Genomic DNA, 144179 nt, shown 5'->3' with positions numbered 1-144179 from the left:
GCATTTCAGCGACTACGTGCAACTGTTTTTTTTCCCCCTCCTGCCGAGGAAGAAATCAGTCATAGCACACGGGCTGGAAATGTTTTTTTTTTTGGTTTTTTGTTTTTTGTCGGAGGGGGACACCGCTCACTGTGCCAGCGTTATGTGCCGCTCCATGACATTCTTCAGGGGCTAAAGCTTGTCCTCTGAAATATTTTGTTCCCCCGGTCAGTGGACGGATTGACCCCCCCTCCGCCACCACCCACCCAGCCCGGCCACAATAGTATTAGCCTTAATTGCTCATGCACACAGCTCAGTTTGAGAGGTTTACTGGCTAAGAAACTGTTGCTCCTGCAGCTCGACAAGATGACTCTTTCAAAAAGTTCAGATCATTTCTCCGGCGGTGGTGTTGCTGCAGGCAGGGCCTCCCCCGGCTCAGCATTCGAGTCTCTGAGTGTACAGTGTGTGTGTGTGTGTGTGTGTGTGTGTGTGTGTGTGTGCGTCTAGGGGAGAGTGAAGGAAAGAGATCAGCAGAGAAATGAATAGAGAGACAAAGGGAAACATTTTTGTGGGAGCCGCTGGCCTGTGTGTTTTGACAGTTGTGCAGGCTAATCCCCATTGTTGTGCTGAGAGGCGGGGAGGTGTGCGCACTGAAGAGGTGGGGGGTTTACCGAGGCAGCCGTAGATAAAGCTTCTGTACAGGCTCCCCCACAACTGATGCACATTCTTGTTGTGGTTGCATAACTGCAGAAAGTGTCTTATGTGCAAATTCCAGCTGTCTGAATTTTTTTCCTTTTTTTTTTTTTAAACACCGAAGTGCAAGAATATAAAGTTACAAAGTGGCATTTTTATGAAAATATTTCACTTTCAGCTTCCCTGATTCGTGCCAAATTTTAAATCCAGATTATTAAACTGCTGAGGACAGAAAATATGTCATTATTAGTCTAAAACATCTCGGCACAAAGGAAACTCTGTCTTCGCCATCTGAGGTCGGAGGGAGAGGGAGAGAAAAAAGATGTGCAACATGCGAATGCGTCTGTCGTCTCCCAACTTCTTGTGTGGTTTGGAATTAAAAACCCTGCTTGGAGGGCATATCTGGGAGGTTGGCCACTGCACTCGCCTCAGCCTTTCCTCTTTAGAATCTCCTTACACACACACACACACCGCCGTCACCAAACACGCATACACCCACCTCGTACAATTGCTGAGACACTCTTTTCAAACCATGCAAAACCTTTAGGCCCAACAATACAGGCTGGACCTAATCTTATAGCCCTCATCCAATCAGATGCCAGGAAACTCAAGAGTGGAATTGATTGGCCGCCGGCCACAGGGGCCAGTTAGGGGAAGGAGAACAAGAGGAGACAACCATTGTTGATTGATTACCATGAAAGACACTTTTGTTGGGACTTGAAGGCAGTACACTGTGCCCGCTTCAGGAGGAAACGCTAGCAGTCCTGAAATAGGTCAGCGCCGCGCTAATGTGTGTGTTTACAAGATAGCGAGGTGTGCAGTCTCACCAGCCCGTCGCGAATGAGTAAAGTCCGCAGATTATTAGCTGTAAGTAATACTGATTAGCTGCGGTGCAAAGGTGAGAAGAGCCTGTTTCCCTCCACATGCGCTGAAAGAGGCTTCAGAGGATGGAAGCGGCGCGAGTGATGCAGAGAGCGAGGAAAACCGGTCAATTTGGAGTTGCATTTCGTTTTCAGTGGGATTTAAGAAAAGCGCGTCATTGCTGGATGACGTTTTGTTTCAGCGTGTTAGTTAGCGCAAGCTTTTCCAAGTGTGAAATAGGACGGAAGTGGAAAACGTCCAATTCCCAGAGTTGTTGTGAGAAGCACCTCGCAGGGAATTGTGACGATGAGGCCGACACGGCTCCATTCTCAAGCAGGAAACAATGAGATATCTTAATAAATATCACATACATGTTGGAAAACAGCAGCTGTTTGCACTATGTGGGTTTCGGAGGCTGGCCAGATGTGCCGGATCACCTTTGCATTGAACCTTCTTCCCTTCTCCTCTTTCATTTTCACTCTTTTGAATGACAGTTTGCGGCGCGGCAGCTGCTGTCGCTGGAATTTTATCTCCCGCGCCACAGGGCGCACGGGAACGCTGTTTTGCGCCGCGATTGTTTGCTAAAGCAAACACGCCGGAGCGCACCTTTTTGCTGCCGCGTCCGCCCGACGATAGCCATCCAAAAAGAAGGAGAGGGGGGTGGGGGGAAAGAAATATTTGCCCCCCGGTTTCCCGTCGTTTGTGTGAGCCAGCATTTCCAGCTCCATTCACACGACGGGCACCGTTAATGCGTGACGCAGATCAAATGCGAGATGCGAGGCGGCGCTCTGTGTGAGCCGCCCGATCCCACATCCTGCTCACAATGAACCTTTGAATCCGAATGGCCGAGGCTTTTGGGCGAGCCCGCTGCCAAGTCGCAGGCCCTCAGTGTGTTCGCCGACGTGCTTCTATTGACAACCAGTACGCAAGAAGAAAAAAAAAGAATAGATAAATCTGACGGCAAGCGACTCTGGCCAACTGAGAGCAACTTTTCCCCTCCAAAGTCACTTTTTCCCCGCCCTTGGATCTCTGCAATCTGTGCATGTGTCGTTTTCTCAGTGTTGATGCCGGCTGAAGACTGTTAAATCACACTGAACTACAGGCAAATAAAAATCAGAGTTTGTAAAAGCAAAGATAGGATGGAGAGGGATCTTAACTTGTTGTCTCGTTGAGATCCGACCAAATAATCCTGAGTTGGTGAGATGAGCTGAACATAATCGAGAGGGACGGGCCAGAGTTGCTTCTCTTTTTCTACCCCCCCCCCGGTAATCGTTGTAAAGGAGGGCCTTTCTGTTGAGGACAGGGGCAGTGGGGGGGAGGAGGGTCCCAGAGGCTGGTGGGGGCCTCCCCCCGGGGGACGTGATTGGCCGAGGCCATCGTGAGTGAGCGGGCGGGAGGCCAGTGAGCAGCCGAGTGGCCGGGGAGCCCCGCTGAGGGGCCAGGCAGCGGCGCAGAGCAGCGGCGCAGCACTCTTAAAAAGCAAAGGTAGAGCTCATTACAGCCGCAGACCAGACTGATAGAGAGCGGGGGAGGCTTGCCGGGGGAGAGAGAGAGAGAGAGAGAGCGAGAGAGAGAGAGCGAGAGAGAGGGAGGCAGAGTGAGAGAGTGTGACCACGGGGGGAAGTTCGAGAACAAGCAGCAGCCCGACTTGTGCGCTCACCTTTCCTCTGACAGCTGCTCTCCCGCTCCACTACCTGGAGCCCACACACACACACACGCACACATGCACACACTCGGAGGGACACACACACACACACACAGCAACAGTCCGAGCTCCTCCAGGCAGGCTCAGACAGCTTTCTCTCCAGGAAAAGAAGGGAATTAAGGACTTTTCTTTCAAATCTGCTGCTTCCAAACTCAGGACATAAAAAAAGGGATTACAGCTTCTTCTTCTTCTTTTTTTTTTTTTTTCAACGACTGCCCCCCCTCCGCCACCCTCACTTGTTCCTCTCCCGCTCAGCACGTTCCCGTGCTCACCGGGTCACTTCTTAGGAGACTTCTGGATACCATCGCTCCCGCGATTGTTCGCTCCCAGCCTCAGAGAGACATGGCACGGGGACAAAAGAGCCCGAGCTGGGCTCCGACCCAGGGCTCCTTGGGCCTGGCGGCCAGCCCGTCGCTCCTCTCCCTCCTCCTCCTCCACCTCCTCCTCCTGCCGCTCACCGCCTCGGCCGCCGACGAGTACGACTACTACAGCTGGCAGTCGGACAACTTCCACAACGGCCGCTTCTACACCAAGCAGCCGCAGTGCGTGGACATACCGGCCGACCTGCGCCTCTGCCACAACGTGGGCTACAAGAAGATGCGGCTGCCCAACCTGCTGGACCACGAGACCATGCCGGAGGTGAAGCAGCAGGCCGGCAGCTGGGTGCCCCTGCTGGCCAAGCGCTGCCACGCCGACACGCAGGTGTTCCTGTGCTCGCTCTTCGCACCCGTGTGCCTGGACAGGCCCATCTACCCGTGCCGCTCGCTGTGCGAGGCCGTGAGGGACAGCTGCGCTCCGGTGATGGAGACCTACGGCTTCCCCTGGCCGGAGATGCTGACCTGCGACAAGTTCCCCATCGACAACGACCTCTGCATCCCCATGCAGTTCACCGGGAACCACGCCACCCAGCCGCCAGGTAGGGGGCCACACGCACGCACGCACGCCACCTCTGCATCATTTAATGCAAACGCAGCCGTGTGAGTGGCTTTAATTTTACTTGCGGTTTGCGGCTCCCAGAGTCGGATGTAATTAGACACGTCAATAGGACGATTTAAAGCAGCCCAGTTTTCACGAGCCGTGTTACCACATTACAGTTGATTCCGATCCGTTTAATGAGAAAAACCTTCAGCCGCGGAATTTTTTGGTGTGCGTTTTTTTTCCCCGACGAGGAAATAACACGTGCACTTGAGGAATTTGCACAAATGTTCCGTTTATTAAACCTCGCTGGAGAAAAACCATCAACGGCGGCCGGTCTGATGTGGGCAAAGATGCAAAAACCAAAATAATTTAAGGCAACTAAAGAGGCGGAAAAAAAAATACAGATCAAACTTTCCATCTGTGCGGCAAATATCCCTTCCGTGACTGAAACGCGTCACCGAGTGTGAGGGAAAAGGTGAAGCTGGTGACAGCCAGCGGCTGCGCAGCCCGCGCCAGCTTCCCCAAAGCGGCAGTAATGACAGATGAAAGTTTAATTGAGAGACCAACCAGACGGGGTCAGCGGGAGAGACAAAAGGCTCGGAGGAGGGCCGAGAGGGAAAGTCCTGGAGTGAGCGGACAGTTCGGGACAGCTCCCTGGCATCCGCACAAGCCTGCAGGAGGGACGCACACACACAGAGTCACACACACACACACACATAGACAGGGAGACTGGGAGGCTCCAGCGGCCAGATCACTCACTGACCTGAAGATTTATGGGCTGCTGTGCTAAACACGTCTCAAAAGGTAAAAGTGACACACGCACACGCAGAGACACACAAACTTTAGTCATTCAGCAAGCGTCCATCAACAGCTCGATCAATCAAACTAACATGTGAATCCCTGCCAGCCGGGGCCGTCATGCATGGGCTGTCTCTCGATGAGCGGAATATGAGAAATGAAAAAAAAAAAAAAGAGGGAAGTTGTTGGTCTTTGTAAAAGCGGAAAATGTTATTAAGTATAAGTATTTTTTTTTTGAGGTGCAAAGGGAAATAAAGAAAGAGGAGGAAGAGGAGCAGCAGTGGAGAGGATGAGTGGGAACTAATAGAGAGAAACTGTGTGTGTGTGTGTGTGTGTGTGTGTGTGTGTGTGTGTGTGAGTGAGTGTGCATGTGTGTTTGTGAGCAGTGCCACAACTCGGTCAGTTCTTTTCACAAAAGCAGGGGGAGAGAGAGACGGAGAGAGAGAGAGAAAGGGAGACGATGAGGGCCCTCAGACGTCGCGAGGAGGGGGACGCTGCTCGCTACGTCCCGGGGCCTTTTGTCAGCTCTGGCAGCCAGCGGGCCAATTAGCCAGGCGGCCCATTAGCGAGCTCCCGGCTAATTAGCGGACATGACGGGACAAGAGAGGCGGCCGGAGAAAGGAGCGGCTAAAAGTCCGATTGTGTTTCCGAGGAGGTCCGACTCGTGAGAGGAGTGACAGGAAAAGGAAGTGGGAGAGTGTGCGGTCTTGTGTGTGTGAAGGGCTCTGCTTTGAGTCAAGACTTGGGGAAAATGGTTAATTATTGTCGCCGTTCCACCTCTAGCCCTCGACTCTTTATTGCCTGCTCTTATCTACTTAAGGCAAATCGCTCCTACTTGTTAGCAATTCACTTATTTTCCTTTAAAAGTAAATGTGAACACAGGTCATTCTTTGATGCTTAAGCAAGTTTAATGAAAAAAAAAATCCTGTGATAACACTTTGCGAGACATGCTTGCTTATCTTAATAATGTTCACAGCATGCCGATGGTGGAGGTGGGGGGGGGGGGGGGGGCATAGAAGAAGGATCCTCTGGTGAATTGATGCGGACTTATTTTGCGGAGGGGAGAGAGCAGGGGCTCTGTTTTTTTAGGACTGGTATCAACTATTTGACATTTTGGCTCCGCAGAGCCATAACTCATTCTTTCACATGCTCCACTAGTAGGAGAGGGCAGCTTCAAACTCCTGTCTGTCACCTCCTGCAAACAGGCGAGCGTTTGTTGATCCTATCTGTTTGAAGCAACGAGCCGAGGCGGCTGGATTACACACCGTCGCAATCAAGGACGGTGATCGGTGTGAAAAAGAGACGATTCTTTGTTTTTCAATAATTTGATGCGGTGGGGTGGTGGTGGTGGCGGGGGGGGGTGAGCAGAAAGAAGAAGACACGTCTGTGTTGGAAAGAGGAGTGTGTGTGTGTGTGTGTGTGTGTGTGTGTGTGCGTGTATCTGAGAGTGAACTCGTATCACTTGACGTTGCCTGGAGGCCCACTCCGGTGACATTTTGCTTGGAACCAGAGATTCTCAGATGTGCCGACGGGGCCACGCTGAGGACAAGGTTTTGGCTCCAGAATACACGCAAGGACAAAGCCAGTAACAATAAATAAAAAAATAAATAAAAGATGGGGTGGTGGCGGTGGTGAATTTCACCAAAGAACGGCGAGAACACAGACAATCCTGTGTGTCAGAGTCCTTCCGACACGGACGATCTTTATTGTCGGGATGACACGAGGATGTTTCACGAATCAGTGCCTCAGCATCGGTTCTGACTTGGAGGCCCGAGTCGTTGCCGAGCTGTTGTGCAAGTCCAACACAGTTTTAAATACTGCAGAAACTAACAATGGTGTTGGATTGTTTTTTTTAATAACCAAATGTTTGGAAACTTTATCCACCACATGAGCTCAGCTTGTATTCCAAAATGGAGATTAATCCCTCTGTTAATGGTGATACTAATTCACTTCTTTTTTGCCTTTTTGATCTTAAAAGTTCCAGAAGGAAGTGACTATGGGCCTAGCTAAAGCTAAACAGGCTAGGGAGCTTTATTAATAGCAGTTTTATCAGAACATCAGATGGCATTTTTGAAGTAAAACAAGAAGAGTGCTCTGAAATGCCAAAGAGGCCGTTACTCATATCGCAGTGGGAGGGTCTTATGAGGTCTTTCCAGGAGTTCTACCATTCGGTTTCTTGTCAGTAACCAGGTATGAAATATGATGGCCCGAATGAACTTTGGTTTTGCCACTTCAAGAGAAACAAATTTCTCTGTTCACGTGAACTATGCTCCAGACTTGAGGGTACCGCCTTGCGCCAATAGGAAGCAAAAAACAAAAAACAAAACCTGTTGCTATCTGATTAAACTGTATGTCTTTCATGAATTTAATGGAATAGAATGATTGAATGGATAACCAATCAGCCTCCAACTTCTGCATCCACTTATAAAAGGCTTTCTATGGAATCTGGACTAGATTGATACATGGAATACATCCCAATTATCTAAGAAATGTTCCATTTGGTGTAATTGCTTTAAATGCAAGGCTGCAAATATCAGTGTGCATGGTTCTGACAGAAGGAGTCAGTTGGTCGGGACAAGGCTGCTGCTCAACTACTAACTACTTAACAACATGGACCAATCAACAGTTGCGCTGGCTGGAACTAGGACTCCTCACGACCCATTTGAGGTAAACCTCATTGCTCAAATTGCATGTTGCCACTTTAAATCTCCCTCAAAGATACAATAAATGCTGACCAGCGGATTTTGCCCTGATTGCACGATGCCGGAGATGGTGTCTGTCTTCGCCCCCGCTGATGAGCCCAGCATAAGTTGCCGCCGTGCCGCGCTGAAGGAGATGAGCAGCAAAGTCATGTCCCCAGCGGCACAAAGGACGTCACCTATGCGGCCCCTGCCTGAAATATACAAAAGTGCAATCAAAGTGCTCTCCCCACTCACGGATGACTTCGCCGGACTTTCGCGGAGCGACTGGTCGAGCTCCCCAGAGGTTTTTCCGCCGAGTGCAAGTAGCGCGCTGTGCAACTTTTAGGGGACTTGGCATCTGCCCTCTGGCTAAATTTTGTCCCTCCTCTGTTTGTCCGCATGCCGCATTGAAACAGATGTTAAGCCTCGGGACGTAAATCACATGGTGCATTTCATCCAGGACACGGTACCATTTTATGTCATAAGTTATGTTCCTCGTAACTTAAAGGGCGCAAATGAGGCATGAGAGAGTGACCCGTGCATACTTTACATGGAACATTCTCCCTCTTCGAGCCGCTGCCACGCAAAAAAAAAGCAAAAAAAAGACTTTGAAGATCTATGTGCGGCGCATGTGAACGTTTGCCTGCCAACAGCTAATCTGATTACGGGCAAATTGTGAAATTCTGAACACATGAAGTTTAACATTCTGTTCAAGGGGTTTAAAGAGAAGTCCTGAATGACAAGTACAATATTCCAGCAATAAACTGTGATTAGGCAAGGCGCTTCGCACAGATGGCTGTAATTTATCACGATCAAACTCTCAGAGTGAATAAATGCACGTGGCAGTTTCGCTCCGCAACAATTAATTAGGACTGACGAGGATTTCACCACTTCGATGTCATGTTTTAAGGACGTCTCAGAGGACAGATTTTTCAGAGGCAACGTGTAAAAAAAGAGCCCAATGACACTCAGCACTGCTCACAATGTTAAAATGGGTTTTTAGCAAGTCTTCAGCAAGTTATCGTAGTTTTCTTTCTTTGCTATCAAGGGACCTCAAGAAGGCAGGTCATATCGAAGACACAAGAAATTGGTTGAGGGACGACGACGACTGAAGCAAAGCTGTGCAGTAAAGTCACTGGACTCTTGCCCTGCGCCGCTTCCACTCAGGGGTTCCGTTTGAAGATTAACAACAGGCCTTTCCAAAAGACCACCTTCTCACTCGCCTTGCCTCCAACGTCCCATTACTCCTGACAATTCTGAGAGACAATATCATGGCTTTCATCGCCGTAATTGGGAACATTTAGGTTTTGCTCAAGCGTGCGAATGACGGGAAGCAGCGCACGAGAGGCCAGACTCTCAAGTCCAAAGTCAACCAGAGGAGGAACATAATTCTCAAAATGTAATCATGTGGCATGCTCACAAATTCTTCTAGTGCTTTGAGATGAAGGCAAAATACATTAATGACCTCATGTCAAAATATTTGCGAAGTAGAAGAGTGTCCAGGAGGGGGAAAGGGCCTTGGAGGCGTAATTCCATTCGGCAATTCCTTCAGCGGACCTAGAGGAGCACTTACTGATGTCACAGCAGCATCCAAGTGGTTCGGGTCCAAGTTCAGCAAAGTCTCATGGAGGGACCCACTTTCTCCCTGACACGTTCTGGCATCCACACAAGTGGGCCTCCTGCCAACATGCAACCCTGCACAATACAGCGTCTGATGAGCTTCGAGCGAATTTGACAAAGTAGATAAAACACTCTCGGGCCTATTCTCATTAGTCACCGCACGCGTTGACGTGTTTCTGGGATCCTCATCCCCATTTTCATGTCAGCGCTGCACAGTTAAAGTGCGACTCTCTTCTGCAGACCTTGCAGAAAAACCTCATGCATGTGAAGGCCTGGGAACCTCCGAAGAATGGAGAGATCCCGCAAGAATATGGGCTTGCATCCCTGTGACACAGACATGCACGTTCTCTGCAATGGTGGCAAGGGGGTTCAACCTCCCCACGACCCGAGCAGCATAGCGTGCTAAACTTTGACCCTTGTCATTATCTGCCCAGACGCTGAGGGTTGGGCTGGGGCGATAACCTCTGAACCCTGACTTCTAACCCAGAGGCCTGGGCTGGGCCATGCCAGGATAATCTCATGAGCATTTGCGCGAGTGCGATGGAGGAGAAGAGACAGCAGTGAGGCTTCAGGGGCAAGAAGCACACTAAAAAAAAATTGGTCTTACATTTTCGGCTTACGTCACAGAAAGCCGGTACTGCCTTGTTTATGTTTACATTTAGTTTGGTTTGATTTTTCATCCAAATCGTTCTCTCGAGGACGTGTTCTAATGATATTCCTTGTTCCCCTGCATCAGTACAATGACAAACCTTTATTATCATATATTTATCATAGTACACGGATCACTTCTGTGGGCGATTGAACCGGAAAGAGCAACACAACAGGGATCCTTTTAGGATAAAAGCCTTTAATACACGGGATGTGTTTATTAGGGGCGAAATGAGTGGATCAAAGCTCTTCGCACCATTACCGACACAGGAACATGAAAAGGTTTTGAGATCAACCAACCAAGAGTTCTGGGTACATCCCGTCCTACATATTATTTGAGAAAGAGTTGGAAGAGCTGGAACAATTCAACAGTCCAAGATGTATTTTAGGATGTCAGCGGGCCTGTTCAAGGTTCTTTGACAGATCCGGCAGGCTTATCTTAGAAAAAAGGTGCAACTCCTAATTAGAATCATATTCAGGACCTGATTTTTACTAGTTTTACTAGTTAGTTAAGGTCACTGGCTGGACATTAATGCATGGTAATGAATGTTTGTTTTTTTGGGGGGAGTACTGACACAGTATTGATGATGGCGTGCAAAGTCCACACAGAAAGGCCTGGAACCCAAAACCTTCTTATAATTTGCATCTTATTTGTCAAAAGTCTCTGGTAGAAAATTTTTTTTTTTAAAAGAAACATAGAAATTTACTTTTTTACAGCACGATATTCACATTCACAATGATGTTTTGGACCCAATAGGAGGGGCAGGAGAATAAATCATGTATGGAGTCTTGGAAATTATCCCAAATTATTCCATAACTTCATGTATTCTGCACATGTAAATGGTCAAGAGCGGAACAAAGACACATTTGGCTGCACACAAATAAACATGGAGCTGGTGCCAGGCCTTGCACTGCATCTTGACAATGTCCCTTCAAGCAGTATCAACAATCATCTGTCATAAATCAAGTCAGTGAGCTTAAACACGCTTTTCAACGAAGCAGGCATGACCGAAAACTCTGACTTGAAAATAAACTGAACATGTAGCTTTGGCTTTGTCTCCCTGTCTCACAATTTGTGCCTGTGGCTGCGTGCACTAAATCACTTTTGCACGCCGTTAAGCCAAGCCTTCTGTACCGTTTACCCTTCTGCGCAGCCAAGACCACGCCTGCGCCACCAAAATATACAAGAGCCAATACAAAAACATTTTGTCCGCTGTAATTGCAGCACAAACACCGGCCGGTCTGCTGGACTGTATATTCGCGCCGTGGCAAATCGCCCCTGACGTGAGGAGTGGGGCAGCAAATAGGTGCTTCAAAAGTGCTTAAGGCTTAGAAATGTCATAACCGCACAGGCCGGGGTTCTGCTCAGCACCTCGCGCAAACAATGAGCTCTAAGCCAGTAGATGTTTGCAAATATGACTTAAGCAGAGCTTAAAAGGTGTGCACTGTGAAGGCAAATTATTCGTGACTATAATTGATTCGTCCTGTCTCCTCAGTGTCGAAGGTTTGCCCTCCATGTGACAACGAGCTGAAAGCAGACAACATCATGGAGCACTACTGCGCCAGTGACTTCGGTAAGTAGCAGGAAGTTGTTTTTATTTTACCTCCAAACAGCATGAACATAACCCTGCGCTTTAGCCCGCTCGCTCCGGCTTTAGCTCTGAAATCCGTCTCCCCAATCGACCTCCAGCAGACAAAGTTTTCAGTCCATCTGAAAATTCCACAAGCAAACCGCTCATTTTTTGCACAAAGAGGGGAAAGGTGTGTTGGAGCAACAAGAGACCGATCCGAGCTGCTCTGACAAACCACAGAAGACAAGGAAAAATAAGCTACTGTAACTTGTAAAGAATTGCGTCTGCCAAGCAGATCAGTGTGTATACAGCAGAGAGCAGCAGCTGGATGGTATTTCCACATTAAAAGAATACCATGAAATAACAAAATTGGAGGATTTTCTCTGTGGACAACAGTCTTTTGATTCACCGTGCTGCAACAGCGGCTAGCCACAGGCTACCGGAGCGCAGCTAATGCTCCAATTGAATGGAATAAATCACCTTCCAAGTTTTTCCCTCCTTCCTGAAAACTCTACATGAGGATTACCTTAAGGTGGATCTAAATCTGAAGGATTTAGCAAATGTTTCTTTGGTGCACCAGGTTTGTATTCTGGTTACTGCGCATCATCATAAATTCACAATCAACATTAAAGTAGTCTGCAGTTGTGTCATCAATGAAAAAGTGACTTAGAGACATGATGGATATAAAAAAAAAAAAAAAACCTGAATAAATCTTCTATACAAGAACATAGTCTTTCGTCTCAGTTGAAAGGCATTTTTGTTGCTTCAGCAAAGATATAAATATATTTCTAACCTAATATATGTTAATTTGATCAGGTTTTATGACATGATACATGATTTGTGCCTATTTAAAGTCAGCGGTCAGATTGAGCACAGGCCTGAACCAGCGGGATACTTTAATGTTGAGCTACTCTCACCACTAGAATAACCTTTCCCTGTCTGACAAATTAGGTTGAACAGCTTTTAGTCTCTGACGTGTGTTCTGCACTATCTGAAGTTTTCTCCTTCCCAGTCTCACCGCAGCAATGACCTTCAAACCAAAGTCAAAATATAATTATTCCATTATTTCTGCACTCAGAGACTTTAGGACCATCGTCCATCACACGGCAGCTGAATCTCTGCGATCATGGACCGCTGCCCAAGTCTTTAGCCGTAATTATATAGTGCGCTCCTCGTTCCGTGATCATAAGATTCAGAGCACAAAGATCCTATAACCTTGGGAGACTCGTAAAGAATATGGCTTATGTTTCCGAGCAGATGTGAGAATGTTGTAATTGAAAATGAAATGCAGCCAAGCCATTCAAAAAAAAAAAAAAAGAAAATACACATTTTTGACCTGGAGAGGGAATAGTTGCAGTTTTAGAGGGCTTTTGTAATCTATCTTCTGGCAACTGCCCACACCTAAAAGAAAAGAAAAAAGAAGGCGGAATATAACCTTATTAGAAAGTTCAACAAGAAATAACAAAATTGGACATCAGTCACACTGGAGCTGCTGCCAAAAAACTGCTCATCTCTATTATTAATTAGGACCTTGCGAAGTCACAGATATTTGTTTCATTACAGGATTACACACAGTCGTCCAACAGCAGGGTGTCTCTGGGACCTCAGGGCAGCAACCGCATTCTTTCTCTTGATTACTGTGAAACATTATTAAATGTGAGAGTCAGATGCGCGCCCACACCTGTGCATGCACACACACACACACACACACACACACACACACACACACACACACACACACACAGACACTCGATGTGTGCGGCTGGAGGAGACAGGGGAATGTGTTGTGACGATAACCGTAACATATGTATCTGGAGATCAAGGCACAAAAAAAAAAAAGAGACTTTTGAGTGTTATTCCACACGGCCCAAAAAAAACTGATTGCACTTGATCTCACACCCTGCCTGTCACCTCTTCATCTTCCTTCATCTTCACTCTGCGCCCCTCGAATTTTTTATTAAAAACCTTCTTTTGATGTTCTGAACTCCGCATTCCCGGCCGCGGCACTGACAAGCAGTAATTACACGTGCGCGGAGGAAACGGGGAGGCGGAGCGAGTCCGGGGAGGGTTGCGGATCAGCAGCGGACGGCGTGGGCAGAAGGAGGCCGGTCCCCTGAGGAAGAAAACCTGTTGCTTCTCAGAAATGATAAGCCGCTTCTCTTCTTTTTTCTTTTTTTTTCATCCCGCCCTGTTTGCTTCCACGTCTGCACTCTCCACTCAGATCATTTTGAATCCAAGTGAGTTTTCAGTGAGCAAAAAAAAAAAAAAATGGTCAGACAGCAATTTACAGGTTGACTTTTTGCATTGAAAAAACAAGAATTGGCAGAAAAGCAAAATACTGTTATTTGACTGTGTTGAAAGAACAATGACAGGCATGCGGATGCATTTACTCTTTCTATTAAAAAAAAGCTCAGCAAAGGAGCAGCAAGTGAGTTCAATCCTCAACACATACCACACGCAGACACACACACACTCACCTTTTTGGACATGGTATCACTTTGCATGCGGTGTGTATGTGCCGAGTGCACAGAGGGATGTTTATGCTGCCGCAGACGCGCAGGGCGAGCAGTGAGATGGCCACCCTCCAACAGGGGGGGCCGAGCACATAGCCGCGCTTCTCCCCCGGCTTCTCCGCCGACCCGCCATTAATTTCACCTGTCAAAGTGACTGCCCAGAGAGTTCCTCTTTCACATGTCTGGCAGGTTAATGAAATGAAACAGCTTGACCAGAGGTACAAGTCGGCGCCTTATTGGGCCGATAAGCTGGAGGGTGCCGGGCGACCCCCCCAAAAAAAAACGCCGGGACAAGAGGTTACCTGTCGTAACCCCTCCGTCTCGACCCCCACACATGGAAAGAAACCCTGTAGAAGTAGAAAACAATAATAAATACACACTTTCATTTTCCTACTTTCTGAGGGTCGTGGAAACGGTCCAGCACTAGTCGAGCTGAAGTGGAATCGAAGGGGCTTCGACGGCCTTGTTGTAATTTGGGATCAGCCTCGATTAATTGCCTCAATTTCCCTAAAAATTACAGGTTCCGAGTCCAACAACCTGTCCTCCCATGTAATTTATGGGTTGTCCCAGGCGCGAGGCACCGCAAACACACACAGAGGACGCAGTTTTTATACACTGCGGGGGAGGTTAAATGATGATCCTCAGGAGAGGTGTAAATAGCGACCCGCGCGGTGGAGAGGGAGCGCAGAGGCACAAACGGCTCGGTGTGCTCAAGCAATCGAGTCAGAGAGTGAGCGAGAGAGAGTCTAAAACTTGTCTGCCCTCTTCTGTCCTCAGCGCTCAAGATGAAAATCAAGGAGGTGAAGAAGGAGAAAGGCGACCGCAAGCTGGTGGCGGCGCAGAAGAAGAAGAAGGTGCTGAAGCAGGGCGTGCTGCGCAAGAAGGACCTGAAGAAGCTCACCCTCTACATCAAGAACGGCGCCAACTGCCCGTGCTCGCAGCTCGACAGCCTGGGCTCCAACTTCCTCATCATGGGCCGCAAGGTGGAGCAGCAGCTGCTGCTCATGTCCATACACAAGTGGGACAAGAAGAGCAAGGAGCTCAAGTACGCCATCAAGTACATGAAGTCGCACCAGTGTCCCACCTACCACACCGTCTTCCAGTGACCAACCACAGCCCCCCCCCCCCCCCCCCCGACGGCGGGGATTTCCGCTCCGACGGCGTGACCCGCAGAGGTGACGGGGCGATCTCAGCTTTAAACCTGAGACATGCAGCAGCTTCTTTCAAAATCAATCCATTTTTTTTTTTTTTTTAGAGAAAGTGACCCAAAGAAACAACAATTAGGCGATACTTCATCCCCCCCCCCAAAGACATTTCCGAGACACTTTGATCCAAACGTTCCGTCTGCTCTTTGTTTGTTTGTTTACTCCGGATATATATTCAAAGAAATCAAGTGTATGGTATCTTACAGCAACTTTATTCAATTGCAATGTAGCATTGAGAGGGCGGCGGCCGTCGGAGGTGAACGACGAAAGCAGAATGTAGAGGACGGCGAGGTTTAAACTCGCGACGTGGGCCGGCTGCATGAGAACAACATCAAAGAATAGCAATGCAGAAACGCTCCTCTTAACTATGTGTTTCAATAATGTAAAAAAAACAAAAAGCATGTAATTCCGATGATGCTAGGTGATTAGACAAGCGGGAATTATTATTTTTTTGCTCCTTTCTTTTTTCTTTGCTGGGAAAAGAAGATGGAAACAGAAGACAGGATGATGCCTTCATGGACTTTTGTACAGCTTTTCTTGGGGCCTAAAGAAGAGAAGGCTTAATTTCTTTGCATTTTTGTTTGTTTTTCTTTTTTTCTTTTTTATCCATACAAGACAGAGCGGGGCGAAAGAGACGACGGGGAGAGCAAAAGGGAGAAAAGACTCTGGGACAGAACCAGCAGCGGCGGATCGACGCATCTTAAGCACCTGCTATGTTTCACTATAATGGCAATTTCTTTTGCGCTTGTGTTTTTTTTTTTTTTTTTTCAGACAAATACTTCAGTTTAACCTTTAAGTGTACGAAAGCATAAGTCACACAAATAGCACCGAAATTAGTAACGCAAGATCAAATTCTAACTCTGACAATATTTCCCTAATCAGTTTAACCTGTGCGTAGCTCCTTACTGAAATACATCTCTCTTTTACAAAAAAGGAAAATGAATAAAATATATTTGAAACATAAAACCATGAAGAATGTGTCTTTGAAAGACACGGTGTCTTTTTTACCTCCCGCTGGGCTAAAAACCCCAAATTCGCACTCCCTTTCTCACAATAAAGTTTCTCCATAAAACACCAGTGCGTGTTTCTCAAACTCTCCGGAGATTAATCACTCCCGGACACCCACATCACTAATTCACCGCAGTCGAAACGGTTTTGGCTTTGCGTCTTCTGTGGTCGTCATCTTTTTGAAATGCCGCGACTATTGGAAGCGTTTGAGGCGCGGACTCCAGCGGAGGGATGACCTCCCTTCCCTCTCCGGCAGACCGCAAACAGGACGGAGGGGGAAGAAAGTCGACGGGTGAAAGACTTTGAAACCACAAAAGCATCGGTGGGTTAACCGCGAGCTTCGAGCTGCGCAGTGGGTTTTGACGGGCGAGGACTTTGCTGCAGAGCGCAGCAGTCGACCCCGCCTTTTCTGCCGAGCGCCATCAGATCTTCTTCGGCTGATTAGCGGCGGTGATGAGCAGCTTTCATAAAACACAGGGCGGTAAATCAGCCGACGAGGGAGTAAAGGTGAAAAAGGGGGACGGGAACTTGGCTCGCTCGCCGAGACGCCCGTCAGCACCTCCTCAAAGGTCACCGGGCGAGCGCAGTTAATAAGGGCCCGATGAGGGACCAGAGACACACACATTCATGCTCGCACACACACACACACACACACACACACACACACACACACACACACACACACACACACACACACAACCTAGAAAAGGATACAGCGCTGAGACATGATTGTCTCACTTTCGTGGAAACTGTACCAACCTGTGCCAGGAAGTACAGAAGAGTCTCAACCAAAGGTTCTTAAATGGGAAATAAGGCTCAGCCTCCTTTTTAGTGACAACATTGTGCAATTACAAATAACATCTTTTTCCATAACGCCATCAATGGCTTGGCGGTAGGCTGGGTTCGCGGCGCTTGACCCCAAAGTTCTGCTCAAACTTTTTTTTTTTTTTTTCTTTTTTACGGCTTGGCCGTTTCCGTGCACATGCAGCAACCCCACCACGCCACACAGCCCATATACAGCGACCTGTTTTGACAGTCGTTTACGAGCTGCAGCGAATGGCACACGTGTAACGGCGATAAACAGGCCGTCGCCACGGTAACAAACTCTGCTGCTCCTCGATTTAAAGCCGTCCGTCTGGGTTCAGTTTCGGACATTGGAAGATACCGGTTGGGCTTGGTTACTGCTCTCGCCCAGCCTGACACACACACACACACACACACACACACACACACACACACACACACACACACACACACACACACACACACACACAAACCGCAGGAGAATGGCGGCATTGTCTGTTTTTATTGCGGCGTGCTGATAAGCAGCCGCTCCGTCGCAGTTGAGTAGCGCCCATCACTCGCTCAACGCTTCCCGCCGCTAATTCATGTGTGAGAAAAATTAATTTGTGCATAAGCCGCAGAGCGTCTTCTGCAAATCAGATCACAGGGGTGAACTTTCCCCAACGCAGTCTGCATCGTAGGCTGTAATTGTCTGCCGCCCGCGAGACAGTTTCACAGAGCTGACGGTGTAATTTGCCATTAACAGGGCAGTTTGACAGGAGCTACGCGAGTGTAGAGTGTAGAGTGTAATTTGACAAAACTCAAGCGTTGTAACTTGCTGGTATGAATCTTATAAAACACAGATCAGTTTGGACTTGGATGTTGTAGTAAACGGCAGAGTCAGAATCGGGTGCAGTTGTCAGTGCAGCAGGCCAAAAGAAGGCAACCTGGAGTAACTTGGTGATTTAGAGCCTCCTGATATTTATCGTGGTGCAACCTGGATGATGTGCAACAAAAATCCATTTCAATCATTTAACTGGCAACGATTTTGACTTTTAACCAACACTAACTTGTCGTTGTCCTCACTCAAATGATTTTCAATGAAAGAAACTATGTTGAAATTTAATTTCTTTATCTACGCTGTATCTTATACAAATGTAATCAAGGAAACTGCAGTTTATACAGAATCCTACTTGGTCACTCAGACCACTGCATTGTGTCGTATATATATGCTTCTATTAGGACCATTATTATCATTATCGTGTCATCAGAATGTTGACTGCAATACAGAACTGTCCCTTCACTGCGCGCCGAAGCAAGTAAAGAATGTCTATTGTGAGCAAAGGCAGTTCAGTGAACTCCTCAAATGTGAATAAGAGGAGTTGTTCTCTGACCCGGCTCCTATGGATTTTTGTGACCTTACGCAACAATGCGAGGGAGAGGGAGCCAGAAAGACCTCCATTAGCTGCTGCATTAGTGGTTAAGCCAGATATTGTTCTGCTCTCAAGCAGGAAGGGGGGGGGACGAGACTGGTGAGGAAACATCAGCAGGAGCAGGAGGGCAGCGCCGCCTCGGAGCTCTGGCCCGTCTCCCTCGGCTAAACGCGTTAAAGATGTTTGGAAGTTTGGAAGTGTGCGTTTGCGTGAGCGGCGCAAACAGATGTGCCGCTCAAAAACAAACCCGGAGTGAAAACCATGGGATCATTTTCCGCTCGTAACGAAGTCGGCAACGAAACGACGGAGGATGTGATCACCCACCAACCGAGCTACTGACTGGAAACATCTGCGCTGGTGTCTTTGGGTCACCACGTCAGCTGCTTCGCTGGAGTAAATAAATGCACCACAAGACAGCTCTTTGTGTGCACTACCTGGTATATTTCTAGCACACGCGCACACACGCAGTCAAACCGACTCGGTTGTAAGGGCGCAATGAAAGAGCAGAATTTCTGCGGTGATGTAACTCCTCAACCACCGCTCCCCTCGCCTGCAGTCGCGGCCATTTGGCAACGCAGTGCAATCCATGAGTTGACGCGAGTCCCTTTCATTCGGCCAAGTCTCCCGACTTCCTCTCGGCCCCACAGTGCGTCGCGTAATTGCAGGCTTGCGAGTAAACATTAATAATCTTAAATCAAACCCCTTATTTTCTTTTCATCAATCGCCCAGTGAGTCAGTCACTGAGTCTGCAAACATGATTGCATTAGGCGCGACTAATAACACAGAGCAATTAGCTTTATTGCCCTTTTAATTACATATTTTTAACATTTTACTAGCAATGTGCTTACCCAAAGACACACCATGTGAGGTAATCAGTATTAAAGCAGCAATAACGCTTCTATTTATTTCGTTTCTATGACTCGGTGGTGCAGCGGTTTGCACAGACACCTCACACGAGGTTGCGGGTTCCACCGGAATTTGCATGTTCTTCCCGTGTCAGCATTGGTTTGCTTTTCTTGAGAGAAGCAACCGCGACCAGCCTGGGAGATAAACAGGAGCCAATAAAAAGCAATGTGTAAATCCACCCAAATGGATTTTGAATTTCTCAAACGGAAAAAAAAACATTGTTTTTTTTATTGTGATGAGGTGTATTGAATTAATTTGCCAACCTGTCACAGGTGATGCTGCTGACAGTGTTTCTGTCAAAAATGACAATGCTGTCTGTCCCCACACAGGCACAAACAGAAAATGGAAATGAATGACACATTACCAAGCAACGTCTCCATTCTGTTATTGTAGAGAGATTGTCTTGTCTTTGCTGTCTTTCACTTTGACTTTTAACTTCACTGATCCTCCTGAGAAACCTGCTTTGCAGGCAGATCAAAGCGCAACATTCTCACACAAACCCAGCCTCAAAAAAAAAAAAAAAAAATACAAGGACCAACAATACATCATAGGGCGTCTTCCTGGATGGGAGCTTCTGCAGTCGTCAGCGTCCAGAGGAGACAAAACCGTTGAGAGAAAACAGGCCTACTGGAATTGAGATCAGCTCAGTAGAATACTGACAAGGTTGTCGTCACTTTGATTTCTTGCTGTCACATCGATTCGAAGGCCTCCGTCAATTTCCATCCCTTGGGCCAAGCGCTGCCATCAGGCGTCTCCGTAGATCAACCCGCACATCGTCCCTCTGGAACGTCGGGGGCAACTCACACACGTCGTGACACACAGCGGAGGCTAATTAGCAATCAGAGTTGACGGACCTACTGAAACCCCTTTCCCTGCCAGTCCTCATCTGCCTCTCACGCCGATTTAACGGTAACGCGCCGCGAAAGCTGCCAGCTGGCCCGCTGCGCCACCGGGGGCGGGCTAGGGCGGACCCGGCAGAGCACACGCTCCGAGGCCGGCAGGAGGCTGCGGAGGCGACGGGGGGAAAGAGCGAACGGGGAGGCGGGAGAAGAAAAACAGCCGAGATGCTCTCGAGGGGCTTCGGCTCTTGGAAACAATCACATTGACCTCAGTGTCTCTGCTGCAGTGGAAAATGAATGAATTAATAGGCGGAGTGGAAGGCCTCCCATGGGCAGGGTCCTGAAGCCATCTGTGAAGGCCATCAGTGTGTCCCAAACCTGCTGTTTCCCCACTGAACCAACATGTCAGTCCGGAGATTTACAGCCGCATGGAAAGCGCCAACGACACACACACACACACACACTCTCTCAGACACACACACACACACACACCGAGGCATGCCCATGGAAAGACACCCTGGCACACGGAGATATAAGGAAATAAACACATACACTTGGTGCCGGCAAACATGGCCGTGTCGGTGTACAGGATGCTGGCACGGGCAAAACAAACACTGGTGCCGTCGGCGGAGCAACAGATTGAAAAAAAAAAAAACAAGAAGAAGAGAAAAAAAAGTTTGCACCCTTCACACACCCACGCGCAACACTCGGCTGGTGCGGTGATTTACGCCCGTTCGGAAAGACAAGCATCAGCTAATAAATAAATCCCCCGCCGAAGACCTGCTGACCCCGCCCACCCTCTCTCTGTCGCACACACACAACAGGAGGGGTCAAGGTCAGGCAGGAATGAGGTAGCAGGGAGGTGAGAAAGTGCGTGTGTGTGTGTGTGTGTGTGTGTGCGCGGTTGGGATGAGATTGGAGGCGTCCAGGCGCATTAAACTGCGCAGGCTTCACCCGACGAGGCGCTGCTCGGGGTTAGCGGCGCCCGTGTTTTGGTAGCGAGGTCGCGACCTACGACCCCTGCGGACCCGCTGTTAGGGAAGGTGGCCATGATTGACAGCGTCTCCGTTTTAGGTTCTTTTCTGCACCAACCAGACGTGTTTCAAGCGGGTTCGGTGCAGTTAGCTGCAAACTCAGGTTGTTCCCGCACAAAAACAACAACAGACAACTGCACACCTGAACCTCTCAACCGAAAGATACACATCAGCTGTTGCTATTACATTTATTAAAGCACAAATCTAAAGGCCAGTTATCAAACTCTGGAATGGGTTTGTTCAAATTAGCTGCGTTTCCATTGCAGTTTTTCGCAAAATAAAAGCGATATTTCTAAAATTACGACAAAGTACAGTTGTAATTTACAGGTGCTTCCATTGAAGGGTGTTAAGCCGAAATTCTCGTAAAATCTTGCTGTCAAGAATGGTTTTTATATTTTTCTCTTTGATTACTTGTAAAAATATTCCGTCTCCTCTTCCATCAAAACGTAACGTGTTATTTTCACTTGAAGTGAACTGATCACATGACCATATGTCACGTCCGGTGACGTGTAAATGCGGAAAAAAAAAGTGTTTCCATGACAATTTTGCGATATGCCACTTTATCGATACGTCTGAAAACCCACCTCATGAGAGCGTAAAAACTTTTGAGCAAATATTTGAGAGTTTCCATTACCATATTTTTATTACAGTATATAGGTTTCGTGCAATTCTAGGGGTAATGGAAACAAAGCTACTGACTAACTGAACTGGACATTGGGGTCAAGATCTGGGTCACTGCCACTAGGAAAAACAATACAATATAGCAGCAGATCCCCGCCCCCATTGCTACTTTTTCAAGTGGATGTTTTCTTTGGGATTACAGGGCGTGTTTTAGATGTTAATGAGTTTGTCTTAAAGCCTGCTTCATTGTCCAGATCGCTTGTTGAGAATGTGGGGGATGAAAAGTTGTGTTCACAGTTTATACTTCGGTAGGACAAACAACTTCATTATTAGAACTAATGTGAACTGTCTGCCGTGTCTTTACGAGCCCGGCCAAGCCGAGTGTTTGAAACTCTTAACGGTCAAGACAAAAGTAAATCAAGATATTATTTACCAAGAAATTGTATCTGGGGGGGAAAAAAATGCAAGATAAGTGAGGAGCGGCTGGATGTTACCATTTATGGATGGAAATTATCTTGGAAATTACAGAACGACAAAACATCAACACTTACATCTGCTAAAAACCAGAGCTATAAATCTTCCGCGCTGGTATTCGAGTGCTCTGCAATACATATTGCACATACTTCATCATTTCAGCCCTTTTCCACAGGCACACTGCTCGCCCACAGGCGCTCTTTTACTCCGCTGCCTAAAACAATAACCCCACCAAAGGCAGCAACGGCTCCTCGGCGTTTCAAGTTTACGGACGCGAGCGAGCGGTCCAACATTTCGAAAGAGCAGCACATGTTTGGCATAGCGGAGCAGCCGGGCAAGAGGAGAGGGCGTGTTTCACTGGAGCGTTTCTCATCCATAGACCTTTTGTTGTTTCAAAAGGATTGTGCGGTGTCGATTTGTTGAGTAAAGCGAGTAACCCGGGGTGAGTCCAAACACCAACCCGCTCCACCACGGAGACGAAGACGCGCAATTAAAAACAGGCGCTCGAAGACGAACTAGGACTCGGCCAAATCATCCGATGACAGCCGAGTGCCAGCGCGGAGGAATATTTAGTGGTGCCTTTGGAGGGTTGCGCTCCAGCGTGTCGACGTTTTAGCGCAACTATTTGAATTTCCTGCCAATGTTATGAATAAACGTTGCAGTCGCCCTCAACCAGACACCATCTTTCAGGAACAAAGGGGAGGGTTCTGGGTTTTTAATGTCATAAAACAAACTGTCTGGTTAGAATCGGACTACATCAAACTCTTGCACTGTAAATAAAAGTCCGGTCAAACGGAAAATGTTGGTGTAGCAACTGCCAAACCACTCCCAAAGCAGATCTTAGTTACCGTCCATCTGTTCACTTCATAGGTGGCGGGTGTGCGAGCATAATTTTGCAAAGCTTTCGCAGAAGTAAAAGACACGTGAGAGCAAATGGGAAATCTGTGAACTACTGGACTGCTTGCAATAAACAATGCCTTTAAAATGCAAAATATGTAGAACATGTAAAATTCACTGTGTCAATTCTTCCATTTCACACTATATAATAATATTGCGCATTATTACAATTGTATTACCATATTTATTTGTGTCATTTGCATGTTGACGAACTTCCACAAATTACACATTTTGTTGCTCCGCTTTCCAACACAAAGTTTGGTAAATCAGCCCTATGTGATGTCACGACAAGCACAGATTTAACACTGCTGGGCCAGGCGCTTGTTCTGCCGCAAGACCACTTTAGCGCCCGTCAACACAGGCGAGTCAAGCAAAGGGTCCGTTTTAGCAGGAGAGCTAAACTGAGGGCTAAAAATGCTCTTTTCCATCCATACAGGCTTATTGGATGATTAAAAAACCACTGCAATCCGCAATCTGAAAAGTGAATTTATTATTACGGGACATTGTGTGTTTCGTCATGTCCAGTATAAACTCCTGTGTCATTTTCTCTCTTTATTTTGGGTTGAGAGCAGCGACGGCCGAGGGCGGGAGGAGACAATCGTGTGCGTATTCAACAGGCCGCTTGCCACGAGAACCCAGCGTGATAATTGAGAGTGCTGATTGATTATAGAGCCTGCGTGTTTTTACTGTCACACGCTGGTCTTCTCAGATTTGCTCCAACAGACTTTCAGCGGCTCCTCAGGAAAACCCGAAACAGGAATCTGCCTCCTTTCTGTGCGAGTTTAATCCTTTGTTATTTCAGCGTTACGGGCACAAGATCTCACTGGTTTGGCTGCGTCACACTGGATTAATCTCATCCGTCAGAGGCCCAGTGGCTATACGCTCCAGCCCTCAATAGCTGGTGTGTTAAAGTCTCGCTGGACTGCAGCGCCAGTGTCTATACATCAGATTCACAGACGCCGTCTGAGGTCACTTTCGATCCTTCAGCTACAACTGAGCTGTCAAGTGACATATTCCGCAGAGCCGCAATGAATGCTGTTGATGAATCCGACACTCGAAAGCCAAACGTTTGATTTGCACATCAAGACAGAAACAGACAAAACAAACATTGTTTGATCGCAGACGGTCGTAGATGATCTTTCGGAGAGGCTGATTAATGGTTCTTCAGAACTTTTTTCCGCTCGATAACACGAAAGGCACAAACAAAACCGCCATTTAAGCAATTGATTCACAAAGTCACAACAGGAACCCGTTTGGGAAACCAAAATCCATAAATCATTCGAACTTCTGTTGCCGAGGGAAAATGGTCTTGTTGTTTCTCTCCGTAGCACCGCTTTGAATATTTTAAATATCTTAAATGTCATCTCCTCACGCAGTGGGACACTGTGGCCGAGTGTTTAGCCTGTTTTGTTTAGTTTTTCCCTTCCCCGCACTCGCATAATTCAAATTAATCTATAGCTTAATCAAAACTGACGGCCCTCTTATTCAGGCATGAATATTTGTGGACGCACTCAGACGGAGAAGCAGCACAAACAGACACAAGCGGGGGGGCGGGGGGGATGAGGTGGAGGGCGGCAACTGCATGCGGTCGCGCTCGCTCCACATGTGAGTGATTTACGCCCGGTCACCCCCCCCACCCTCCTCGCTCGGCTTACACCACTCCGGCGAGTCTGCGGTCCGGCGGAACACGAACAAATGGATTTAGACTCTGCTCCCTATGTGTCAAAGACAGATTCCCGCATGTTCTGCATACTTCCCTCCGGCCAACACAAGCACGGAGGGGGGGAGGAGGGGGGAGACGGTTCAGCGGAGCCGTTCACCATTTCCTGTCGTCCTCATTTACTTCTGGCCTTATCTGAATTCTTATCTGTTTATCGGAACATCGCTGCCGTCTGTGTGTTTGTCAGAGGTCAGAGTTGACTTCAAGTCGAGCTCCTACCAGAAGGCGGAAGACAGGGAGGACGGGGAGGACTCCACTGCGTCTGCGCCACGCATCCATCGGCCGTCAAAGTCAGTCTGGGGAACTTTCGCAGAAGTTTCACAAACGTCCTCCGACCAGCCTTGGACGTATATGGTCCAGAACGGCCGTCCGGGACATAAAAGGCCATAGATTTCCGAAGCGGTGTCCAGGAGGAAACACCCTGACCCTCTCTCTGCACCGTGATGCATTCTGACAGGCGTGTTTGACTGGTGACGCACGTTCGCACCGGCAGGCGACATGTTGCATCAGAGCTCCGTCCGCCTGTTTATTTCTAGTTCACTGAGCAGCCATATGAATCTGATTTTTATTTGGGTTTGCAATTTGGAAGGGGGGAAAAAAAGAGACTCTAACTGGATAAAACACACCAGATGAAACTAATGAGGCAGAGCTCGGAGTTTCTGAGTGGAGATATGAATGTAAAAAAAAAAAAAAAAAAAAAAAAAAAAATGCTTTCACGTGAAACAAAGGGAGGCGCCGCCGAGCACGTTGGGCAAAATTGAGTCATTGCGAGATTGTTTGAGACGCGGGTCACAGTGAGGGAGACGTTTGATTACCTCAACCTTTTACAAAAGAGATTTAAATTCCCAAAAGTAAAAAGCGTGTCCAGGATTTATGCTATCGTGCGGTGACGTCGTCCCCTAATGGGTCAGAGGGACGTCAAGCGGCCGCTGAGGAGGATTTAGTGCGCCGAGTGAATCAGATGGGACTGTTGACTGCGCTGCATCTTTATTTCTCACTATGACGTATTCTTTACTCTTTTTTTTTTTGGCACAAAACCTTCCTTCCATTAAGTCCGGCAATCATATTCTAAATTTGGGCAGTTTTCAACAGCTTGCTTTGCAATAGGACTGCGTTATGCTGCAAGAGGCCGCACACAATCTGCAAATATGAAGAGACTTTTCCCCCCGTTGCTGTTTTGCATTATGCATTTTTTTTTTTTTTTTTTTTAATTTCGCTTTAAGTTCAAGTTTTTGTCCTTTACCTCAAACCTCCGGCAAGGGATGAAGAACTTGTTTGCACAAACAGAGTGAGATCACAGAGCAGAGGAAACTAATATATCCAATGGCACGACGCTGTCTATTAATTGCACGATGAGGGAAAAAAACGAAAGATGTTTTTGATTTTTATATCCGAGCAGAGCAGCGGAGAGGCAAACAAACAGCAACGAGGAGACGACGCAGGTGCTTCGGCAGGTGAAAAAGCCTTTTCTTCTGTTTCAGATGTGTTATGATCACCATGTGTTTGTGGCCCTGGAGGAGCTTAAAGGGTGTTATGAGCTACGGGGATCATGGGTTCTTGATTTAAAACCCACGCAGCAGCATATAATCCGTCCACTTACACAATGCATGCCGTGCAGTGCATGTGAAGCATCCACTCGCTCTTATGCAACCCTTTTCATGTATGTGCAACGCTTCAGACTAATCCCTCCGCCGACCAGAGGGGCCAAGAAAGCGGCGGAGTGCGGAAGCTGCTCATTAAAGCATAAAAACAACACATAAAAAAAAAAAAAATCACCAATGATCACCAAATGACCTGCTTCACGTCCGGACGGGTGCAGTCGTCTGCAGTGCAGGCGCTGCGAGTGATGACACCCTCAGCGGCCTTGACCTTCAGCTATCTGGGCGAGCTTCATCACTCTCAACACAACCTCCGTCTCGGCCTGTCAGCACCCGGGTATAAAGACGGAGGCGTCGGCGCCTTTAGTGGCACATGCGCACGTTTAATCGGCAGCAGCCAGTGTTGGGGAGTAAACGACTTCCATGTAACGTTGTCACGTAATTTAATTACAAAATAAAGATAATCAGTTATGTTACTGGAAAAATGTGTTGTTAAATTACAGATATTTGTGGAATTGTTCCTGATTACAATTTTAATTACATATGAGCATAATACTCACAGAAAACAAATATGCAGAATATTAACTGTGCTCGAAAAGAAGTAGGAAGAAGTGCAAAACCTTTCAGAAAAGGGCGCAAATATAAATTCCCAATGCAAAGGTTTGCCAGCTGTCAAGATGTTGTCGACTTCCAAAATGTCCATGTCGAACCTCATGACACTGCTGGAAGCTTGACACAGTCCGGTCTCAACAGTTGAGAGCATTTATTCAAAATTCAGAAAAGAAATCAAAATGTCATCAAATGTAATTAGTTACGTTACTTTGATAAAATCATTGAAATAGTTACATTACTGTTACATTTTAACAACAGCTTGTAATAGGAACCAATCGCCTTTGCAAAGTAACCTTCCCAACATTGCCAGCAACTTACAGAGCGAGAAATGCGCTGAAATGTCTGTGCCTTGAACGCAGCGCTCGCCAGCTGAAAGGCTTTGAAAGAGGAGATTTTTGAGGCATGACTGTGCGGCGCTAATGAAAGGCTAGCAGCCCCCTTTTCTATTTTTCTTCCACCCTGTCTCTTCTGTTCTTGTCCACCATTGTCCCTCTGACCTGTTTTTACGAGAAGCAGATTTTTCTTCAATGGCCAAAAAATCAAATAGGCCTCCATCTATCTTAGTGTGTTTAGTCACCAGCGGGCTTCCTGGATGGGGGTGAATGTGTCAGCGGCTCAAGCAGTGTGGCTCTGCCAGGAAAGGCATGGCGTCAGGGGTTTGATCCGCGCCGACACTCACTGCCCAATTATTCGGAGGCCGTGACCGACTCGCAAAACTTTACTGCCCGAAAAACTTCTTTCATGCTCTTTTTGTTTTTTTTGGTTCTCCGCGCACAGCAGATTTTTATTTTTGAATTTTACAGTTTGGTGAGATAAATGTTTCCTCACAACCTTTCAACTCGTGAGCCGAATCTGAACTTGATTATAATCCGTCTGCGCCCCTCTTCAACATCGCAGCACGCAGAAAACACTGAAAAGCTCCGCCGCAGAGGGGAAAACATGGATGGAATAGAGTTACATACATAGAGCAAATATTTATTATTTCATCCTGAGAATACGCCGTGTCAGCCTTCTCTTCTTCTGCAGATCTGCTGCTGACAAAGCTGTTGCTGTGGAGGGTCAAGTCAACCCATCAACAGCTTCCGATGCCAAACGCATCAAACAACGCTCAGGCTGTGCTGCACTGCCTCACGCACACATGGACAGATATAGACGGGGACTTTGCACACACACACACACACACACACACACACACACACACACACACACACACACACACACACACACACACACACTTACTCTTGTACTTGGTGCCAATTAACCCCACGGTCACACTTGAAACATGCACATTTTTTACGGCCATTTCTATTTATCAGTGTTTGCCGAGCGCTTACGAGTCTCTCACTTCACAAGCAGCCTTTTGGGTTTGCTGCTTGTGAACTTTTCCTTTTTTTTTTCTACTTTTTTTTTTTGCTTGCCTAAAGTAGACTCCTACAGCTTTTCCTGCGTGCTAAAACAAACATGTCTGAACGTAAACAACGGGGGCTTGAGGGGCAAATCCGATTAGCAGGAGCCGGTGCCCCACAGGAGAACATAACTGCTTGAATGTGTTTGCAGCTGTGTGCAGGGAGACTCTGAACTGAAGTGAAATATCTCTCTCGCTGGGGAGTGTCTGGATTAACTCTACAGGTACTAAAGGCCCGTTCTGATTGGTTCCCTGGTCAAATGCGTCTGCCTACATCTGCTTTAAAAAGTGACCTGTGGGTTGAAGCCTGATTAAACTTTGAAAGGAATGAAGATTAATTTACACACATATGAAAGGTTATCATCAACATCTAATTTGCATTCTTTTTCGAAGTATGTTATCAAAATGTGCCATCCAAACATGATCACACGTTTGGGTGCAGTGTGTATTTCCACAAACAAAGCAGGCCTGGATTCAATCAGACACTTTAATAATTTTGTGCAGACGCCTATGATTTTATTGCTTACAGATCCGATCGCCCGCCAATTATCACAATTCTTTTATTGCGATCTGCTCCAATCATGTCCTCCAATCAAACGTGCGCATGAACATTAATCTCTCCCTCTCCGTGTGAAGGTGGAACCCGCGTCTGCTGTGCGAATGGCTGCACTGCTTTGGTCCTTCCTGTACTCGCTGGCGTTTGCAGCTGTTGGTGGTGCTGTTGTCCATTACACCCCCCCCCTCCCACCCCGGAGGACAATGAGGTTGTTTTGATTTAATTTGCCACTGGATGTGGTTGAAAAACAGGAAATGGCTCTATTGAGCCATGCGGCGTACCCCCAGACTAAGTGTCAGAGCTCAATACTTTGCTTTCTCTCTCTCAATATTTAACACTACAAAAAAAAGTGTTGTGTGTGATGCAGCCGCGCCACGAACACGGATGACAGTTGCGATAAAAGCCTGTCGGGGCTTCAAGAAGTAGGAAGGGGGGGAAAAAAGTGGGTCATGTCTTTGTCAGTAACGACGGACTGGACAGATGTTTGCATTCAGGGAGACGGAGACAGAATGGCTGCAATAATTCATCCTGTCCCTGTAGAAAACGATGGCTTTATTGGCCACCTGTCAACAAGCAGCGCTTTTGAGGAAGATATCGTATCACTAGGACCCGTTGGCGCACGTGTGTGTGTGTGTGTGTGTCTATGTGTGTGTGTCTGAGTGTGTGTTACAGCTTCTCAATAACAATCAATTATGTTTCTGGTAAAAGGTTCCACATCCTTGACAAGGTCGAAGACAGGAGACACAATATGAGGAGGTACTGTGTTACACAGAAGCTTGAATTATCACAAAATGTATTTTCGTGGCTGAACTTTTATCCTGGACTTCGATATATAGTAGGCCTCACCCTTGAAGAATGGCCTGCTTTGTGTCACCTGTGTGTGTGTGTGTGTGAGAGAGAGCAGGGGGCCTCTAATGACAGCCGATGATAGGCCGAGACGAATGGCCCTATGACTCTGATGAAAGCTGCTGCGACGCTGAGAAACACAGAGGGAGGCGGGGTTAGATTGCGGCTGGGTGGACCAAAGCACAGCCAAGATAAAGCCAATGACACAGCTCGTTCAACGTTTAACACTTGCCTGGCCAGCACAACGCTGGAACGCTGGAACGCTGGAACACTACGCATGAAAAACGCCAACGTGGACAATTATATAACCAAGAACTACGTCTTGGTGACTGAGTAAAGTAGGAAAAAAAAAAAACTCAAGTAAAACCAAGGAGCATTTTTTAAGTAAATTACAAGACAGTTGCAGTCGTGAATATTGAAAAGGGGGGGGGGGGGGATGAGGGTCATTGTGGTCATTGCGCCAGTAACAGGACCCACTGTGGAGCATCTTGTCTTACAGATCGCAGTGCCGCACTGCCGTCAGATCACTGGGAGGTGCGATTGATTGAATGCGGATGTGGAAGTTACCGTCCGGCTGCGCCAACCTCAGCGTGGGTTGCCAGACCAGGCAGAGGCTGAAGTCGCCACCGCAGTTCGACACAAGGGGTCCTGAAATGGGAAACAATGCGTTTTCACCGCAATGCAACCTCGAGTCCCCCCCCCCAAACCGTGGCGTGAACTATGGACGGCGTCAACATAAGTGCATGGTTTGGTCCACATGGGGGCGGCGACAGTTGAGTGAATGAGAACGTATTCACTCCCTCTTGAAGCGCCTTGATGGTCGACAGAAACACTGGCGGCCAACCAAAAGCCACCTGGACTGACAGGACATCAGCGCTCTTCACCTTCACTGACTCATTATTCATCGTTAAAGTTAAGAAAAACCCAAACACATCAACAACAGGTCATCAATATCCATCGAGCCATCAGTCATCAGCGTGTTTTCAGTTCCCTGCTGACAGCCAGAGGCCCATTAGATCTGGCATCGCACATTTCGACTCACCCGATTTTGGGGTTACGTTCAATCAAAATGCGTGATGTTAAACTTTATTTGAATTTTTGTTTTGTTGGTGTGGTCATTTTGAGGACAGCCTGGCTTCTCTCCTCCCCACAGCCTGAAGACACTGGCCACACTAAATTCTGGAAATTCTAGTGAGATCCTAGAAAGTGGCTGAGTGGCCAAATCCACTGGGAATCTGGTCGCCGCTGAAGCATTTTGATGAGGGCTGAAACGCCGTTGACCCCGCGCCACAAGCGTTTTAAACTCCTCTCAGCACTTATTAAAAGGGGCATTTAAGAGCTGGCTCCCGACACCGTGCTTTCCACCAACGAGCAGCAAAAGGTAAAAAAAGAAAGAAGAAGAGAACGAATAAAGTCATCTGTCATGGAAGAAAGCCGTCACAGGCTTCCAACAAAGTTTCGGCGAAAGTTCAAACTGTTCTGATGGCCAGTTCCAGAACGGTCATAAAAGCTCAATATTTGCTTTCCTTTGTATTTTGGCTACTTGCACTGGTTTTACTGGTTGCAGCTTGTGAAAATATTTATTTCAGGAGCCAAACTAGCTGGACTCCCCACCTCCCACCTGCCCGCGGCTACACTCGCCAGAAAACACTCTAAACACTCCTCAAAGCGCGATTAGCGGGGAGCCGCAACAAGACCGTTAGCGACCACCGCTGACACTATCGACTGGATCCCGGCCCCAGAAAGCGGCTCCGTCTCCTCTACGTAGCCCGAGGCCGAGCTGCTCGTCAGTCCGGAGACAGCGGCGAGGTGGTGCTGCACCTCCGGCAGATAGCATCACATGTCAAACAAACAACTGGAAACTCTAACCGGCTCCGGGGGCTGCGGGGAGAAGACTATCTGCTCCCATGGCCACACAGGGAAACTGTACGCGTGGAATGTTTAAGTACACTAACAAGCGTGCGTTTTTAATTATTTTTTTTTTGTAAAAATCAGCGCAGGTTCGCTTATTAGATCCACAGCTGCTGCTGCTGCTGCTACCTGCGCTCACAATGAAGACACTGTGCCTGCATGCAGGGTTTCAACTCTCTTTCAACTTAGAGGAGTGTGGCGAGTAAAATGTAGTGGGTGAAAGTTCAGGGTTGCAGTGGTGAAGAAGATAATATGCGAATCACTAAATACGCCCTTTAAACGCATAATTAATTGTTGGCTAGCGCAGGATTGTCGATGCTGCACCGGTGAAAGAGGACGAGAGTCTCTGGCCATCCTATGGCATCACACCTGACCTGCCGGTCTGCATATTTCAGGGATTAAAAGGTATTTAAAAAATGAAACTTTGCCTGTTTTAGCGTATGAGCGAGGTGGGATCCCACGTGCAAATGATCCCACGAAGAAAGAAAAACTCAGCCCTGCTATTACCGTCCGTACAGTGCACCGCTGTGTGGAGTCGGGGGTGGCGGCACACAGATATGCCGTTGATGCAGCGCACAACCAGACAGCAGACACATCCTGTGTGTATTACAGAGGACACGGCACCAGGAAGCCCACACACACACACACACACACACACACACACAACAAACAACAAGAGTCTTCAGCCCGCAGGCGGCAGCGGCGGCAGGCGGAGCAGGAGAAGCCCTCCGTCTGCAGCTCGACTCGTAACCGGAGCCGAGCGCACAAACACAAACACTTTGGTCACATCCTGCGCCGACTTCCAAACAAACGAGGACGGGCGCCAAGGACCCATAATAGCAGCATGTCGTCGACGTAAGAGAGAAGTCCACCATTGGCCTGGATTTGCAGATACAGGACACAGACGACTTTATTAATCCCAGCAGGGGCAATTGGTTTGAGCATCTTGCATATATCCAATATACAGAGCCACGAGTACGGTAAATGAATAGGGAATAGGGAATAGGGTAAAAATAGGGAATACAGTGGCGTCAAGGATCAATAAACAAATAATGAATAAATAAGGGGGTTACCAATATTCACTGATAGGGTAAAGAGAATAAAAGTCTTGTAAGGAATTTAAGAGGTGGTGAGACGGGTGAGATGAGAGTCAATCTGGAGAGAAAAAGGCTTCGTTAAAGGAGCAACACGCCACGTTGCAAGAAACTGGGCAAAAAAAAAAAGTGTGGACGAGCGAGGGCGAAGGAGGGAGTTAAAGAGGCCGAGAAGGGAGAAGGGCATCGTCTGAGCGTAGGAGACCCAGGAATGTTAATCCTCTTTGTGTGTCTCCCACCAATGATTAAACTTTTCTAATATCAGGCATGACGAGAAGGAGGGGAGGGGCAGCTGGGGGGGGTCGTGTGGAAAAGGGTCGCAAACAGGTCAGCGGTGGGAAAGGTGGGTAGAGGCGCAGAGCCAGTCGCTGGAAAAACGCTACGTCCCGTGCCGAGCGCTAACAGGGAGCATGTTCCCGACTTTCCCGGTTCAAATAAAGGAGCGGAGTGGCGCACATCCGAACGCTGCCCGATAATTTGTTAACCACGGCAGCCGGAGACGCGACATGTGCAACGCATCACGGGAGCTGCTGGCGCGAGAAAAAAAAAAAAACATCTAGCGGGCTGAGTACAGAAGTCGCAGAGAACCACTTAGCGGCTACGCTAGGCTAATCATAGGTGAGAGGTCACTGCCAACCGTGTGTGCTTAACCTCAACGCTTCCTGGAAATTCGCCTCTCTGGAGGAGGATGAAGAGACAAGGAGTGCACATTTTCCACACTTTGGGAATCCCCTCGAGGGCCCGGCAGGAGAATCCCTCTTTTTCCTCTTTTTTTTTTTCCCCCTCACTACCGTTTCCCCCTTGGCTCTCACCACTTTCAGTGAGCTGCATCATTACCAGCAGATTTAAAGACGGGGGCGGACGCGGAGGGAAAAGTGAAGGCTGAGGGTGGATTAAGGGGGCTGGGAGGGTCGGAGGCACATGTTTGTGTCCATTACAGGCCGGCCTCAGCGGGGAGACAGAGTGGAGGAGTGTTTCCTCGCCGGTCGGAGGAAAAGGGCCGTCTCACAGGAGGGCTCAGACATCGTAAATCCTCCGCCACTCTTTCCATGCGCCTCTTTCTCACATTCTCCCGGTTCGGTCTAGCTTTCTAATTTCATCTGTCGCTAAGCCCCAAACAATCCGATTGAGATTCTGCGTCCGAGATTCTCGTCGTGTCCGACCCTCACGTGTTTAAAGAAAGAAAAAAAAAAAAAAAAAAAACAGGCGTCGACTTCTACACCATTCCTATTCGCTGGCGTCAGGGCCGCTCCACTCGACCCTACGCGCCTGTCCAGCGAGACTGGACTTTATCCGCTGATACTTCATTAGCTTCAAACGAGCCACTTATCTCTGCGGTTCTGCCATGTACGACTATGTTAAGTACTCCGTTCAAGTACTGTTTTATGGGCCCTTTATTGTGAAACGGCAGAGACGCCCACACGCCCACTCGGGCCATTTCACACGCTGTCACTGCTCCCGCTCTCTTTCTCTCTCTGGACGTGTATATTTATAATTCCTCCATGCGCTGATCATTAACATTCTCACACCGAGGGGCAGTTTTTTTGTTTTTTTTTATCACGCCGCGTTTGAAGTTGAGCTGCAGGCGGCACCGGCGCGCTAAAAACATCGCAGGACGTCCTGGTTCTCCCGGTCCAGTGAGAAATCTGCTAGCAGTGAGTCTGCAGTGGCTTATCTGCCTGCACCTGCCAACCATCAGACCTCCTCTGGGTTTGTTCATCCTCTGGGTTTGTTCATTCTGAAGGCTGCCTTCACGCTCCTTAGATTCACAACTTGATGAGTAACACAAAACATTATTTTTTTATATCTAACTTTATTTCTTTCGGCATTAAAAAAAAAAAAAATGCCAAGGTTTGTTTCAGTGCCAATACCAGAGTCCAGGGCCTGATATGTTTATTTATATTGCACATGACTGCCCTCTTCTGGTCAGGATTAATTCAAGTGAAATGCAGCGCGTACGATGTGATGCATTGAGGTCTGATAGAAGAATAATGCGGATAATGTTTACCTGCATAGCAGCCTCTCGCACAGGCGACTCTGCACTTGATGATCACATCATCAAATTAAAGCAAGACAAAAAAGGAGGAGCTTCAAAACAATTTTATCAATGTTTTAGGTTTTTTTTCTTACATTTTAGTGCCACTATGGAAATCTGTCCTTTGTGACATCACAAATGGTAATGACCACCTTATGTCAGTCTGTGCTATGGCCTCTTTGTTTCCAACCTTTGTCAAACCTACAGAGATTACAAGATTAAGTTGGACTTAAATTTCAATGTCATCATTTATTGCATTAGAAGTAAAATCACAGAATCTGAGGCGGAACACAAACTTTATAAACCACCATCCACAATAATCTCACGGCTCACAAATAATACAAGAAGTAGATTCGTCTTGACTTGTGCTGAAAAAAAAACGCAAAGTACTGCTTCCATCAATGGTACCAAAAAAAAAAAAACCCTCTCTGATTGGACGGCGCTCGGGTAAAACCGGGAGATGCGCGGTGATGTCGGCGAGGCGTTCAGGTGTCCGCCGCTGCGGCCTCAGACACGCTGTCAAAAAACATCTGGCCCTGTGTTTGTGGAATCACTCCTCCGCACTCAGGTGGCCGCAGAAGCGGCCGAGGGTCCCACGTGTGGGTTCATCTGTCCCCTGACACACGTTCCCTGAACAAGCACACTCCAAAACACTGCCGGTTGCCATGGCAGTGCTGCTAAGGCTGAGTAAATAAGGGACTGGGGGGTTGGGGGGGGGGGCTATTTTGTGCGTGTTGCGTGCACGTCCTGTTGCCCGTGTCTGGCAGAATCATTACGGCCTGTGCAAACACACGCCGACGCCTCCGTCCAAGTCGCCGCTGTCACACACGCACATGCGATTCTCAGCATATGTGGGCAAACATCTTACCAACGTATGCTACTTTTCTTTTTCTTTTTTTTCACCATCCGGTGCCGTCCAGCAGATGCCCAACACCCGCCCGGCAGCTGACAAGCACATGTGCTCATTACTGTAATTGCGCATCTCCCCGTGTTTGTTTACAGGACTGCCACCTGCAGGTCCGCAATAAACAACATCCAGGCGTCTGCGTACGTGCGCCGCTCGTTGTTTAGTCTGCTCCGCTATTTTTACTTTAAATTTACCTCTCGATGCTTCGTCGCTTCGCCGGAGACGAGCGCGTTCACTGAGACGAGGACGCGGCGTGAGTCAGCGTCAGGAAATAAGGTAATTGCGGTGCATCTAAACAAAGATACCAGCTATTTAGCCGCAGCAGCAGCAGCAGCATATTGCCAGTCTGCTGCAGCGGCTGCTGGAGTCCCACGTAATTCTGAGCACATTTGAAATGAGCACAGGCAACAAGACAGCCACTACAGCAGGGTGATCTGCAAAGTCAAGTCAAGTAAAGGTGTCAACCCCTGCCTGCACCTGTGCACAGTCTGGAATAAGAAAATGAGTAGAAAGGTAAAGAAGGAACACACACACACACACACACACACACACACACACACACACACACACACACACACACACACACACACACACACACACACAAACACGCACAGAACACCATCGGAGCCACTGAGGCCAATTAGGCAGCGATGAGAGGCGAGGACAAAGGGAAGCAGGGCCAAGTGAAAATGAAGTCCTCACTTTCTCAGAGTCCACTGTTGGCTCCACTCTTTTTTTCCAGTCCAAGTGTGTGAGAAAGTGCGAACCACCCTCCACTCCTCCTCCCCCCCCCCAGGAGCCCCTCACTCCCACCGGGTCCATATCACCTCCTCCTGCAGTAAATCTTACCGAGGATTCTTGATGTATCCCTGTTTGAGTTGGCACTGCTCTATGCGCACGTACGTGTGATACATGTGCGCTTATTCTTGAATGTGTACATATGAGAGCGGGATAGGTGGCGTAAGCAAAGCCGAACACTGTAATTATTATTACCGCATTCATAAGCAGGGGATTACTGAGCTTCAGAAATGTAGATTTTGATATACAAATACACTTCCCTCATATCAACAGTTTAAATTTTTGCCGTGAAAAACAAAAGATGCTGGAAAAACAGAGTTTGAGTCCACTTGGTTTCTTGCGCCAGTCGTCGTACGCTCACGTAGAACTCAACAATCAGCTTTCTGGAAACAACGTCGGACACCTTGGGGAGATTTGCTGGCTCTTGTGAAGTGCAGAGATAGTTTTCTTTCCACGCTGGACATGCAAAAAGGCAAAACTTGGAATGGAACTAAGCAGTTCCTCGGTTCCCCCTGGCATACACAGTGTCAGAATAATCCATAAAACACACTTCAGTGCTCTTTACAGACATGTAAAGCATGACCGGGACACCCGTTTGGACCGGGTTCACTGGCGCTGCGGTGGAACAACCCATTGCATCATCAAAAAGCAACGGCTCACCAGTCTTCAGAAATCGTATGACCTCGCCCACCAATCCCGTCTGGTCTGGTGGAGGGGGTCCCCCAGTGCGTATTGGCACAGGGTTGGTTTTGCCAGAGGTGAAGTGAGACCTGCAGCTAGAGTTCAACACGCCATGGTGGGTGGCAGGCAAAACAGGAGTCGCATTATTCAAACACACGTAGATGTCGGGAGTTCTTTGCCGGTAATTAGGAGTGGCAAGACTGCCTTTTCTAAGCTTTTAAAAGAAGGCAAATTTCCCAGTGTGTGGTCTCGAGGCAAGAGTGCGAAAAGCGTATTTACATACTTGAGATACGTCTCGGCGTGTATACATTGGCCCGCGCGTTGCGTGCGTATGCAGGGAGGCACTGGGCTATAAGTGACTGTGAATATTCTTCATCCCCTTCTGAGACCGCGCGGTGCGTGTGTGCGTGCGTGCGTTAGCAACCGGAGAACATCTCGCGTCGGCCTCAGCACCTAATTAATCAGCGTCCTCGGCTGACGACATCCATCGCGGCTTGGCCAAACACTGTCGAGGCCGCAGGACGCTTCATCCCGCGAAAGGGCCGCGTCGCCGCGGAACTCGCTTTCATCAAGCGGGACACACACGGAGACGCTCGACTTTGCTTTCACGGTAAGTGAAAGTAAGAACGTACTTGTGTTACATCCCTGTCAAGGACGCAGAAACACACGCAGCATCGTGCGCTGCTTGGGAGATACAAGAGGAAACGAGCACAATATGCAAACACGTCGTTAAGACGAAATCTAACGAGCACTTTAGACAGCTTGGAATGAGCCGAGCGTAAATGTTGAAGTAGTAATGGGAGACTCTGCCGCATGATGGATCTCCAGCTCGTGGATTTACAGGAAGTTGGCCCTTCTCCCCCTCGACACCTTGGACCAACACTCACCAGGGCGACGCCGGCGATCTCGCCCACGCTTTCAGATCCCCGCATCATCTGACATTTTCCCCTCAGGATGCCTCACGTGCACCTGAGAGACATAAATCACCGGGCGGCAACAGCTTGAGCGAAGGCCGAGCGCACGTCAGAGGGAAACGGCCCTGGCGCGGCTGTCAATCAACAGCTTGGCGCCGGCACCGGCGGTGGAGGAGCGGAGGGGAGGAACGAATGGGAGGAAATGATGCGGGCTGAATAAACGGAACAACGGTGAGGTTATACAGCAGCGAGCCTCGCAGGTAATTGCCGCCGATGGCTTGAGCAAGACACCGTTTCCATTTGTCTTTGACCGTCCGTCTGTCTGGACAAATTTTTTTTCTGTTTAGTCAGCTCACATGGGCCGTTTGGCAGAGCGGCAGGACGGAGGGCAGAAGTATGCGCTGAGGATCCCAGAGTGGCCCAGCAGGGTGGAGTGCAAATGATCGAGTCTCTTCACAGTTTGACAGTTTGGCGAGAGAAAAAAAAAGTCTATGTGTTTGCAATCATAATAAATCAGAGACATTGCATTCGTGGAACATATTTGGGTTTTTGTTTCTTTGTGGTCTTTGACTGAGACTTTGTTCCAGTTGAGATTTTTGTTGCTTTTTTTTTTTTTTTTGTCTCAGACACATTTCCACGTATTGAATTCTAAATCCAAGTTTCACCAGAACACTTCTTTTGCTCACAGACACACTGACAGCTGCACAAAAGTCCCTTGTTGCAATCTTATCTTCACATCTGCGGCCAAATCATGCAAATGATTAGCCAGCAAAATCTGTTGTGACCGATCAATACTGGAGCTACGAGACTACGTAAGATGACCTCAGCCCAAATAAAAGTTGTCACACCATCTCAGTCAGAATGGACAAGAGCCACAAAAGCAACTGGAAATCTGAAAAAATAAAACAATCCACTGTTGAGCAAAGTGTTCCACAAATCGCCAACATTAAGGTTTGACTCTCAGTCTTCGATTTGTGCATTTTCATGCGATTCCTCCTTCACATGTATAAGTTGTTGCCAAAACCAGTTGGACAGTGTAGGTTCAATAATTAGGAAGAGCACATCTTCAGGAGGCAGCGAGGAACAGGATCATCCTGGCAGAGCGACTTAAGTGCATCTGACGCACATTAAAGGCAACGGGTGAATACATACACACACACACACACACACACGTAGTTTCATTTCACCAGTATGCAAAGATGGATGTCAAGACGATGCCAATGTTTAAACACCAAGGAGACACGTGTAATGACGAGGACCAACTCATTTAAACCTAATTACGGGCTACCGAGTGGGAAAGACTCGCTAAATCATCCTAAAGTGATTTCAGCGCTGAAAAGTCAATCTCAGAGTGTAAACTCAATTTGCCATAAATGTAATTAATGCGGGCTCAAATGGAGGCTCTCGGCCGATTGTGAGTCATAAACCACCTTCCTATTGCCCACAACAGGGGAGGCAGGCAGCACCCCTCTACTGCCATCTTGTGGCTCCGGTCGGAATAATATTTTCGGTGTACTGCAAGCCCTTTCTTTCTTTCCTCCAGAGAACATTTGTATATGCTTCCTTATTTCTTTTCACTATTAAAATCATTTCAATGTGCTTTTTTGGTAGCGGGGGTACTCACCTAGCTGAAGTCAGTCTCATCCTGGCCGCTGTAGGCGTGCTCTGGAATTTGACTTCTTCACAGCAGCCTATAGGAGGAATGAATACATACATCACATATTTTAAATAGGATTAATTTCTATATTCACTGGAGTGGCATTACGTCATGGACAGTCACGTGTTCCTGAAGTGGCATCAGTGGAAACACCTGCATGCACTGTGACCAGCATGGCTGCTGTGAAGAAGCCTTTGATAAATTGCCACTTAAGCTTCGTACCTCAGGCTTCAGCGGAAAGCCTTTTCAATGAATGAAGTGCACACACTCTTCATCAAAGGCAGAAATGAAAGAAATCAGAAATCCTCGGTATATGCAAAGTGTCTTCTTTTTTATATATATATATAATTTCTTTGCCACAAGAGCATCACCTGATAATGACGCACCTGCGTGTTTCAGCAACAATGAAATGCATGATGTGAACCCAACGTCCAATAGCATTAACAATATAAATACATTTAATTCGTTTTTTTTCTTAAAGGAATGTTCACATGCCTGCGTGGCAAACAATCCATTTGCTGTCTTTTGACGCAAATACATGACGCAAAACAGGAAATTATTTATTTTTGACTTATTTAAAATTGACTTGTAGTGTTCGTTGTGTACTCCAACGACAAAATGTAGAAATGCTGCACTGTGTTATTTGCCCTCTAGATGGCAACAGCTACCAACTGCAGACAAGGGGCAAACGTTCCTGCGTTTGCTGCGCAGCAGGATATTTTAAAAAGGCTTGGAGGTCGTTAAAGGACATAGCTAACCCAGAGCAAAATCCCATTGACGTTATGATAATGGAGGAAAAGCAATAAACTGACTGTTTTATTAGACCAAATATAAGTACGGGGGTAAAAAATCTAGGACGTGTCATAAAATGCAATACTCTACAATATAAAAGAGCAATAGTAACAGTAAAAAGATCAGTGCTCAACTGGACAATTACTTCCTGATTAACAAAACGAAAAGTCTCTCTCAGCCTTCTGATTTATTAATCCATTGATTTCACTCGCGCGATAGCAGGAGCTCCTCATGCTTCTTCCATGTCCCTGGATGTTGTTAGGGTAAAAAAATATAGGCGCTAGACATCGAGTGTCTATCAGGTGTCGTGTTTAGACCGCAGAGAAGACATATCCGACTGCTGCCACCATAAATCACGTTCACAGTTCAGCAGCTCGCCCTCTCGCCTGTATTCACCTCTGTCCTGGTTCCACAATCAAGCTTTATTTAAAATGAAATTGTACGAATGAACAAAAGAAGTTTAGAGATGTGACAGTAGAAATGATCCTGCTTTGTGCCGCAGCCTTAGCAGAAAAACCGGCGCAGTCGACAACACACGCAAACACACAACCGCCGTCTTTGCAACACAAACACACAGCTAGTAATTTGCGGCTTGGGGGGGGAAGGAAGGAGACAGTAAATTACAAGGCCAGATGATCATACGGGACGACCCTGTGGGTATCTGGCCTGGCCCTTTGGCGTCGGCCTGGTGTTCGTGGTGGTGACAGCATCACGTTAAGCCTAATCCAGCGGCCTCTCGGTGTCAGCTGGCCTCTATATATGGCCGTGTGTAAGCGATCCGCGCCGCGAGATGTGAGAGTTGCTGATGCTCCTGAAACTGGACCTCTATCTCCGCCGCCCATCACCTGTTAGCAACAAAGTGTTTATCGAGGAGGCGCACACGGGCGTCTCTGTTCCTGCGGTTTGACGTTTGATACTCCACCGTTCACAGGCTGCGCGTCCCTGGTATTCGTTGGATTTAAAAAAAGTTGCGGTGGGGATTTGTACACACTTTTGGGACCACCGTACTTGGAGCGGGGGGATTTCTTTTTTTTTTTTTCTCCCCTTCTTTTCCTGCTTCTACCATAATGGGCTGCCCACCCTACTCGGGCTCGCCACCAACTGGCAGAGCCGACGGGCTGCCCTCGGACCTTGGAGCAAAACCAAGCGGACTGGGCCAGTATCTGTGAGCGGCCAAAACCCAACAGATGCACCACACTCAAGCCGGCATCACAATATCAGGGACTAACGTCTGAAATGTTCTCCCTCTGACTCGTAAACGCACACACGTATCAGCGGCTAAATATAAACGCTCCCTCGGCGGGAGTTGGCAGATGAGGAGAAATTAAATCTGGTGTATCAATCGAGTCTAATCTTTCTCCCTGCCCTCGGAGTGGCTGCTACAACAAGACGGAACAAAAGTTTAATTCATAATGAGGGAACGGAGGGCCGGGACACCAGGGAGGTGTTGAGAACGCTGTTAGTTTGCTCACTATTATCTCGACTAATGAAATCAGAGAGGCTGCCGCGAATAAGGGGCCACGCCGAACGATCCACAGGCTGCAAAGTTCACCATACCGCTCGTTTCTAGCAATGATACGCACCAATGTTCCGTAACTGAACCACTGAGAAATGAGAAGGACCAGTCCTCTTCTCATAATGCTTCCTACGCTTCTCCAAATCTGTTTGTGATGTCACAAAGGGCACGGTACCTTTCCTGGGTTTTTTTTTTTTTTAGAACGCTTGTGTTTTTCTTCTGTTTTCTTTCATCCTCCGAGGCAGCTGCCTTGTTTCTGTCTCCTTCAAAACAGGTGGAAGGTCCATAAAACACCTGTTTAAGCAGAGAGCTGTAAAGCAGAATTTTTGCTGTAGGCAGCAAACAGATGGCTAAATGACGATGCTGTTTTCTGGACATCGGAGAACCAATCAAACGAGGCTCCTCCCACCAGAGGGATCAAGTAAAACAGATATGAACACGGAATGGGGGTGTTTTACGTTTTCTTGAGGCTGTTGTTTTACCCATCGTGCCTCATGATGGGTAAACTGTGACTGTGACTCAACATTGCTGCATGTGGTTGCTGTAAGAGTATGAACTTCTCAATCATACGTTCCCCTGCCGCCTGCCAGCCTATTCTTTTCGGGGGCCCTGCACTGTCACACTGTTGAACAGCCTGACACATTAAGGAAGATTATGAACAGACGCCCCCGCCAATACACACACACTCACTCACACACACACACACACACACTGGTGCCACTCTTTGTCTGGTCTGACCAGCGCCTCTTTCCAAGCGCGGCTCCGTGCCCTCTCTCTGTGTTGCTCTTCCACGCCGCTCCCTATTAGTTGGCTTAGCGCAGCCTTGTAAACGCAGCAAAGCTGCCCGAATGAACACTGATCCAACGGTTTAATGAGAAATAACACGAGGCGGGCCGACTGCAGCAGCGCCATCAGTTTGTGTTACCCTCCTCACCCGCCTCCCCTCCCCCGTCGCAGTTGGTCCTTCAGACCAAACTAACGACTCACGGACGCACAGTTTGTCTTCTTTGCAAGCGCAGCACCTGCTGGAAAAACCACAGCGGCTGTAACTTTCTCAGCCAGACGAGAGAAACCCGAGCTGTAAGGTGATGCATCCCATGCAGAGGGGGAGAAGGGAAAAAAAAAAACAAAAGAAAGAAAAAAAAAAAACAAAAAAACCAAGGGCATGAGCACAAGTTTGGCCGGGAGGCTCCGCCGTCTCGCCAAAGGAAAAGGGAAAGTCAAAGTTAAACACACACAGCCGCACAAACCGCGTGTACACGCGCGCACACACAGGAACATCCCGGCCTCTATTCTCCAGACCGGCGCTGGCACCGCGCGTCCTCAGGCCTGCCTCGGCTGCTGGTTTGATAAATTGGCCCTTTCATCTCGTCGATGTGCATTGTATCTGTGCGCCGGCGGTGTGCGTCGCCGCACACGTCAGCCTGCGCGGCGCGCGTGCATGCGTGCGTGCGTGTGTGTGTGCGAGTCTTCCTGGGTACATTGTCTGAGCTGTGAAGTGTTTGGCTTCCTCACTGAAGGCTGCTGTCACAGCCTCTGAAAGCGTGTAATGGGCGCCCATTCTGCCGCACTGAATGCACGTCGGTACGCCGTCGAGAGAGAATGCGGCGTTTCAAAGAGGACTTGGGATAATCAAACTGCATTTTTTTTTTCTTCTTCTTCTTTTTTTTTTTTTTTGAACATAATAACAATGTCATTCTCTTGCGCCGGGCTCTAAATTCAGTGTGTGCGATGATCGCTGTGGTTTAGCGCACTTGCAGACCGCACTGAATAAAAAGGACACTTTTGGGAAGATCAAGGGCTGGTTATTGTCGCCACTGAAAAAGCATCCTGGCATCCGACGTCGGGGGTTCCTTTGAGCCGGACTGCTGTGAATCACGGCTCTGCAACGCTGTCTCTCTTCGACTGGAATTGTTTGTTTATTCGCGTTTCTTGGCAATACTTTCCTTTCGAACACAGCGGCGGCTTGTGTTGAAGCAATCGGGCAGATTCAACCGCAAGCATATCTCGTCCCCCAGCGCCGTCCACTTTGGAATCACACCTGCAGTCACTCTCCTGTTGTACTTTGTCGGCTGAGTGCGTGTCAGGTAACACTCGGCTCCAATCATGAGGACTTCCGACAAAAACAGGACTTATTTCCTTTTATTTAAGACACAGAAAGACTGCAAATGCTCACGTTAACGTATTTTTTTGATGCTTCCATCCTTTGTTGTAAACACGCCGAACTGGCTGTCCCGGTGTGTTGTTTTTTTTTTCCCCGAGCACTTTGCGTTTGCCATTTATTCACCCATTAGCACACAAGATGCTGGCCCGAAGCCATTAGCGGCAACTTGGGGAAACGCAGCAACCCTGCAATTACTGGATGATCTGCTCTGCATCCTGAGTCAGGGGCTGCCTTAACACACCACCCGGGCTATGAGGATAAAAAATACTCTCGCTCCAAATGTTACAGAAAATGCTCCAGAATAATTATATATTTAACCCTGTCTGGCTTCAAGGTCCCATATCATGTCATTTTCGGGTCTTTGTTTTTAATCCAACTCTATAGATCTCATAAAAAAAGACAAAAAAAAGGTTGTTAAAGGTGTTAAAGGTGTAAATACACCTGCATGGAATGTGGGAGGGATATTCATGCCCTTAGCAACATCACAAGCACAGAGTTTCTGCAACACGGTGAAAGCATAAAGATGTAAACAAAGGAGTTTTCTCATATGGAGGAGTTCATCGCAGGATAGAGTCCCATGATATTGTTCGAAAGCATCTACAAGGTAATTTCTGCACAATGCCAGGCCATTTGGATCGGGATTTGTCATCAAAGCAATAATTTGATTTTTGTCAGAGCAGGCCGAGAGCACAATGTGAGAAAAATGACTGAGAAATGGGGGGGCATAAAAAAGAGCTCAGTCATGGAAAATGCGCTGCGCAGAACCAGTAGATTCTTTCAGTTCATAACATTGCTTGCGTTACAGAAAAGTAATATTGTGATCTGTGCAATAAACAAAGTGGGCAGATGTGCTTTCCCCGAATCATTAACGTGACAAATTTCTGTTAAACAACAACAGCCTTGTTATGTTGCCCACAAAGCTCATCTTATACATGGAACTTTTGCCTTCATAACTTCTGTTCCCGCATTATCTTTTCCTGGATATTTATGTCATCCACACTCACATTCGCACCTACAGAGGATTTGGAGTTGCCCAGTTGACCCAGAAGTTCATGTCGGCGGCCTCTGGGAGGAAGCCGCACAGCCTGGAAGGGACCCCACGCACGCTCGGACAAACGAACCCGTGACCTTCTTGCTCGGACCACACCTCCTGCGCTTCCATTTCAACGGCGAGGACAAGACAATTCACACGGCGCTTCCGATTTTCGGGGGGTTAGGCTGATTCATTTGGGCTCTGTTATTTCAGGCCGCCTCTCCCCACTCTCCCACCCCTCTCTGCGATAAGGCGAGAGCTCTAGGCGCTGCGGCGCGCCATAACAAACCCAGTTATATCTGCCAGCAGCTGCGAATAATGCGACCAGAGAGTTCCCGTTATGTCGGGCTAAATAGACGCATATATGTATTTTTTACGAAATCTGAAAAGGTCAAACAGAGGGTGGACGGCGACGGAAAGCAATAGAAATAACAACTTCAAAGCTTCTTTGGTCTAATTTTTCTTGCTTTACCCGCTTGATGTTGCAGCTCTTTAAACAACTCTGACCAATAGCAGCAGCCAGGAGGATGTCAGCGTGAGGAGTGTAAACAACAGCCCTGCAGCAGCAGCAGCAGCAGCTATCAGCTGGTGAATAAGACTGTGCACTGTTGCCCTCTCACACATGGATGGATGGATACTACGACCACTGCGAGCTCCCTGCCCGTCTACCCTCCGCACTCATTCTGACGTGGGAATATATTCATGTGGGCGAAGTGTGTGTGTGTGTGTGTGTGTGTGTGTGTGTGTGTGTGTGTGTGTGTGTGTGTGTGTGTGTGTGTGGAAGACCTACTCACTCGACCAGAGCTCCCACTCACTCACTCCCTCTCTCTCTCTCTCTCCCTCCCTCCCTCCCTCTCTCTCTGCAAACCTCCTCTCCCTCCACCACTCTCACTCACGGCGCGAGCTCACACACTCTTTCATTCACGCGCCGAGGCTGCCGCCGCCGCTTTCTTCCCTCTCTGACGCTCTCTCTCTCCCGCCTTCCGGAATAGCTCACTTTCTCTCTTCTCTTCTGACTTCTCTGGGGTGCCCGAGCTTCCACCGTGCAGCAGCCGGAGCAGCAGCAGCAGCAGCAGCAGTTAGTAGTGGTGGATGAGATCAACAGAGCCGCGTCGCCTCTTTCTTCACCTCCACGGCAGCGGCGCGCATCACGACGGCACGAGCAGCAGCGCCGCGGAGTTTCTTTTTTTCTTTCCTTTCTGGAGAAGGAGGGAGGCGCGTGGCAGAATATAAATGTTCTGAGGCTCCACTCTCCTCGGTCCCTCGCTATTTTTTTCCTATCATTATTCCGGGGCTGAACAGGTGCGTTGAGGGATTACAATCAGGCAGCTGGCGGATGGTTTCCGGTTCCCCGGAGAGGAGTCGCCGCGCGCAAGGTGAGCGATGGAGCGCGCGCCGCGCAATTAACCGTCCGGTGTGCTCAACACGTGACTTATTGACCCGCGTTGACCCTCGTTCGTTCGTTCGTCCGCCCGCCCGCCCGGATCGATGTGTTGTTTTTCGGTTGAAAGTTTTGGCTCGCTCGCGCAGCGCGCCCTGCTGGGACGCTTGCTGCTGCTCGCGAGTCGAGGAACATGTTGCAAACTTCAGATTTGAGTTCAATTAAGCGTTGATCATCAAGCAGACCTGCATCTAATGCATTCATTGAACTAAATACATTCAGCACCACAGCGTTGACGTATTGCCTCAACTTCATCATAAAAACACGCTCCGCTTAAATAGACATAAGTCGAAATGTGGAAAATAAAGGCTAATTAAAGACCGTTAATAGCTTTGCTAAAATAGCCAAAGATTAATTACTCCGCACACTCCCTCAGCCTTGCGCTGCGGATGAATTAAATACAGTTTCCAGCCTGGCTGTGCAATTTCTCAACTTTTTTCCCTCCTTTTTTTTTTTTTTCTTTTCTTACCCCAACAGTTTGAAGGTCCTCAACACCTTCATCACTGACTTTTCTGTGAAATATGAGACGCAGCGACGTGTCAGGCAGAAAATGATTTAAGGTCCGGCCCTCCCTGCATCCACCCTCACTGGGTCCTGTCCATCTTATCGAGAGCTCCCTCGTTTGTATTTGTCACTGGTGAAGAATGTGCAGTCAGCCCCTCCACTCGGGGCGGGAGAATACCAGCGCGGGGGCTTTTCACACAGCACTTCACAACGTACACTGGGGCCATACAGGCAGTAATGTCATGCTATTTCTCCTCCTTCACGTCACTTGCTCTTTTTTTCACGTGTAATGAAGTGTCACAAAGTTAAATAAGCGGATGGATTTATGCCATCATATGCCACATTTCCTCCCAATGCAATTTTCAGCAAGCAGCGCTCGGAGCCTTTCCAGGCTGCCGCCGGGTTGCACTGCAGCTCCGCTTCAAGCCGAGCTCCGGCTTCATGTTGCGTTCGCATGCAGCCATCGATCAGCAGCACGCCCTCACTCCTCCTGGACCCGCTCCATCTCTATGGCCCTGCAGCACTGTGCCCAAGGAATATAATGGAATTGAATGCAATATAATAGTTTTTGCTGAGACAGATTATTGAAATGAAGTGTATTGAATAACTGCAAAGAGAAAAAACTGACATTTCTTTGAGAAAAAAAAAGGCTTCTTTAAAAATGCATTTGTTGATTACCAAAATGGGTAAAAAAAAAAAAAAAATGAATATGGATTTCATTATGGATTTAATGTTGTTTGACAAGCTATAACTTGAGGAGCATTTTGCCATCTTTGAATCTGATTTGGCCTTAAAATGTATTAAATAGAAACATTATTAAACTCTCAGGAGCAAAAGAAAAACAGATTTCGTCAAGGAACTTTTTCATTATCTACTGTGAACACAGGGTCGTTTAGAATAAGAATAAAAGTGATCAGTGATGAAACTCTATACCAACAGTGTTTTAACTGACAGCTAATGAACTCCGGTCTGTAGTCAGTCACGGCTAATTAAGGCTGCAGGAGTTTACCCCAAGACGAGACGTGCCGCAGAGCTTTTCATCAATCAGTCAGACGAATAAGCAGCTTCTTAATTCGGATATTTTTCTTACCACGGAGCTCTGAGATATGTGTGTGTGTGTGTGTGTGTGTGTGTGTGTGTGTGTGTGGGGATTTTTCACCCTTCTATCAGGAGTCGTTGAAGCGCGTCGCACCAAAATCTAATTAAGCGACTGGTATAACTTACGCAGCCCCTGAAGAGGCAGAAAAGAAACAACATCGCTCCTGTTAGGCGACTCGCTTTCCAAATAAAGCACGTTTGACGCTCGTTCCGGGAAGGCGCGTCAGGCACAGGAGCGAGAGCGGCGTGCGGCAGGCAGGCAGGAGTGTGGCTATTTCTTTTGGAAGTGATGAGGATTGATTGAGCAAAGTGATTGCTCTACTTTCCTCCAGATTGATAGAGCGCCGCGCGCAGGGCTTGCCTGCTCGTGTGCATCCGCTGCGTGTGCTCCTTAGCAACAGGCAGCACGTCCATCCTCTAATGTCTTCCTCTTCCCCTTACACACTGTACACCGTGACCTTTCAGCCGACGCGCCAGCCTTTGCACGCCGCATCTGCATCTGTCTTCACGCTCCTCCACGCTCACCACTGACCCTTTTTGTCAACGTCTGTTCATTAACAGCTGCGGAGAATCTCGGACGCCGCCGCCACGCCGTGCACATCCGCGCGATGGAGACGTACGTCTTTTTCGAGGAGGGTGGTGGGGGGGGGGGTAAACACAGCCTCTTCCTCTCAAAAGAAGCAGTGTCATCACAACTGCGCGGCCTTGATCGCAATTTGACGCGCTCTCAACGAGGGCCAGCGTATCGCTTTTCGACTATTTTGATCCATCTCTCGGCGGCGAACATGAGAGACATCTTCAATATATATCTTGACACGGCTGTCGTGTTATGTTATTATCAGCGTTAGACTGATGACCAGTTGCATATCTCGTATCCGGAAATAGCAGAAAGGGCTCTTTAGAAATCAATTTCTTTCTCTCTGTTTTTTTTTTTCCCTCTCCTCCATTACCATGTTTGGAAACTGGACTGCCGCCAGCCGGCGAGGGAACAGGAGAGCGATGTTGTGGGTGCATGCAGTGAATGACGTAAAAAAATAATAATAATAATAATAATCTCATCAGGGCCTCGTATTTCTCATTTTGATAGCTGTGAATTTGTCCGTGAAACCTTTAAATATTCAGCAAGTATTATCAGAGAGACGTGAAGAAACTGGAACGCGCGGGGGAACAGGGAACGGCGATGCGGCCCTGTGTTTGTGCAGGCTGTGCAGGAGGTGGCGCGAGGTCACGCCCCATTTGTGTGTGCATGAATGTGTGCGTAATGCACTGTCACAGCACGCAGTCATACATATCAGTCATACGCATCGATTGCATGTCTGTTAAGTCATGGCTTTCCCCATCCCACATGCAGCCCAGGTCGAGGTTCAGGCTGCACAGTAGCTTATGGACAGTATGGAACACAGGCACCCTTCTTATTAGATTTCCCTTATAGAAGCACTTTTATGTATGTAGAAACCGCATTACATGGTGTGAATTAAGGGAGGCGGAGCGGAGTGGGACACAGCAGCAGCGTGTGGAGTGCTGTGTGGGTGAATACTATTATTCTGAAGAGGCTCCTCTGACGTTTTGCCGCCGCAGTTTAAGGTCATCTTTTATTCCCGCCCAAACTCATTTGATTTGCTGGAAATCTGCGAGAGAGAAAAAAAAAAAGCCCCTAAAAGTTGCCTCATATTTTTGAGTTGTTTCAATTCATTTCGAAAAGATGAATATATTTTTGCCTGTTTTGCTTTAAATGCAATTTCAGCTGTGCGGCTGCAAATTCACCACGCTGAATTTGCAAAAATTCTCATACTTTGCAAAACTCACTACTGCCTAACAGCAAAAATGTGCCTGTAGCCTGTCAGTGAACTCTTGCAAAAAATAGGGGAAGTCCTTAGTTTGCTTCTTTCACTGGATTCACTTTTCACCAGCGGTGTGCGAAAACACACAGTTCTGGAAATCACCCCTTGGTGATGTCACAGAGGGCGCTGATACCTGCTCAGTGGCAACACCCCTCAGCCAGAAGTTTGTCAAATGTGCTGAGAATTCCTCACGATCATCTCCTTGTTTTCCCTCCCAAACACAGCAGAACAATATAGCATCAATACGTATAGCTGCAGCCCATGAAGTATTTCAGCAGAAGCCAGAATAGAGTATACACTGTAATCTATACTGCTCTCTCTATTATTCATCAGAGTAGTTTACTATACTTGCCTAGAACTTGAAAACATCTGATAATGGATGCAACGTGGGAAGGGAGCTAATGTGTTTATTTCGAAAAGTAACACAAAGCCGTCGCTAGCGCTAGCGTAAACCCTTTAAAACACCAGGGTTTAAAATGTTACGTTATGCAAAAAAAAAAGGATGCTTTGCATACGCATAGAAACCCATCTCTTTTAAGAATTCCCACAAATGAGCTTCTTTGTACCGCCGGCTCGTCACCGCTATTCCTGCAGGCACGGCAACATACATTAACTCGTGCAAACATGCCGGCACGCCGACAGGAAGCGGTGCTGTGAGTGACAGCTGATCCAACGAGGATATTTGTGTACACGTCCCCTCAGGACCCAAACACAGCGTCAACACTCGGTGGTATTGTTCTAGCACTATTTATACACCGGCTTCACAGTCAAAGCAACAGACTTTTCATTATATTCATCTTGGTTTGAGCCTTTTGTCCTGGAGAACAAGGAGCTTATTTGACTAAGTGGAAAAACTGTCATATGTCTGCTCTTTTCAACACGGAAAACAAAGAGTGTGAGGGGATTGAGAGATTTGGAGGGAGAGAAGTCATTACAAAACCCCATTTGGCTGGTGCGACTTTAACTGCCCTATTTGTAATTTTCCAGCTGGTTTCCCCTCTGTTTGCTTAATACCCTTGTGGTATTAATTTAGGGCTGTTTGTGTTGAGGTGCATGTAATCCATATGTGAAGCGTGTTAGCGCAGATCTCAGTCACCCTGTTTGTTAGAATTAAATAAAACATGAAGAAATTAATCTTTCTGACGGGTAATTATATTGATTTAATCAGGAATATTGGTACACGGCATTACTTTTAGCTGTACCCACTGATAATAACTGTTAAACTGTGACTGCTTCGTATCTCAAAAAAAGTTGCGTCATTAGCTTTTCGGGCCCTATTTATTTTAATAGAGATCTATTTTTAAGATTTGAATATAATCGTTGCAAAAGTTTCAAATTGCCAGGTTGCTTATAAGTGGGAACAGAAGGGGGAAAAAAACACTGGGGAAAGTTCTACATAACGGGACATTTAGACAAAAAAAGTATAAAAAGTGAGGCAATTAGTTGCTAATGAAACAGAAGGAGCCCAGCAGTTTTGTTGCCGCCCAGCAGAGGGTCCCCATATGGTACAGTAATATAACGGCCCTCCCTTCAAACTTCAGGTCGCCCTTCGCTCCCCTCCATTAGGCCAGTTTGCCTAAGAGTGTGTTCTTGAGGGCACTCCACCGCCCATGCACCCGCACATTAAACCGGGAAAGGCAACTTTGCCCAGATAATGGCCTTATTCACCCTCCGATGGATCCATATTGTGGCCTCAAGCAGCAGATCTGCTATTAATACAATTAACAAGTAATGGCCCAGAGAGATCTTCCGAGATAATGGTACCACTTGAATAAAAAAGGTCTATTGGAGACAGACGGGTTGTAAAGTATGAAGGGGGCGACGGGAGCAGAGACCTTCTGTTCAGTGGTGGATATATCTGGAGAAACTTCTCAAAGAAGCCCGAGGAAACTTTCCTCCTCCATTTCCCTTTCTTTTTTTGCACAGCGACATCTGCCAAGTTCAAACACCAACATCAGTATTACTGACGGCGTATTGAGCAATTAATATCCCAGCACGTCCATCATTTTGTTTGTCAAATTAGCACCGAGTAAATCAGTCTCTGACACGCATCGCCAGCCTTGGAGGTTTACCGGGTCAAGATCCAAAATATTTTCCCTTATACGCCCAATATTTCATCGACTGAACATTATTTTGCATTCTGGACTCCATGAAGTTGGTTAATTATCCCACCAAAAACACTGGAAACTAATTTTGCAACGATGTTTTCAAGTGTATGCAATCTATCACATAAATAATATGCTACAACATGCACACTATCTGATTCTCATCATGAACCTCGGGAAAAAAATGATAAAGAGGGAAAATCAGGACAGATGCAGTAAGGGGGAAAACACCAAAGTCAGCTTCATTCGAGCATGTACAAGTACATCACAGCGATGATTAATATTAATGAGTAGAATGCTAAGTTTTTCACCACTTCATTAGCTACGTATACACATATGTTATTTGCTCATAACCAGTTTTTCTCCTTTAATTAGAAAAATGTATTCACCAGTTCCACCATTTGCATCTTGAGCCACTCCTTACGACTGAGGCACGGACCATTATTAAACACTAATATAATGAACATTGCATAATACACATAATGATAGTATACACAGTGTCCTTAAACGGTAGTTAAAGGAAACTGATCCCGCGCTCTCTGCACATTCCCTATAGTTTCTTGCTTTACTTTAAACTGCGGATTTGACGGTTGCGTTGGAACAAGAGATGCTCACTTGGCCCGACACCTCACAGAATCATTACCAAAACCGTCCATTAAGAGGTTGAAATATTTGGCAGTGGGAGGGAGGGAGCTTTGATCACCCAACTCATAAAGACTGCGGTCATTACGGTCGAAAGCCGGAAGATTTATGCAGCTCCGCCTCCACTATCAGAAAAAACGCCGCCCATGAAAAATGCCACAAAGAGCCACGAGTGTCTTCGCCATTAGCCCGTCCGGCAGTTTGACGCCAGCGAGGTGTATAATGCAGTGGGCTTGTCTGCGCGAGGGTAGATTAGTGTCCACCGTCCCCCCCCCCGTGAGTAAATCCCTGCCCTTGGGGGCCGCATTTTCCACCACCGCCACCGGGTCGAAAGATCGTCGCGTGGAGGAGAGACGGTGGAAGAGCAGACACAGGTTTTTGACTCCGTCGATATCGAGAGGACCCGAAACTCAGACGGCGAATCCGAAATAGTATTTGGGCCACGGCAGGCGGCGGGTAAAATTCAGGAGAGGAGAAAAAGTCCTCAAACACGCACAGCAGGCACTCACACACTGACTCAGAGAGAAGAGCGTGACCTGACCTCGTCACAGCGGATGTGTTTCTTTTTTAACGTATGGCTCGCCGTGTCCGCCCCGCGACAACCTTGCAGGAAAAATCTAAATCGAAGACGGCGAGTCACGCGTTTCCTTTTTTGTCAGATCTTTATCTCGCCTTTCCCCAGAGTGAGTCTTTTTGGGTGTTTTTTTTTCCTTCGGAAGAGGGCCGCGTTTAATTCAATCGCGTTCGCAGAGTTCCCCCTGTGCTGAGTTCGCACGGGCGAATCGCAGCGTCGGGCGAACGGTACAAAGGGAGCCCCCGCAGTTCAAACAGAATGACTGTGGATTTGGCTCCTTTAAGGACTTTACCCTCCTCCCTTACTGTATTACCTTTGATTGGCGCCGTACAAAGGAGCGAGGTTGTTAATATTAGAGCGGCTTCCGTCGGACTGGCAGGGGAAGGGCGGCCTCGGCGACGCCCGAGTGCGGAACATCAAAGCGGCGCGGCGGCAGAGTGCCTCCGCGGTGCTGGATCCCATATTATTAACCTCTGAAAGCCTCTCCAGTGTTCCTGCTACCAGGGGCTCATTAGGGAGGTCATCGGCTGACAGGCGAGTGCCGATATTTCATCCTCTGTATGCATAATGTGACACGTAAATCACCTCCCCACCCCATGAACCCCCAGCTCTTTTTTTTTTTTTTTCCTGCTTTAAAAGGAAAAGCAACTGCAGGAGCTGAAGAGGAAAAAAGAAAAATCCAGAGCGCAGATCACAGCAGTCGCCACCCTGATGGAGGGGGGGAAAAGTAGGAGGAAGATTGAAGAGGAAGGAAGGAAGGAAGGAAGGAAGGGGGAGGGGCTTTAAAGAAGCTCTACCGCTGGGCCGGACCACCTGCTGAGCCTGCGCTCGCACACTTCTCCTCCACACGTCTTGTCCGTGTATCTTTCCAGGAAGAGAGGGGGGAAAAAAGGTGTTTCCAGGCTGCATGTGTACAGAGGGTTGGGACGTGCGGCGTAATGAATGGGAGTAACGCATTACTCTCCGCCGCCGACGGTAGAAAAAGGGGGTCCTCATCGACCACCGGCGCCATCAAGACGCAATTAATATTACCAACTAATTAATATTCCGAGCCCGGGCGACAGCGGCTCCTTTCAATTAGCACAAAACAAGGAGGCACGTCCGACTCGACGGCAGCCTCTTAATGAACGCTCGGGCCGGAGGCAGAGATTTCAGGCGGGGCTCGCAGTTCACATCCATGTTAAATACTTGATGCGGTCTCAAAAGGGAATCCCCCCAAGGTTCGCTCGCTCTTCTCATGCCTCGGGGCTTTGCTGCTCTCACAAAGTCTTTTACTCGCTTCTGCCATTCTGTGTCTAATTGAGCTCGGGGCCCTTTTTTATTTTTTAATCCGAGCGCCGCAGCGTGCGTATTCCGTTTCACCGTCTTTATCTCCGGATGGGTTGTTTGTGTTTACCCGCAGTCGGCCGAAGTCATTCATTTTGAAAAAGGTCTCGCAACGTCCCTGTGTTTTCGTCCCGGACTCCAGCACGCATGGATAAAACGCGAGAGTTAGTCCTCTGTTTACAGCCCCCCGTGGCTTCAGCTTCTGTGAAGTGGTCTCAAGGACTCATTAACAGAGCTCTTTGTGACATCATAGAGGGTTGATTTCCATACCGGCACACCTGACACTGAAAAGACGGAGCTTCTCGCTCTTTTTTTGATGACCTTTAGAATCTCATCACTTATTTCCTCCAACATGAAATATTCACAAGAGGATGATAGACACCCCAAAATCATTACCTACTCCGTGTGCATTTATTAGCGGCGGTGTTCAGCGCAGGTGTAACTTGCACTTTCGTTAGCAGCGTCTCAACCGCTGCCAACCAGAACTGTGAGTCAGACACCAGCTGCTGCATGCGAGCTTCGTGGGTCAGTCACAGCCTGACGTGGAGCCATCTGCGGCCGGCGTCATCATTAGGGCACTCTGCAATTACACTGGTGGCGGTAATGTATTTCTGAAAGGAAACGGATTGCAGCAGCGTAACAATCATCGCTGACATCGTGAGCGAGAAGCGATTTATTTTGTGCAGCAAACAAATTAGCTGGCTAACTAGTGGTGGGTGCATTGATCCAAACAGCAATAATATAGATACAAATGCTGGTATCGGTATTGAGTGGCATCAGTGTGATGAGATCAATACTTTGGAATTGTATCCAGATATTGCATTTAACTGTTAAGTTGGGATATTTTTTTTCTCATGAAATGATTGTGACAAACAAAGTTTCAGCGCAAATTGGGTGAGGGAAGGCAAAAACACTTGCAGGCCAGGAAAATTTATTCAGATTTGACCATGAGATGAAGCATCTGCCTAAAATCAAAAACGTATCAGCATCTCGTCAGTATCAGCAGTACCGGCCCTGATTTTTGTTGCCGTTGGACCAAGACCAACTCTTGCAGTATTGCACACGTAGCAAAAATATCTTGTTTTGTTTCCAATGTTTTACTACAGTGGCACTCTATACATTAGATATGCAAGCTTTTTGATGTTCAGCTGATGTTTGTTTGCTTGTTTAAAAAAAAAAAAATCTTCCAACTGGAACATTGAGATTTTGTACCTGAAATACCAAAGCAGAACATTTATTCTAACTCTCCTTCTCATAAAAATAGCACTCTGTTGTAAAATTCTTCTAATTAATTCTAAAATAACGGTAAAAAGCACTCGGCAAATACATCGGCTCAATTTTGTTCACTTCCGCACTGGTTTTTCGTTTAAAGTTTTCCGTTGACATCAAAGGAGGGCGTGGGGGAGAGAAAGAATGAGATGCGCTTTCTAATATAACTCCGGCACGCAACTACAAAGGAGGATAAAGAGGGTTAGCAGAAAACGTGTCTATCAGGCCCATTTCCCCATTTGCGCTGGTGTTGGAGAATTCCTAAGAAGTGAAAGCGTGTCAGGCTGAAATGAAACTATATTTCCTTCATGAGATCTCAGCACATCAGAAGATGATCACGTCCGGCGCGCACATTACAAGCCACTCTTCTCCCGCTCCCTCCCTCCCCCTCTCCCTCCCCCCTCCCTCCCCTTCCCCTCTTTCATTATTTTTACCCACTATCTGCCTCTCCATCTCTCCGCGCGACTGCGCCTGCCATTCTATTAATCTCAGCAACAGATCGACTCTATTAATTAGCCCGCGTCTCCCATCTTGCATGTAATAATCAGAGGTAATTGAGATATTAGGCAGATAGGGGGATATTTCTGTGGCGACAGTCACTTTTAATTAGGTGGAAGATAAGATGACAGACTTGGCTCTACCTTTGCCGGTGTCTGCGCGTATGGGCGCCGTCTCCCCCACCCCCTCGCCATAAAATGCGCCGACACGGATTCTGCCGCATCAAAAACGCGAGGCGTCAGTTTGCATAACGAAGCTGGTGTCTCGCCTCCTTCTGAAATAATTCCAGCTCTCAAAGACAGCTGTGTGACTGGAGGTCATTGTTGTTTTTACGGCTAAATCGGAAACAACAGCTTTTGGTTTCTATGCAGTCCGTCGCATGTTTGTTTTCTAATGCAGACTCCACTAGCGCTGCATGGTAAAGCGTAAAAAGCACTCAGTGTATTTAGCCTGCTGTTTACAGTCTTCTGCTAAAATGCCAGGCGTTTACTTCGCACTGCGGCTGCATGCTGGTCTCAGAGGACGGACGGAACAAAACACTGGGTTTGATGTGCTGTCACTAACCTGACCTGAAAGAGGTATACCTGCCCCCCATGTGACATCACAATGGGCTGCTCCACAGAACTGCTTGTGCTATAGTGTAAATTATACAAAAGGTGCAGTAAGAAAAAGAAGTGAAAGTTGGACTTTTATCATTTCTGAGTTTCTTGACATGATGTGTTTTTGTCGGAGGACTTTCACCAGTCAGATGAATTTTTTAAAGCGTGGCAGACACTGCGAACCAGAGGCAGTCAGAAGCTGTGTGTGGGGGTGTGTGCAAGTTGTGGCTGGAAGAAACAAAAAGCTCAAACTCTAAAAGTAGTAATAAGTAATAAAAGGCTGCAATGTTAAATTAAGGGGGGCTGCTGTATAAGTAGACATGGCCCAACAACCACAGACGGCAGATCAGTGACCGCAGCCCAGCTGGAATACCGGGTGAAAATGACTGGAAGTTTTCTTGCATTTTTTGTTGTAGCTTCAAACTCAATCATTGTTTTTTTTAAGTTATTTTTTTCCCGCAATAAACCAGAAACAACTGGAACCGTCAGCTCCCTGTAATTACTTTTATACATAAACAGCTGAACGAAACAGAGGCTCCAGGAAAAGCCTGAGCTTTGAAGTTTTGCCGCTTCAAATGCCAACACACCTGCCACTGCGTTTTACTGCCGTGGGTTTTACACTTGCTGTATCGGAGCTCCGCTGCACCTTTCACGCCGGACCACTTCGCCCCACTGCGAGCACCTGAGTCCGTGTCCTCTCCGGGCCGAGGAGCTCGTCCCGCTTAATGGTTGATGTTCCTGGACTGTGTTCCCCCCGGACCTGTTAGTCACCCCGGCACTGTCAGAGCAGCGCCTGCAGGGCCTCGCATAATGAAGAGAATAGAAAATTGAACACAAGACCCCAGAGCACATCATTAAACCATTTTTCTATTACAGCAGTGAGTATAAAAAGAGAAGGAAAACAGCGCTGCCAGGTTGTAAAGAAGCCCCAACGACGTCTCCCAGTGGGACGCTCAGGTCGCGCTGATTTTACTGGTGGACCAATTCCATCATGACAAGGTTTTAATACGTTGTTTGTCCCCGGGGATTAATGTGAGACAGGGTTTTTGGGGTTTTTTTGCAGCTCACTGCTTCTTTTCGAAGGTTTCTCTTGCAGACGTCTACAAGTCTGTAGGTCCAGGAGTGCAAATTTAAAAAGTGCAGTTTTACCAAGTATTACCCACATCACCAATCTGGAGCTTTCATAACCTGCAACACTATGAGAATAAGAGTCATAAAACTGAATTGCTGTCATAGATTTTTTTTTTTTCTTCTTTGCTCAGTTGACTGTTGCTAGAGCGCTTTCCCTCTATTACCCTCCATGACAGTTACGCTGATTAGAAAATCGTCGCCAGAGCACACAGTGACGGGTAGTCAATGTGTGAAGTCTGGTGATTGGTTGAGGAATTGAGAACCTGCAACCTGAATTTTTTTTTTCTTTTTTTCTTTTGGATGGAAATTGGTTATCACCCGGCAGCAGCGCTGGGGTCTTTTGGCAGCTTTCTGATTTGTTTACGAGAACAGTTTTCAGTAAATAAAAAGTACCATCTGGTGCCTCAAGTTAAGTCCAGCCCCCAAACTTTTCGGTTACTGCGTTCACCACTGCAGCAGCCGAAAAAAAACGCCCGAAGGCAACACAACACCAGCATGGCACAGCATGCAACAACACAATACACTGCCGTGCAGCGGGTCCAGTTCTGTTAGTTGTTGAAGACCTCCACAGAGATATTTGGTGTTTTGTTGTGAAGGCAGCTAAACACCAGATCGCTGCAAATTATCGATAAATGCATTAATCGTTAGTTGATTGACCTGACCGATCCATTAACGATTAATTGATAAGTGGCAATTTTGCCTGAGAACCTAAATTTCACAATGGAAAATGTGTGAGGAACACATTATTTAACCCTTAAATAATGTTGAGGGTCCAATGTGACCCATTTTTACATTAGAGAACAGTAAAAACAGCCTCAACATTTATCCTCTGACTTTAAGTTGACTTCTAATGGGTCACTTTTCAACTTTTCTTATCTTTAAAAAAAAAGTAGTTTAAAAATAACTTATTCTAGGTATATTATGACCATCACAGTCTGCAGGTGAATTGTTCTTTCCTGCCACTGCACTGTTATGATATTAACTACCCATGTAAAAAATGTTCAATTAATTGCGACTAATCTAATTGAATCGATTAAATTCTTAATCGACAATTAATCGATAGTCGAACTCCCTACTTACTAAGCAGTTGCATCTCTACTCACATCCCTACACGTCGTCTTTGACCTTCTAAGAATTATTAATAATAATATGTAAAGAATCTGTAAATTGCACAGTAAGGTTGGCCCCGTCGATCGAGCTCAACAGCTGAAATGGTTATTTTTGCCTCCGTCTGCAGGTTCATTGCTAACAAATGCTGGAGAAAAAAAAAAGTTCACATGAAGCCGTTTATTGACAAACAGAGATGCGGAAAAAAAGTGTGCCGGAGCCTCCGGCTGCTGCTCTGCGACTGGAGCCAAAAACATCCGGGAGCGTATGTTCTGACAGAGCACAAACCTTTTTGGGACTGAAACTGTCACAACGAATCAGACGGTCAGGGGAAGAAGCTACTTCCTGAATCCTCACTGGATGCACGTCGCACAAACACACACACACACGCACGCACGCACACACACACACACACACATGCGCACGCACTTGCACCCAGCAAGGTTCACTGACATTTCTTCATTTTATTTTATTCACATTTGCAATGTCTCTTTCGTGTGCGTCTGTGTGTGTCCGTGCAGCCCCAGATGAAGATGAAGTCTTCGGGCGTGGTGGACGGAGGCTTGTTCACCGAGAGCTACTGCAACATCTGCAATGCCCAGCTCATATCCGAGTCCCAGCGCACCGCTCACTACGAGGTGAGTCCGTCCGGAGGCTGGAAACCCAGCAACGGTGGCGGCCCGTCCGACGAGCAGATCCCTGCTGTCCGCACTTTTGCATCAGCCTTATTTGTACTAATTTGTGTGGGGTGCTCATCCATTATACATGGACCCACTCCGGCATGGTAATACTAGGCACTTGCACAAACAAACACACGCACGCATTTTATTTAATGTACCTCTCAGCAGGCTCCCTCTGAGTATTTTAATGAATAGCCAATGAGTAATCAGCCCACTACATTATTTAACCAGTGTGTGCGTGTGTGTGTGCCAAGTGTGTGTGTGTGTGCCAAGTGTGTGTGAGAGAGGGACAGAGAGCTCGTGTGCATGTGCACTTGCATTGTTCTGCATCGAGGTCGTCCTTGATTACAAGACACAATTAGGATTAACAAGCAGACTAATGAGGACAAGGCCCTTATCTGGGGAGTATTAAGCAAGGACGAGTGTGTGTGCGTGCAAACCTGAGTCAAAAGTAATCCATTTGTCTCTCTCTGAAACCCACTAGAACTCGCAGCCTTGAGTTGTGCACGCTATACGGTTGGAGTTGAGTCAGTGTGTGTCAGCCTTCACAAAGACTCACCGCCGAGGTGAACGACCCGCGCAGCGACTGCGGCGAAGGCGGCCATTGTTCATTAATTAGACCAGTAATTATTTAGGAGAAAGCCTTCTAATAAGGTCGGAAGGCAAGACAGGGCAGCCGTGCAGGTGTGGCACATTGTCCAATCACGTTATTCGTCAATTCGTCCATTTCCTACCGGCGCCTCTCCTGCACTCGGGGTCTCTCAGGTCGCAGGGTCCCAGCCAGACTGCCTTGTTACACCCTGGACTAGTGGGAACTTCATTGTACATGAGGACACACAATCATCCAAATTCACATTCAAACAAAAAGAGTTTGCTAGCTAGAGATGCCACACACGTGCACGCACACACACACACACAGACGTAACAAAATGCGCCCAATGCGCAAGAAGACGGAAGCGGTCTTTTTTTCAAGCAAACACGTTTTATCCGATTACGCAATGAATCATTGGAATATTCAACAGAATAATCGATTACCAAAATGCTCGATAGCTGCAGCCCTATTTTATTCCTGTTGTATTGATACTTTTTGTACACATACAGTATCAAATACATGATTGTTCTAGTTGCGACAGCTTGCTAGTGACCAGTCACTCATTAGGAGCCGCAGACTCACTAGGATGAATTCTGCAGGTTGCCAGGATGGACATTTCTATATCTGTCCTGCAGCCCCTAAGTTAGTTTCTCATGGAGATACAGAGGCGGGGAGACAAGTGTTATCTGTTAGACGATGTGGTGGGCGCAGAGGTCAGGACCGAGTAACCATGGTGACAAAAGAAGACCCCGGTTGCCGCCCCCCCAACCCCCCCCCCCTCTCCCCATATCCCACAAGGCTCTACAGCACGGCCATTTGTAGCCCGACAAACACGCACAAGTGCCGACAAAATGCATTAAAGTGGATTGACGAGCGAGGAGGAGGGATGTGAGGAAGAAAGAGGGAGGGAGGGAGGGAGGGAGGAAGTGGAGGTTCAGTCCCAGGAGCTGAAGATACCATCGAAGAACATGACCCAAGCACCGCAGCTGCCAGAGCAGCAACATCTCCCACTTTAGTGGGTCTTTTTTTGTGTGTGTGTGTGTGTGTGTGTGTGTGTGTGTGTGTGTGTGTGTGTGAGTGATGTCGTACTACCAGGTACATCTCCATCGAGCAACATTCATAAACGGCTAATGCAGCAGAAATTATTCCCCCCGCGGGGAGTTCCCGCTCGGGATAATGACATGTGAAAACATTTGACAAATAGCCTCGTTCCAAATTAATCGCCGTCGCTCAATCAATAATATCCCCCGGCGCTTCTCATAATGACAAACGGCTGCTGTAATTTGTGTTTGACCGCACATGTGTATGTGTCACGAAGCGCCCGCCGGTGGGGTTGATGGATAATAATAGACGTTGTTTTCGCGGGGAAAGTGTGGCAGGAAAAAAAAAAAAAGAAAGAAAAAAGATAGACGGCTTTGACGCGTGTGCTGATCTTTAGCCGCCGCTGTTTTAAGTGACAGTGAGCGACTTCAAGGACAACGAGCTGCCCTTTCAAATAAACACGGTTTATTTATGGCCGCCGCTGCCAAGGCGGTTCAGGTGACGACACACAGCAACAGCAGGCAGACTGGTTTTGTTTGCCGTCAGCTGTCAGCGCAAATATTCACATTTACTGCACAATTAAAGCTGAACTAATAAAACACCTGAGTGCCGATACGTTGATTTTATGTTTTTATTGTTGCACTCCTCCTGCTGGTGCTTCACGGGAACCTCGCCCATCACTCGGCACCTCCTCCACCTCCTCGGGCCGGCTAACATTCCCGCCGCTCCCTTCCGAGAAGGCCCGGCCCATTAGAATTCTCGCCACGGGGGGGCAAAATGTCTGGCAGCGTCATCAGCCAAAAACCAAAATAAGTTCCTGGAAGGAGCTGTCAAGGTGGAGAGACAGAGAGAGGCATGAGTCGTTTCTAGTGGGGGGGGTTGTAGACATACTCTGATTTTATGCCCTTTTTTTTTTTTTAAGTGGCCCAATCAGCAAAGGATAATCGCCGTGTTCTATTAATAGTGACATGTAAGACTGTTCAGTTTCCCCAAAAATGGGACTTTAGTATTTGCACATTGTCACATTTCTGCTGCTTCACCTGCTTGGATGTTGAAATGATGTAATTACTGACACATTACTGCCCCACAGACTAATGAAAGACAGTTATGACTATTACATCTTTCTTGATCCATCCACACCTGAAGATTGGACACTTACCCTCTCACCTTGCCAGTAGTTTCTTTTCAAGCCTAACCTTTCCCAGGCATCACCAGCCCTACTCTGCCTCTGATTGGCTCATCAGTCTTCTTCATGCCTAAATTTAATCAATCCAAGTACAGTCTAACCAATAAATGCAACGGGTAATAGCCAATTAGATGCAGCGAAGGGCGGATATCGCCCTCACTATCCTATGAAAGAAAATCAGATCACTTGGCTTGCAGACACTGCTGTATGATGAGTATCAGAGGGGACTGAGAAGAGGGTCTACACGTTATGCTTTGTGCAACCTGCACGACACCACTGGTCGTTTCCCCCCTAACTCAGCGTCTCTGTCTTCTTCTTCTTCTTCCTGTCTTTCAGAGTAAGAAGCACGCCAACAAGGTGCGCCTCTTCTACATGCTGCACCCCGAAGATGGAGGACCGCCGTCCAAGCGGCTGAGGCCCGACAACCCAGTACGTTTCTCAACCGTCTGCGTCTCTCTGTGTTCTCTGTGTACCATTATGACTCCCGTTTTAAATCTATATTTGCGCTTGCTCTCTAATTTAAATATGAAAAATTAATTCATTTAATTAGTTTTCTTTACCCCCCCCTCAAATCTGGGGTCTGGGATTCAGTCCAATGTTATGCTGGCTGGTTCACATTTAAAAGGCTGCGTATAAATACCCGTTTTCAGATCTTCAGAGGGTGCGGGTTCGGTTTGCAGCGGAGCACCATCACATAATTACCCAAAGAAAGTCTAGATGTCTGGAGATGTCTAGATGTTTTTTTTTTTGCCCCTTGGCTTCACTGCGGCGAAGAAGTAAATGATGGACTTTCCTAATTTCTGGGCAGTCTGCTGACTGTTTGCATGTCTGCATGCGCTGCGGGTCTCTGGAATAATTGGGTCTGCGTAACTCCTGGACCTGCTCCGCCGCGAATGTGTTGCTTGCATTTGCATCCACAGTGAGTTGTTGCTTGGTTCAGACGTATGCCGTGTGTGTGTGTGTGTGTGTGTGTGTGTGTGTGTGTGTGTGTGCAGGCGTGCGTAAATGTAAATGTGCTAGACCGCTGTGAAGAGGCGCACTATAGGTGTTTTTTTTTCCCTCCCCAGCGTGTCTCATTCCCAAATAGCACAGACCACATATGCATTTACACTTTTAGGACACAGCTGGTGGCAAAAAATAAATACAAATGTGTGTGTGTGTGTGTGTGTGTGTGTGTGTGTGTGTGTGTGTGTGTGGGGAGGGGGGATAAGTCTCCAGTTAGCAGAGGCAGGACAGTGGCCGTCTGACCATCACTGACAGCAGCAGATTAATGGCAGTCATCTGCAGCACCGTGGAATAGTTTCGCACATCCCACAGTAGGACTGAGCGAGTCAGCGTTCCCTGACAGAGAGTGCCGTTCCGCGAAGCAGCCCTTTGTGATGTCACAAAAGGCCACTGACGCCTCTCCCAGGTCTCTATTGCCTTGTCTTTTGGTCCAACAAAGTCCCTCTAGAAGAGTCCTCAGCTCTCATATCCTCCTCGACTTAATGCATCTAAAACGTCTCTCCATGCCTTTATTTTAAGCATTTCATTTCACAAACAGAAAAACTGGATGCCTCCTCGAACCGAATGTGAGATATTTCTTCAAAATGTCAGCAAGCCTCAGTTAGTCCAGGCGGGTGAATCGATCCCTTTCGCCGCCGAAGGTTCTAGAAGTCTGATTGTGCTTTTTCTCTCTCTCTCTCTTTTTTGTCTTTCGCCTCGACCGGCGTCACATTACGCAATGCCATCTGGAAAGGTGACATACTGTAAGCCCCACTCACTCGTGAAATTCTTGTGAAATTTCCAAGTGGGCCCATGTGTTCGCATGACACGCTCGCACCTACTGACTGCAGACGAACGCACACCTGAGTCTCCATCTGTCTGCTCGTGAGTGGCGAAGACGTGACTCAGCCTCTCCCGCCTTTGGCTTCATCTAGGACAATGAACACACACAAACACACACACACACACACACTAACACACACACGTGGCCGTCATCTGCTCTGTAATGTCGGGGCCCATGCGGCGCCACAGCCCGGCACGCCGTTCGCTGCATTATCGCGCATCTTTGCGCGACATTGATTATCTGACAGCGGCGGAAAACTGATAAAACACGGCGCAGCTCTCGGCAGATGACATTCGCAGCGCTCAGCGCGGGATGAATGTTGCCTCTTTGGCTTTTTTTTTTTCTGAACTTCCCATCAGAGGAGATGCCTTACACGGTTATTTTCTCATTTCTCTTCCCCCCCTCGCCCCCGCCCCACCGCCCAACCCCCTCGCTCGCGCAGACTGACATGTTGCGGTCCGGTGGGAGCTGCAGAAAAGAGGATTTTGAACAGAGTGAATCAAAATGCCAAGTTTCCACCCGGTGCATGCCGGCGCCTTGAGGATTGTGCGGAGGTGAAAGTGTTCGTCACAGAGCAAACACTGAGAAAGTAGGTCGTAAAGGTGCTCCCAGATGAAAGAGGAAGAGTAGGAGGGGGAGGGTGTTATCTTTTTTAACCCCCGTTCTTGTTCTCCAACCCATCCTTTTCCTCCCTCATATCTGCCGTTTACTGCCTCAAACTGCACCAGGAAACTAAATGTTTTACCTACAACCCGCCCGCCCCCCCACCTTCCTTTTATTCTTACCCAGCGCCTTATTTGCTTCACCGCTCCTCTTAATTTACACTTTCAGCGCTTCTTCAAACTCCAAACGAGAGCGTCTGTTCCCCCACATCGCTCACCCAGCCGCCCCTCCTGCTCAGGCTCCGTGTGTATATTTAGCAATGTTTCCCGCAGCGCCTCGACGCAGAGCGGGAGCAGGAAAGTGAAGAAGGAGCCCGGAGAAAGCAAAACAGAAGGGGAGGAAGATTAACACATCTAATTAGGAGTCTATTGTTAGGTTGTAGGAGCGGGACGGAGCCACCCAAACACAAGATGGTCTCGCGATGCAGCTGGGCTTCAGCAGCATCAGCAGCGGCGGCAGCAGGACTGAGGCCATAGCGGCGGCGGCGGCGGCACACAAGCAACAGCGGCAATTAGGTCGCATGCAAATCAGTTCTCGGCAGACGTGCGACAGGTAGAGACGGCGTCGGACAGAAATTACAAAGAGGGGGAACACAGGCGGAGATGGCGGGGGAAAGAGAGATAAATGCAAAGGTTGTCAGCTCTCACAGTGGGCTGGGAGGGAGGGGGGAGCTGGAGGAAGCGGGGGGAGAGGGGGGGGGGGTGATGGAGCTCTGCACAGTGACGCACACAGGCTGTTTATTGTTTGGAGAGGCTCGCAAGAGTGACAGTCGTAATGAGCCGAGAGCTATTCAGATGTCGCTCACCCACACACACAACTTTTTCTTCTTTTTTTTATTTATATAAATATGAATTTCCCACATGGTTACTGAATCCCTGCCCCTTGCAACATCTGTCAGCGTTTTGAGTCGTCTGCCCCCCCCCCGACATCTCCAGTAACCTCACTGGTGCCCCGTCATCGAGTAAAACGTCCAGTAGGTTGTTTTCAGGCGGCGTCACACGGCTCAGATGGAGGGGAGGTTGCTGAGAAAAATGCCGATGTTTTGCCTAGTTTACGGTCGCTCCAGTCGCTCTAACCCAGGAAAAGAGAAGTATTTTTCTTCCCAAAAGGTTGTTGTTCACAAAGGAGAGAAGTTTAGAACGCTCACAGTATGACGCTGCAAAAACTGGATTTCAACCCTTCGTCTGCAGTCGGGAGGAACGGAGTCTGCTAAGGCTGCTACTTCAGAGGTCTTTGCTGGCTGGGTCATGTGTGCCGTATGGAAGATGGCAGAATCCCTGAAGACCTCCTGTATGTTGAGCTCGCTTTGGGAAAGACACACTCACTGGATGTGGGCATGCAGACGTGGACGGCAGAGTGTGGTAGGCGGCAGACTGGAGTGACACCAAGGGCGACTGTTGGTCTCTTTGGTGATTCACGATCCGATGATCTACTTAGATCTCCACAGACAATCCTCACAGAGAGCACTACCAAACAGAGGAAATATCCAGCGAGCGGAAGTTGTCTGGGGGATAATGTTGTTGAGGTCAAGGGTCAGAGGTCAGACTGGTTGCAGACCATACAAAGGCGAACCAACCTTGAAGCGGAGCGTGCGTACATCTGCACACGGCAACCACTTGAGTAGATCTGTGGTGCTTGCAAGGTGTACCTAATAAAGTGGCCAGTAGGGGGTGTTTTACGTCAGGTGAGGCTTCTGCCGGCCTCCTACCCACAGCCCCTCGTAATCAGCGTCACATTGATTTGCCCTTATCAAGGTTCAACATGAGTTTGGAAGGAATAAGGTCATAATCCTATTAGGAGGAGAACGAGGCGGGCGAGGCGAGGAGTGGAGGTCAAGGAATGACAGGTTGATATTTTATATCGGAAAAGACAATTGGTCGACTCGCTGAAAGAGGAATTTGTACCAAGTCAGAGGGTGGGTGGGGTCAAGTGGGAGAGGGATAGAAGGATTGGTGGAGGAGAAGGGGCCTGGTGTGGGTTTATGCCAGTGTGCATGCATATTTAAGTACATATGACATACAGAAGTCATTGAAAGTGGCTCTCAAAGGGATTTTGGGTCAGGGCAGTGGGAGAGAGAGAGGGGGAGAGAGAGGGAGGGGGGGGATGGGCCCGGAAGGAAAAGGTGTCCTCAGCGCTCACATCCGTAGCCCATGATGCTAACTGGTAATGACATGGGACACACATACACACGCATGCACGGGCGCACAGCTACAGTGTTGCCAGACATTTTCAGATTATTGCACTCCACGGTGCTGACTTGGAGCTTTCCCTGGCCTAACTCAAATTGACACCCGCACTCCAGAGAGGCAGAGAGATTGTGCGATAAGAAAGGGAGCGAAGACAAAAGGTTTCAATTCGTGCCATAGGTAGAAAAACAAAAACTGATGAAATGTTGCGATTGCCTTGAAATATTCATATATCCTGAGGGTTTTGTTTTTTTTTTTTTTAGCTATTGTTTGTTGTTTTCCATCTTGTTACTGTCCTGCAGGGAGGTCTGCACCATTGTCACTTGCATGCATTTTTTTTTTGTGGGGGGGAGAATGAACACCAGTGCACAAAACAATGCATTAGTGTGGACAATTAAAGTGTTACTGAAAAAAAAAAAAAACAAACACTGACATATGTTGGAACATTAGCTGAGTCAGATGCCCTGCTGTTGTTAATGATGTTGCTCTTTCTTGGCTTAACTAATGTAAAAATGTTTCTTTTTTTTCCGTTGTGACATTTCGAAAAGTCACTGAAACGCTGCACTGACTGAGGAGTTCATTACATCTCATGTCTCGCAAGATGTAATGTAAATGAACGTCCACAGCCACCAGGAATATACAGAAAGGCAATGATTAGAAGAGAATGTGTTTGGAGACTAGAATACAAATGAGCAAATTAAGTCACAACATATTGACATTTATTTCTGGAAGCTCGGTGTGTGGATTATAATATAGAGCATGAGACGACACTCAAAAGAACAATTTTTAAAACCCTCTCATAAACGTCTCATAGCAGGCTGTCAGGGCAGCGAATGGCCTCCCCCCAACCTCCCCAGCAGTCGCCATGGAAATATCTCAATCAGATACCGCTGAATAATCCTGTTTATATTGTGATGATCCTGGTGCTGCATGGCCATTCACTGCACAATCCTTGCAAAAAGGCACGACATGAACAAGTTTCGCAGTGATTCTGTGCTAATGTTACACTGACAAGTCACACAATCAACCAAACGCAAAGTTCCAAAGTGATGTATCGCAAGCTGAACTACAGACTGACCGGAGGAAAAAAATATTACACCAGCTGCTTCCCCTCGGCATGCTGATGGACACAAAGAAAAGGCTCGAGAGATGAAGACTTGACTCGTGTGTGTGTGTGTGTGTGTGTGTGTGCGTGCGTGTGTGCGTGCGCATCAGTCAGACTGTTGGTCTTTCTTGTTTGTGTTCCTTCTCTCCCACGGGGAGAAACTCCCCCTCATCATTAGAATGAACCAGCAGCAGTGCAGGGGCCAAGCCGCAGCCACAGCCCACAGAGACAGATGAATATTTGATCAGCCATTTCTTTTCTCATGTGTGAATGCCTCAGTGTGTGTGTGTGTGTGTGTGTGTGTGTGTGTGTGTGTGTGTGTACGCGCGCGCGTGTGCATGCATGTGAGTGTGCACGCCTGTGTAAGCGGGTGTGTTTGACAAAGAGAAATAGGAGAGGGAAAAAACAGATTTATGGTGTGTTCCAAATCACGGACTGCTGTATTAAATACTTAATATTTTGAGTGCGCGAGTGTGCAAATGCGTTCACATGGGAAGAACACGTGAACATGTGGGTCAACTATGTTCTTAAACTGCACCATAAATTCAGGGTGCAGCAATCAACGGGATTACTACCCACTAGGCTAGCTAACTTCTTCCTAGCCACAGCTTTATGCTCTATCAGTGAGTGACATATTTACGTAGCGGAGATGGCGTTAGCATCACTGCTAGCATCACGGCCGTCGCTAATATCCACTAAGCTAGCAAGAATCTTCCCAGTTTTGTCGAGCACGACATTTCTTATCACCTTGGTGCGCGTGGGATTTTTTCCCCCCCGTTATTCTTCGTCAAGAAAAGAGGCCGGCGGTCGCGAAAATGCTGTTATCACCTGCAAAGTGCACGTCGCCGAGGCGTATAGCCGACTGCACCGGAGCGTGTGCGTTCCATCAGATCTTGCGATTAGGAACACGGCTCATCGCCCTTTCAGAGTGCGCACTCTCTGCCTGTCACCGCCACTCAGGTTTTTCTCACCTTCACCTCTGCCTCTGACTTCTCTTTTCACCTCACTCCTCTTCTGCTCCCCTCCCACACCGCTCCCTCTGCGCTCGACCTGCCCTCCTCTTCCCCTTTCTTCCAACCCCCCTCCCCAACCCTCCCTCCCCCGCTGCAGGACTGCGCCGAGACGGAGGTGGACAGGAACAAGTGCTGCACCCTGTGCAACATGTTTTTCACCTCGGCCATCGTGGCCCAGTCCCACTACCAGGGCAAGACCCACGCCAAGAGAGTGCGCCTGGTCCTGGGGGAAACGCCCAGCATCCCCGCAGCCATGACCAGCCCGACCAACGCAGGTACCTCCTCCCCCCACCTCCCCAGCGGCCCTCACTTCACCCCGGCAGCCGCCGATCCACCATTAAACTCGGCCGCCTTCAAAGTTTAGACTTTTTTTTTTTTTTCCCATAGATAAAGAGAATAGAGGATGGCGATAAGCCTTTGAGCCGAGAAAGTCTTTGTCAGTGTTCAGGTCAGACTTGAAAGCGAAAGCTCAACAAATCCCGTCTATCAGTCTTTCCTGGTAGAATCTGACGCGGCGATCAACCCCCCTCAACCAGCGGAGAGCCCCGAGACGACGAGGCTCACCTCTGCTCGCGCGCGCGCGCGCCCACGTTTTGCCAGAAATCCTCTGAACTGGATTCTATTTTTAAGTTCAAAGCGCGTTGTACATGTATATCATCCGCAATGGATTAGGGAAAACGTTCGGTTCGGCGTCTGTCGGTTGCGTCTCGGATGGGAGGCGGCGGGGAGGGCGGACGAGCTCCGGGAAACTTTGAAGGTGAAGCAAACAGTCTTTAATTTTAATGTGAGCCACAATTAATAGGCACTTCAAACAGGACGGAGCTGCAAAATTGATTCCCCCTCATGATTGTTTAAGGGGAGCATTCTTCCAAGTGTCAGCGCTTGGCGCGGCGTCTCCGGGGGAGCTTTACATAATGTGATTCAAATTGGATTCAAAGTGGAAATTCAAAGAGCCATAAACACACAATCACTACAAAATGGAGTGTTATAATCGAGCCCCCACCCCCCATCACCACCACCAACACCCCCCCCCCCCCCCCCCCCCGGGGGGGGGCGGGTGGCTGTTGCCAAACTTTGGCCTACTTTGGGGAAAAAAAAAAAAAAGTGTCACTCCGACGCGTGGCTCCCGGCGTTTTTTTGTGACAGCGCGGGACCCGGAGGAGGGAAGTTGGACGGCAGCAGGAGTGGGAAGAGTGACCTGGGAGAGGAAGGGCAGGAGGAAGAGGAGGAGGAGGAGGAGGAGGTTTCAGGAGAGATTAGAGTCAAAAGTATAGCCTTCACCGTCGCTCTGAGATGAGCGCTCGGCGCCAGACGCACATCCGAGCTGACAGGCTGGCGCGTGGCACGTGCCACCGCATCAATACGCCGGCGACGTGCGCGCGGGGATCGGCGGAGGGACGCGCGAGCGCCAAACGCGCCTTTGAAGGGCATGAAGCAGGAGCTTCCTCTGCCTTTTGCAACACACACACACACACACACACACACACACACACACACACACACACACACACACACACACACACACACACACACACACACACACACACACTGTGTCAACCACACCCTCTTTATGCTTCCTAGTCAGTGGGAGAAAAAAAAAAAAGCACCTCTGTTCCAGTGTGCTGAGATCACAGTCATGAGGAGAAAAATATTTGGGGGGAAACAAGGGACAAAGAAGGAAATCGCATCTGAAGATCTGTGCGTGTGTGTGAGTGTGAGTGCGAGTGTGTGCGTTGATGCTCAGAACCGGTTGTTCCCCAGCAGTTGCATGCGCGCGCACGGGCACGCGCACGCACACAAGATGACTGCACCAGATATTATATCACAGCCCTGCCTTTTTGACTAAAAGCAGGGGAAGCACCAAACAGTTGAGAGTTGAAGCTGCTGCAGGATTTTTTTGTTTTGTTTTGTTTTGTTTTGTTTCGTCTTGTTTGTTTTTATTTTGTCAAGGCAAGGACGACGGCGCGGCGAACGCAAACACCGCACCGGCGAAAGTGAGTGGGAGGGGCCTGTGAGACGAGCAGAGACTCAGCCATAGATACAGTAACCATGTGAGCGGCAGAAGCCCGGAGTCGTTTTGCGAGCGGCTCACAGGTGCCGCAGGCGATTCAGCAGGTGCGACCGAACGGCTCCATGTCCTCGGCAGTCGTAGAGGTTGGGGGGGGGGGGTTTGAGAGCGGCAACGGGCGTTCAGTCACGCTCGGCAAAGGCTCGCCGGGACGCCGCCGGGACGCCATCTGGCTTTCAAGGCTTCGCTCTCACGAGTTGGCGGCCGAGCGACGCCTCCTCCCCCTCAAGAGCCGTTTGGGCACTGTAGACTTTTTTAATTTTTTTTTTTATCTCTACTGTAGTTTTACTCAACAGGGCTCATACACATAACAGTTTTATTCTGAGCCTCATCGGCGTAACGCAAACCTTCACACCTTTGTTATTTTAAGGAGGCGTTGATTTTTTTATTTTATTTTTTATTTTTTCCCGCGTTCTGTTTTTGGTGCTGCGGGGCCAAAGCTCGCACAGCCACGGGGAGCATGTGCGGTCGTCATCAAGTCGCCGCTCGCAGGCTATTAATGGGCAATCGCCATGGTAACCGGTGTCATGTCACGCGTAGCAGGTCACCTGGAAGTCTGCCATGTTTTTTTTTTGTTTTTTTTTTTCTATTCTCTTGCAGAAAACAGGGAGAGAACAAATGGATGAGCAGGGAAGGGAAGATGAGTTCAGGGGTGGGGGAGAAAAAAAAAGAAGGAAAGAAGCAGCCGGGTGAGGACGGGGATTATTTTAGAGGGAGGCGGAGATTTGAGCCACAGTTCACGGCTCGCCGTGTCCAATCCAGTCTAGGGCTTTGAAAGACACACTGTGTCATTCGAACATATATTTGCACCTAAATGGGACGTGTTTAATGAGATTACCCCTTTAAAAACAAAATGAGGATGCTCATGTTTCTTAAAAGGGCTTCATGCAGTTTTAATGAAAGGCCCTGCTGGCATGAAGCAGAATGGATAATGCGTGTTTTTTAGCGAGACGAAGTCGCTAAAACAGATATTTGTGGTTTTGTTTCAAATATCCTCATATATATATAAATATATATATTTACATACAGAGTGGCACCATCTTTGAAGAGATGTCTACCATGTATCTACAGTAGTCCAGAGCATGGATCTGATCTGGTTTTGTGACCGACAGTCTGGATGTCTGGGTTTGTAACATCTTACCATCAGTTTGAAGCGACGGGAAGCATTCCAGACCACAGAAACTGTCACTTATTCAATTTTTAATTAAGTTTTCATTTATTTATACCATCCAGACTCACAAATCACACCATCCCGTAGAACAGAAGTACACAATCTCCCAGTGCCAAAAGTTAAGAGAGACAAACCTGGACATGAACTCCTTCTCTTCTGTTTCAGTTTTTTTTCTGCGTCACAGCTGCATAATGTGCAATAAACATGTTGTGCTGCGCTCGCACTGAAGGCAGACGGATGGGGAGGCTGAAACCCGGCGGTGCGGCCTCGCGGGAGGGAGGTGATGGATTTTTCAGGGGGTGAAATCACATTCGGTGGTAGCTCATTGTGCAGACAATCTGAGAATTAGCATGTGAATCCTCCCTGCAGAGCCGGCACCGCCGAGCCCAACGGCGCCGCGTTCAGATAACGCGAGCGGGCCGGAAGGAGGAGAAGAAGCAGCTCCTCACCGCGAGGTTTTAACGCGATCGCCTGCATGCCGCGCACACGCGCGCAGCGTTCATTTGCATCTGAATGGTTGTGAATATAATCCCATATTCTCTCTTCCCCCCCCCCCGCCACCCCCTGCAAACCCGCCTCAGATTGCTCCCCATCCACCCCGGTTCCGACGGACCCCAGCGCGTGCCCCCCTCCCAACCCCAACATGCCCTGGCCGGCGGCGGTGGTGAGCGGCAACGGCGGCAGGGAGGCGGGAAAGTACTGCTGCCTGTGCGGCGCCTGGTTCAACAACCCGCTGATGGCGCAGCAGCACTACGAGGGCAAGAAGCACCGCAGGAACGCCGCCCGGGCGCGACTCCTGGAGCAGCTGGCGGGCAGCCTGGACGCCACGGAGAGCACAGGTCAGCCTCCCCACTGGGCACTGACACCAGCGAGCAGCGCGGAAGAAAAACACACCGCCGTTCACAAGTTTGGGCTCACGCGCGCTCATCTACGAGTATGGGCCGACAAATTTCCAAAGTCGTAGCGTTGAAGCTCCTTTCATGCAGGCTGTAGTTGCGCGAAGATGTGAGCATGCAGTGAAACTGCAATGACATAATACAATATAATCTCCACAATAAACCACATAAAGCGCAAGCATTCAAGTGCACGGGCGTCGTTATTGATGCATTTAAATCACAACTTCTTATCATCAATGAAAGGATTAAACCATCAAACGCCGGTAAACAACACGACAAATCATATCCTCTCTAAATGCATCCCAACGGCACCAAAACGCAGCATGAACACCAAATGTTCAACATCAGAAGAGTCAGCGTGATCGAGATCAACGCTACAAGTAATACATTTCAAAACGAGGACTCTTAAACAGTCAGGATCAGATCAGGAATGGTATGCAAACCTACAGACGACGCTTTCCGAGGCACAAACAACAGAACAGCGGCGGACAAACTTTCTGCAACCGTGTGTGGCTGGAACAAACTGAGGCCTGAGGGCTGCAGGTGCTTTATCCCCTCCTCCTCCTCCTCCCCCCCACTTCCTGCACAGAAGAATGTGCAATACCCCCAAAATACCAAGAGGGCGCCAAAAATCAAAGGCCTGCAGGGCAGAACAATGACGCTTTGTTGACTATTTCATAGTTTAGCACGCACAACCAAGTGCGATTACAATACGCAGCTTTACATTTGAAAATTGAAATGAGCAATTTTAAAACATTCCAATTCTGTAAGGATGGCCGAGTATTGCACACTTGATAATCATTCTGTAAAATTACATTCAATGAGACGTTCAAGGCAACAACCATCAAAGCCATCCCATAGTATGTTCAGCACATCATGGCTGATTTCCGTGATTACTTCATGAAGCTGAGTTCAATGCAGGAACGAGCCACTGACCCGGTGACAGGCACGAAGGAGTGCGAGGGACCTTGTTCCGGGAAATACGATAAGAGGGGGGGTGGGGGGCGGGGGGGTATCACATTCGAGATCGCTGCGGGTCTTTTAATCTGGTGCACATTTCACAGATATCACACTGAGGTAAGCCACACCAGATAGCGGCAGATACAATTAGCAGCGCGCTTTAAAGGGAGAGCCACGCACAGAACACCCAGCGCGGCCTGGGTGTCGGTCCGACGTCCTTCACGGTTGTACTTGACATTACAGTCTCCCTTCATGGTCACTCTGTTTGTTCTCACGTCCTGCAGGAAGACTTTCAAACGCGTTTCGATTCATCAGAACCAGCTTTTTGGGGGTTTTTTTGGTTTGGTTTTTTTACTCTAAAGTGGTGTTTAACCTTGCGGAGATTGAGGGCTATTTCAAGAGACTTGTCTGGTTGTCAGTGAACAGATTCTGCTTGTGAGATTTCCCCCATTTTTTCTAATTGGTTAAAAGCTACAATATACCTATATATATATATATATATATATATATATATATATATATATATATATATATATATATATATATATATATATATATATACATATACATATATATATAAATAATTTGATGTGTTTGTGCCAGGCTTCGGATGCGTTTGTCTGCTCCTCTCATCTCGACACGTACAGTTCAAACAAAAATCTAATGTTAATAGAATGGGAAGTGCTTTTTGTCCCACCTGGACCACTAGTCTGCCACAGAGCTCCAACATAATCCCACTGCAGCATTACTATACTCGCACACGCTCGCGCACATACACACACATACACACACACATCACACGCCGACTCCATGCCTCCTTTTTTTTTTTTTTTTTTTTTCACTTTTTTGCGCTCCAGGTGCCGTGACACAAACCATCATCCCAAGAAGCCAATCATATTAAAAGCATGAGTCACGTTGCCGCCGACACTGGCTCAGAGGCTTTACGAGGTGTCATGTTGGATATCGCTCTGCAGACACACACTGCGCGACCCACAGCCCACAACCTCAGCTGTGCCTCCTTTTGGGTCAACTTTAAGTCTCCAAATCTCAGCACGTCCCCACAGAGTGCACATCAGTAACAGGGACGCATAGAATAGGAACCCGTGCTGCTGCAGAGGTGAACGACACAAAATAAAAGCTCAATTTCTTGGCCATGATGAGCGAATCAGGAACGAATCGTTCAAATGTCAAAAGTGGTTTAGTGACTCCTGGGTTCCTCTGCTCTTTTATCTCCATTATTGACTGGCCCTGTTAGCGTTAGCTTGCAATAACTATACATCAACTTAATGGCTGTATTATTTGTGTGGCCAAAGAAGCAGCTCCCGTTTCTCGTTTCTGCTTCCTCTTTCTCTGCCTGCCGACGGGCTGAGCTGTGAACGCACGAGTCACCCGGTTGAGAGCGGGAGATGAATAACCAGTTCCCTTTTGAGAACGGTTGATCTCTCACCCTTTTTCCCCGCGATGAAAAGGATCATTTTCCCCGTCTCATATCTGCGGCTTTGGCAGGGTGAATCAGTGGGGACTGGGAGTGGGCGGAGCTTGTGCGCGCATATGGATTTCCACGCCCTCTGGGTGACCGACTCCGTGACTCGAATGACTCAAAAGCCCGATTCTCTTCGGTGATTGACTCACATAAACTCAAGCAAGCGAAAAAAAAAAAAAAAAAAGTATTTTTCTTCGTTTTCCGTCACCAGCGCCTGAACCCGCGTATTTAACAGTTTTTCCATCACTTTGTCACAGCCCCCTTTTTTTTTTTTTTTGCTCTTCAGTCAGACACGTCTCCGCTGGTGCAAGATTCTCACATGCGATTGGCTTTTATCACCACTTTGGGGTGTGAAGTCACAGGCGTGAATCTCTGTTGAGGCCGAGGGGCCGACGAGCGCCGCAAACTGAGCAAGAACAAAGAGTCGGGGGGGGGGGTGATAAAGAGCGCATCAATCGCCGCCTCGTCACGTTCCCACTTGTGGACGCACACTTTTCATTCCATTTTAATCTTTCTCACCCCCCCCCCGGCTTTCCCTTCCCCCCCGACGCTGCCCCTGGTCCTGCGTCCCCTGTTTACGCAGGAGGCGCTCGCTCGCTCGCGCGCACTTTTGGTGGGCGGAACCTCCGGGGGGATCCGAATCCTGGTCACGCCTCATCCGTCATCCTCATTAGCTGCACGAGGTGCGGCTGAAAGCGCGAATAGGAAAATACGTCTTGCCTCGCAATCTGGCTGGGTTCACCGGAGACAGTTATTTTTAACTTAGAAAAAATGTTGCGCTCGCATGTGCGTGTGTGTGTGTATGTGTATTTTGTTTTCCTCTTCCCATCGCATTTTCACACTCGAGACGGGAAGCGTAGCGCAAAATCCCCATGACATTTGTGCCCGCACAGTTTCCTACCCTCGCGTTTCTCTAGTTTGTAATTGCGTAGAGCCATGGGGGTGTGTGTGTGTGTGTGGGGGGAGGGGGGGGGAGATGTGGAGGGTGGTGTCGTTATCCCCCCCCACTCCCTCCTGTGCCGAGGTGCCAGACAAAACCCTGTGGAGATGGATTACAGAGGTGGACAGGGGGAGTTGCAGTGGGGGCGGCCACTGACGAGGGATGGGGCCCGTCTGACTCAGCTGTGACTTTACATAAATCACAGTGAGGGCAGCGGCCCCTCAAGACAGAGCCGGCGCACTGTCTCCTCTCCCGTGAGACGCAGGAGAGAATTAGTGGCGGTGAGATAAGCGTCTAGCTCCCTCAGTGTGTGTGTGTGTCTGTGTGTGTGTGTGTGTGTGTGTGTGTCTAAGGAGGTGTGGGTGTGCGTTTCTGTGTGAGCGGGACCAAGAGAGAGGTGAAGTGCCAAGGCAGAGGAAATTGTGTGTAATTGATGACCACCTCAAAGTTTGGAGACACGGCTGACCTCGTGCCCGGGGAGACCCGCGTGCACTCTTGCACGTCATTGGGCTTTTTCGTTTGCCCGAGTATACGCTGCATGTGCACACAGTGATAGATATAGAGGACGTCCGAATATCTAATATCGTATAAAGAAATAGAGGGTGCTAAAAAAAAATAAAATCGGCCTTAGCGAAATCAGTGACGGAGCAGGAGCATCAGCGTCCTAGCTAGCAACAGAATCCACTGACTAGCTAGCTAACTAGCTAGTTGGAGTGCTAGCTAGTTCTGCGATGGTTTGTTTGTTTTTTTTTGTGTGTTACAAAATGTTACCATCTGTTTGCGATTCAAAATTTTCTTTTTAAAGTAGCAGTGGGAGGACAGGTGCTTAAAAAACAGCTGGACATAATCTGGGAGGATACTGCCCACGTTGAAATGAGTCCAGCACCACAACAAGCGCGCTGCATCAAAGTCAACCGAATGAACTGCCTCTGTATGTTTGACGGAGTAGCTGCACTGGGACCATCTTAACCTCAGAAATCACGATGAAAAGTCACCATGTTTAACATGTTTATGCCCTCACGGCTTACAAAGACAAAATAGTGCAAGTGTAATGACTCTCTAAAAGTTTGATTTTTCAAGCAGTTTGGTTCAACTGGTTCAGCAGTATTTAATTTGTTCTCACACAATACAAAGTCTGAATATAAATCAATATAGTTTTTTTTATATATATATATAAATTACCTCGACGAACTTCAAAGCCGAAGCAGAGAACAAACAACTCTGACTAATGAGTTGGGCTGAAATATGGAAAGCAGCGCGGCCATTTTATCACATTCGAATAGGGAGGGTTTTTTTTTTTGCTTGTGGTGGATAATTCCTTCCCTTAAACAGATGGTCCTTCCAATTACCGTCAAAATTGGTGAGTATCCCTTTAAGTCCCTTTTCAAAGTTCCCTCTGTGAAATTCCACTCGGATTCCATGCGACTTGCCCGACTCTGACAAAAAATTCCTTGGGAATTTATCACCACAAACGGTTGCGGCAGGCTGCCGTGTTGATTGCATCTCAGCGGGCTCTTTTTTTTTTTTTTTTTTTTGAATCCCCTTTCCTTCTAATCTTGGAAAGGACATGGAAAACCAATGTGTCTGCCACCGCACAAAGGCTGAGGGTAGCTGTGAGCCATTATCGCAGCTCCCGAGTGAATAAAATTGTAGATGAATACTTCACCCAGATTCCCAACTGCAGCCATCCCCTAGGATGGAGGTGGAACATGGAAAAAAATTCTGCCACATTACCCTTACACAGTTTGGCTCGTTTCCAGTGGTGACCTCTCAGTGCGATTTGGCCATACACCTCCCTATTTACTGTAAAAAAATAAAATAAAATAAACAAACCTACAGACAATTCAGTTTTGCCAGTCAGACGAACGTGCACGTGTCTGTGGACCGTGGTGTGAAGCCGGACTACGTGGAGAGAATATAGACACGGCTAGAACATGGAACCCTCACACAGAAAGGCCCCTCGGGAATCAAACCCCAAAACCCTCAGGCAGCAGTGCTGACCACGCTGCCTCTGGCCTTTACTTCTATTCTGTGTAACTTGCTATAAGGGAAATAAGTCAGTTGTTGTGGAGAAGCCTCTTTTGCAAATACTACTTTTATACTACTTCTCTGCAAACAGTGCTTTTGCTTTTCTGAAAATAGCACATTTGCTTTTCAGCAGATAGTAGCAAACAAGCTAAAAGAAAAATATTAGCACATTTTTCTTGCTGGTGTGCTTACGTGCTCGCGTGTGAACAAGATTGTTTAAAGATACAGAATTTCGTGCATATGGAGTTTGTTTTGTTTAGTTTTTTAGCTGGAGTAGCAAGAGGCTGGAAAACTTTTTTTTCCCCCTAAACACTCTCGTACACGTGGAATGAGCCTAAGCGGCTCATTAGCCTGGTTTGCGCCGCGGCCAAGTGAAAAAAAAACAAAAAACGCAGCGCTTACTGTACACGTTTTGTTTTTCCCGGCGCTCGACCATGTCAAATTCATTCCCCCTTTCAAAGAGCACATTTCCGCAACACGGGCCGCGCGACGCCACTCAGCGCCGGCGCGATGGCGTCCGCGATGCCAAAAAGCCTCTGAATTAAACAACAGCCAAAAAAAAAAAAAGCAGCCTCCACGCCCACCGCCGGGGCTCGGCGCTCCCCCTCCGTCGCCCCTCTGCCTGGCATATCTCTGTGTGTAATTAACAAGGCTTAGAACACCCTCGCGCACACACACACACACACACAAAAAAAAATAAAAAATTGCTCATGCTGTAAAAAAAAGAAAAGAAAGAAAATCTCCTTCGAAGGCCGGCGCTGCACGCTGTCACTTGCATTGCAGATGCCATTTTTTCACTGCATGTAATTAACATGGATTAGGGCGCCGCGTTTTCGTGTGCCAGGAGCTGTTTTATTAAGCGCGTCCCAGTGTGTGTGTGTGTGTGTGTGTCTGCATGTTCATCGTTCATCTATTTATTTTTCGGGCAAGGACACACACACACACACACACACACACACACACACACACACACACACACACACACACACACACACACACACACACACACACACAGCAGCGTGCTGTGTATCGCCACAACTCCATCAGGCAGTAAGAAGGTGGCATCAATCAGGCTAAAAGGAGTGTATGCGTGTGTGCGTGCGCTTGTGTGTGCGTGTGCGCGCACGCGCTTAAACCACACTTAATCACATATACAGGAAAAGCCCTCTGTGTCTGTGTAATCCTCCTGGCAGTGTAGAATTACAGAGCAGCGAACGGGAAGCAGGCGCAGAGACTCATCACTCCTTTCTTTTCCACATTATCTCCTCTCCAATTAATGGCCCTTTCATTAAGAGAGAACGGAGGTAATGGAGGTTTGGCAGAGGAGACGACGTGCTCCCCTTCTCTGCTCTTTCCGTCCGGGTGCGAAAAAAATAACGTCAACGTCGGAGGCGCCACGGTCGACGGATCCAACCGCGGCTGTTTGTCCCCACAGAACCTCTTATTAAAACAGAAGGCGGGGGTAAAAAGCCGTCCGTGAGTGACAAGAGGGAGGAGATGTGCCACATGATGCGATTTAATAAAAAATAATAAATGACCCGCCTCCGCTCCTGACTGTATTAGAACTTCATTTACCCCGGCGCGCCGCCAATTAGCGGCGGAGAAGGTCAAAGGGCGGCGGGACGCGACGGACGAGTCGTAAATCTTGAGGACATTAATGACAGCGGTGGAACTGGAAGTAAAGGGCAACGTCAACCAGGCCCCAACGACACCCAACAGGCCAGGGACGCCAGACGGGGAAGCGCTTCCTAAATAAAATAGAACCAGTGAACGCAGTGGGAAACCCTCCATCCGTTGCCGGGTCGGTCCACTTTTGTGGATGGCGGAAGGACGGATGAGCAAGATTGCAGAGTTGAACCCTGAGCGATTCTGCTGCCGTTGTCAAGGTTGCGAAAACTCTTTTGTGGGAAAACAACATTTGTTCGCACAACAACATGCGCGCACACGCACACACGCACACACACACACACACACACACACACACACACACACACACACACACACACACACACACACAGCAGTGCCAGCCTGATGATGTTTCTTATCTCTGAGCCAGAGGAGCGTCTCCTTGCAAAGGCGGGATGACGTTAAAAACCAGCGCTGCCGCCTTCACGCCGTGCGTAAGAGGCTGTTTTTTTGAGGCGGATGCACATGTCATGTTTTCTGCCGAGATCTTACACCACCTCAGCCCGGATTCTCGCTGCGCGGCAGCAGTGCGACAACTCCTTCCCCTCTCGCCTCCTTCACATTTCCATGCACGCCTTTTTTTTTTTTCAGCCCCCTCCTCGAAAAAAAAAAAATCCCCGCTTCCTCTCGCTCCGTCTCCCCAGCCCTCCTCCTCCTCCTCCTCCTCCTCCTCCTCCTCCTCCTCCTCCACCACCACCTCTTCCTCCTCCGCCGCCGAGCTCTGCTACTATCCCCGAAACCCCATCCATCTATTTTTGGGCGTTCATCTCGACCACCTGCAAACCCTCTAATTAGTTCACATCTGTGTCTCGAGCACGCATTCAGCGCCACAATGCGTGCGTGCGCGTCCTGCGTGCGCACGCGGCTCACGTTCGCAACTCACCGCGCTGTTCTTTTCTTACCCCCAGTGTCCTAGTTCTCTGCACTCTGCTCAAGTTTTAAACCCTACACACACACACACAGGCACCAGAATGTAAAAGTAACTGGCTTTCTGCTAATGATCAGCCTAATCAAACCTTTTCCGGATGCACCCTAATGAGGGAAATTACCCACTACTGCAGAATTCCAAATAAGGAATTCATTGTTGGCAACGCTGCCGCTGATCACTCATTAGAATTCAAGATTTCGACCTTGCTGAAACCAGAGTAAAATGTGATTTTTTTTTTTTTTTTTTTTTTTTGTATTATTCTTTTTTTAGGTTTGCGGAGTAGTTACTCCTGCAGTGTCTGCAGTGTGGTCCTCAACTCCATCGAGCAGTACCACGCACATCTTCAGGGCTCCAAGCACCAGAACAAGTGAGTACGACAGCAGCCACGGATGGACGTAGAAATGCACTCATCAGTTCGTTACTAGTGAGAAATGTACGGAAGAGGATTAGGATAGGATAAGATAGACTTTTTTTTTTTTTTTTTTTTCAAGTTTACAATTCGAGAATAAGGTTGAAATTTCTGGATTAAAGACGAAATTTCGAGAATTGAATTGAAATTTTGCAATTAATGTCAACGTGAAGGAAGTCAAAATGTTTAGAATAAAGTCAAAAGGCTCTGCGTGCAAGTCTAGTGGAGCATTTCCGTTTTTTGCCAGTTTCAGCGTTCACTTTTAACTGTGGATAACTGGGTTAGTCCACCGTACACTTTATTCGCAAAATGTCCACTTTGCTTCGACTTTATTCACGAAATTCTGTCCTTTTTAACGTCGACTTTTTTTCACGAAATGTTGACTTTATTCACAAAAACTTAAAACTCGAAGTTAATCTTAAATTCAATTCTCCCTCCTATTTTTTTCTCTCCATGTGTTCCTAATCCTCTTTCGTAGAAATGGCTCTATCTCATATAGCGATATGATGGGGGGTTTGTTTGTTTTTTAAATGCCATTTGTTGATACCAATTTTTTTCTGTCAGCTACAGTTGAAAAAAAAAATTGAATGATGTGGGAATTACAGTTCCCACCGGCCTGTGTGTCTGTCATCCTCTGTGCCCCGCCCAGTTATAATACTATAATACTAATACCGTAATTAAGATAAACGCTTACCAGCCACTTTGTTAAGCACACTGTTCAATGGCTTGATAACACAACTAATTAATCAGACAATTACATGGCAGGAATTCCACCCTCGATATCATGATGTCACCAGAATCGAGTCGCAGTGTCTTGAATCTAATGTGCAGAAGCTTTTCGTCATGAGGCGATACCATATCACACATTGCACATACACAATAGCAATATCGCATGTGCAATAGCATGTAGCATAAATGCAATATGCTGCACTACGGCAGATAAACACACAGCACTTCTCCCTCCATAATTTAATGATCAACCCTCATAGTGTCATATTTTCATGCCGTCACATAACAGAAAAGCAGAAAAGAAAAGTTGGACCCCTTTCTATTGTTTGTGTTTTCGACCGAACCGACGTGTCCTACCTCGAGGCGTTGCGTGTGTTTGTGTGTGTGTGAGGTCACAGCGTGCAAAAGCTGGCGCCGTCTTTGCCTGACAGTGTGCATTCCACATGAAAAACAAACGACAAACAAACAAAAAAAAGGAAACAAATCCACCTCTCCTGCACCAGGCTCTGCACAAGTCTGGTCTGGCAACCCGACGCCGGTTCTGCTTTAGACACACAATTTTCAGTCCAAGTCGGCCGAGTCGTGGGTCAGCAGAAGATAACAAAGGAAGACAAAACTGAAAATTGAAAAGCGATTGCCGTTTTCTGCTGCACATCCCCCATAAACTGATAAGATTGAGGGAGCACAATGGACGCTCAGCATTTTTGTTCCCTATTTTTTTTGGTTGATAATACATGAATATTGCACAGTGACCCTTGGTTATTTTCGTCTCAGATTTTTTTTGAAAAATTGCACCCACAGCTCGCATGAAAGAAATCCTCTCCACCACCAGACTGCGGGCAGTTTGATATGGAACGGTTACATTCCATGCATTTACCATGAGACGGATGTAGGCTTGGCTACGAGTGCAGTCGTGCAGTATGTGTGTGCGCTCTAACGTGCGTGAGAGTCTCTTTGAAGAGAAAAGAGCAACATAATGGAAATTAAGTGTGTCACGAGCGCCATATTTGTCAGATAAAAGGTTGCTTGAGGATACAACTTTGTTGTTAGGCCTGTTTTTTGGGGTTTTTTTTTTGCTTTTCTTCCTATTTTTTGCCTTCATGCGAGTTGAAGCACTTGGGCTGAAATGTCTGTATTAATCATCCCCGGAGCAGAACGCGTCTGTGCTGCACAGGCCAAACTTCGGCAACAAAAGTGAATTCTGAGACAGCGCGCAGTGGGTGTAGTGTGAAAAAACCATAATGAGGACGGCGCAGCAGAATGGTGGGTGAGACAAAAACATTTCAAATCCATGTAGTGATGACCAAGAGAGAGAAAAACAAAGATACTACAGAATCAATCTGTCCCTCCAAAATCCAGCCGAATGCTCCGCAAGCATCCGTCTCGTTTGGATGTGGGAAAACAACACGCATCATTGTTGTTTGGTAACCCTTGCAAACAAAGCTGCACATCCGTATTGACACGCTCCAGGACAAGATGATATTTTTTCCACACAGTGAAAACATCACTGAAGACTTTAGTTGTTGGTAAAAAAAAAAATGCATTCACGACAGCGTCGACGGATTTCAGTTCAACAGTCCTGCACGTCCGTGTTGACAAGCTCCAATCTAAAGTGTTTCCGCCTGTGTTGACATTGTGGAAGCATTTTGTTTCCACACTGTTGCCACGAAAGCAGGGAGATGTTTAGAAAGCAGCGCTGTGAGAAGAAGCGACTGCAGCCAAGGAGATTTCCGTGGACAGCGGCGGTTTTATCAGGACATTTTCACACCGTGAAAACATCACTGAAGATTTTAGTTGTCGGAAACATGGCTCCACTGCAGTCCAGACGGATTTCAGTTCAACAATGCTGCACACATCACAGCTTGCTAAAGTCAGGAAACGCTGCCGGGAAGCCTCGAGCTGCAGCTTCGCCTCTCAACCAGCAATAAAACAAAAAAAAAACAAAAAAAGAATTGGCCCTCTCGGATTTGAGTGACAGAAGTGTTCGTCCGCTGACATTCCCGGTGTTGCTACGCTTCTCCGCGGCCTCCTTTTGGATACGAGTTATTTAATCGGCCAGATTTGGGGAAAGGTTCCATCTGGTCCGTCAGGTTGATTATCTTCGCCTTTTGCCGAGCGAGAGGGGGGAATTTCTCCGTCTACTGTGTGTGTTTGTGTGTGTGTGTGTGATGCGCAGCAAGGTCATAAAAGCCGCTACCGAGGGACATCCGCTCCCAGATAGATCGGCCTGGAGGGGAGCTGGAGCCTGACAGAGTCAGATTGGCCAGGTTCACTTCTCCAGCACTGAGGCAGCTCATAGCTCTCTCTGCATCTGTCAGTATCTGTCTGAAAAGTAAGGGCGGGGGAGCGGAAGGGATGGGTTGGGGCGGGAGGACGCAGATATATCAAGAGTGACAACCTTGTAGCTGGAGTGACAAGAGAGTGACGGGGTGCGCTCTGCAGACGGGCGGCGGCTGCGGCGCATGGAGGGCGATGCGAGGGGGAGACAAAGCGGCGATAAGGAGAACACAGGTGCAAATGTATTCCAGACAGGAACAGGATGTAAAGCAGGGAGAGAGGAAGAGGAAGAGAGTGTTCCAAACGTGGTGTCCTTAAAGAAGGTGCAGTTGGATGGGGCTGTGGAGTGTGTTGCGGATTTCAGAGGTCACGGAATGCAGAGCAGCAGGAGGAGGAGGAGGAGGAGGAGGAGGATCTCATCATCCTGGCTGGCAGACAGGCTCACAGGAAGTCGCCCGGCGAGAGTGTCGTGGAGTTCACTGGGGATCCCTCAGCGCACGCACGGAACACAGTCCTGACATTCTGGTGGCGCGGTGAACGTCTGTGACCCTTTTTTTTTTTTCTTCGAGGTAAATTCAGGCGGGAGATCTCAGGCTGAGAGGCCGAGGAGGAGTCCAGCAGGAAGGAAGTCACGCGCTGCCCGACTTCTCCATGCTTTGCGGGTTTGCTTACAACGTTTCTTGAGCGCGGCTGCGGCTCAAAGGTCCTGAGTCATGCAGAGTTCACTTTTAATACTGAAAGACTCGTATACCGTTCGCTCCATTTGTTTTAGAAAGTGTGAGCTAAAATACAGTTTGCAAGTGTTGGACAAGTGTTTGTCCTGCCTCTCTTAAAATGGCCTTGCTAAGTTTCCGTCCCCAGTCCGAGGAAAACTTTGCAGAAGTCCACTTTCACGTGGAAAAATTCAAATATAAAAAAAAAGATAAAGCTTATTTTTTTTCATTCCCGTCCGTGTTCAGCACGAGATCTTCCTCGTTGTTGTCTGCCTGCTGCTTTCAAACTAAAACTTCCCAAAAATTCACATTCCCCCCTGCTCCCCCTCAGAATCTCCAGTCTCTCACATCAACATTCTGAGCACTGTGCAGAATTCCGGGCACTGCAAGCCCTTGTAGGCCTGCGGGGTTTTCACGGTCTGCGGCCGCGAGCTTTTGCAGCGTCACCGCGAACACGAGTCGAGTCGGCGCGGCTGAGCGCTGCGAGCGGGAAGTGGTCTTGCCGGCTTCGTTGCGCCGCTTCATCGATCCTATGGGAAACACGGAACAGGAGGTTCCGCCTCATCGACCCCTCCGCCCACCACCACCACTTCCTCTGCCTTCACCCGACCACTCAGGTGAAACACAATAGGTGTGTTAGAGGCGGTGGCATGGCAGGCAAAAAGTCTCTGTCGCGCACAGGCACACACACACACACACACACACACACACGGACGGACGGAGTACTGATGGCCACATCGACAGCCTTAAAGCATAAGAGGATTGCAAAACAATAACGGCCCCTCGGCATCATGTAGTGCAGTTTCCACTGGCGTGCTGACGCAGGAGTGTTAACATGCGCACGCCCACGCCACACACACACACACACACACACACACACACACACACACACACACACACACACACACACACACACACACACACACACAGCTGAGCAGGTTAGCTTGAATAAGAGGGCATTTACCAAGTCCTGTGTGTTTTGCACGTCAGCGTCGGGTTTGTGTTTTCGAAGCGTGCGACTCATCTTTAAGGAGCTGGCAGCATCGTTATGAAGTTTCGTGCACGGAGAAAACTAAACGCTCGGCTCCCGTGCACACGCAGACTGCGTGGAAGATGCGTCAGGGCTCATCAGGACAGAATCAGTGGAATTTCAGGGTAGATTAGAGGACGGAAGCAGCCTCAGATGTGAGTGACAGTGACGGGCGGAGTTAAACTTTTGTCGTGTTTGTCTTCCTCAACTCTTCGCTTCATCTCCTTTTGTTTGTTTTTTTTTTTTTGGTAGGATGGGGATGGCAGCAGGGGATTTAGCTCACTTAGTCTCTGAAAAATATGTGTGTGTGCGCGCGTTGTGCAATATCTGGAGTGTGCCGTCGCAAGACAACAACAGACTTCCTCTAGTCTTTGAAACAGCTGGACGTGTCTCTGCCTCCGTTGTATCTGTTCCGTCGCATCTGCCGCAGGTCGTGCGCAGTGCCGCCGACTCGCCGGGCCGGCCGGCCGGCCTCCCTCTGAGACTGCACCGCAGTAATTGGAGCCGCGCAGAAAGATAGCGGCGCGGGCACGACTTCACTCGGCTCGGCAGAGCGGTTTTTTTTCTCAGTTTACACCGTTGTTGCTGTTGTAATTAAGTCACTGCGCTCAGCTGGCGAGGACACGGCGGCGGCAGATTGGATCGGTTTCAGATTCCCAAGCCTTGTTCCTCCTTTTGCTCTCAGAACGACACGAAGCTAAGAAGTGACTGGGAATTAAGGCGGCGACGTGAGGCTGCCGGAGGCTCCAGCAGCAGAAAAGCAGAAATTCAGTGCAACATCCATTAATCAAACACATCTTCATGTCCTTAGGTTGACTCAAACATCCATCCACCGCTCACCCGAAGTAAACTCTTTAGATGCTCGGAAACCAGCACATTTAGCCCGGTGTTTGCAGCCTCGCTCTAAAAATTCATTGCAACATCCATTAATCAAACACATCTTGAGGTCCTCAGATTGACTCAAACATCCATCAACCGCTCACCCGAAGTAAACTCTTTAGATGTCTGGAAACCAGCACATTTAGCCCGGTGTTTGCAGCCTCGCTCTAAAACGCCTGGTTGCAGCGTCACTGTGACTCCTTGTTGGACTTTCCTTGTATTTGTATGAAAGGAGGCGGCCTCAAGAGGAGGAACCAACACCTAGCTGCAGCGAGGCAGCGGCGTCTCCCTTGGTGATGTCACAAAGGGCGGCGATCCAGAGCCGCGTGGCTGACTAGTTATAGTTTTAATTCACCGATTGTTGTTAGAAGACACCGAACTTTAAATAACATGGATTTATTTTTATTTATTTTTTGATAAAATAAGCCTGGTGCTGTGGCATTTTCACACCCGGCACCCACGCTATTGTGAAAGGTCCAAATATACATCATCCTGTCTGCCAGGCTCATCGGTGTGAGAGCAACGGCTGGTCGGTCGGTGGAGGTGGGTGGGGCACTGTTGCCATCCTGAGGCTGGAGGGGGAAAAAAAGAAGACAAACATCACGACGTCTGTTTTGTCTTTTTTTTTTTTTTCCTGCTTCCTAAACGGCAGAGATCAGAAAGGAAGATACGCCGCTTCACAAAGCATCAACGCCGACGCACAGCGTGAGACGCTGATAGCGGCTGCTTCTTGGAATGTTTCTTTTTTTTTTCTTTTTTTTTTCTTCTGCCTCCGTGTCGGATTTTAATGTCACTGCAGCAAATGTCGCAGTGAAGTCTTAAGCCTAAAAGTTAAACTGTAAACTTGGCAGCCAAGAGAGAAAAAAAGAAAAAAAAAACTTTCCAGAAGAAGCAGATTTGGGCTCCGTTACGTAATTTGTACTCCGTCGGTAATCATCATTTTTTGAGAGCTGATGCGCAACCTGCAGTGCCTTCTGTCAGACTCCCTTCTTGAATTATGAAAAGAACGAATAAAAAAACGGCGCATTATCGGTTCAGTGTTTTTTAAATATAATGCATCTTGCTGGGGCTATTAAACATCTGTCTGATTGGCAGGCGCGACGGCAACAGTTTCCTCTTATTAGCAAGCACATTTTATAGCCTGCTTGTAATTAAAACAACCCCCCACCCCAACTGCAAACACTTATTACCGTCCCCCCCGCAGTTTGACGCAGAGACGGACTGCTGGAGTGCCCAACACCCTCAAGGCTTCTGGGCTGTCCACAAAAAAAGTTTCTCTATTAATTTTAACTGCATGAAAAAAAGAGAAAAGAAGAAAAATGAAACAAAACAAAAACAAAGAAAAGCAGCCGCTTAATTAGCCCCTCGGAGTCTGCAGGAGGAAACAAAGCAACCAGTAAAGCAAATGATGCGGCTGAGTTTGTGACCGGCGCGACGCCGTGCTGTTTAACTGGCCATGTAATATTATTCCTGTTCGCTGCGAGCGCGCGGCCTTTGAGTTGCGGTTGGGCCGCGGTTATATAATTGCGACCCTTGGCCCCCTGCCTCGATGTGTGTTTATGTAGTGCGCGATGTTGACGCTGATGTTAGCGCAGGCTCCCCCGAGGACACGAGGCCGAGGACAATAATCCGTTTAGCCTACTCACCCTGGTAATTATTCAGCATCAGTATCACGGAGAGCGCGCGTAGACATAAACTGCAAAGCAAATACTTGGCCGGATACGGCGCGTGTGCGTGTGCGTGTGTGCGTGTGCGTGTGTGTGTGGAGCAGTCACTGTAAGAGATTACAGTGCTTAGCATAAAATAACCAAATGCAAATGGCTGAGCTATCGACCTGCTAAGAGGGTCGGTTCACTGCACATTTATGGGTGTGTGTGTGTGTTTGTGTCTCGTGTTTCCGCTTAAGGCAAGGTCAAAGGTTAATTCAGGACCGACGCTGCCGAGCACTCCTCCGTCACATCACACACAGAGACAGACACACAGACGCACACAGTTGTGCCCGGGGCCGTCCTCTGGCCTTCAGAAGCACTTGTCCTTGTCTTCCCTCACACCTATTATCCGGTGGAAAACACAAAGTCTGTTTACACACACGCATCGGGACGCCTTAACATCACTGTGTGTGATGTTATTAAGGTGAGTGGATCTGTGTGTGTGTGTGTGTGAGTGTGTCGGCATCTCGCGTCTGAATCATGACTCATCACTCTGCCGCCTGAGAGTCTGCCGGGAAGTGTTTTACCTGGTGAGCACGAGCCGTGCCAAGGTGACCCCCCCCCCGCCCCCCTCCCAACTCTCTCACACACACACACACTCACATGAACCCCTTCATTAAATACCATGCATGCACTTTCAGCCTCGCACAGTGACAGAGGCTAGCTGCGTTTCCATTACAGTTTTTCGCAAAAAATAAAAGCGATATTTCTAAAATTTTGACGGAGTAGAATTGCAATTTGCAGGTCTTTCCATTGAATGGTGTGAAGCGCAAAAGCCGTAAATCCGAAAAAGGTGTTTCCATTAGACTGTTGCGATACACCTCGATATCGATACGTCTATAAAAAAAAAAAAAAAAACAGCTCATGAGAGCGTAAAAACTTTTCAGCAATATTTGAGAGGTTTTTCAAATTTTAGGTGTTTCCATTGCCAGTTTTTCATTGTGATATTTAGGCTATGCGCAATTCTAGGAGTAATGGAAACGCAGCTAGTATTGAATCTCCCTGTTAACCGCACCTCCCCCTCCCCCACCACCCTTCTTACACCACGGACTCTTCACCTCACCTTCACCACACGCTGCCTGTCCTCGACCCCTCCGCCGCTGCTCACATTACAAGTATTATTGCACGCCAACGCTGGGATCAGCATGAAAAGCCTGGGCAGCGCCGAGCAGAAGTGCCTTTAAGGGCTGTGCGGGGTCACGTTCACTCAAAACCCACCCTGAAGTCGCTGGAGAGTCGTTCTGTAGTTTAACGAGCCTACGTTGACGTCCTTTTATACCAGGGGTGGGCAAACTGCGGCCCGGGGGCCATAAGCAGCCCGATAAGCTTTTTTCTTTTTGTATTCATAGTAAATAAGTCATAAAGTAGATGTAATTCATTCCTTTTATTTTTACAGTGTTTTAAGAGTCATTTCAATAAAGAGCTAAATACAGTGGGGCTTCAAAGACACAGATTTTGTTGTAACGCTTTTGTTCATTTTCAAATGACGTTAAAGCACACCTTTTCTAAATATCCCACGATATATTTTTTTTCCATCCATCTGCTGCTCCTGCTCCGGCCCCTATGTCAAATTTTAGAGCCCATTTTGGCCTCACCAGTCAAAAAGTTTGCCCACCCCGGTCTTATATGAAGGCAAGTTAGCTTGCATGGCCGTGGCGGGCAGATCTGTTCGTGAGTCAATAGAGTCGACCGCAGCATTGGTATCAGCAACAGATCAATATCAGCAAGATAAGATCAATATTTGCAATTTTGTCAGAGAATAGTCAGAATCGTCAGAAAAGCACTTTACTAAACATGCATTGCACACTTTGTGCACATTTAAGTCAAAGAGGTAATTAGAAGTCCAGAAGGTTGAAAAATGGTGGCGAGTAGAACAGTAACACAAAGTAAAATCAGAATCTTTGCTTCCAAAATGTTCCTGCAATACCACTATTTGAGTTGCGTGATCAAATATTCTGAGAATTGTCAAAAATATTTCTACTCTCTTCACTTGGCAAAGGAATTTGTTGAATATCAATGCCAGCAAGAGGTCTGAAATTGCAATGTGAGGTTGGGAAAACAAAAAAAAAAAAAAGAAAAAGAAAACTGCTCGTAAAGACGTTGCCCGCTCGTCCCTTCAGATGTGTGCAGATTTTCAGGGTCAAGTAAACAATAACAGCTGCTACCGGCTGGCCGCACAGAACGCCGTCTGCTTGGGCAAAGCGATTTAAGACGGAATGGAAGGTCAGCCTGAGGTCGGCGCAACTGGATTGAATCCCTGAAAATGAGCTGCACGCATTTCGGTCCTGCAAGGGAGAGGGGAAGAAAAAAACAACCAGAAAAAAAAACATTTAAACATATTCAACCCAACAACGGGGTAGAAAGCAGGCACTCCAAAATAAACCTGCTCCCTTAAATATTTAACGCTCCCCGGCTCAGCTGATGTGGCTCCAAAATGATCTGCTTTCACGACAAGTTTAAAAGCGACGAGCATTTCGGGGGGGAGTCAAATAAAAATAAATAAAATAAAATCAACAGAAACCCCTCTCAGACTGCCGCTACCTGTTCCCTGCCTCAGACCAAGCGGAGACCCTCCCAGTCCTCAGAGGGCGCCGCGCACGAGATGAGTCCTGACAGAGCCGACAGGGGGGGAGAGGCCAGGGTTTTAACAGCCATTAGGGGGATAGGTGCTGACAGCCCGGGTGCCGGCGCGGCTCTCGGCGCAGGAAGTGTGTATGTGGGGCAACGCTCCAATTAGGACGCGGCGGCGGCAGAGGAGGAGGAGCGGCGGCAGAGGCGGAGCGGCGGCAGAGGCGGAGCGGCGGCGCTCTCGCAGCGACTGCCGATGAAAGTCGTGCTCCGTTTTGGCTTTTTTTTCCGTGTTTTGTTTTGTTTTGTCGTTACTCGGAGACCGGATCGCCGGACCGGCATCGAAAGAGAAGCCGCTGCTTTATTTTCACATGATAAGGATTTTTTTTTTTTTTTTTTCCATCCCTCTGAGCATAAACACAGTTGGGGTTAAGGTCACAGTGAGGCGAAGGATGAAAGACAAACGCACAAAGAGCGAAGATGAAACATCAATTTGTGTCGTGATACCGACGCATTCTGAGACAGTTTAGGTTTGGGGCCATTAAACTGACGGCACAGGACTGCGGCCCTGAATCATCCAGCGCCTATTGATTTGTCTGGGAGTTTAAAGTGAAGCACTATTGTTGCTTTCTGTGCAGAGATCACTTGAGAACTGTTGTCTAACAATAATAGCAACATTTAACCTGTCAGAATGAGAAAAGCTCCATTTTATTTACTTCTGTGGCTCGACTCACTTTTCAATGCAGCTCTGGAAACCAGACCTTTGTGACATCACAAAGGGTCGCGACGCCTCGCTGGGTTCCACTTGAGACTGACTCTCAGCCTCCGTGTTTCCGTCCTCGACAACCCAGTGGCTTGAGTAGGGTTCGCTGTACTGTTGCTTTCATGCTAACTCACAGCGGCTCCACTGGAGTCTGAAAAGTGGGTCCGACAACACGACACGGGACCTTTAAAGGTGAACGTTGCTTCGAATGAGCCTCAACCAAACCCGGCTCTCGGTGTTCACCTCGTGTGTCAACGCCTGTCACTTCAATACAGAGGCGATCCAAAAGTAATCATTTTGCCTTGAATCCGATGGCTGCGGTTTTTCATTTTTTTTCATTGATTGTATTAATCTCATTTATTCAAATGATCCAGAGAGAACGACATCAGCAAATAGGAGGAGATTGCGCAACAGGATTCCGGGTGAATTCTTCCCAGTGGAGCGCATAGGCGCTAAAAAAAAAAAAAGAAAGGAAAATACCGCACACTTTGTCTCAATACGACACTGACGCGGACTTTGTTTTGCCGACACTGACAGACGAGACGGATTTGCAGGTGAATCGTTGTCCCCCCCCCCCCCGGTGGCCGCATGTCCCCCCCAGGTCTCGTCCTCGCGCTCCTCCGTCGGAGACCCGGACAAACGACGCTAACAAACTATTTCCTGTGCTTTTGTTTTCAGCCTGAAGCAGCACCAGCAGTGAGTCACGGGGAGGAGAGCAGAGGAGAAGAGAGGAGAGGAGCAGATTAACGGAGTAAACAACTGCAGGAAGGAGGACTTGTGACAGCGAGACAAAGAGGATGAGAGAGCGGCACAGAGGAGCTCCCGTTTGTGTGCCAGTGTGTGTGTGTGTGTGTGTGTGTGTGTGTGTGTGTGTGAGTGAGTGCGTGAGGAAGGGTGAACTGGCAGAGTGACTCCACTTGCAATCTAAAACACACACACACACACACACTCACACACACACAGCCATACACTTCCTAACGTGAACCACAATCCTCCTGCTGAATCGATGTCAGCGCGTCGCCCGCAGAGGTGGCGCCGAGAGCCGGACTGATGTCGGCGGAGCAGCAGGGATAATAACTCTGCCACTAGCCGCCCCCGCCCTCCCAACCCCGACCACCCCCACCCCCACCACCCTCACACCGAGCGCTCTGGCAGTGATCCGTGCTTGTGTCGGTCTCGCCGTGCGACTCGGACACGGCTGACGCGGCCGGTTCACTCTCAGGCCGCTCCACGGAGAAGAACTACAACTCAGGCCCAGACTTCAGACACTCGACCCCCGCCCCCCCGGCCCCCCCAGCCGCAGCGCACATCTGCAGCACACGGCAACGCGGTTTTATCCGTTACGTTTCGAGCCTACATAGAAATGTACTGGGAAATGCTGTCACCTCCTCTTCAAATGATGGATGCGTTGCCTTTTATTTTCATTAACGGCCCCACATTACGCTCACAGATTGGACTCCGGCGGAGCAGCGTCACTTGGGGTAATGATTCATGTTCACAGCCTCCCACAAAAACCATCAGTTCAGCCAGTCGAGGCTTCCCGCTCGACGGGACGCCTCGTTGGCGCGTGTGGAGGGGCTGGGGGGCAGTAAAACACGGCGAGCACGAAGGTGGAACAAACACCTGGTGAAGGTGTCGTGATGCATCGTTGCCCTTTGTGACATCACTAAAGGCTGACTTGCAGAATTGGGCTTTGCTGCGTCTGCAAAATTGACACCTATTTATAGACTTAACAGACAACAAGCCAGTGGAGATATTAGTGCCTTTTGTGACATCACAAAGTGCTAAGATCCAGGGCAGAAATAATTATGTGGGTTTTTTTTTTTTTTTCATTCATTTCTGAGGAGGTTACTGCCAGGTGACTATTAAATACACACTACATTTTGCATGATACGGGACCTTTAACGCCGTCCGACTGGAGATTGTTGCAGGACAGGAGCCGGTGGAGGACTTGCAGCACAGAGACTCCCCTGCTGTGAGGGCTCGTGCAGCTCGGTCTTGTTCAAAACATTCCCCGCTGCACTTAATATTGATGTCAATGCCGTCTGGAGGAGACAAAAAAAAAATCTCTGCTTTTGATTTTGTTGTGTGTGCGAGCGTGCGCGTCTGAGTGCGCGTTTCTTTGTTTGTATGACCAGATTCTAATGAAAAAAGAAAAGATTATTATAACAATAAACTGTTTCCAGTCCATGTAGCAACCACTGTACCATCCGAACCGGGATGTGTTTTCGATGCATGCAAACTGTACAGCATTGCATTCAGCGGTCTCTTCTCTTCTCTCTCTCTCTCTCTCTCCTCGCAATTTCTTTGGCAGCGGCGCCGTTTTTCTAGTGAGTAGCTCGGCGAGGCATCACTGCACACGCTTGTAACCTGAAAGAGGGTCAACCTCTTAGTCCCCAGCAGGCCTACCTTCCTCCCTCTATTTTATTCATCAGCAGAGGAAAACATTTTTCTTTTCCTTTTTTTTCTTAAAAACCAAGAGATTACGCCGCTCGTCCGCAGCACAATGTGCGACTGAGCGGAGAAGGCGCGGACTGAAAAGCACAGCACTCGACACTAAGCTATCCTCTGTTATTTGTGGTCGGTCTAAGCTCTTTGTGTTTTTGTGTGCGCGTAAAAAAGAAACAAAAAAACAAAACAAAAGACTTTGTTCCGTGCTCTGTTCACATCATGGCAAAGACGAGGGAACCGCTGACGACCCGATTAAAACCCTTCCTTCCGCAGTCGTATGGATGGCAAATGGCTTTATGCAACACATTTAAATATTTGACGACCACGCAATGTGTGTTTGAAGTGAGTTTGTTTAATGAAGCGAAAAAAAAGAAGAAGAGAAAAAAATTATGTTGTGTAAATAGATGCGGGTTTGTGTCTCACAATGTTTTGTACTCATCGTCTTCATCTCAAAGAGCTACAGGGTGATTTAACGAGTGTTTCTCAGAGATTTTATTCAAGAGCGCGAAACAAAAGTCACGTTGACCCGGGAAGTCGAGCGGCGGCGGACCAGAACCCGGCGTGCGGATCAGAATCACCTCAAGGATTTTATTTGTTTGTTTTTTTGGGCAACAGCTGTCGGGAGGACAACCGCAACAGGAGGAAAATCTGATACCAGACCGTTGGGAGTTTAAAAGAAAAAAAAAAAAAAAAAAAAAAGGACAAAGCCGGACAACAGAACTGTTGGATTTTTACCACGATGTCTAAAGTGTCCGACCAACACCGCAGCCGCTTGGTTTTCCCTCCGGAATTTTTTTTTGAAGGCCGTTTGACCGGGGTTTTTGTGTTGACAGTAGACGCTGCGTGTCGACGTGGAGGACACCGGGATATAACGTGACGGCGGTGCACCTCAGGTGGCAACGTGTGACGTGATGCTTGCAGGTGGAAGTTCAGTGATGCTGCCAACTCGCCCCAGCCAGCGGCGAGCGTGAGCTGTGTAGCGTGGGCACATTTGTATTTAAAAAAAAAAAAAAAAAAAAAAAAAAATTAAAAAGTGAAAAAAAAAAAAAAAACAAATACAGTGAAAACGACAACTCTACATTTGCCTCCTCTTGCTGATTCCACCCCCGTGTTTCTCTTCTCGCTCTTGATGAGCTGTTCTGAAAAGTTGCTTCATATGCTGCTGCATAGTACGTGAGCTCTCACTTCCTATGACACCAGCACAAATAGTGTTTAGAAACCAGTTATACCATTATTTATTCACCGGCTCGCTCTGGTAATTAGCTTTTTAACTCGGCACGAGCCGTTAGCCCGAGCCGTTAGCCGTGTCCCACATTGACGCTTCCCTTTGTTTACTTCCGTGCGGCACAATGATTCTGACGTCCTTTATTGTTTAATGGCGAGATTAGTCTTCACCGCCAGGAAGACGACTACTGTGCTGGGGTCCATTTAAAATTTAATTTGAAGGCATAAAACAATATCAATGCCACCATTACAGACTATTGTAATAATGAAAAAATAGGAAAAATGAGGAGCACAAGCAACAAGCAAAAAAAAATGAAATATTCCAATCTAGAGCTGAAGCTATTTGTTTGTTTTTCAATTAATCTTTTGATTATTTTCTGATGATTTTTTGAATAGCACTTTTTTGTTATTCAACCAATAACTGAACCGATGATTAGAGGCAGTGAAATTGGGGAAACAAAGGTTTGATTCAAGAAAAATGCATTTTGAGTCGATTAACCGATTAATCGTTTCCACTTTATTCCAATCCAATAAGCAGAAATTTCCAAGTGCAATTGTCCAGTGTTTACAGAGAAGGGTCTTCAAAAAAAAGTATCCAGTCAGCGGCTGTTGTGAAGGACAAGATCTTGTTGATGTCAGGGGTCAGGGGTCAGACTGGTTGGAGACCATTGAAAGGCAACAGTAACTCAAAAGAAAACCCCACTAGTAACAGCCAGTGCAGTGGAGCATCTCAACGTTCACAAAACGCTGACTGCTGGAAAGTTCACATTCAATATTGCGGAGTTGTAGCCATAGTAACGAGTGTTTATATTAACCAGCAGAACAGATACGAGACAGAAATGTCTTCAGGCTGCTTTCCAAACTTTGCTCCACTCAGCACACTTCCACTCAGCGCCGCAGCTTCCGGAGCAGCAAACTTATGCAGGAGCAAACGGACGAACGAACACTGCAAAACTTTCACGCCGCAAATGTGAAAAATTAATTATGAAGGTTAGGAGTGCTGCTTTAGAGAGGGGGCGCCGCATTATGCCGGCAAAAGGACAGTGAATGAGAGAGCTTTGTCAGCTCCTTTCAGAATGACTTTCTCTTCCTCCTGCAGCGAGTAAAAGCAAAAGAGTGTGAAGCTCAGTCGACTGAAACTGCTCGAGAATTAACATTAAGGCTGTGAGCGATAAAAAAAAAAAAAAAAAAAGAGAGATGACAATGGGACATTTTAGTCCGCCGTAGTGGAGACAATACATGAAATCAGATTCGAAATTACCTGTGAAAAAAATACATAAATGTGTGGGGGTGGGGTGGGGGAGGGGAGCGTGACGCACATAGTATATACATATTATTGTCGTGCAGACAGAGCCTTAATCAGAGTTTTTCTGCTTTGATCTACATCAACTGTCTCGCTGATAGAAACCACTGCAATGGCTGCAATTGAGCTCAATTGAGCACAAGCAGTTGTGTCCGGCTTTAGTTTAGCTGAATGCGCGAGGGCGTCGAAGGCGCGCGACGAAGCCAGCTTTTCAGACGACGCGCGTCATTTTGCCAAGGAAGATTCGCACGGAAACACCAGTGCCGCGCCAAGCGCTGCGTTTTGCGGTCACTCCGGTAGCGACCTTCTGCGGGGGCCGCGTCGGACGGTTGTAACGGAGAGCAAATCAGTGCCGCGCATGCTTGCAGGCTCATAATGGCCCCCACCGTAGCCGCCAGAAGAGGAGATAAATAAAGCATAAACGCCGGTATCATGTCAGTTCCACTGTGCCATCTAACCTTAAGTCAGCGGGAGTGAGAATATGAAACCACCAGTGCACTTTAGCTCCGCAGCGGGGGCCGCGTTATCGGGGCTCATCCATATTCATGACCCGGGGTAACCTCGGCACCGCGGGCTCCGTTTCCGCAAAGGTAATCTCCTCTCGCCAGTCCGCCGCTGCCCCTTCCACTCCCCCCCCCTCCACCACCACCTCCCTTAACTCTGAAACATTCAGCTCGAGTCACTTTGGGGTTTCACGCCAATTAAGGTCGGCTGGGCGAGTCACAGAAGGATCGGACGCAGCCGCTTCCGTCAGTACGGGACCGCTTGGAAAATGTCAGGACGGAGACGATCTGGAAGGAGGCGCGAGGCAGAGTCGCCCCTCTGAGGAGGAGGAGGAGGAGGCAGCGGTTTCATTACAGCGCAGCGGCGTCCCCCCCCCCCCCCGTCGCTGGCAAGCTATTATAAACACTGAGTCACCGCTTATGAAAACTAGTCGACGGCTCCTCCGGGGGGGCGCCATCTTATTTACTGCGTAAAACCTCTCGCAATATTTACAAAGTGCGGCAGGGGCCGGGGCGGCGGGGCTAGCGTTTACTTTCCGGGAAATTTCCACGAATCCGTGCGGCAGGAGGAAGAGATCACAACTTTAGAGGTTCACCTGTCACGTGTTGCGCCGCACACGCACGTTAGCTGCCGCCGCCGCCGCCGCCGCCTGACAGTTAGCGGCAGCGACGGCGTGACCCCAGACGGCCCGGCGGCGATGGGTTTCCACTCCGCCGCTCTGCTCCCGGCGGCAGGCTGTTCGCTGTCGAGGCCGTCAGAGGCACCGCTGTCAAAAATCATTGTCGCCGTCACAATACGCAGCCCCGGCTGGCGTCCCAGACAGCGCATCACAGGCCGAGCGGGTGACGCAGCCAGACACATATGCGGCGCCGCGCGCGCGCGCTCGCTTGTGGGGCGGCGGACGGGGGGAAGGTGTGGCTAATGAGAACGTCACACCGGGCTGATTTATTCCGCGCGAGGACGCCGCGCAGCCTCAGAGCGCATTTAAGGTGTGTTGGTTATTTTTTTAAAAGGGAAATTAGGCATTCGAGGCCGTACCCCCTTTGTCAACACCAAATTAAAGCTGTTGCCGAAGGTCTGGCTTTTTTGTTTCTTTCATTTCGCCATCAAAAAGTCGAACTAAAAGTTTTCTCACTTTACCTCCATGTGAACACAAACTTTCCAGGTGCAAATTGTGACTTCGGAGGTAAACGAAATGCACCAGTATGGGAAACCACATGTTGCAGATGTTATCGATATAGCCGACAATTTATGCCTCTGATTAATATAAAAGTGTTTCAGATGCAGTAAATGCTTTATTTAAACGTTCTAATTTTCTCAAGTTGTTTTGCTTTCGATGCATTTGCTTCCCCTCCCTTCGCAGGAGAAGTGAGTGACGCATCGATATATTTGTTTAACTCTTTAATAAAAAAAAAGAAAAAAAAAAGGGACAGCCCAAGACGACGGGTTAAACAAAACGGCGACATCATCAGAAAACACTTCATGGCGGCGCTTCAGCCTCAGTCTTCAACAGTCAGAGTGACGGCGCTAAAACACTGATATTTGCCACGAGTGACACCTCGAAGACGGCGACATAAGCCGCTTAGCGACATTTGTGGGCAGCCCAGCTGCTTGCTTGTCAAAGAAAAAATGTCAAATCAGAAAAAAAAGTAACATTGATAAAAAATAAATAAATAAATAAATAAATAAATAAAAAAAAGCTTGTGTCAAATGAGCAGACGACAGCTGACAGGACGCAACCTCGTTGTGCGTCTTCGGCTGTCCGGGTTGCCTGGCATGTGTCGTTTCCCCTCGTCGCCCCCACCAGAAGAAGCCGTGTTCGCAGGCTGAAGGCATCAGAAGTGCCTCTGCAGAAGCAAACACACACACACACACACACACACACACACACACTCAAAAACACACACCCACCCTGTCAGGTTTTGTGACATGTTCTGAAAATAGCAGGGCTCCGAGAGCAAGACGGCAGTTGCGTTCACGAACTGCACGCACGCACGCACGCACGCACAAACCCCACGACCGGTCTCATCCTGAGGGCTGTTTACAAAAAGGTGGAACGAGACTCATTAGCCAACTCACTAAAAATGGAAAGAAGAATCAGTACAGCAAGGTCAACGTCTATTTTACACCTCAAACGTAAATGTTTTTTACCCCTTGTTGTGTTTCCGCATCAGCCTTTGTAAGAAAGGTCAAAAGACAATGTATTGTACTGATAGTACAACAAGTAAAACTGCTATTCTGACGTTTTTGACCTCAACTGCAGCTGAAGTAGTCAAGGCCGTCGCTCCAGTTCGGCTCTGATGTTTTAGCATCTGCATCAGTCCAAATCTGACTCTGGCACATCTCTCCTCTCTGCTCCTGTCCCACCCACGGCTGCCAACTGACGGTGACACTTTATTAAAAAACTCTGAGCCAACGAGTTAACTTTCTAGAGTTGCTGGATACATTGGCGTACAAACACACACACACACACACACACACACACACACACACACACACACACACACACACACACACACACACACACACACACACACACACAACTGCTTGTGTAAACCAGGAGCGGCTTCACATCACAGGTGCTGTTTTCCCTAATTGTGAACCTATGTAAATTTATGGGTCTGTATATTTCTGCATGTTTACGCCCGGACTTGATTGATGTGAGGGTTCTGGAGCAAATGGCCCACGCGAAGCACGCCTAGCCCACCAAAAAAAAAAAAAACAGAGGGAGAAAAAAAATCCATTAGACGCACATTTGAATGCCTGCACCGTCTGAAATCTATTTTGCCGTCTGGAGACTTTCATGACAAAATGCTCCTGTTTGTTCTCAGGAACACAATCGGCTTGGAAAAGAAAAACAAAAAAGCAGAGACTCTGCAGCCAAACCAGGTGAACAAAAAAATATATATAAAAATAAATATAATCATCTCAGCCAAGCCTCAGTTTATCTGATGTTGCTGCTCGTTTGCTCCACTTCGCGGAAACCACATTCTGGCTTCCTGTAAACAGAGATGACTGCGTGTAACGAGGGTGTCCCACAATACCTACACTCTGGCAAACTAGGCTGCGCCTAAACTGGGCCAGTGAGGCAGCCAGTGGCCTAATACTGTATGTATCTGGGCCTCGGCTCGGGAGGGGGCGGGGCCGACGCTGCAATAAGCCTGTCTGTCAGCTGACGGCTACCTGACGGCTGCTCCCCTCCCGCGTCCTGCCTGCACGGCTCAGGCCGCCACCGGGGATCCAAATCTGTATCCGGAGTCGCGCACGCAGACCGACGGTCTGCGGCTGAAATTAGCTCGAGCGAAAACCTCAGAGTGAGAAACGCTTCGGCTGCTTCTCCTCTCCCAGCCAACTGAAACAAATCAATAAAACAGCTTCGACTTGCGGAATTGGATGCAAGGTCTTACGCAATTACAAGTTCCACATTTTCTGCAGATTTTCGGGTCTTTTCTTTCTAATCCCAACAGCCTTTGCACGAATAATCGTCCAAAAAAAAAAAACAACCTCTAGAGATCTCCAGAAAAGCCCTGTTTACAGCCATCCAACCAAAAGTAATGCTGATGCCCCTGTCCACGTTTGTGGAAGTGCCCCTTTGTGATATCTCCAAGAGCTTTCGAGATATTTCTAGAAATGAGCATTCTAAAAACACACTTTCTAATTTTTGGGAAGTTCATTGGCAGCCAAGAAGGATGTGTTATTGTGAGAAACAGGATCAATTCTGCATCGTATGGCAGCCTGTGATATATAACTGGCTAGATAATCTTATTATTTAGCCGTGACTTAAGAGCAGATGTTTGCAACATGCCAATTTCCAGCAATAAAACAAGAGATAGTGTTTATTTTTTTCCAAAAGAATAATGTCCAAGCCCTTTATTTTTTTCCTGCCTCATTTTTCTTGAGCCCCCAAATGCATCTTAATCTGTTGACAGCAGCATTATGCATTAAACTGTAGAATCATGGTAACATGCAGACGAGAATTTGCGGGATTAGAGGACCGGGGGAAAACAGCCGGCCCTGATCAGCTCCGACGTTATTCTAATGACTTTGCGTAATTGGCGCAGAGCAGATGGAGGAACGGCGACGCCATATGAGAAATTAGGATGAATAAATCATTGTATTCAGATGCCTTCATATATGTGTGGTGTTTGGGTTAAAGGCCCTAAAAGTTGTATGGGATGAATATTTAATCTCTTAAATGGATGAACACGCCTCGCACTGCCGATGATACGACACACACACACACACACACACACACACACACACACACACACACACACACACACACACACACACACACACACACACACACTTCAGAGTATCATATCAGCGGGTCCCGGCCGTAATCAGCCAAACGTTGCGTAAGTGAAGTGAATGAGACGAAGAGTAATGGCGAGCCATTAGAACAGTAAAATGCACTTAGCCTTCATTAAAGGAGCAGGAGGAGGAGGAGAAGTGGCTGCGCGCTCGCGCACACAGACAAAGAGCGCCGGCTCCTCTTTTGTGCTGGCAGAGGCGACGAGGCCGGCCGAGTCAACGGGGGCTGAGCGGCTCTCGCGACGAGGGACGCGTAATCTTTTAGGTCACAAAGCAGAGGGCGGCTGTCAACGCAATCACCGCCATGAAGAACACCGCCAGGCCTGGAACGGGCTGTTAATACATCTCACACCCCCACCCCCCACCCCTGGGGAAGATGATGTTGATGTCGCTCCTAAATTCAGCGTCTGCCCCCCCCCCAGAGTAGTTGACACGTGCGAGCAAGCAGCAGCAACTTGAGAGCGTATGTATAAAAGCGAAGCCAGAATCATATTCTGTTCAAGTGCCCATTTCATCTGGTTCATGCTCTCTCTCTCACACACACACACTCACACACACTCACGCACTACTTAGATGATGGTTCACTCAGAATTACCCATTTGCTTCTCAACCACCAGTCCGTTGGAGGCTCGGCCGGCTTTTTTTGTGATCCGCTGAAAGGTTCTCAAGTTGCAGGAAAGGAATGAATTTCAACAACTACCAAGCAGTGGGACTCACGCGTCGGAAAACAACAAGGTGAGAGTGATATGATGTAACACCGTGATATAAGGCTGCATTTCGGTGTGTGAGGTCCAGTTTCAAATCAATTCTATTTATTCATTATTTTGTTCTGTGCGTCTCTTCGTAACCCCGACCAGTCAAAGACAGATAGCCGCTCCAGTCGGGTTCTGCTGGGGCTGAACCTACACGGTTCCAGCCGTTACCATTTTAGTACCTCCGTTCTTGGGGTTCCAAGCGGGCTGACCAGGGACCACAGTGGTGACGTAGCACAGAGCACACAGAGTCGTAGAACACCGACTTTCACAAAAACAAAAAAAAACACTATTTTTAAATGTGGATTTTTAGATTTTCGCGCATTAAAAACTGAAATGCGTGTGAAAATGTACCATTGGCGAACAAGGAGCTGCAGACGTCTTTGTTCTCGGTGGCTGAAATAAAAAGCTAGAAGAGAGCTGGACTTTTACAGAACAACTCGTAAGAAAAACAAGTCTTCCTGGTTTCGTAGCTGGTGGCCGCAATACAACAAAACAGTTTCGGGAGAAAATTAAAAAGCCAAGTGACTGCCGAGCGACTACCGAAGCACCAAGGACCACAACAGCCAAGAGTGGAACAAACAGAAAACATGTTGCAGGTAGAGATGGGTTTTCTCTCCAATTGCCTCTGGATGATGCTTAGTGCTTTATTCATCAAAGTTGACTCAGTTGATTGATTGACAACAAATTCTAACATTTACCCTGCAATGAAAAGGCAACACCCTACACACCAGACATGACTTGCTGATGTTACAAAGTGCACGTCGCCTTCAGCAGCCTTGCACTCCAGCCATGCAGGACGCTCGGCCTACTTGCAGCCCAAACCCCTGATCTACCGTTGGCACGAATTGGCCGCCAATTGCAGCGCCGCCGACCGAAACTGGATTGAAAATATGCGAAGAACTCATTTCCCCCCCGCGTGACCTGACAACGGCTCGTGTGGATTGCAAAAGTGCTACCTGAGCCTCCAGCCAAGCGATGGCGGCTGTGAAAGCGGTCACATTCCAATTTTGGGCGAACGGTCCTCTGAAGAGCTTTGCACTGCTCTCTGGGAAAGAGACCCTCCAGACGGAGGTTGAACCCGGACGTGTCAGTTCACAGGCAGCGTTGCACTCTCACCACGAAGCTGCCGCAACGTTGAACCACGCTCGGGTCTCAAGTGGGAATTTTTTTTTTCTTCCTTGCAGGGCAGGAATCAATTAAAATCATTTCTTTCAATTAAAATCATTTCACGCAGCTCACAGGCTTTTGCCTGTTTTGCCTTTTCTGCTTGTTTACCCGACTGCGCGCTCCCTTCCACGTACTAGCCCTAATTGCAAGCATCTTTTTTTTTTTCTGTTGCTATTTACTAATCAGGCCGTTCAGCTGAAGATAACCGTTTGCCAACGAGCAGTAAACAGAAGCATTCATCTGAGGGCGAATTAAGACTCGCTCGTTATCCAGGCTTTCGCGAAAAACGTGCCCCTCTGCCTGCAGATCTGTATTAACGGCTCCGTAGCAGAACACAGCCTGCACGCTGCTGCAGATATTTTTTCAATTTTTTATTTATTTTTTGCTTATGATTCTGAGAGCTGTCGGGCGAAGGAGGGGTGGGGGGTTGGGGGGAGGGGCGCGCATGATGGCAGAGAATTTTTCGACAGGTGATGGAGCAGCAGGGGCAGGCGGGAGACAGGGAGGAGGGGGGGAGAAGGGGCTGTAACTGATTGGTCGGGTTACCTGTGAGCGGGGAGGGGGCGGAGGGGGAACGCAGGTCTCTCACGTTTGAGTTTTCAGCACCACGCAGGTTCCCCATTAGTTGACGGACGACACGCTCGGCACCCTGCAAACCGCACACATCGCTCAGGGCGACCTCGGCCCCCCCCCCTCATTCCATCCATCTGGCTGCAGCATTATTACCCCCCGCCGCCCCCACATCCATCCGTTCATTGTCTGCTCCTGCGCGGTGGCTGCGGCCAGGTATGTTAATGACGCTAATCGGATTGTCGCCCCCTGCAGGGGGGGAGGCGACTTCCGCCAAAAAAAAAAAAAAGAAGAAGAAGTTCCCAGTTGGTTTACACGTTCATCCAATCGGCATTTGATCCCGTCTTCCTGCCGCGCGTGCGTGCGTGCGTGCGTGCGTGGATGGCGATGCGTTCCGGCGTGTTCTCCTCCCTGAGCTACATTACCAGCCGTTTGGCAAGAAATTAGCCCTAATCATATTAGCCGCTTCTCTCTCTCTCTCTCTCTCTCTCTCTCTCTCACTCCCTCTCTCTCTCTCTCGTCTGGCCGCCGGCGTAAATGCGGGGACAGAATTAGCAGCAGGTTTTGCTCCCCAGTTTATCCCGTGCCAGCAAATTAAGCCTCGCCCGCAAAAGACGCGGTCGGAAAGCGTCGACGACGGTGACGCCTCGAACCCGAGACGCCGGATTCATTCCGTCGACTGACGGCATGGGCCAGGTGTCGGGGGTTACCCCCTCTCCCCTACCCTCCGCCGTCCTTCCCCTGAATATCCGGTGACCCGGAGAATGTGTGAAACATATTTCACATGTGCGCAAGGCAGACGCCGGGCGCTGCACACCGCCGCCTCACCGCTGAGACCGTCTCCTTCACCCCGTGGCCTCGGGCCCCCCCGGCGGGCCGACGTGCACGCGCCTCACATTTTACATGCGCTGGCGGGTCCCTGCGTATTTATTCTAGCCCGACTGTGACCTTGCAGCTCTGCCAGCGCTGTCAATCAAGCCCCTCGTCGTCGAGCCACCTGCGGCACTAATCTAATGAGCTTTCGTGTTGGCATTATGGGACCGCGGGCTGCTGCGGCGCCGTGGGACGGCGAGGAGGAGGAGCAGTGATTACGGCGCAGTGCAGGCGCAGGGAGGAGAGACGACTCGGGTCCAGATGTTGGGATGCAAGATAAGGCGAGATTTGTCGCCGGGATGTCTGAAGTTAATCTGAGACGTGAGCTGAAGTGTAGATGTTTCGCGGGCACGTCTGGGAAACTTGAGGAAGTTTGGAAAGAGGAGGCGAAGACTCAAAAGGTGAACGAAACCTCACATCGAAGTCTCAAGCACCAGTCTGCTAAATTTAACTAGTCAGGAGAGAAGTGAATACCCTGCAGTGTTGTTTTTTGCTCCTCCAAAAACTCAAAAAAAAATCCATCCATTTCTGATTAGAAACTGCTGCTATAGCAACATCGATACTAACATCTTCCTACTTTTGGCTATTTAAGGGCAGCAATTACTGCTTTTTGCCGTAACTTGTGCACTGACTGGTTATAAAATCTTCTTATATTCTTAGATCGGAACCATTGCAAGGTGGATACCAGCACTGAAATCTCAAGTCAGAATCTGAGAATGTGCTGCAAAATGAGAAAAAAAAAAATACATTATCGAATCAATTTGTGTAATGAGCAACTCCGAAATAAAAATAATAGTAGACCTCTAGGTCTGAGCTACAGAATTTCTCATCGCTACTGTACAGTAACAATGCTCTTATATAACCCCAGTTCAGAAACCAATAGCATTCAGTTTAAAAACAAATTATACAATTTTATACAAGATGCCTACACGGGATATAAAGTTTTCCATTTCCCTCTAGGGGGAGGAATTACAAAGCTAATGGGCAAAACTTGCTTCCAAGACCAGGAAGCCTGGACCAGCCATTATTTACACAGCAATCACTGATTCTAGTTTTGCTGATGCTCACAATGACATCCAACCTTTAGCTAAAATATTTCACTGCGTACAGCGGACACATTTACCAAAACAAAGAACCGACTGGCGCTTTTCATTCAGCCATCCACTTTAAACCAGGCAAAGTTTAATTTGTTGTCACTTTTCCATTTAGGACCCGAGTTGTGCTGCCAGAAATTGTTTAGGGAGTCTTGGCAAAAAAAAAAAGAGGGGGGGAAAAAATGCGCGTTTATGGATCCGTGACAACAGTGCGGCGGGAGTGCCAGCTGCCTTCAGTCCAGGCGTGCAGAGGAAAACACACTTCCTAGGAATTAGCGCTGGCACATACACACGCATGGACAAGAAGGCGTACACACACACGGACGCACAACATCCCTTCAAAAACAATCAAAGAGGATTAACTGCGGTGTCGGACCGATTTTTCCAACTCGCCTTTTTCCATCTCTCACACACACACACACACACACACACACACACACACACACACACACACACACACACACACACACACACACACACACAGCGTCCTCATGAATGCACGCGCTCAAGAAGAGCGACAACACAAACTGCATCTTAAAAGGTGAGTCGATCCAATATTTAATTTCCTCACAGGACTGACAAAGGCCTCTCACCAAGACAAGCCACTTTTATCGACTTTGCCCAAAGAGGCCTGGCAGCTATTATAGCAGCGCTGAGCGAGCGGCCCAGTCAATAAAGTTTCTATTAGTGGACCGCTCCGGCTGTGTTAAGCCAGTGCACACACACAGAGCGAGTGCGAGCGAGGCGGGCGGGGAGACTTGGGAGCTCTGCGAAGGTCACGGAAAAGGACCAGCCAGCGAGCGAGCGAGCGAGCGACCCCCCCCCCGAGGAGAACTGAGGGAAATGCATTGCGAGCGGAGCGGGAAGAGATCGATGGGAGAAATGAACAGAGATCGACATCAGATTTACTGACCAAACACGACGCTGAGAAGCTCGAAAGGAAGAAACAAAAAGAAGAACCTTCGGCGTGCTTGTTAAAGATCGTCATCCTCCCACAAAGTTGTTCCCCACAGTAGAGCAGATGAGACCTCGGCAGCGAGCACGGCGGCGAGGCTCCAGTGACCTTGGCCCCGCCCACTCGCCCGCCCGCGGCAAATTCAGACCGATGTGGATGAGCTGTCAGGTGCCCATGCCGCCTCGCTCTAATAGAGGGAGTAATAGCCAAGGCAAACACCGTCATTTATCATTAAAAGCGTCGTACGCACAACTTCCCCGCACCCCTCCCCCTCCCACCGCCCCCCGCCCCGCTTTTTATGACTGATGCCACGCCGCTTAAACAGACAAAGATTAATCTGACGGAGCGCGGCGGAGGGAAGGCAAGGGAAGGGGGATGAGAGCGACTCAGACGCGTCTTTAAAAGTGGCACTTTAACACTTCAGCTCGCCGACCCCGCCGACGAAATCTGGCTCGTCCATCTTGCCGCCCTGGAGCCGACAGCGTTCTCGAGTGCGAAGTACGAGGCGGAAGGCCCGAGCTGCTCTGAACTGAAGAAAGAAGCTCAGAAGAAGACCAGGAGGAAGGCAGTGCTGCTGAAGACATCAGTGTGGACGCTGCCATAGCATCACTTTATCAGCACTGACTGGCATTTTCAGAATTCAACATACAGACTAAGGTGGCTCTGTGGACTTTTTTTCCACATAGTAATGCTCTCGTGTCTCCAGACAGACTTCGGCAAGCAGCTGCTGTAGCTGCAGTGCAGTGAGGGGTGGATAATCACTTCAACAGGAAGCCTCAACAAGCAGCCTCATGCCCAAATTCAGAGTAACAAATCAGATTGGCCTTAGTAACCTTAGTTACTGAGTCTTCATTATGATTTTAATGATATGGAAACTAAGTTTTGCAAGACGAGGTCACCTATATGAAGGTAACGTAATGTGTGATTCGCTATGGATTTTCAAGCTGTAGTGTCGTATGAGGTGTATCATTTTAATTTGTTTGATTTAGGCTGGACTAAATATGACGTCACTGATGACCCAGGTGTGAAACGCACAGCCCGCCACCGCTGCCTTGTAGATTTTCCCTCTCCATTGGGTTCTTTGCCAAGTGGATAAAATGATTCAGGACACGTCTCAGTCACCGAAAATTAACTTGAATGCAAATATATATGCGCACTTACTTTTCCAAACCAAACACTCAATATCCATTTCAATTCTATTTCTAATCTCGTCCTGCCTCTGGGTGTTTGCGCTGTTGTTTACGGAGCAGGAGTCGGTGGTTTGAAGTGGTTCCGGGTCAGCACAGGGCGATACACCAGTCCTCCGTAGCCAATGACACTTGGCCTCATTTGTTTGTACATAAATGGCTCCAAGGTTTGCATAAACTTGTTCTCTTAATGAGAACGATGTGTTCTGTGTGCAGAGTGGCAAAGGAGGAGAGGTGTGATAACGTGACGCAAGTTCTGCATTTGGTTTGCACCATTAGGAACGTTCCTCTTACAAAAACAAAAACAGAAACACATCGGAGCCACATTGAAGCACTAGACAGGAAGTGGAGGTGATGGGAGAACCTTCTCTGATCTGGATGGGGCTCTTCTTTAAGCTTGTTTTAAGATTCTGATCAAATAGAAAATACCAATAACTTGCTTGTTAATAGCTTTATATTGTTAATGTAGCCAAACGAGAGGGCTGAATGTAAACCGTAAAACAAAATGAAGCACCACCAAATTAAAATTCAGCCTTTCTAATGCATGAATTTCTTCTGTACAGGAAACCATGAGCAATGTTGATTTAAGTGAAAAGGGAAACCTTTCAACTGCAGACTCTTTCAGCTATGGCTGTAGAAAAAAAAAATGCAAAAAGGTTTCCCAGACCTGGGGATGAAATATTAATGCTGCAATGTGCTTTTCATCTCATCCTTCTAAACGCTATTGAAAAGACAAGCAGATTCACAGATTTCTGACCGACAAAAAGAGGCAAAGGTCTCGAAGGCCTTGAAGAAATGTGCGCGATTATCGAGTTCACGGTTAATGAAAATTCTTGGGCAGTGACGGCATGCGGGCATATAAAAACGGCAGCTTCTTTTTCTCTAGATTTTGCGTTCTCAGTCCGTAGTGGGAGTTTCAGTAAATGAGAGCAGCAACGACTGATGGCCGAGACGCACTGAGGCTCGTGATGGAAAATAGATGTGAAGCATTAGGAGAAGCCGAGCGGGGCTGAATCACTGTGAAGCCGCCGCCTCTTTGAAGCCTTTTGATCCTTCAGACAGATGACCAAACTCTGACCAACAGCCTCAGTCAAGTAAATATAAATTGTTAACTACAAAGAAGCCGACCGGCCTATTTCTCCGTGTTTGAGTAACGGAGCGCTGCCTTCTGTGCATCGCTGATGTGCGTCTCTGGGCGCACGCTCAGATTTGCCTCCAAAGTGGTCGGACAAGAGCACATTTGGTATTTCCCCACCAAAGCTTTCGGGCGGCGGCGTCACGGGCAGTGTTCGCTCCGACACCAAAAAAATAAAATGGAGCAGCTCTGTTTTTGATGTGATTACAATAAATATGCGTTTACTCTGGGAGGCCACGTGTGTCCGGTTCAAACCTAATGGGAGAGGGCAGCGTGTGTGGCCGAGCGCGAGGGGAGCGAAATTAGAAACGACACGGAGGGAAAAAGGCTTTCACGTTTCTTCAAATGACATTGCAGCCGACAATAGACCCGGCCGCTGCGCTTCCCATTTAGGCTGCGCTTGGGCAGCCAGCAGATAGATTAAGCTGTGTCCTGGAAGATAGCCATCAAAATTCCCTTCTTTTTTTTTTTTTGTATTAGCATTAATTTGCATTGCCCCTCACTTGTTCGAGCCAGAGGGCTTCGCTGCCGTATGAGGTAACGTGGCGTATAATAATAGGAGGAGGAAGAGGAGGAGGACTGAGTGAGACAATGTTGGGATTAATCAGCTTTGATAAATTTAGTCAAGGTGCACCGCTGTTACACTGTATGTTAGGCTGCAACAAGGTCGTTCACTTGGTATTTTTTTATGAGAGGTTTATTTTTTATATGACTGTGGTCACTGGTAAAACTGCTCACTATTATTATCAGAATTATTATTATTATTATTATTATTATTATTATAATTATTATTATTATTATTATGGGCATTGCAGCTGGTCCAGTGAATCCCCCAGTTCTTTTTTTTATTTTAGGATGCAACAGACTTTTACTGTCCCATCGGAATCCAACGAGCTTCCGCGCAAGTTCTTCTTTTATTTGGAATAAATCCTCTCCGCTGCCACCTCACTCTGAAGCTATAGATCTGCAGCGATAGAAGCTTCTTCAAGCCTGAAAATGGGAAATTTTCACTTATAATCCAATTGCACATTTGCTCCTAAGGTAAGACCCCCTGCGACGAGTGAGCTGCGCCTGTGTTTGCACCTACACAGAGGAATACAGATGAGGAACACAAACCAGAGTCCGACACAGTGCAACACATAGCACATTGGCATTGGCTATGAAGTCGTATTTCAGCTCAAGAGGTTAAAGTCTTCTCTCTGTTGACATGTGACGTCCATTCGTTCGGACAGGACAATAAGAAGGATGATAAGAATCTCGACGTTCATAGCTCAAAGAAGCAGCATTAGCAGTTTTGTCTGGGTGAGTCTATAGGTGTACAGTGCAGCTCCAAAGACAAAGAACCGCGTTTAAAGGAAACAATTCAAGGAAGCAAGCAGGAATGCAGCAGCTAGATCTAGAGGAGTTGGTGTAGGAGGGAAGGATGTCATATTATAGGATCAGATACTTGGCCGCTCTGATTTTGCTCATATAATCTCAACAGACAAGTGCTGTAACACAGAAAATAAATAATAGCGCGCACAAAAGCACATACTATGTCTTCGAAAGGAATCATATTCATCATTTAAACCAAAATGAAAGCACATTTTCATTGTCTGTATATATGTACACATTCACCACCAGCAAAGAGGAAAGAAACCCAGATTTCTTTTTTCCACCCTTTTAAATCCATTTCTCTCCCCCCCGCTGACAGAAACATTTCCTTACGTGCACGTTCCTGCGGGCGAGCACATTAACAGCATCCTTCTGACAGCTTAATCATGCATACAGGGAAGTGACAAAGTGAAGTTCCAGGGACAAGTCAAAACACCGACTCTGCAGGGCTTTTCAGCGTTCATTCTGCTTCATTAGGTCTGCCACCTTACCACACACACACGTACTGTATGTTATATAAATGCATTCACACTTATGCTGTTTCCTTATTGACCCTGTGTGCGTGTGTAAGTGTGTGCTCTGTGTCTAAACATGTCAAGCATGAGCCACATGGTCTAGTTTCCCTCCCGTACTTTGGTGGTTATTTTTAGAGCATTTAGTTCTGATGGAGACTCAAAATCTCCTTAAAATAAGTCGGGGAGGAAAGAACGTGTTTCTTATCAGTTAAACTGTGAAAGAAGTGGAATGATTCCTTCTAAAAAGTTGAGAATGGAACAAAAGGAAGGGACGGTGGGACAGATGTGTCACGTATACGGACATTTACTGCATGAAACAGAGCGGGAACTGGGTTTTTGTGAGATAAAGTCACAGGCATTTGCTTAAAATATTTTGTTTTTGCATAAAGAGCCATTGACTTGTCAGGGGGTGGCCGTGGAGTCACAGCAACCAGGATCTGCACCGATTCTGTCTCCCGAAGAGAAGCTCAGCATTTTAATCTCTGCTACCTCCAGCTCTGCCTCCTGCCTCTTCCTCACTGCTACGGTGTCGGAACCAGACATCGCTGGTCACAGGACAAAATCAAAAACCTGCCGTTTGAGGGGAAAAAAAACAAAAAAAACAGCAGGTGCTGTTTGAAAAAAAAATGAAAATAAAAATAAAATGCCATTGGTGCCGTCTTTGTTCTCCAAACCCACCAGTTTGACTCCGATCTCTCGCCGCTGCGGCTTGTTGGCGGATCAAACACAAGGACACACAGAAAAAACGACCGGCGAGCCTTGAGGGGCATCATGGGTAAAAAAAAAAAAAAAAGAGTCATGCGGCATGAATTTGATGACAAAGGCTTGGCTAGAGAGTGTTAAGACCTTTATTTCCTGCTCAGCTGTGAAGCAACAACACCAGCGGCACTAAGAGGCGGCGCCCGCTATCGCCCAGCGTAAATACCACCTCAGCAGCTCAGCGGCTCCGTCATTATGGGACGCTAGCGCTTGTAGTCGTGGCCCGCTCGGGAAGGTTTTGGGTAATTGTTGTGGCTGTGGGGCTAATCCTCGGGCCTTCACCCCCTCCGCCGCCGCCGCCTTCTCCTCCTCCTCCGAGACTTTTCCAAAAGCCCCTCCACTTGGCCGAGAGATAGAAACAGCGCGAGCGGCGGGGATTGTAACGCTGGGGCCCTCCGAGGGAAGGCAGGAAGGAAAGGGATGAAGGGTTGCATGAGACAGAAGGATGGAAGGAGCTCGAAGCGCAGGCTGCCGAGGAAAGAGGCAGAATCTTACACAAGAGGGAAGGACGGATGGACGGACGGGCGGGCCAGATGGAAGGCAAGAGGGGAGGAAAGAAGAGATGGCGAGAGGAAGACGGCAGTGTTGCGCTCATGTGCCAGCGCCTTCAAAGTGTGTGTGTGTGGCGAGAGTGCACCAAACTGAGTAAGCCTCCCTTTATTTACTGTAAGGATTAAGGGGACAGCTTCGACACATGCACATTCTCAGGCTTAACGCGGTGCCAGACTTTGAAGCGCGCTCGCAACTGGGCGTGCGGGGAATGAAGGAGAGAGAGAGAGAGAGAGAAAGAGGGAAGAAAAAGTGCACGCAGCAGCAGGCACGTGGCTGCGCAAAAAAAAAATGACGGGCACATTAAACGACGTTCGCCGAAGGCTTGACGGCAGGATCACAAGTGGGGGACAGAGATGCGTTTAATGCACGGAGAGGAACGACGTAGAGGACGGCAGCACGAGGACGACGCTCAAGTTTGTCCGCCGCCGCTCCGGTTGTGCGTCCGAGGAGAAGCAGCACCTCCCCATCCCCCACACCCTCCGCGCAAGGCTTAACCGACGTGCAGGTCAAACGCTATCATACCAATTCCCCGAGCTGGAGTAGCTGCTAATCTCAGCTGACTCGCAACTGGATTATCCAATTTGAAAATAAATAAATAAATGTCCTGATCCCTGAATTGACCCACTCAGCAGCAAGAACAGAGGCAAACACGCGCGCGACTGTCACGGTGAGATAAAAAGGCCCCGGGATTGGTTCTACTGGTCAAAGGTAGAAAGATTGGAAAGATCTGCAGTAATTGCTTTCTGCTCCGTGCTGACGCAAAGCAGGGAACAAAAATTTCAATTAAATGGCCGCCGAGTTCCAACTCGCCTTCAAATCCAAGTGTGTCACGGCCGCTTCTGCTTCAGGCAATGCTTGTTTCATTTTACCATTTTGCAGAGTGGTCGCTCGAAGTGTGCTGATGTAGGTATTGGTGCTTCTAGAGTGGCCAACCGTCCCTTAAAATACAAAATGGTCGAGTATTTGACAATCGAACGGTGCGTCCTGTTTTGAACTTCTTGTTGTCTTTAACGTCATTTTATTTTTGATGCAAACTCACGATCGTTTCCATAGACTTTGCGTTCAAAACCGTGATCCACATAGCTGCAGGCAATGCCATTGCACAACCCGCTCACAACAACTTCATACTGGCTGCGTAGCTTGCATGCAGTAGGCTATGAATCAGGATCCCTTGTTCTTTTCAGCTTTATTTATTCAATTCCTTTGTATAAGCCATCCAGCTTATTTCCAATGTCTATTGGGAACAAAGCAATTCAAACTCTGTGAACCATAGACTTTTTTGAAACCCTATTTTAAGTTATGATTCACCACTACTGGTGAGCCACTGGCCTGTGATGGTCTTCGCCTCGAGCACTGAGGGAGGCGTCCTTTATTTTTCTGAACGAAAGTTGGCAACAATGGCGCTTCTCATCTTTTAATTATTTTCCTAAAATTCAATGACACAGATATATTTTTGTCAACTATTTTTGAAATACTGTGAACAATGGCTGAAAGATGACAACAAGGTCTTGCTGAATTGATTAATTGATTAATCTAAATTAATAATGGCTTATTAAAAAACACCCTGAATATTGCAATTTGCAGCTTCAAAACAGTAAATGTGATGAATTATCGTGTGTACCAACAGCAGCGACTCATCACAGCTTTAGAATCATATCATTCCATCGACTTGTATCAGAAGGGGGAATTTGTTTTGACATTCAGCTCCTATGAGTGAGAAATGAGTCACAACTGCTAAGTGCAAGCGGGTGACATTTGAAATGGACCTGCATCAGAACTTCAGCAACTCTTAAAAGTCAGAACGGAGACTGGCGGTCGAGCGTCAGTAGTGGCATCGACGTCGTCTGCTGCTGACATTCCAGCACAAAACCCCATCTGATCAACAACCAGCCAGCTGTGCCAAGTCAAAAGTTGCCCTCTGCTTTGTTCGAGGATCAAATAAACAAAGTTGGTGGTTCTTGGTTCTTTTTTTCAAAGTGCAATTTAAATTTCCATCTGTTCCTGTGATTTATCTTCGTTTTGTCAAAAGCTGACGGCGTCGCCCGTGTGTTATCCCTCCGCTGATGTGATCAGAGGAAATTATTTTCATTTTAATAATCGAAAACCAATTTCAGGGGCATCTGACAGATCAGGCGCGGGGGCTGCAGAGTGACTGAGAGATGTGCCCTGAAATAAATCGGCTACAACGCAGAACATCGACACAAAGTCCTGAGGAGCTGCAAGCCTTCCTCCAAATATCAAAACAGGAAGGGGTTCTTTAATTCCATTTTTAGAAAAAACTAATACTAAAAAATGCAACACCGCTGTGCAAAACTTATTTCCTCACAGGAATTTTATGAGTTGTTTTTACAAAACAAGTAGAAGACCCAAAAAGTCCATGATTTTTTTTTATCTTTGCTGTTTTTATTTCACCCGAACCATCTTCCTCCTTCAGAAGAAACTGTTTGTCCTCACATAAAATATGTGCAAAAGCTTTTTTTTCCAAAGTAATCTGCGTCTTATTTCCATTCCCAGTATTATTACCAACACTCAGCCCACCAATCAAATGCAAATACGCACCAACCAACCTCTGCAAACCATTTCCTCCGTCAGTATGCAAAAAAACCCAGCGGTTAGCGCTCGCAAGTGAAAGAGAAAGATCAGTTGTCCTTTTTAGTTCAACATAAAAAGGATAAAACGTCTTGTGAGCACATATAGAACCTCGGCAGAGGGGAAGTAAACACACTGCAAACGGGGGAAGGGTTTAGATTGTATGATGCAAGCAGGATGTAACTACAGTAGAAGTTTGAAGGTTTTTTTTTTTTTTCTTAACTCAGAGGATCGTGACGGCTTCTTGTTCCAAGCTTTAAACCATCAAAGAGAAAGGTGAGAAAAACAGGCCGCTATAAAAAGAAACCTCTCATCTTTACACTTCCAAAAACTCCCACATGAATAAGTCCAAAGTGAATGCGTCCAGTTCTTCCCCCGTGCGTAATACCATACGCACACATTTCCAATTTGGCAGGAAAATCCGTGGCTCCAACGGACTATAAATCCCTCCCAGACTCGAGAGCCAATGGACCACATCATGTGATGTTTTGTGTGTGTCATGTGACCTGCAAATACGAAAACAAACAAACAAAAAAAAATTGTCATGCCTTGTTCCCACCGTCTTTTCCACATGTCAGGGTCCACAATTAAGGGTCGCTGGGAACACACCTGCTGCTCCTTCCTTCAGCCACACACACACATGCACACATACGCGCACGCACACACACACACACACACACACACACACACACACACACTCAACCACCTGGAGGCTCTGGCTGAGAGGTGCACTGATATTTGCTCAGCACTTTAATATCTTTCTGCAAATAAATCCTCACGGACTGAGCGAGAGCCTAGATGCCAAATTATGGCTGCCTCAATTTAGTCATAGATTTTTGACTTGGAGTCAAAATAGAAGCTCGATTCTGATGCAAACTTTGTTTGATTGGGGATTTTGTTAACAAAGTAAAATGGATGCAGGACAAAGACAGTGATTTTTTTCATCGTCAAGGTTCTTTGATGCAAGTTGTGCGTGCAGCACCCGACAAAACTAGGAAATTGCTTTTGACCCCAATTACAATAAAAGTATTTCTGACCATGCTTCCTGGGAATGAGATGACCTCGCTCAGAACCTTGCAGAGCTCTGACCTTGTGAGCCGCCTGCTCGAGGTAGCTCAGAAATCTTGCCTATCGACCTCCAACAGGCAGTATTTTCAATCGGTGACTGATTTTGCATTGATTTTGTCGTCGGTTAGTCAATGAGCTCCTTTTAAAGATAATAAGTATTAAAGTTTTGTCTTTACCCATCTTAGGACTCTCTACAGAACGGACTCGTTCGATGAATTCAAAGGGCATGAAGCACAAGAGGACGACTGGAAAGGTTCCACCCAACTAATGACACCTATTCCCCATTTCTGGGGTCAGCAATTTCATGAGCGCAGATTTTTGGCCAGCAGAGAAAGAGAACGGGCCCTTGGACCGGGAACAACGGCACGGGAACAGCAAATGAACAGAAGAGCTGAATAATTCAATTTGAAGAGCAAAAAATTTCATCTCAAGCCGACCGTGAGGCGGTCCCGGCACCTCACTCGCACGCTCACGCGTTTCCGGCTAAGCGGAGGTGACCCAAGTCGACGGGGCGGCCGAGACGGAGGCAAGGAGACGGGGGGGTGCCATCTGTCTCCGGCATTAGTGCAGCGGGAGCTGCGGAGCGGCTCGGAAGAGAAGCGGCGCTGCAAGATAAAGCTGAAGCTCACGCACCCATCAGCCCTCGCCGGAGCCGGCTGTCCGCCTTGGCAAAGAAAACAAACACGCACAGAGAGAGGGAGAGCGAGGGGCAGGGTGAGGGGGGGGGGGGGGGGGGGAGAGAGCGCCAGAGTAATAAGCCAGCATTTGACAGCTTGGAAACCACATTTACACCATCGCAACTCTTCGTCGCTCTCTGGCTGTCAAAGCCCAGCGCAGTATATTTAGTCAGGGGGGAACAGTGGAGGATGAGTCCTCTGATTAATGCGTCTCTCATCCTCGTTCTAATCCCCGATTCAAGCACCTGTCAAAACAGCAGACTTGGTGCGCACTTGTGAGAGCCTCCTCTCTCACACCAACGGCCGAGGGGACTCCAACGCACGGCGGGATCACAGGCTTTGCTGGGGCACAGGGGGAGGAGCCGATGAGGCTCCGGGGCTTCGGCCTCGGCATCCGAACCTCCACCGTGACCTCTGCCTGTCCGCATGCGGTGCACTCTGATTTCAACCAGCTAATTCATTTATTCATTTATTTATTTATTTCAAAATAGCGTAACCCATATTGCCCGCAGCGTGTAAGCGTACAAGCTCTGTAAGTACGAGGCAAATCCGAAGCTCCGGGGCAGATTAGCGGCAGGCGACGTTGGCAATTCGACGGAAGGCGCAGCGAAAACTGAGGCACCCAGCATCCAGCTGGCGCTCGTCTATAAATCATATCAGCCGGGGCCTAGCGCCAGATTAGGTCTGTCAGCCACGGGTGAATCATGGCCCCGGCTGCACAATAAGCCTGCGTGTTTTGTTTGCTCCTCTCCTGGTGACATTTGACACAGCTGAATGAAAGACAACAACGAGTTCACAGGGCAGCAGAACTTAAAAGAAGTACGCAAACAGTTTTTATTATTTAATTTGCCACCATGGCCGCATCCCTGTTTGTTTCGGTGTTACATCAGTTTGAAAAATAAGTTGAAATCGGGTTAGAAAATCAGCAGCCTTGCAAAAGAAAAAAAAATAATGCTTGATCCATCTCACAGAGCTCTCATCCGCAGCGTTTTCACGCATTTAAATAATGACCAGTCAGCATCCTCTCAGTTGCACCATCTGCCTCTAAAAAACAGAGTCCTTTGAAGTCTCAAACTAGGAGTGATATTCATTTTGCATGGCAGCTGTAATTAGATCGGCCTCAGTTCAAGCCCTGAAATCGGCCTGATGGGCCTGCCGAGACGGAACATCATCAGCGGTCCAGAGAGGAATCCAAAGACAAAGGAGAATTTCCGCTAAATGTGTTCTTCCGAATGATGTGGCACAAAGTTTTCAGAGCGGCTGTTGCGCCATGTGTGCGTTGTTTGTTGTGGCGCGGGCCAGGAGAGAGGGGGTTGATTTCATAACTAAAACAAGCCCTGGAGCCTCTCCAGATGCCTCATCTGAATAAATGAGTCTTTTTAATCAATAAGTCATCCACCCTCTGTGAGGAGGTACCCAGGCTGCACAATCAGACAACATAAGTACACACCACATCCACTGACACGCCGGCGTACAGTGCACGCCGTCGTATTTTGAGGGGAAATGAAAAGGAACTTGACCTATTTAGTTAACCTAAACCGAGTTAACTTAATTTAAAGTTAACTCAGTTACAACTCTTACTTTTCAAGCCTGAGAACACAAGACGTTTTATCTGAAGCCAAAATTTAATGTTAACTTTGTTGTATCTCGTAAAACTGTTTTGCTAACTTAGTTTGGATAGGAAATTTTTACATTGACTTTGTTAGAACTCAAAAGTGTGGATTTCACTCAAATTGTCAAGAACTCAATGTTTAAATTAAATTGAGCCAAATTAAATTAAACTGTGTGAGCCCGAAACGTGAATCACCTTCATTGACCTCTGTTAGTGAACGTGGCACCTTATAAGGTGAAGATATTAACCAGCGTGATTCATGAAACTGCCAAGGACATTGTGTGTGTGTGTGTGTGTGTGTGTGTGCGCGCCAGTGAGGGCAACCATCACGGAGCTGCAAAGGCCTAAATCTGTCCTTAACTGTTAATTAAACCATGGGCTCCAGTGGCCCTAACTTATTAAAGACCACTGTATGTCACACATGCACGCACGCACATACACATACACACACACGTTTAGCTCACAACATTTCACTTTTCAAGCCTCTGATTTAATGCATTTCCAATATTTCACCTTCCGCTGCTGCTGCTCACTGACCTACTTGCAGGGAAATAAATTATTTCCTGGACGTCTTCCTTCCTTGAGAGGACTGGGGGAGTTTTCACAAGATGCCCTCTGAGCGTCGAGTTTCAAAAATAGTTTTAATGGAATTTGTGGCTTACCATTCCACAGCGAACAGGTAGCACGAAGAAGCAAATATGAATAGGGGATAAATGGGAAACATTTTTAGTGGTGAAATACAACCCTTTTTTGGGGGGGGGGGAGCATTCTGCAATTACAGCATCAGTGGAACCTCCCCAGTAATGACGAAGACTCGCGTTAACTCGCTCAATACCAGCTGATCTTGTCACGAGATGAAGGCCCGTCTAATCTGATTACGCCTTCTGCAGGAAAACAAATCAATGACTCCTATAGTCTATACTATCAGAACAATTGTTTATATCCCAACATTGAAACATTAAGGGTTAAAAGGTCACACATAGCGTTAATAAAAAAAAAATAAAAAAAAAACAGCAACCATTTGTGATCAGAATCCAGGCAGGCAAAAGCACAATTTGAAGCTTGTCTCTGGCGCAACACGGCACCAGCAAATATATAGTGCAAAAAAAATAAATAACACGCCACCTCCCACTCTGCAATGCTAAATAAGTGCATTGTGCAAGCCTCACTGGCGCATCGATTTCATACAGGATTTAATTAGCGAATTCAATTATCCGTTCCCAAACATCAAAGCAGACTTTCTCCACTCATGAGTGAATCAATCAGCATGAACCTTTGGGTGGCTCTCTGACAGCACGCTGCATTTTCATTCACAGCACATCTGCGCGCAAAATTCTGTGCCGACCGGATTTTGAAAATACCGAACCAATTAGCTACAGCTGCATTGTTCTTAAAAATAAAAATAAAAAAAAGAATGAATAAATAAATAAATACCTTGTCACCTTCAGAATAAAGGAAGCCGTCCTTCCCTGAACTGAAGTGTTTTTCTTCGTTTTGATCAGTTGTTTCCATCCACTTTTGTCGACGCACACACCCTGGGTCTGTGTGGGTGGTGTCTCTCCAGCAACTCCGGCTTCCTCCCACACTCCAAAGCCATGCACGTGAGTTTGACTGGCAACTCTAGATGGACGGTCGACCTGAGTGTCAGTGACCCGAGTTGTTTTTTGCTTTTTGTTTTTTGTTGTTCTCACTCTGTGGTTCTGGAAAACCAGCCACTTGTCCATCGCTTGTCAACTCTGCCTTACAGACTGCAGCCCCACCTCCTCCTCTTGTCCACCTCACCTGAGCTTGATTACCACTGACAGCCCAATCAATCTCACCTGCGTCTCGTTATCACTGTGCAGCAGATTAGAGCTGCAGACCCTTCTTTTTTTATGTGCTGGCTTCCTTTCTCAGAAAGTGTGTGTGCTACAACATGTGATGTCACATGGCGCACAGTCACACCCCCCCCCCCCTTCCCCCAAGGCTAATGACAAACAACCACCCACCTTGTTTTGTTCCCCAACAAACCTTCAGTTTGAAGTAGGAAAATGAAACCAAGTATTTTTGAGTTAGGATGTAAACAGAAGGTTAAAGGTCCGGTGTGTAATATTTGGCTTTATTTATGATTTTTTTAACATATTGCCCATAAACACATTAATGAAAGTGTATACTTCCCGTACAATAAAAGTAATTTGGTTTTCCTACATGCGCATATATAGATAGATAGATAGATAGATAGATAGATAGATATAGATAGATTTTTTTAATTTTTTTTTTTTTTTCATTACTAAACGTGTGTACATTGTTTCACTGAAGTGCAAGTTGAAAAGCAAAAATCTGAAAATGAGTGTAATACATTGTGGGACCTTGAAGTTATAAAAAATCCTTTCAAACACGTAAAGGTGATGTGCCCTGCTGGTTTACACTGCACAGCATGGCAGCCCCAATTAGTTTGACTTTGCTCTGCCTCACCTTTAGCGTGTGTGTGTGTGTGTGTGTGTGTGTGTGTGTGTGTGTGTGTGTGTGTGTGTGTGCATGTAGGGGGAGGGGGTCACCCCTAGCTCGTCCTCCTGGTCAGAGCTCACTGCCGGATTACGTGCCTCCATCATCATCGTCATCATCATCGTCATCGTCAGAAGGAGTGGGGGGAAGGAGGGCTGCTAAATGGGACAGGGCCACTCTCTCCCTCGCACGGTCGATGGGGAGGACATCAGATCCAATGTGACGTGCACAGTGTTGCTGCGCATATCTGAAGTGGCTTCTCACTTCACACCAATCTGTGGAGCCTCGTCACGGGCCAAACGCTGCTGTCTCCCATGGCGTGACACACACACTCACTCACACAGGCACACACACAGAACTGGTCCAGCAAAAGACACAAACAGACTCCTCCCTCCTCCCTCCTCCGCAGTCAAAAGACGCACACGCACGCACGCGCACGCATCAAAATGGTTATTTCATATTCAGTGCAAAAATGACTCGTTTTCCATGCCTGTCAGCTTGATGGTTCTGTTCTGTCTCTCTCACACTCCTGCTCTCTCACTCCTGCGGGGAGACTCTCACTCTTCCGGCGCCATGAATTTTCAATCGGGAGAATACAAAGTAACAGACAACAAGTCTATCAGGAGTCGAATGAATACTCAATTGTGTTTGCGTGTGAAGTGCAAATAGGGTTTTTCTGTGGGTTTGTTTGGGTTTTGTTTTTTTTTAAATTAAGCTCACATTAATATTAATGAGAGAGTGTCGTGACTCTTATTAGATTTAAACGTTTTCATTTTTGCCTTTTGCCTTTTTTTTCCTGACTGTCACTGACTGTCTACACACAATGTTGATTCTGGCCCGTGTCGTTTCCAGAATTCCTGGCAAAAGGGTAAATGGTTTAATTGAGTAACTATGTAGACTGGCACAACGTAAACCCTTTGGTTAAAGTTCAAATTGTGATTTAAAGTGTTAAATGTCAACAATGGCAGCAGGACCCACTGCTAGAATACCACGCAGAGGCTGCGTCTGCATTTCTGACTTTAAAGGCTTTTTAACATTATTCCTTCCGTGCGTATGTGCCTGTGGAAAGCCCATGTGGCTTACTCCTCTGTTTGATAAGTCTATATCTGACTTCAAGAGAACCTCGCATTTAGCTGAAGTTTACCTGAGAGCACCCAGTCATTTTCTTCTTTTTTGTGACTTCAGGAAACCAGACAGAGACTCTTGAGTGAGGATGAATCCCTCTTCTTGTTTTTAATGCAGGACTGCACTGGAAAAATCCACACGTTGAGACGATTCCCAGATATATAAGATCCAAATATTATTTAAAGTCTCCCAATTTAGCTTCCAACTAAAACTGATGGTTTGTTGTACCTTCTACACGTTTGGAAGGAGGCAAAACAGCGTAGCAACACACCTTCCATTTGTGATTGTCGCAGTGGCGACAGTGTTTTTAGCACAAAATGTGGATGCACACAGAGATTTTAATGAAGGTCATGCAGCTTCCGCTTCGACGTGGGCTTTCGCAGCAACAATCCCTTTTGTCCCTATAAGTACCTTGGTTGACTCGGTCCTCGGCTCACACGTGACTCACTCGGCATCCAGCCGCAGCTGAGCCATTATCTCGTCCTTTCAGGTTTAAATCCCTTGCAGTGGCAGGTCCCGTGCAGAAGAATGTCGCACAGATCATCAGGCGGAATGAAGGTACAACGAAGCCACCGGTGCATTCTCTGCAAAGTGGAGCGAGCCAAGGAGTTCGCCGAGAAGCTAGAGGTGAACATTACTGCGAGAACACATTGTGAATTTGGACAACATGGGACCTTTTAGAATCGTTTTAGACCCATAATGAATTTGTTTGTCCAAATGGTGTCTCAGGTCTATCAAGATAAGCTTCTTTTTTTTTTAACTTAATTAGACCAATTTAATTAGATTTTAAGAATAAAACCCCATAATCTTCTCACCTTTTACACCACCTACAACTTCTCCGGCACCCCCTGGCCTTGCGTGCCACAAGCTGACGCATGGCCGCGCTTTGTGTTCCTGCGTAATTCAAAAGAGGAGAAAAGAGGAAAAACAGCTCTAAACGAGCGAGCGGTCAAAACAAATGTGCTGAGAGACAAATCTGCAGCATTTGTTTTGGCCCCGGCGGTGAAAAGTGCAAGGTTGGGGAAAATAATGATGCAATTAGGCGAAAGCTTACTGGCTGTCAGTCATCCCGCCGCCACCGTGGGAGAAGGAGACTGACGCAGTCAGAGAGATGGACGGGAAGATTCGGGGATGATGCGGCGGGGATTAGGAGCGTGGAGGACGCCGTTCGCTGCGCTGACGATTCAGATATATTCAGTGGGGAGGAACTAAATGGTCGGTAATGAGGCACAAAAAAAAAAAAAACGATGCAGCTGTACGCCGGTGGAAGGAAACTGCTGTCACTGCTCGGCGCTCAGCGTCACATTAAAAATAGGAATATACTGAACAAGCAATAGCCGGCAGACAGAACAGGCCTACTGCGCAAAGTTTAACTTTTCTATATGGCATCTTAGGCCCCGGAACTCTGGCTTTAGAAGTGCCCTTGCATCCTGCTGTTAACTTTCTTAACAGCGCAGCCCACTGGGTCCTGACCTCCCTGTGATTAAATCGCCGACACGTTTCTCCACGCGCGGTGCCAGCTCTCCGGGGAGAGCAGAAGTATGAAGTTGTGTTTCCACAATTAAAGACATTGATCATCCTGTGACGAAACCTGGGCCGCTCCTGCAATGGGGAAGTTCCCGCACCCCCCGTCGACTTAATTAATCCTTTGCGTTACCTCCCCGCAAACTCGGAAATTGCGTCTTGAGCGGAACGGACCGCCCCGCTGAGCGGTAGTTCGACGCGGCATAAGACAGAAGGAGCCGTCACACACGCACGAGCGCACCAGCAGATTCGCATCGCTAAGCCGAGGCAACGAAACGCGGTACAAACCTCCAGCCGCTGCGCTGCTGCAGGTTGAGAAACCGAACCTCGGGAGAAGTTGGCCAGCATGAATAGTGCCTGTCATCTTAGCGCAGTGGGTTTTAGCCGCGACGTCCACATACATCAAGCTAATACCCGCCGTGTGCACAGTGAGGCTGCGGCTGTGCCCTCACGCTCGTGGGAATCCTTCAAACGCATTGCTTTCGCCCTCTGCTTTCATCCACGTGCACGCTGACGGTGTGTTGCAATCATCTGTCCTCATGCAGGTTGTCAGACGATGCCAAGCACAAGCGTGAGGTGGTTGCGTAACCTCTGAGAGCAATGGCATGTGGGCCAATCGCAAGTGGAAGCCAATTTATTTAATTGTTTTCTCGTGATTTTATCAGGGGATTATAAAAAACACTCTGTTACCACAAGAAAACAACCATTGCAAAAACATGAAATGCTTATGCAATCTGGGCTTCTGTAGTAAAGCAGAGTCTTCTGAAGAACCTCGCCCTAGGAGGAAGAATTGAAAATACAAAAAACTGAGAATAACCATGAATATTTCCTGCTCCGACTCCAGATTAAAGCCTGAGCTCCTGGCCACTCCTCCCATCCGTCTCGCTGTCACAGTGAGACACTTAAGTATGCACCGCCACAAATGTAACACTAAACAGGGTCTTCTCCCTCACATCTCTGCCATCCATCACCATCCACAGCGTGAAGGCCGGCTGAATAATTGAACAGCGAACAGAAGACTCGTGAAAACATTGATTGCAGAACCCCAGGGGACCGATGCTCAACACACATCTCTGAGAAAAAGCAACAAACTCATTCACATTTGCCACCTGAACACAATGGCGTCCAAGCTCAGGAGGTGGGAAGGCATTTCAATGCCCACTCTGCGAAATTTCCCTTGTCATCGATGGAGAAAAAACACTTGCTGCCTTTCCAACAGCAAAAGAACATATCACGATGGCCACTGCACTGGTAACTTAACCACATGTTACGTTTTCGGCTGAAAGAGGATGAAGGAGCCTGCAGGACCCAGCTTCAGGAACCGGAAGGAAGATTTGCTAGAGCAATGATTTAGGAGGACAAAAGGCTAAACCTTGTCCCAACAAGAAAACAAGAAGACAGGGGATGAGTTTTCACATAACTGGCTGAAATGATCGCCCTGTCAAAGTCAGCAATGTCCCAAAGGCCAGCAAATGTCACTGCAGTTTTGTCCCTTGTTGCCTCTGACAATTTAAGCCACTCGGTGGGTCTGGAGCCGCAAGATGAAGGCACAGTCCACAAGGCTGCAAGACACTGACAGCTTTATAACAAAAGCCATGTCACTGTAAAACTAAAAATCTCCTTTTTTCACTATTTTATTCTAATCAGACTTATAAGTATTTAATGGACGTAGAACACAAGGCCCCCTTCAATTCTAAACAAAAAAAAAAGCATCAGCACGCTACATGTTCGCTTTGCCCACAGGTTCAATGATACTTAATAATTTTTTTAAGATGATAAAAGTCGTGTGCAAAACTTGTTTGCAATGACTTTGTTGGTGTTGCTGCTATTTTCAAACAATAACAACAAAGGGATCCTAAAAAGAGGACTTGGTTCTGCACTATAATAAAGAGGCGACAAAGTCTAATTGAATGGTTGCTGAAAATAGACTCGGCACAGACACTAATTGCCCTTAAAAAATACGGCGCTCCTATCAAAGACTGATAGAGGTCTCACTCCGGCTCGTGAGCTGAACCATTTGCCTCTTCTCTCCCCATGGTGTCGGTGGACTTCCTGCTCCTGTGTGCCCGCACCCTGCTGTACTCCGCACAAAGCCCCACCATCAAAGGTTACCTTCCCAAACCCCACCCGCCCCTCCACCCTGCCACCCCCCTTGGCGAGCAGCGATCCACAGCGGCAACGGGCCCAGCGTGAGACGCGCGCACGCGCACAGCGTGAAAAAAAACGGGTCAGGAGCTTCACAAAGTTCCTTGTGAAGTCTCACGGGGGCTTAATGGCGCGCAGTCGGAACAGTCAATCACTGGCTCACGAGGCCGCGTCTGATACCCGGCGCCGCGGCTGTAACTTTTTAAGTAATTAGAGCAGATTGGGTGTGCGGGAGTTGAGAAAGTGTCTGATGTGAGGAGACGGGATCATTAACGGAGGAGCGGCGACACAGTTGTCTGTCTGGCTGCGAGTCTGCGGCGTCGCAGCCGGGTCACGTGTTTGCGTCTTTTAAACATGAACATCAGTGACTCTTTGTTTTCAGCACAAGCGAACGCACAGACACCCGCTGATGACGGCGACGCCTTAAATAAATCATGCATTAATCAGTGTTTCTCAGCGAGACGCAACCTGTATCCTGTGTGGATGTGAGCGCATGTGTGTGTGTGTGTGTGTGTGTGTGTGTGTGTGTGTGTGTGTGTGTGTGTGTGTGTGTGTGTGACAGTTTCCTGGAGGAAGAAGAAGAGTGAGTAGCTCAGCTAATTTGAAAAATTAGGACACAGAGGAAACAGATGCCACCATCCAGAGTGAGATGCAAAACACCCGACGTTGCACCGATGTGATGCAAATGAGAATCCGGATGATGAAAAAAAAAAACGGGGGGTGGGGGGGAAATCCCTCGGTGACTAAAAAGCAGCCACTGCGGTTTGGATTGTCAGCGGGAAAGTGTGTCTACCTGACAAGAGATTTTGGATTCTGCGAATCTGACTGCGAGCAAATGGAAAAACACGTCACTCGGCGGCTGAACCAATCAGGTGTCGGCTGGAATCTTATACATCTTTCTCACCCCTGAAAAAAAAAAAAACTTTTTCTAAAAATTTCCTGGATTCCGCTCCCAGTCGGTTTCCTTTTCCTTTAAACTTTGCTTGCTGCTAAAGATAGTATCCAGGCAGTGGGATGAGTTTGAGTATTGCCGTTTTCAATTAAAAAGACTGACACATGGCTATTTTCAGGGGGATAAACACATCTTCTCTTCACTCTGGCTTTGGTAAGAATAATTGGCCACTTTATTAGGACCCCACTAGTAAGGTGCACATGATAAGATAAGTGCTGGTTCAAGGTTGGACATGCTGTGCATTCAAGGATGCTACTCTCCAGACCTTCCCTGACTCACTGTTGCCTCTCTTTGCTCTCCAACCAGTCTCCTTTCTGAACAGGGCATCCGAACAATAACCTCTGCCAAATTAAAAGGCGCCTGAAGTTTCCAAACTTCTCTGAAAAAAGTGAACCTTGATTACTTTCTGGACAGTTAAGATGTGCTTTATTTGAGGCGAGGCCCAACTGAAACGCAATTATTGCTCTCCAGTCCCAACAGAGTCACGAGAGGTTTTTGTAATAACTCCACAGGAACATTGCAATTTTTTTTTTTCCAGGGCAGAGATTCTGAAATTTGGCTCACCAATGTGCAGAAAGACACCGGCTGGGTCTCACTTCTTCCTCCTCGCTCGACAACTCCCACTAATGAAACGAGAGGCAAATTATTGAAAATGTTCCCTGAAAGAGTACACAGTGACGAAATAAAAGCCATAACTAATGCAAGAATCCATTAGGCTCAACTGAAAATGTCACAACATCGCAGTAGACTGGGGCAGAGGTCTGTTAAAATCAATCACATCAATGATGAAGTAGGCTTGAACTGGGAAGGAGCCGTGCAGCTGCCTCAGGGAGGAGGGAGGCTGAATCAAAAAGTCATAGAAATTCCTAAGGACTCTCATCCATTAAAGGTTTCCAGCAGGAAAAATATCTTTGAGAGCCATCAAAGAGGTTTTTAGCTGGTTAGGTATCACAGGGGATACATTATGTTGCCAAACCTGACCTGTTCACAGAATTTCTCCAAGAAATATCACATATAGTATACCTGACTTACCGTATACATACTATACATACACCTGACCTGCAAGAGCAGCTCATCAACTGAGAAGAAATGAGCCAAGATGACTCATCTGTGTTTGCTCTACAAACACTGGCATTTGACACTGTCTCTAAGTCCAGTAGATCATCCAGAGCACTTTTGTTCCTTAACACTTTCCATCTCCCGCAATCAATGACTCATCCTCTTAGATATATCATGCCATTACAGGCCTTTCACTCTTATTTGAAGGCAATTTCCGTTACAACGGCCCCACCTCGCCGTCCGCGCCTCGTCTCAAATAAGTCCTTTGCTTCAAAAAGAGGGTAAAATGCCCACCAGGGCCGCTGCGTTCAGACGCATTTGCGTTAGTCATGCGTGAATTAGCCTCCTTTGAAGAGAATGGCAGCGTAAAGTGATAGAAGACACCCGCCAAAGGTGCCACACGCGTCGGATGGAGGAGGTTTGAAGGGCTTCGGGGGTCTTTTTTCATTAAAGATCTCATTCACTTTCGCCCCCTGTCACATCCTCCCTGGGAGCCACGGACGAACTTCAAAGGTGTTGGTGGAAATTTAACAGAGATCTATTCCTGTGGGTTTCATCCTTTAAAGTGTCGCTTTAGCATGTCCTACAAAAAAAAAACTCCCCGCTCTAATCTTTTGCTTCAACACCCCATAAAAGTCTGCATGTGACAAGCGGGATTCTGATTATTATCCATTTTAACCAATCACAAGATCAACCTGATCCTTTTTTGTGGCTGCTGTTACCTGGATTCTGGCCTTTTGAAGTGGTGCACAAGATAGAAGTTGCATTTCGCTGACCAGTTCCGTCTTGTAGGATGAGAAATAAATTACCTTTCAACCCAGAGGGGCCGTGACCTTGAGAGCTGAAAGGTTCTGCAGCTTTGTGGCCTCCAGGATCATTAGGTCGACAGATGGCAAAACAGTTTTTCTTTTTTGGCAGAGGTGAGCCGATTCTTTGCTCATCGTTCTTGCACCTTGCGCCGGAGGGTGTGAAGTAGTTTGGCCTCCACCTTTTCTGGCCTCCTGTTTCAAGCAGGAGACAACAACTGCACAGGTCCTGTCCTTTTGCACCCCTCATAAAAAAAACATTGGCACAATTAAACGCATCATGCATGCATCGCACACACGCGAAGAAACCCGCCGGCTCATGTTTACACGTTCTTTATTTCTTTTCAGTGTGAAAACCTTGCATGATGTGTTCACACTTCCTTGCTATAGAAATGACGAAAGATGCACAGAAGGTGATGAGAGGGACTGCACAAGAACAAGAAAAAACATCCCTATGGATGGAAAATTTATATTCAACTTCTCTTTCTCGGATTTATATTCAGCTCTTTTCACCAAGGAGCTTCTTTGGGTGTCAGCTGGATATAAATGTCTAATGTATCTCGACCCGCTCAGTGGCTCCATACTGCAACAAGAGCAGGGGAACAAGGTGGATAAATACAAAACATCTAAGGGAGCTGCTTTATGTACTCCATTATGTTGAAATACATATTGCGAAATAATAACGCCGAAGGAGAAGAAAGAAAAAAAAGGCAGAGAAGGCACGAAAAAGAGATGCACTCGGCTGAATCATCTCAGTTTGCCAGTAAACACTTCAGCAGCAGTTTTTATATCCTGACAAAGACCTAAATCATTGCAGCAGCCCAAAGCAGTTTTATAACTGCAGCAACTCAGTGTGTGTGTGTGTGTGTGCGTGTGTGTGTGGGGTGGTGGAGGTTGTCCGTTGTGCATTTGATATCTCAACGCGTCCCTGAAGTCGCAGTTCCTGCCTGTCATTGTGACTGCGGTGGTGAAATTGGAAAAAAAAATAAATAAATAAAAGCTCTTTGGATGGATGGATGCTGACCTGCAGGCCTCTGCCACTCGACGCCCTGTCGCTTGTCTAACAGGTATCATCCGCATCTAGAGAGGGAGAAAAAAAAATCAAATAAAGACTGAGTGGAGCTGGAGCTGGATACCCCTGCAAAAAATTCAAGGTGGTGGCATCATTGATTTTAGCTCTGTGCAGCCCTGCGTGCAGTCCGCAGACACAGACAACCACGCTGTGTTGTGTCCGAGATCTGTTTGGAACTGAATTATTCAGACGTGCTTTTCCTTCTTAGTTCCGACCCACTGGTACACGTTAATATTAAAATTAGTCCCACTTTGCCTGGATGATCGTGACACGCACATGCGGTTGCCTTACACATCTTAATAAATCTGCCCCTGCAGCGCCACTCCTGCATAATTAAATAAATAAAGGTCGCAACCTGTCAGGTTCTGTGAGTCAGTGGGATGTTGAGAGCGGAGGCTTTTCCCCCTTTTTTTTACTTTATTTATTTCCTCCGGAGCCATTTGAGACAATTTGCAGCGATTGCGCTGGCGAGCTACGCATGTCATGTTTGCAGCTGGCATTAGCATGCAAGTCAAGAACGAAGGGCAGTGAGAAGGAGGGAAGGAAGGAAGGAAGAAAAGAAGGCAGGAAATGAAACGTTAGGGAAATTCCAGGGCTGCATTTTGCTTTTTTTCTTTCTTCAGGCCTTTACTCACCATGCAGGTTGAACATTTCCTGCATGCCTTTGATTTGATTTTGATTAGTTCCGGAAGCTGATTGGACAAAAGACCCGCTTGTCAAAATCCACTAGACCAATTACATTTCTTATTGCTAATTTAGTCAGGTGGCTACAGCCTTGGGGTTCCTACTGGTGTGAGTGGCAGTGCTAGCCGTGTGTCACTGCCCCGTGGCCACATTGTTTAAACTCTTGCCAAAGCATGTTGCCATTAAAACAACCACCTTCAGGGTTTATCTTTGGTTTTTGCTCGTAATATGAAAATGCCACCTGTTTTTCTTGAAACTCAATCCATTCCCTGCGCTAGTCTCTCGAGCTCAGGCTACGCCAGCAGTTGCTGCATGTTTATCTTCCTCACCTTCTCTTGTAACGTGGGAGCTTGCAGGTTGCCGTTGCCACCTGGTTTCATCACAACCTAAAAGGAGCCGGTTGGTTACGGAATCCACTGCAATTTAAGCTTGATTGGAAAAGCTTTTCCATTGAAGGTCCCCGAGTTGGATGAGCAGGATTTCAGATCCAACATTTTTCGCCAAGCCGAGCTGCCGAGCGAGGGCGCCGAGCTGCAGGTTCATCAAAAGGACAAAGCCCACAGTGGCACGTGACCCTTTCTCCGAAGGTATAAGAGTGCACGCTTTTAGAAGCTCACCCTCCCTCCTTCCCTCCCTCCCTTGGTCCTCTGTGAATGTCTCGGCGTGCTGGTGGTGGGCGCAGCGAGTTAATATAATGTGATGTGAGGTTGGCTCTATTCCCCAGGGCTGCAAAGCATGAGGGCGGGCAGAAAGGTCTCAAATGTGGAGAGCAGTTTGACCCCGCGCATACAGATTTGAAGGCACCGCTGGGGAGGGAATCGTCCATTTCCTGGCCGCCGCACATCCAGTTCCATCTGTCACGGTCAAAAAAAATCCCAAAAAGTGATCTTTCCTCCAAAATCGATATGGACAGACACCCGAAGGTCACATGACCGGGTTTGTTTTGGCCGCGGGTCAGCCGGACGCTCTTGTTGAATCATGTTTGATGTTCCACGCCGAGCTCGGAGGTGGGCAGGGAGTCAGGGCCGTGCGCGTGCTCGCGGAAAGAGAGGGAGAAGAGAGAGAGAGAGAGAGAGAGAGCGAGGACAGCATTCGGGCGGAATCTGAGCCGTACAGTAGTGAGAATGTGAACAAAGTGCTGAATGATACAGAGGAAGGAATAACAATGAGCACCGTGCCGCAGTGTGATGAGATTCCGCTGTGAACAAAGACGCCGAGTGTGGCAACGTGGAGGTTGTGCCGGCGTGCGTGTGTGCGTGTGTACGTGCGTGCGGGCGTGCGGGCGCGTGTGTGTGCACGTTCCAGGGGGTTTTGGATTGTTATCAGAGCACGAGTAGCTTGTACTGTATATATCTTTTTCACTAATTAATGCTCTGTGCTCTAAATACAAACCAGCAGGGACACATTCAACCCTCAGATCTCAGCTTATATAAAATCTCCATGCAGTCTTTGTTGTCAATCACACACACATACACGCACACACGGCAAGGAGAGAAAGTGTGCTTCTTCTTCCTCCTCTTGAAAATCCCATCCACCACTCGCTTTCTCCTCGCACAGCTGTCACTCCATTGTCAGCCTTCGCCGCGACTCAAAATGTCTGCGAGTGCGAGAAAGAAAAATAAGACGAGCGTATTGCAAATCTGAAAATAAGTTTTAGATTAAGGGGACATCATCTTTGTCAAAATGACAGTGATTGGACGGAATCCGGCGACAGGCGGCGCTTGCAAATCAAATTTGCGTTGACTGCGAAAGAAGATTTAATAGAAACTCAGAAGATGCAAACCTGACACTGCACATCGGCCGAGAGATTTTTATGCCTTTGGCTTCGTAACTTATTTCTGTTAACGTCACCACAAAAAAAAATAGAGGCTGTTTTCTGGGCATCTCGGCTAATGTTGATCCATGGAGGTGTTCCTGCAACCACAAAATCACAGGGCGGCTTGAATGCAACACTGTTTATGGGAGCAAAAGCATACTTCTGTGATTTTTCATAATTTCAGGTTGCACAGGGACACTCATTTACATGCAGAGAGCTCAGAGTCGTAGTAAGAAGTGCATGTTGCCTCAGAGGCAAAACAATCGACAACAAAGGGATTTCGTTTGTTGCCACCACACTTTAGTAGCAGCTTCAAATGTTACTATTACTGCTGTGTCTTGCTGCGACACTGCTATTTTAATTTGCATCAACAGTCAGAGCATATTTGTTGCCACTGTGCAGAATTGTTGTATTGTTGCTATTATTACTACTACTGATACCAAAGAGGGTCCAAACCACTGAAGGTATTAGGAGATGTTCAAGACGTGCATGTGTGCGTGTGCCTAGCTAAAATCTAACTCATCTCCTAGAGGAGCCGCTCACTAATCGTCAGCGGCCAAAAGACTTTTATTGCAGGAAATGTTTGTTTGTTGTTCTAATGAAACTGAGAAAACTGCTGCGGCCAGCCTGCAGCCGAGATCATTAACAAGCCTGCCAGCAAGTTCCTGTTTTCGTTGCAACTAAATTCTGACCCCAGCTGGCACCTCTTTCTCCTCATCTGCCACTGATTGGTCCAGTTATATTCCGGCTGGTAATTGAGACTGGAGCTTATCAGGCCTGAGGTTAATAGAGGGTAATACAAAGCTGTAAAGTTGCGCTTTTCTCCTGAATTTTTATCACAGTTAGAGTTAAAGAGCTTTTTATTTTTATTGTATGAGGATAAAAAAAAAAAAAAAAGAAGTAAGACGATTTTTCTTTTTGCAAAAGATAAAATAAATATATTGTTTTTAATCGTAACCTGTGATCAAAATGCTTGGCAGCAAAACAGAGCTGTTGGAAGTTGTCCAATTATGGCAGAAACCTTTAGCACGGTGGGAAACCAAGAAGAACTTCTGCTCCAGCAGACGTAAGTGTAAACATACCAGAGAAATATATTATTGTAATATGTTAAACAAGAAGAAGAAGAAAAAAACAGAATGCTGCATATTTGCATTGATATACTGTATGACCTGTCGTGGATGTTCCTCCACTGACCATAGCAATTGAAGGACGACCAAATCTGCGGCACTGAAACTGGATCACCGCTCCACATCTCATCAGAAGATTTATGGGGTAAATGAAAAGTTGAGATAACCTGTGCAGGCAATAGAATGAGGTTATCTGTCCGCCGAGCCTACTTTACACAATGAAATGGGCAGCCCAGCAAAGCAAGGATTATCTCAGTCTGCTGCTTTCCCTGCGTTTTAAAGGGAGTCAGCCGGGGGTTTCTGTGCCGTAAAGCTGCCCTGCAATGCCTCCATCCACTGTTTGCAAAGCAGCCAGGCTTTGCAGAGCGGAATCCAGGGTGCACGGAGACGACTTTGTCTTCCAGACGACCTGAGAATCCCTCCGCCGTCACCCAGGAGGAACTGGAGACGGGAGGAAGGTGAAAGCTGGGATAATCCTGCTCTAAAATAACACAGTTTTATTTATTTATTTATTTGTCTTTCTGTACCTGCAGTGATGTCATAGTGACATCACTTAATATCATCATGTAAACACATGAGCAGTGCAGCCCCTGCAGCCGTAAACACTTATTAAAGTAATTTGTTTGGTCTGGCAGAGCGAAGTAAATGAAACGATCAGTAAAAGGATAAAAAAAAAAAAAAATGTGAATTCATTATGGGTGGGGGTGAGACTTGCGGAGTATGAATTCTTCTCCATCCTCAAACAAATCCTTTGGCGCCATCTAGTGACAATAAAGTTACTAGTATGCCGTTGTAATTATTACTTATGACCGCTGGGTGGCAGCATTGCTTCGTAGGTTGTCATATCCATTGAAGGGCGACAGTAAAGGGCTGTAAGTTGATTTTTACACATGGATAGAATACACATTTTTATTCTAATAAATAAAAACTAGGGTGTCTGTTGTGTAGTGTCGCCCAGTCGCTATGAAATATAGAAAACCATTTTCTTGTGTTACTTGCTCAGTATGTCATCTGTCTACGAATAGAATAGAATAGAATAGAATAAAACAGAATAGATTACAGCAGCAACTGTATAGTGCACAAAGATCGAGAATTATATTAATTCAAAGAAATAATGAACTAAAAAGTAAAAATAAAATAATTGTTAAAAAAAAAAAAACATATCTTATGGACGGTTGAATTTACAGCTATCTACATACTGACAAATACATAGGACTTAATTGCACCTTTGAGAGAAATGTGAAGCTGTTAGGTAGCATTTTATTGAGTGCAGTTGTACGGCCTGATGGCTGCAGGCAGGAATGACCTGCGGTGATAGATAGACAAATGTTTATAAATATATAAATACACATATATATGCATTTCAAATGACGTATGATGACATTTTTTCCATAATAATTAGGAACTCCGGTTTTTAGTTTAACTGATTGATGCGAGGCTCTACACTATGTGTTCATTCTTTCTGACTGTGCACAGGGAGGCCAGGTCTGGTGAAACATCACCAGTTTACAAGGTGAACTGAGGATAAAAAGTAGCACACGAATCATTGACCTCACGCAAACTGACACCACTGTATGAAAGTCTGTGCTAGTTTGATTTCCTGGAGCAAAGACAAAAACAGGCAAATAACACTGTCTCATTTCTTTAATATTATCAGAGAAATAAAACACATTTCACAGTACAAAAACTATCTTCATTAAGTTTTCAATAAACCTGAACATTTTGTTGTTGGACGGTCTTTCATAGGCACAGAAGGTTTTGTTACCATGAAGATTTAAAAATAAAGATGTTAGTGTTTAGGTTTTCGTTCCCTGCACAGCAAGAAGAGAAAAACTGGGTGTTCCCAAGTTTTGCCCCTGTGGCTGTTTTTCAGCATTGCTGATTTCACAGCAGAGCTAAGAACAAATCACCTGACAAAGCAAACATGAGCTAGTGACTGACTCCACTCTCACTGTTTTGTCACATGCACAACGACTGGATTCAAGCAGCTCTGAATGAACAGATGTGTGTTTTTGATCTCAAACTAAAGCCTGAACTCAACTGAGGTGAGGAACATATGTTTTCTGCGCACACATGTTCATATGTGACTTTTTGTAGAGGAGGATTGGTAACATTAAAAAAAAAAACAAGTCAGGGGACACTAATGTAGTTAAACAACTTATTTTTCTAACATTTGACCAGTTATTAGTAATATAATCACTACTACTATCGTTACGAACATCGTTCATAGAGGTTAAAAGAGGCAATACAAAAGGCTTCAACAGTCACAGCATCATGACTTCCCCTGATGAAAACGAGCCGCGCTCCGGTTTCTGAACACATCACATCATATAATAATTCAAGACACAATCAGACTTATTGCACGTTGGAAGGTTCCGGTCCATCAGTGGAGTATTCTGTGGAGGTATCTCTCTGGGTTCTTCTCCCCTCCTCTCCTCAGACCAGTGCTGCTCCGGGTTGGTCTCTCCGAAGCCCCAGCAGGGCCCTGTTTCTCCTTTAGCAGCAGCGCGGCGCCTCGTCCGGGTGTCCCGGTGGAGTTGTGTCGGTGTGGATCCGGGCTGCTCTGTGCTCCGGCCTCAGAGTCGCTCTCCTCTGTAGGGTCCTTCCCTTGGCTGCCCGTTGCGTTCTCCCCAATCCTGAGCAATGTAAGATAGTTTCATTGTAAGACCAAAAGCAAAACAAGTAGTTATGTTGTTAAAATAAAAATCCCATTTGCTAATGTCTCATGTTAATGTAATTCAAAAACATTGCAGCTCTACTTCTGTTTCTCGCTTCGCATTTCTGAAAGTATATATATAATTCCTTGGTTCTGGAAAACTGTCACAAAGGGCACTGATTTCTTTCCCAGGCTCATCACAACACTCTCCGTTTGATCTTGATTCCACCCTCTGACACCGCCGCCTTAAATGTCAACTTCTAAACATGTGAAATCGCCAACAAAGCCTCAATTTAGAAGGAAGCTTAAACACTGTGCATTATTGCTGGAGGCTCTAAACAAGAAGCTACATAAGACTGCTCAACTACTGGCGTGTGAGAAATAAAATAGACTTCACATCACGAGAAATGGGAACTTCCAAAACATCATTAGATTTTGCATTAAATGCAGGTTTGTGTTTTCTTCCTACCTAAGGTGATTAAAGGCTTGGAGCCAGTGTGCGCCCAGTGCTTCTCTCCCATTAGCCCTCAGGCCTCTTCTGTGACTCCGGGCCCTCAGTCCAATCAAGGCCTGGGCAAGTTCAGCTTCATCCCTGTGGCCCCAAACAAGCTGGGCCCTCTGCTCGGCATCCTGGTCTCCCGCCGTCCGGAAGAGTCTCTGGAGCTGCCACAGGTTGACGTTGCTGAAGATGTTCCCCGAGCCGGCCTTCCTGCTCCTCCTCTCGGCCAGCCGCCACAGCGGCGAAGGGCTTGCCACCATGGAGGTCTTGGGAGTTGCAGGGCTGGTATCCATCCGTCGGGACGACAGCAAAAGGTGGCAGAAAGTGGATCGCCTCTGTAAAAGGAGAGGTCACAACTTAATGATGTTGGGGGCGGGGGGGAATGGAAAAGACGGTGGTGATCCCCAAATCACGGAGCCATGACGTTGACGGACGGAGTGCAACACAAAGTTGACTGCGTTGGCGCAGCGTGCGACAGCTGTCGGCCCTGCCGGTCAGCTGCGAGTGACGATTCTTTAATCCAGCTTGAGGATTTTAGTGAACAGCTTCGCCTGAAAGCCAATTAAATCTGCAGATGGCAACTTCATCTTTCCTCAGTCACACAAGCGCTCGAAGTAGGTCACAAACCCAGGGCCCGAGTGAGGTCACGATTACACAGTGAGCCCATACTGCTCTGCGTGTGTGTGCCAGAAGCAAAGGTGAATCTTCAAATTGTAATAATGCAAATTTGACTTATTATTTACACATCTAGACCACAACAAAACAAAAGCCTTACAGCGTGAACGCGTCGCTGGTTTGCCTTCCTGCCCAGCTCTGAACAGCAGACCGATTCTCAGCTCAACGCTGAAAAATCTGATCTCCATTTGACACATTTTATTTTCAATCCTTCACACACGGATGGTGAAAATCTCTCATTCCCTCTGACGCAAAACGCTTCAGAGGTCTGAGCCTTGACTCTACAGGAATTCCACACTGCTGTGCATGTTACATGCATAATCTATGCATGTCTGACGTCAGTGCTTACCCGCTTCTATTCTGGATCGAGCAACCGAAACGAAACAGCAGACAACAGGAAAACACTGTACGTCACAGCGACGGGTTGTTGTGCGACTCTGCCCTGCGCGCAATTCCCATAGGTGACTGATATTGACTGCTGCTGCTGCTGCTGCTGCTGCGTTACGTGAGTCATTTGTGAACCAGCAGACGCAAACATGCCTGCTGTTATGCAAATAGCAGCCATATATTATAAGGCATTTCATTGCGTTTATAACACAAAAGGCTTGCAGCTTTAAGACAACGAGGTTTGTTTTACGACTACATAAAAATTCCTACTGGCTCATTCAGAGTCGGTTTTATCGTTACCCTGCTCTGTTTGAGCAGTAAACAGGAATCTTGTGAGGGTCATGAGTGCGGTGGGAGAAAAAAAAAAAAAACTAAAATGACATCTGCTCACCCCGAAGATCGACTGGTCAGCTGCTCCTATAGCATTCCGCCGTTCCGTGCGCGCGTCGGTGCTGCTTTCCCGAAACAAACAAAAATCGCAGACGAGACGTTAGCGCGACCTCCCCTGCAGCCGCTACTCCAGATACACAATCGACTTGTGCCCTTTTACCGCAAAAACAATGTCGCCAACTGCTGCACACCGATCCTTTACCAGTAACACCGGGCGCCGGGAGTGAGAGAGTGAAAAAAAAAAATGACGCTCTGGCCAATCGTGACTCAGGGGAGGAGACTCTGACCCCGCCCCTTGGCCACGTAGGGCGTGTGCGGGTGAATACCATTGACGTCAATGAGCCTGGCTGGCACGGGCCGCCCAGTCAGGGAAGTGTGAGAGCTTTGAGCAACATGTGAGAGCCCTGCGCCTGCTTTTAAGACGCAAGCAAACAGGATGACGCACGGGACACTGGATGATCTGGCCTGTATCGGATCCGCAGTGACAGCCATGAAATGAAACAGGATTCGTTCGTCATTGCATCTCCAGAAGACAATTTATAGGGAAATGCTCTTTTGTATTTTGTGCACCTCTGACCCCTGATACCTACAGACCCAATTAATCACTTGAATCCACCATAAACACTCAGGAAGGGCATTTCGATGCTTCCATGCTTTAATTTATGGCAGACCACACTTGAAGCACTAAAAAGTCGCCTACGAAGCTGCAGACGTGCGCATTCCCACGAGGTGTATGCATTTCTCGGTATGCATGCAGCTCTTTGCGTGCATGACAACGGCCTGATTGCGTTTCACCTGACCCCTGTGCGTCCTGTGCAGGATGCTTTTGTCCTGCTCGCCTCATGGGGGTGCTATATTACTCTGAGTACTGGGACAACAAGGCAAACGCGTCCATCCACGTTATTAGGTGCACCACTCATCAATAAATGAACGTATATCTAGTCAGTCAGTCACTTGGCAGCAAGTGGTTCATCCAGATGCTTAGTTGTGAAGTCCAAACTAAGTATCTTCTGACTCTGAGCATTTCACTCATTCAGGACCAGTTTAATTTAAACACCAAAGCCTGAGTAATGTTGCTGACCATGCCCATCTTCTTCTGACCACAGTGATGTCCTCCTGTCCATCCTATGATTGCTTCTCCCAACAAGATAAAAACTCCATGTCACAAAGCTCAGTTCACCTAATACTGCTCTTGTAAACTATTGCTATTGTACAGTCATCAAGGTTTAACTTAGTTGTACTTTTTATTTATGTATTTATATATTTGGGAGTAAAGAGGGGAGTCACACTCTGCGTGTGTGCTGAAATGAAGATTTTTTAATTAAATGTGTTTATTGTCATGTGCATGGTAAAGAAACAGGTTACCCTATGCAATGTATTAGGAAAGAGAATTAAAACAGAACAAAATATACAAAATAATATATAGAGTGCAAAAACAACAGTTTTTTAATAGGACAAATGTAAACATAAATGTTAACAGACAATTGTGCATGTTACAATATCTCATCAATAAAGCTTATTCTGCTCAAAAGTGAAACTCTTAAATGCCAACCGGAGCCACAGCTTATGACTTTCTGTTCAAGCTCTGATTTTCACAAATTAGCCAATTTGTGATGTGCACGTGAGTCTGATGACATCTTGTTCTGAAAAGGTGCTGTTGGGCGTGTGGTGTCAAAGGTCAAACGGCCCCACGGGGGAGCTGCTGCTGCGACAGCAGTGACTGAAGAGGCGCGGATGAATCCAGAGGAGGAGTCAGCTTTGCATTACGGGCCTCCCCACTCCCTCCATCACCCAACCCCCCTACACAGACGCTGCATTCACCAGAGAGGAAACGGAAAAGACGAAACATCCACGAAGGGTTTTTCATTCCGAAACCCCGGGGCTGGGAAAAAGGACAGAGAGTTCCTTGTTTAAAGCGAACACGCGCCGACTTTTGGCTTCACCGAGGAGCGCAACAAACCCACCCCAACTAATCTCATCTCCTCTTCGCTCTTCTCGGCTGAACTCGTCCCACCATCTGTCTGCAGCTGGCAGAAAGCACCCGCCCTGTCCGGGAAAAGAGGGGACCGACCGATCGCGACCGGCGGAGGAGGGGAGAGAGAGAGAGAGAGAGAGAGAGAGAGAGAGAGAGAGAGAGAGAGAGAGAGAGAGAGAGAGAGAGATGCCAGGCGAACCGGCCCAGTCTCAGGTGAGGGAGAACATCCTCAAGTTCCTCAGGAGTTTCCCGGGGATCGCGCGGATCCTGCAGATCGCGTTCGGCGCCGGCCTGTGGGTCACCATCGCCGCCAACAAGTACGAGGGCTCGATCCACTTCGCCCTGTTCGTGGCGGTGCTCTTCTGGCTCCTCACCCTCGCCCTCTTCTTCCTCACGCTGCTGGACAAGCAGGACCTGGTGCCGCTGCTCGGCGGCGAGCGCTGGCTGTGCACCAACCTGGCGCACGACGTGGCCGCCGCCGTGCTCTACGTGCCGGTCATCGGGATCATGAGCTACAAGACGGACCGCAACTCCTTCTGCAACCTGGACCTCTACATGCACGCCTGCTACTACAAGGTCTTCATGACGGCCGCCGTGTTCGCGTGCCTCTGCTGCCTGTCGTACCTCGTGTCGGTCATCTACGGCGCGTGCAGGAAGTGTCGCGGGGAGCAGACGGTCTTCTGATGGAGGGGGGGCGGTTGGAGGAGGCTGAGGCGAGTTTGGGGAGGGGGTGCATCCACAACAAGATGAGGAACAGTTAAGTACACTGTAAACAGCTTCTTTTTTTTTCTTTTTTTTTTGAATGACAGGTAATTAAACCCCCTTCTAAAGTGACCGTCAAGCTTGTGAGCACAACAAGGTTCTGGTGCAGATCAGTTGTGGGTTGGAGTCAAAGTCAGAGGGATTTTTAAAAAGTGAGGTGTTGTGCTTTTAAATCAAAGCGCAGGCAGTGCAGTTGTCAATAAAGGTCCCATATTATGCAAAATGTAACTTTAACAACGTTAACACCATGCGTCTCTATTTCCAGAACTTAGTAATGTTATTCCTCATGCACTTTCTCACCTCTTTGTGATGTCACAGACAGCCAATACCTAACAAAAGTTAGAACGACTTCCCCTACCCAGGGATTTTCCCCTGAGTTTATATTTTTTTAAATGAATAGTGCAAAGTTGCCCCACTGAAGCCCAGAATGGAAAAATACACTTTTTTGGAGTCATAGTTGGTGTAATATGGGTCCTTTAAGACAAGGCCTCTAAAGTTTGTTTTTCTGCAGCATTGGCTCATCACCATTTTTCTTAATGGAGTAGACAGAGTGCTATAAGTGGTATAAGATGTCTTTTCCTTGTGTTTTCGTGTGTAGATTTTTGTTGGTACCAAACATCATCCTGTAAAATGTCTCATGAAAAACTGAGATTTTTTTTCATAGTTTATTTTACAATTATTTTTAAGACTTTTTTTATTGAGATATTTCTATGTTTTTCTACGACGCCAATCCAAGCTGTGCAGTTACTGACGGACTAAAACATTTTATCTCCTCTTTGTTTTGTCTGACTCTGGTTTATCATCAGTGCTCTCTGCCAGATTGTCTCACGCTGAACAAGATTGTGACAAAAAAAAAAAAAACGAGATTGGTGCTACATTTTATATGCTGAACAAAAATATTGCCCTTATGTAAGGCCAAGGCCCAAAAGCCTATAAATAAAAGCCAGTACGATCTTTTCACTTGGTCGTGATGTTTTGCTATGGAGAAGCGTTTAGACAAGCTGCGTTAACAAAATGTTCATTTTCTTATTTGTTTTGTTTGTCTAAGGGAAGGTTGGGTGTTGCTTACATGTTTCGCCTTTGGTGTCTTCACCCAAATGAAACACAGATTTCAGATAGCCCGGTGACGGAAGCACTCAAGAACTTCCTGTTGGGAGATAAAAAGCTGTGGCCAATCAGCAAGGTTCGGGTTAGCATCATTTACAAGCTGAGGTATTTGCCACATGAAAAGCATATGGATTCCCAGACCTTTTGTGTAGCTGAGAGACAACAGTTTAACAAAATGCATTATTTTTTTGTTTCTAAGCAATGAAAGATCTCATTAGACAGAATCAAATGGGGCCTGGGTCAGAAATTCTGTGGTGAAGTGAGTGTTTTGTGTTGCAGGAGAGTTGCACAGCCCCTTTGGGGCAGATGCACATTAGTGCATATACGTGTATGTGTGTGTGTGGGGGGGGGGGTTTGGAAGGAGGCTTGGTCTTACCGGAACAGTACGTAAGGGCTCTGGAGGTGTGTTTTATATTCAGCCAATGAAAATGATACAAGGTTCAAGATGATTCAACGTCTGGCTTTGTTTCCGTCGTCTTCACGGAGTCAGGAGAAAAAGCACCGGGCTCCTTGTGTGAACAGCTGTGCAATTAACGGGAAAAGATCGCAGTGGCACTTTTGCTCACTATAGGGCGGAGGCCTGACACCAGCTGACTGAGTACTCACTTGTGAGATGGCGCTCAATTTTTAAAGCTTGTTTTGGAATCTTTGATCATTCTTGAGATTTGGCAGCAAAGAGATTTTAAAAGCAGTCGCAACATGCCAAATGGTTTTCCTTTCAAATGTATAAATAAAAAAAACCTGATGAAAGTGGCCTTTCTACCTATGCAAGAAGCACAATACAATGTCGACTGGCGACATCTGTGAGGAAGAGGAAGGGAGCGGAAGGGTTAATGTTTACCAGCTGCGGCACCGGATACAATTCTAACACTTCCAGCAGAGGGAAGCAGCCCCCCCCCCCCACCCCCCACCCCCCCCGGCCCTCCACTCCCCAGCACCACCACCACCCAGGCTCCTCCACCCTCAGAGTGTTGTCCTGTCCACGTGTCGACTCCTGAGGAAACACTCTGTTGTGCACAACCAGATGGAGGCGGGGACACGTTGGGCCCCGTGGGCCCCATAAACAACGAGGCTGGGGTTCAGTCCGATTTGGAATCGCTTGGCTACTCCAGTGGCTGAGGAGCCACGGGGGGTGGGGGGGGGGGGCAGCTCGAGAAAAAAACA

At 47.6% G+C, this 144179-nt stretch overlaps 3 protein-coding genes across 3 annotated transcripts; all 3 read left to right on the top strand.

The window, feature by feature from the left end:
* The first annotated feature begins 3003 nt into the window (after positions 1-3003).
* sfrp5 (secreted frizzled-related protein 5) lies at positions 3004-16165 on the top strand. Its single transcript, XM_076018554.1, has 3 exons — positions 3004-4154; positions 11400-11477; positions 14765-16165. Exons 1-3 carry the CDS (start codon positions 3581-3583, stop codon positions 15091-15093), a joined length of 981 nt encoding a protein of 326 aa, XP_075874669.1. The 5' UTR covers positions 3004-3580; the 3' UTR covers positions 15094-16165.
* Positions 16166-46254: 30089 nt separating this feature from the next.
* On the top strand, positions 46255-94645 carry LOC142883566 (zinc finger matrin-type protein 4). The gene is made up of 7 exons (XM_076018553.1): positions 46255-46802; positions 60083-60199; positions 63397-63489; positions 69953-70130; positions 73676-73933; positions 82286-82382; positions 93771-94645. The coding sequence occupies exons 2-7, from the start codon at positions 60089-60091 to the stop codon at positions 93790-93792; spliced, it is 759 nt and encodes a 252-aa protein (XP_075874668.1). The 5' UTR covers positions 46255-46802; positions 60083-60088; the 3' UTR covers positions 93793-94645.
* A 46311-nt stretch (positions 94646-140956) lies between these two features.
* On the top strand, positions 140957-142871 carry marveld1 (MARVEL domain containing 1). Its single transcript, XM_076018542.1, has one exon. The coding sequence runs from the start codon at positions 141333-141335 to the stop codon at positions 141828-141830; it is 498 nt and encodes a 165-aa protein (XP_075874657.1). The 5' UTR covers positions 140957-141332; the 3' UTR covers positions 141831-142871.
* The last annotated feature ends 1308 nt before the right edge of the window (positions 142872-144179 follow it).

Source organism: Nelusetta ayraudi, unplaced genomic scaffold, assembly GCF_046127955.1.
Source record: "Nelusetta ayraudi isolate G7.1 ecotype Tasmania unplaced genomic scaffold, CSIRO-AGI_Nayr_v1 ptg000008l, whole genome shotgun sequence".
NCBI classification, from domain to species: Eukaryota; Metazoa; Chordata; class Actinopteri; order Tetraodontiformes; family Monacanthidae; genus Nelusetta; species Nelusetta ayraudi.
The sequence above is the reverse complement of the archived record's forward strand: the minus strand, read 5'-3'. Positions and strand labels throughout refer to the sequence as shown.

Bases quoted from the DNA above. Each gene is read 5' to 3' on its own strand.
- sfrp5 (XM_076018554.1), top strand. From the start codon at position 3,581: ATGGCACGGGGACAAAAGAGCCCGAGCTGGGCTCCGACCCAGGGCTCC. The intron at 4,155-11,399 runs GTAGGGGGCCAC...CTGTCTCCTCAG, and splicing joins CCACGCCACCCAGCCGCCAG to TGTCGAAGGTTTGCCCTCCA. The intron at 11,478-14,764 runs GTAAGTAGCAGG...TTCTGTCCTCAG, and splicing joins CTACTGCGCCAGTGACTTCG to CGCTCAAGATGAAAATCAAG.
- LOC142883566 (XM_076018553.1), top strand. From the start codon at position 60,089: ATGAAGATGAAGTCTTCGGGCGTGGTGGACGGAGGCTTGTTCACCGAG. The intron at 60,200-63,396 runs GTGAGTCCGTCC...CCTGTCTTTCAG, and splicing joins AGCGCACCGCTCACTACGAG to AGTAAGAAGCACGCCAACAA. The intron at 82,383-93,770 runs GTGAGTACGACA...TTTTGTTTTCAG, and splicing joins GGCTCCAAGCACCAGAACAA to CCTGAAGCAGCACCAGCAGT.
- marveld1 (XM_076018542.1), top strand. From the start codon at position 141,333: ATGCCAGGCGAACCGGCCCAGTCTCAGGTGAGGGAGAACATCCTCAAG.